General features: G+C 42.1%; 2 protein-coding genes and 1 pseudogene across 2 annotated transcripts; all 3 read right to left on the bottom strand.

Moving 5' to 3' along the window:
- Positions 1–18192: 18192 nt before the first annotated feature.
- Peli1 (pellino E3 ubiquitin protein ligase 1) lies at positions 18193–69033 on the bottom strand. Its single transcript, XM_036200902.1, has 7 exons — positions 68646–69033; positions 31237–31376; positions 28409–28538; positions 24747–24848; positions 21460–21657; positions 21185–21373; positions 18193–20558 (listed from the first exon to the last, which is right to left on the bottom strand). The coding sequence occupies exons 2-7, from the start codon at positions 31305–31307 to the stop codon at positions 19992–19994; spliced, it is 1257 nt and encodes a 418-aa protein (XP_036056795.1). The 5' UTR covers positions 31308–31376; positions 68646–69033; the 3' UTR covers positions 18193–19991.
- Positions 61472–61779, bottom strand: LOC118592151 (annotated as a pseudogene).
- Positions 68484–69960, bottom strand: LOC118592261 (translation initiation factor IF-2-like). The gene is made up of 2 exons (XM_036201080.1): positions 69836–69960; positions 68484–69144 (listed from the first exon to the last, which is right to left on the bottom strand). The coding sequence occupies exons 1-2, from the start codon at positions 69925–69927 to the stop codon at positions 68484–68486; spliced, it is 753 nt and encodes a 250-aa protein (XP_036056973.1). The 5' UTR covers positions 69928–69960.
- Positions 69961–144179: the final 74219 nt, after the last annotated feature.

Here is a 144179-nt window from a genome sequence, read left to right on the forward strand (position 1 = left end):
CCACTGTGGGCCGGGCCCTCTCGCATCAATTAGCAATCAAGGAAATGCCCTGAAAGACCCGCCCACTGACCAATCTCATGGAGGCAATGCTTACTTCTTGTCCCTCATCAGCTTTGCCTCCTTGGCCTTGCTCAACAGGAAAGAAATTAAGGAATAACTCTCAGCAATCAGAGAACCCTAAAACAGTGGTTAGTCCACACCAAAGCCCACACAAACCACTCAGATTTTACCCTTGCAAAAAAAGTTGACAGCTACGATCTGAGGCCAGCATCTACTTGATCTGAGCTGGTTATTTTAAAAAGCAGCCTATATATAGACAGCAAGCTGTCTCCTAGCTCAGCTCCTTGCTAGAAGAGCACATCATCCCCATGATTCCTTTACACAGAGATTAGTGTGTCTGAACAGAGAACTCAAACACTGTCTTATGGGGTTAAAAAACATTGTCTTCAGGTAGGGATATAACTCGGAGGTGGAGTTTTGTCGTATACAAGGCCAGCTTGTCCTTCTCTGTGCCAGGCTAGGAATACGACATGGAGAAGGCCGAGACAAGGCCCTAAGAAGGTTGCCTTCCAAAAGGGGAAGTGAGAGCCAACAAACACATAAACAAATAAGGCAAGCAGTTGCGGTAACTAAGGGCTACCAAGATGATAACTGGGGCAGTATGGCAGAGGGGACCTACCATGACAAGGATCTGAGGGAGTGCTGTGTTAGTACAGACACACTGAGTGCAACGGGCTCCTGGTTCACAGGAGTGTGGCTGTAGCCGGGAGAGAGGGAAAGCTTGGAGATGAGGAAATGTGGAGGAAGGGAAGGAGAGGCAGGAAGGAAGGAGAGGCAGGAAGGAAGGAGAGGCAGGGCCACCTGTAAGCAGATAGACAATGCTGGGCTAAGAGCAGGGAAACTTCCAAGTGATAGACACTGAACAGTCTTACCATGAGAACTGTGGTACTCTGCAGATTGGAGGTCAAACAAAGAAGTAGGAGGTCAGGCAATTGGGGCAGAAGTCCAGGTAACAGGTAGTGTGGCCTAGGGTTGCAGTAGCAAGGTTAACGTTGGCCCAGATGGCGGTTTTGTGGGAATTAGAAAGGGCCCTTTGGCGGCTCTGACAGCTAAGAGGTGGGATGTGAAGACAAGGGCAATGCAGCGCGACCATCTTACATCGGAGTAGCCCAGCTGAGAGAGGCTGACTTGGTGGGTGCATTCTGGTCAGGCTGGCATGGAGCCCCTGAAGTTTGTGCTCACAGTGGGTGTGGCTCTCTGTATTTGAGAACTAAGCAGTCGTCCATAAGGATGCTGGTTTCCCCTCTGTGGGCACTAGAAATGTGCTGGGGTGTGGAGCTATCATGTGTGACACATTAAGCCAATGTGTTTACCTTCCCAGTAAACTCTTGTCCCCATGGTTCCCTGACTCACTGAGTCAGTGGCATGCATTGAGAGAAAACCAGCCCAGGGGTAAGTCATCACTTAGGGGGATTTCAAAATAGGCCTTTTTTTTTTTTTTTTTTTTTTTTTTTTAGTTTAGAGGAAGACAATAGCTTGAAACCAAGTGATTTTGATCAACAAAAACCAGGCTGTTGAAACAAACAAAGTGTATTTATATGCCCCAGCAAGGCAGAGCTTGAAGGATTTTCCCTGTATAGGCCAAACACCAGCTGATTCCTGCACCAACTCCTCCATGGCTGGAAAGAGATGGAAGTTTGAGCAACATGCAGGAAATAGGGAGGTTAAGAATGAGCACAGAGTTACCCTAGAGGAGGGGAAGAGTGGATCCCCTCCCCACAGGAAGCAGGCAATGACAGAGCAAGGGAAACTCTGAGAGTTGGCAACCAAGGCCTGTTTTGTGTTTCCAGTTCCTCGGGCTTGTCCTTAGCTTGAGAGGCCCAGTGGGTAAAGGATGGAGACAGACAGGAGACATGGGAGAGGTGTAAGCAAGACCCACTCCACTACAAACGGCTGTAACTGTGGGGGCTGTCGCTGGAAGTAGCTACTCAGGAAGGTCAAAGCAAAGAGAGAACCATTTTCTCAATAAAGTCAGTGAGAGAAAAATCAGCAGATTTTTCACTGAGCCTGGATGACATTTTTGGAAAAGAGAAGAAGAAGGATTTCCTAAAGGGAGAAACCCCCCAGCTTCTTCAGAAACGAATCTTTAACTGGGCAGGTCAAGCATTTCTAACTGCTTCCAGAAGGAAGTCTTACAACAAAAAATGTCAGCCTACCGTCTATCTAACTATCATCTCCCTCTCTCTGTCTCTCTCTATCATCAATCTATTATCTATCCAGCTACCTATCTACCTACCTACCTACCTATCTATCTAATCATCTATCTCTCTATCTACCTATCATCTATCAATCATCTATCCATCTACTTATCTATCATCTATCTATCTATCTATCTACCTACCTATCATCTATCTATCTATCTACCTACCTATCATCTATCTATCTACCTACCTATCATCTATCTATCTATCAATCATCTATCCATCTACTTATCTATCATCTATCTATCTATCTATCTATCTATCTATCTATCTATCTATCATCTATCTACCTACCATCTATCAATCATCTATCCATCTACTTATCTATCATCTATCTATCTATCTATCTATCTATCTACCTACCTATCATCTATCTATCTATCTACCTACCTATCATCTATCTACCTATCTATCTACCTACCTATCTATCTATCTATCTGTCTATCAATCATCTATCCATCTACTTATCTATCATCTATCTATCTATCTATCTATCTATCACCTATCAATCATCTACCCATCTACTTATCTATTATCTATCTACCTACCTATCATCTATCTTCTATCTATCTATCTATCTATCTATCCATCCATCCATCTACCTATCATCTATCTATCTCCCTATCACCTATCTTCTATCTTTGATTTTTGCTGTGTATATTTCAATCCCGCTAATTAGGAAGGTCGGCATTATTACTAGGCAAAGAGAATTCAGCCTCTGCCTGTAGTAGGGTGAGAGGCAAAAAGTGAGGGCAGAGGGACAGATTTTGTCAGCAGCGGTCGCCTCAAGACAGGTAGCTGGGGACAGGGCATAAAGAAGGACACACTTGTCCTGCACACCTTCTGTGTCTTTTCTCCACATGTATGCATGAGCTATCCAAAAAGCTAAAGTGGGAAAGGTATTATCTGCAATAGAAATGGGCACATGCATAGAAACTGGCCTGCTGTTCGACAGGAATGTTGCATTCTTTCATCCCACTAGAATTGCTATCACTTCCCTGCAGTCTACCACTCGGCCATTTCTTTCCCAGTGTTGATGATGGTTCTGTGAACTGTTTCTCCTCTCCTGCTAACTGTGAGCCCCCTGTGCTGGGTCTTCTAACACAGTGCCATCCATCCTTCTCTAAGGGGAAACCGTCCTGCTGGCCCTTGCCTGCTGCAGGAAGAAGGCATGGGAGGGACTGGTAAGGGGCTTGTCCCCACTCTGGTCATGTGCACCCCTTTGACCTCACAGAGCAATTGGGAGGTAGAAGAAAGAACCTGACCTGGGTTTATGTCTGCCAAGCACTCACTGTAGGACCGAGTTTCAGGTTTCTTCCTTTGCACACTGGAGTAGTATAAACATCGCTGAGCTATGCCAGCACAATGCTAGAGCTGTTTTAAGTGCCCCATCCCCCAGTCCAAAAGAACAGAGACTACATTTTGTGAAATGTTACATCTGGCCAACTCAGCACACTCCTCCCTGATTTCACCAGAGACACAGGCCCCTCCTCACACCAATCAGACTTTTGTTCTCACGACCACACCTCCCGTATTTTATGCCTTTGGTTCAACTTTGCTTCTTATAGTAATTAATGTTTTCTTTTGTGGGTAACACGGAACTAGGGGCCAACTGCTTTAACTAGTAGGCAGTTTACTAGCTTAAGTAACTAGTCCTCTTGTGGTTGTAGCTGTCGGAATCTCCCTTGATAAAAGGCGTCCCCAAACCTAACTGGGAACAGAGACATCTGTAATAAAGACTAGATTTACCAACTTCCCTTGTAGCTAGCTAGCTGGGCCACAGGACTAAGCTATGGCCAATGGATTCTAGAAGTAGCCAAACCTCTTCTCAATACTTCATTCCTTTGCTAGAATGCAAACAAAATGGGTGGGGCTAGAAAACCACACTGAACCATCACATGAACCATCACATGGACCATCACATGAACCATCACATGGACCATCACATGGACCATCACATGAACCATCACATGAACCATCACATGGACCATCACATGAACCATCACATGGAACATCACATGAACCATCACATGGACCATCACATGAACCATCACATGAACCATCACATGGACCATCACATGGACCATCACATGAACCATCACATGGAACATCACATGGACCATCACATGAACCATCACATGGACCATCACATGGACCATCACATGGACCATCACATGAACCATCACATGAACCATCACATGGAACATCACATGAACCATCATCACATGAACCATCACATGAACCATCATCACATGGACCATCACATGGACCATCACATGGACCATCACATGAACCATCATCACATGAACCATCACATGAACCATCATCACATGAACCATCACATGAACCATCATCACATGGACCATCACATGGACCATCACATGAACCATCATCACATGAACCATCACATGAACCATCATCACATGGACCATCACATGAAACCCAATTCCTGGGCATGGCAAAAAAAAAGTTACAAAGAATTTGGATTCTTGATACCATGGAACTCTGTTCTGACCTTATTATCTACATAGACCTTGATAGAAGAGGTAAATTAACTTCTTTCATGTTTAAGCAACTGTTCTTTTTGGGGGGTTTGGTGGCTTTTCTTGTCATTTGCAGGCAAAAATAACTGATGAAACAATACTAATCCACATTCCGTTGATGATCAAAGTACTTGATTAAAAAAAAGTCAGTACCAACATCCTGCTCTCTCTCCAGCCTCAGTGGGCCTCGTTACTGCCCAGCTGTCTCTCACGTTCTCTTCAGCAGCGACTTTAAGCTTCTTCGTTTCCCTTCAGTACTAACCCATCTCCCCTTCTCTCTCAGCAGACGGCCTCTGTTTACCTCAGAAACCCTTAATACAACCCCCAACTCCACACCTCCAAGAGGACTGTGGCAACATTTCTCTCCTTTATTCAGGTTTAGATTAACCTTAGGTTAATCTCTTCACTTGCTACTCATCTATCTCCTTGGTCCTATTCAGGGACTGCCCTGTATTCCTCTATTCCCCTGGCTCCTTCCTTTCAGCCTTTGAGTTTCCTTGTGTAGATCTAATCTGAGAATCGTGAGGTTAGCATCAGCTCTACCACCCTTCCAACCTGCCTCCTCTCTCATTCCCTCCTGTTTCCCCTCCATCCTGCCCCCCTTCTTTTCACCAGCTTTCTTGGTTAGCTGAGTCTCCTTTTCTTCCCTAAGGGTCTTCTCAGAACCTCTGGGGAATGTCTTCCGTTCTCCAAGGTCACAGCGCGTCAGCTAGCCCAGTGCACAGGTCTCAACCCTCTACTTGGTCTGCTCCGTAACACTATGTGGTTGTAGACCACACCCCTCACTGTCTTCTCGGCCTCCATCCCACTGATCTTGTCGGTTTTTTTCTTTACCCCGATTTTTCCTTCAGTATTTACTGGGGGCTCTTTCCTCCCTTACCACCCTGCAAATGCCAATGTTGTCAGTCCATCTAGAAGATGGTTGCCAGGGGATTTTCCTTGTTTGCAGGACCTTAGGCTGGTGAACCCTGGTCCTAGACAGTTTAAACTGTCACCCGGACACAGTCTGGAGTCACCTAAGAGAACTGCGGCATTGCTCAAGTCAGATCAGTCTGTCAGGGCATGCCTACGGGATTGCCTTCTTCACTGATGCAGGAGGGCCCAGATGCCGTGGGCACCACTGCTTCACCAGCAGGCAGTCTTCCACTGTGTAAGAAAACTAGTTAAGCATGAGCTTGCAAGGAAGCTGGAAGACAGTGTTCCCTCGTGGTCTCAGGCTTGAGTTCCTGCTCTGACGTCCCTCAAGGGTGGACTATGACCTGGAAGTCTAAGCCAAAGCGATCCTTTCCTCCTCTAAGTTCACTTTTGGTCAGAGTTTTATCACAGCAACAGAGAGAAAACCAGAACACCCCAAACCCACATTTCTAAGGTGGGCTTTCTTTTGGGGGGACTCCAGTCTCATGTATCCAAGTACCAACAGGGTACCATTCATTCTCTTCTCTTTTCCTGTAAACTTCCCACCAGTTGCCCAAGCCAGTCATGGCTTCTTTACCACTCATTCACAAAACCCTGCCTTTAAGCTGTTTAAATGAGGTTCAGATGCCCCACCTCCCTCACGCCCTACCCAGACTATTTGACAGCTTGCTGTCTCTGCCTTTATTTAGTCTGCTGCACTGATTTCCCACAATGCAGCTGAAGTGAGCTTCCAAAAGCAGAAAGCTGATTTTTCCTAGGGCCTCTGAGACAGAAGTCAGGCCTGCAGGTAGTAAGAACTGGTACATGGCGGGTCATAAACTCAGCCCTTAGGCCATGTGTCCACTTTCCTGATTGGATGAGTAGAACACCTCTTAACTGGGCCAAGGGAACAAGCACAGGGCATGTGGGTCCTCACTGATTCAGGAGCTATGTTCAAAAATGACCGACTCCTTAGCCTGGTGGTGGTGGTGGTGGTGGCGGCGGCGCACACCTGTAATCCCAGCACTTGGGAGGCAGAGGCAGGTGGATCTCTGAGTTCGAGGCCAGCCTGGTCTACAAAGTGAGTTCCAGGACAGCCTCCAAAGCTACAGAGAAACCCTGTCTTGAAAAACCAAAACAACAACAACAAAAAAATGACTGACTCCAATAAAATTCACCTCCATCCAGATCCATATAGCTCCTGCCATAGAGCTAAAACCACCACAAAAACCACTAGGCAGGTAGTTTTACCCCCTTACAGGCCCTTCCCACTCTCAAGACCTTTCTTTTTGTTTGCTTGCTTGTTTTTGGTTTGGCATTTTAAAAAATAGGATTTATTTATTTTTATTTTATGTGCATCAGCGTTTTGCCTACATGGATGTCTTTGTGAGGGTGTTGTGTCCCCTGAAAGTAGAGTTACAGACAATTGTGAGCTGTCATGTGAGTGTTGGAAATTGAACCCGGGTCTTCTGGAAGAGCAGCCAATGCTCTTAACCACTGACACTGGTTTTTTGAGACAGGGCCTAGCTATGTAGACCAGGCTGGCCTTGAATTCAGAGAGATCCACCTGCCTCAGTCTTCCAAGTGTTGGGATCAACCCCTCATATCACCATGCCTGCAGTCTTTCTCAATCTGGTTCTCTCTGCTCACCCTTTGTATATGTTTTTTTAGTCTTCTTGGGCATGAGAAAATGAACTTGGAAGCCTTGGATTAGTGTGGCATTAGTAACCAGCAATGATCAGGTGCCCTAGCTCCCTGAATTTAGTTCATCAGGAGCTAATAAAGGCTGTGGCTCTCAAGAACCCACACCCTTTAGGATGAGTTTAACATCTTACAACCCAAAGTCCCATCTGATGTCTTTTGCCCGGATCTTTGGAATCTTCTCCTGCCCCATCTGATGTCTTTGGAATCTGACGTCTTTTGCCTGGGTCTTTGGAATCTCCTACCACTCCTTACTTTTATTCTCCACTTAACCTCATTCAATTTGCTTTTCAAGTGTGGGCTGTTGAGGCGCTGAGCCTCTGCAGGGCTGTGCTGGAGTCTCTGCTGGGATGCTCTTGGCTCTCCTCTTCAGGTCCTGTCCCTTCTGCAATGTCTTCTCTGACTTCCAGTCTGCCCTAGAGCCCAGGCACGTGCTCTCCAAGGGTCTTCACTCTGCCTGGCACTTAGCCAGTGGGTGCTGTAACTGCCAGCTGCCCCTCCTGCGCTCCCAGCACTGGGAGGGTCTGGGCAATTCTGCCTTACTAACTTCCCCATCTTCAGTGCCTTTCCCTAGCTCAGTGTCATTTATCAAAATGACACTCTGGGTTTGATGCATCTACTTTCTTTCTCGGGGCCAAACATGGCTGACTAGTTGGGCAATAGGGACGTTCCGTGAACAAGCACTTCCAGGTAGAAGAAAGACAAGTGAGCCTCCCTAGAGACCTAGCATTTCAGTCACCAGTCTTCACAGAGCACTCCAAGTTGTGATACTCATGAAAAGAGAGGAATGAAGATGAACTCTTGCTTTCTGGGCTGAGTCGACAAACCTCCTTGCTTGAGGTTTGCTGAGTCAAGGAGGGAATGACCTGCCTGAGCTGTTCATAGAAACATGGCTTCCTTCTTTTCTGCTCTCTCCTCTGGTGTCAAGGTTGCTAGGAAATTAAAAATAGTTCAACACATGAAGGATGAAAGGTCCAGTTCTTCTCTGCTCAAATGTTTGATGAATATTTAACTGCAGGCTAATAAGCAAGACACCCTCTTTCCATTATCCCCGCGTGCGTGTGTGTGTGTGTGTGTGTGTGTGTGTGTGTGTGTGTGTGTGTGTATGAGGGTGTGCATGTGTTATGGTGCTCAGAGGTCATTTCTGGCTGTTGGTACTCACTTCCGATTTGAGACGGGTCTCTGCCCTCACTGTATATGCTGGGCTACCTGGCCTGCAGGTTCTGTTGGTTTTCCTGTCTGCCTCCCATCGCATCACAGGTGCGATTATTATCAGGCCTCTGGAGATTCAAACTCGGATCCTCACCCTGTGTCTTAAGCCCACTACCCACTGATGCATCTCTCTAGACTGCATCTTATTTTCTTGCACAGACCTCTCCACAAGAGACAGGAAACTTTTACTCTCTTGCTAAAGGTTCAGAGCCTTTAATCGGCATAATAAAATCAGACAGTTTCAGGCTGGAGAGATGGCTCAGAGGTTAAGAGCACCAACTGCTCTTCCAGAGGTCCTGAGTTCACTTCCCAGCAACCACATGGTGGCTCACAACCATCTGTAATGAGATCTGGTGCCCTCTTCTGGCCTGTAGGCATACATGCAGACAGAACACTGTACACATTTAAAGAAAAAAAAATGGCTTTCAGTTCTAGTCACACAAGATTGGGTCATGTTCCTAAGATTCCAAAAGGGATTTTGCTCTGAGCTGTCATGATTTTGTCTAATACTGATAGATACACAGCACACCATTCCCACTCTCTTATCCTTTCCATGTATCTGAGTCCCCGAACATGCTTTCCAGACTGGTCATAGACGGCTTTGCACACCAGAGAAAATAATTGGCCAAAAAACAGGGTCAAATCTTAATGCTGTAACAGACCAACTAAATAGCTTTCAACTCTACTTGAAAGAGAACTGATCATCTAGCTACCCATTCAAAACATGAGATCACCTCACAGACATCCAGGATGAGTTGTTTGCTTACCTGCAACACTTGGAAACAAGAAGGAAATGCTGGTGTTTCCAAAATGCTCTGTTAGCTGGAAATAAATCAGCCAGAGGAGCACATAGTCAGACCTTTAAGGACCAGGAGCACATAATCAGGCCTTTAAGGACCAGGAGCACATAGTCAGGCCTTTAAGGACTGACGTGCTCTCCCAAAGCTAGGAGGACACTGCTGACGCTTCCTACAAGCCTTCAGTTACACTTCTCCAGTCTCCATCGCTAGTCCATTGAAAGAGAAGTTTTTATTTTACTTTGGGACAAGATCTCACTTTACAGTTCAGGCTGGCTTAGAATTCATGGCAATCCTTGTAGGAGCCTCCTGTGTGCTGGGATTACAGGTGTGAACCACCATACTCAGCTAGAAAGAGAAAAAAATTAGAGAAAATAAATGGGTTTCTGGCTCGCTGCTGCCCCATTGCCACTCAGAGGCGGGTGTGGTGATACTTTATTTGTGCTGAAATGTGGTGATATTTTACTTGTATGTTAATAAATAAAGTTTGCCTGGAGATCAGAGGAAATAGCAAGCCATTTTAAGTAAACACAAAATGTGGTGGTATTGTGTTCCCCAAAATATTGTGTGTTCCCTGAAATAAACATATCTGGGGTCAGAGAACAGACAGCCACTAGAACAAAGCTAAAATTGGTGGCTAGAAAATGGGAAGAGTAAGCTATAGCAGAAGTTGGGCGGTGGTGGTACACACCTTTAATCCCAGCACTTGGGAGGCAGAGCTAGCCACTTTAGAAACAGCTAAGCATGGTGACCCACGCCTTTAATTCCAGAAACACAACCTTTAATCCCAGGGAGTGGGGGCAGAAAGAGAAAGGTATATAAGGCGTGAGGACCAGGAATTAAAGGAGAAAAAAGCATGTAGTGAGTAAAGCATTCAGCTGGTTAAGCATTCAGGCTTTTGAGCACAGTTCAGCTGAGAGCCATTGGGATGAGGACACAGAAGCTTGCAGTCTGAGGAAACAAGACCAGCTGAGGAACTGGTGAGGTGAGAAAACTGTGGCTTGTTCTGCTTCTCTGATCTTCCAGCATTCACCCCAATAACTGGCCTCAGGTTTGATTTCATTAATAAGAACTCTTTAAGATTCCTACTACAACAAAAATCAGGCAGTGACAGCACACACCCTTAATCTGATCATGTGGCAGGCAGGGTCTCTGGGTGTTCAAGGACACACTAGGAAACAGCCAAGCATGGTGACACATGCCTTTAATCCCAGTACCTGGAGGTCTGTACAGATAGGCAGTGACAAGAAAGTGAGGTAGCTAGGCTAAGAGCCAATGAGAGGGCAGAACAGCAAGGCAATAAAAGCCTGGGTAGACAGGAAGTCGGGACATTTTGGAAGTTGCAGAGCTGGTGAGGTAAGGTGGCTGGTGGCTCTCACTATTTCCTTGATCTCTAAGGCTTTCACCCCTCTATTTGGCTCCATCTTTTTTATTTAATAAGACCGCTTAGAAATTCGGCCACAGGCGGGGACTTCTTGTTTATGTGCAAACCTTCCCTTGTAGCTATTAACTAACCTAGGCTGCAGGTATTTGGGAATCCACGTTAAGGGGAGGCTTCAAATGCCGTCATAATGAAGTACGATAATGACCGAGGTCAGCTTACTCACATTCTCACGTGTAAGTACACACTTTGCCTCTCTGCATGCTGTATCTTGTTTTACTCATGACTCTTCCATGTCATAGTGTGTTTGCTTGGTATGTAGGCTTACTTCACCACAACAAGGTCATTCACAGAAAGCTGAAGAACAATTTTGCTTAAATGAAGTATAAAACCATTTTTTTTTTTCAGATCAAAAAACTATTCAAGGCCTAGACCCACGGATAATGTACTTGCCACAAAGTGTAAGGCTCCACAGAGAGGCTGAGCAGGCCTGGCGGCCCACCAGTCATCCCAGCATTTGGGAGTCAGGATTCTCAGAGCAAGCTGGCTAGCTACATTAGCTAAACTGGCCTGCTCTAGGCTCAGGGAAGGTACTTAGCATCAGTCTCTGGCATTCACTCTCCTCTCTCTCTGCTCAGAGAAGGTACTTAGTGTCAATCTCTGGTGCGCGTGCGCACACACACACCTGCATGTGTATACACCCACATACATGTGAACACACATACACATGCATGCATATCTCACACACAAAGATGTTCAAACTGGTACAAAACAAGCTACTGAGGATGGGTACCTGATTTAGGTACTGGGGGTCACTGCTCTGTGCTGTCACCCCCAAACTCCTTTGTACTCTTTCAGAAGTATGGCCTATTTTAATTATCTTATCCATTAACCATTAAATGATTAAAAGGTTCTACAGACTAAGGATACTATTGGATCACACTCAACATACTCTGACTTTGTTGTATCAAAGGGACGACTGAGTTCTGAAATATAAAACTGTAGAGGTGTTAGCTGGGGACCTCTGCTGCACAATCTAATTCTATACAAGATCAGCTCCAGGGACCGAGGGAAGTAAGGTAAAACAGAACGAACGTTGGGCCCCGGCTCATACAGAGCCGGTGATTGTCCTCCAGAGTCACAGTAATGAGACTCAAGTCCAGTGACTGCTTGTATGAGGCCAAACTGAACCCAGACTTGGGTTTGTGCCTTGTCTGAAGAATTCTGTGGCTGTGGGATTCCACTGAGATATTTTCAACGTCCCCTTTGTATTTAGAAGTATTAAAATGTGCTCATAAATAAGTATTGCCATATTTGAAGTTAGGAACAGTAACAAAGCCATAAAAGCATCTTGAAATAAACTCTTGATTGTGAAGTCTGGAGGGACCCTGGAGCAGTCAGCTCTTCTGATGTCAGTCTTACAAAAGCCACATCCTCAGAGCAGTATCCCTGACTTCCATCAGACAAGTCCTGTGTCCTGTTTTATTACATCACTCCTGCAAACAGATACCAACTTTGCACAGTATACTTTTAGTGATTCCTGCTAGTTTAGATCTTTGAATGAAATCAATGAAAAATATACATCAACATTTGCATTCACACAGAATGACTAATCCAGAAGTGACAATAATAAACTTGTCAGATTTATACTCAAATGAACACAATTTTTGTTTTTAACAAGTCATTTTGAGAAGCAACACTTACCCTAAAATTGGGAGCAACTATCTGGTACACACACTCACTCACATGGGTGCTAACACCGTATCAACACCCACCACAGAGAATTCCCCCACCTCCTCCTCAGCTGCCCCCTGAGCCCAGCCTAGCTTTGTCGTTTGCTGGCTGTGGATATCCGAGAGTCTTTTTCTTACCCTGTATTCCCAGTCTGACTCAATTCCTGCATCTCTACCTCAAGATTTGTTCACTCTGAACTAAGAAACTGAGATGAAATATAATGACCATCAATCCATGGCTACCAAAAGGGTGGATTATTTTTTCCATAGAATCCCAGGTGGTGAGATTCAAGTCCACGGACCGAGCTATGGAGTGTGACTGCATAGGTCCCTGAACAGCTTATCTTCAGCTAACCCCCTTCACTGTTTCCGGTTCCCGTCCAGTGAACAGCTGTCCATTGGTTGGTACCTGCACTGTGCGAGCACCTTTAACTATATTGAGAGTAGAGACATTTTTTATGCAGAGATATTTTTATGATCAATAATTACTTGACCACACAATAATTGTTATCATCTCCATTTCAAGTAATACATTTTCAGCAGGAATTCGGTAATACATCCAACTGAAGATGAGGAGTCTGAAGTCACTGCAGAAGTGGGATCTGATAATGTCCTGGGTGGATGAAACAAACAGAACCTTCTACTAGGTGCAGACCATTTGCTGAGTGACTTACAGTGACCCATGGCGAGCAATGAAGTCAAACCGGTGGACTTGGTTTTTCATTTGGTTGATTGAGGGGAGCTCTCCCTACAATCCCGTCTGAGCTCCAGATGAGCACACATGGTCCTCCTTTCTCAGCCTACCAAGGATCTGGGACTACAGGCGAGTGCCCCCACACCAGGTGGGCATGTGACACCACATAAGGTGGAACCCTCGATTCTCTCTATACTCATGTCTTTCATTTCTAAAACCAAGTAGCTTTTGTTGTTGTTTGCTTGAGACATGATCTATTGTGGAGCCTGGCTGGCTTGGAACTCATGTAGACCAGGATGACCTTGAACTCAGAGATCCACCTGCTTGAGATCTGGGATTAAAGGTGTGCACCACCACACGTGGCCACAAATTAAATAGTTTTAAAGAAACCAGATCTGAAGCAGACCATTCCATACACGTGGGAACCGCTGTTCGCATGACAAGCTATTTCCATTGTGTAGACACTCAGGATTTAGAAATAAAGCTATTAAATGCAATATATTACCTGTGTGTCAACCATGAAAACATGAGAGCATACTAAGTCTGGATGACTCGAATTCATGATCATCAGATGTATTGGGATAAACTGGGCAGTCTGAGGTAGAGCTGCTGAAAGCTCAGACAGCCTTGGTGACAGCCTGGATACACAGTGAGTTTTAGTGCAGTGTAAGGGCTACAGAGTTAGAGCTTGCCTCAACAAACCAGACAGACAGATGAAGGTAGATAAAGGACACTGAGGACCAGGTCCTCCATCTTTAGTGGATGGCTGCCTTATCTGGATAGGACTTGGTTTCCTCATCTGCAACGTGACTGCCAGGATCCTTTTAGTTTATTTCCCATTTGGAAAATCACTAATTGTATATTAATGTAATAGAAGTTCAGGTACATCTAAAAGGACAATTTTATTTTTTCCTACAAGTATCAGCTGCCCTCTGTGCTCTTCATCATCTGGGCACCAACTACCTCAGTTACTCTTTCTTTCTTCCTTCCTTCCTCCCTCCCTCCCTTTTTCTTTCTTTCCTTTTTTTTTTTTTTTTTTTTTTTGGTTTTTCAAGACAGGGTTTCTCTGTAGCTTTGGAAGCTGTCCTGGAATTCGCTTTGTAGACCAGGCTGGCCTCGAACTCACAGAGATCCACCTGCCTCTGCCTCCCGAGTGCTGGGATTACAGGCGTGTGCCACCACCGCACGGCTACACTTTCTGTAAAACCAACTTAGGTAGGAATGTGTAGTTCAGCTTACTGGGTACAGCCCATTACTGAGGGAAGCCAGGGCAGAAGAGCTGAAGGCAGGAACCTGGAGACAGGAACTAAAGCAGAGAGCAGAGGAATACAACTCACAGGCCCACTCTCCCTGGCTCCCTTACCTGCCTCGGGGATGGCACTACCCACATTGGATGGGGCCCACACATCAACTAGCAAGCCCGAACATGCTTCACAGACATGGCCAGAGGCTAATTATGCTCTGGTCAAATCTCCAGCAGAGGCCCCCTTTTCCCAGGTGAATCTAGGTTTGTCAAGCTGACAGCTGAAGCTAAGTATCTATGACACTTGGCGTTTCTTTGTCTCAGGCTAGTGTTTCTGTAGTTCTCTTGAAGCGCTCCCCTCATGGGTTTTTTCTCCTTATCCCACCAAACTTCAAGTTAGTGCCGTGCCGTATAGTCACCTGTGCAGCCAAGGTAAACAGGTTTTGGGTAGAATTAATAGTGTCTGCAGCCTTAGTTTTTTGGTTATCTTTATTAGTGTCTCTTACTTACAAGTGTGTGATGAGAACTGAAAGGGTATCAGCATTCTCTTAAGTATGCTGTGACCATAATTACTTAATTCATTAACTTGCACTGACACATAAGAATTCTTCAATGTGTTCTCACTAAATAAAATGGGAAACATGGGTTCAAGGCCAGCCTAAGTTACAGAATGAGATCCTGATGAAAACACAGAACTGGGTACATCCAGCTCCAGGAAGAACATCCCCTGCACTGGTGAGGCTACACATTCAACTCCCAGCAGCATGAACAAAGTGGAAACATCCACCTTTGACAGAAGTCTCGTAGCCTTGATTTAAGGTCCATGGTTAGAGTCCTTATTCACTATCAGTATGTCTTCCTAAACTGTTTCCTCACAACCTCTACTTGGATTAATAGCAATTCCATCTCTCTAGGTGCCCAGGCTGGTGGAACTGAGTCCTTTTGTACACAAGTGCAAATGTGTGCACTCACATGCATATCCACATACTAGGGATGGAACCCATGACCCCTCTACCACTGAGCGACTCTCTCTGCAGTTACTCTTCCTACCTCCTTCCACTCTACATCCGCCAGCGAGTTCTGTCAGCTGTGCCTTCAGACCACATCCAACCTGTCTTCACCAGCACTTAGACACTAACTTCTCTCTAGGATTACACCAACCTCCCTGCCCTGCCCTTCTGTCTGTTCAGATGTGTTTAAGAACCAGATTTCCAGGCTGGAGAGATGGCTCAGAGGTTAAGAGCACTGACTGCTCTTCCAGAGGTCCTGAGTTCAATTCCCAGCAACCACATGGTGGCTCACAACCATCTACAATGAGATCTGGTGCCCTCTTCTTCTGGTCATACATGCTGTATACATAATAAATAAATAAATCTTCTAAAGAAAAAAAAAAAAAAAAGAACCAGATTTCTACTCTCATCTCACAGAATCAAGAGCCCCTAGTTCAGGAGGCCATTCATATCTAGCTCTTGTTCCACCCCTAAACACCTGGCTTTCTTTTCTTACCAGCTGCTCTCCTCCTTCTCATACCATGTAGCCACACTGACCTCCTTTACACTCAGAAGACCCAGGCATGCTCCCATTTCAGGCCCTTGGTGGCTGTCTTTTCTTTCTTCTGTACAGTACCAACAGCGTCCAGCTCCTCCAGGCCCCTCCCTCCTAGCGAGGCTTCCTCTGTCCCAGCCCACATCCCACTCTCTACCCTTCTCTGCTGCTTTGTCCCATTGGTATGGTTCTTACTTTCCCTCGCTCACATCTGCCTTTCCTAACAGATTATTAATCCCATCAAGGCAGGGATCTTTTTTTTCTTTGCTCCATCACTCAACGTTTAGCACACAGATTTCACACACAGGCATCCAAGTCTGTGCTCTGTAAGGATGGAAGTGGGAAAGGACTTAGCGTACACTCACTCAAGTGATTCCGAAAGGAAATGTGAGATGCACTGACACAGTGTGGAGATCCAGAGCCCTCAGATCTGATCTGCTACAGGGTTACTGCTTAAAGAAAGAGCAGTAGGAGTGACCAGTTGTCTCTAAAGCTGGCAGCACAAGATGCACTGAGGTGAAGAGCCACAGTTCTTAATGTTTTTATAAACTTAAAGGGAAATTGAACAGATACCTACTGGTATCCTCAGTCTATGTCAGAGAGTCATTATCACTCACGGGTCCCAAAATATCCTCAGGGGAATACTCAAATGTTAGATGTAAGTATTTATTTGCATAATTATTTATTTTTACCCTGTTCCAGAAGATTTCTCTAAGAGCAAAGCAAGCAATTATAGCTTCAAAAGGAGTTGCTAATATACAGTTCTCATGGGAGAATGCTTGCCAGGCATGTGTAGGCCTTAACTTCTGATCTCCAGTACCACCTGGAATCAGTAGGATGGGATAACCTGGTACTGGTAGGATGGGGTAACCTGGTGTGGGTAGGACGGGGTAACCTGGTACGGGTAGAATGGATAACCTGGTACGGGTAGGATGGGGTAACCTGGTATGGGTAGGATGGGGTAACCTGGTACAGGTAGGATGGGGTAACCTGGTATGGGTAGAATGGATAACCTGGTACAGGTAGGATGGGGTAACCTGGTACAGATAGGATGGGTAACCTGGAACGGGTAGGCCGGGGTAACCTAGCAAAGATACGACTGTCTAAGCACCCTTCATGACCCAGAACACACTGCGTGAATGGGAATGGAATGCCTTTCAGATTAAGGGCCTTCTGAATATAAAGATCACTTTGATGCAACAAGACTTATGGGTTACCCTCTTGAGAGTTCATTTAGGAAAAGTATATATAACCATTTTCCCCTTGCCCAAAATATGGACATTTCTTTACTTCTTTACAGACTTGTATAGTCCTGGCTCTACTGGAACCCACTCTGCAGACCAGGCTGGTCTCAAACTCGGAGACCGCCTGTCTCTGTCTCCCAAGTACTGGGGTTAAAACTGTGTGCTGCCACCACCACCAGATTTATTTTTATGTGCATGTGTTTGCACATGTGCAGGCACCGCAGAAGTCAGAAGAGGGCACTGGATTCCCTGGAGGCAGTGGCAGTCAAAGGTGGTGTAAGCCACCTGACATGGGTCCTGGGTGAAACTCGCATCCTCTGCAAGAGTAGCAAAAGTGCTCTTAACTATTGATCTACCTGTCCAGTCCCTGAAATTCTTTTTTTTTTTTTTTTGGTTTTTTCGAGACAGGGTTTCTCTGTGTAGTTTTGGTGGCTGTCCTGGAACTCACTCTGTAGACCAGGCTGGCCTCAAACTCACAGAGATCCGCCTGCCTCTGCCTCTGCCTCCCGAGTGCTGGGGTTAAAGGCATGCGCCACCACCGCCCAGCTCTGAAGTTCTTTTAATACAGATGAGTAAGTATGGGATTGCCAAAAACACAGAACTACCATTCACAATGCTTCAACACAACACCTGATGAATGACTTTTGTCTCCTGAGTGTCACAGAAATGAGCCACGCTTTATTTTATTTCTTAGCCAACAGGAGGGAAAACTCATGGCTTCCAGGAAGAGCACAGAACCATGATCATCAAGAACACACTTTAGTGTTGCTCCAACAGGCCTAAGTGAGAACCAGAGACCTAGTGTCCATCAAATGCAAACTCCGACGGATGTAACATAACTGTCTCATAAGAGTGGGGCAGATCTGTTTATCTGCAGTAGATTTATCACTTCTGCCTTCCCAGTCTCAATTGTGCAAAAAGGAACCCACAGAGACAAATTCAAATATCTATTTTGAAAAGTATTTACTTAGTTTGAATAAATTAATTGCAAATAAAAATTAAGCTACAATATATAGCCTCAACAGAAATAACAAGAACACACACAACACAGGATTCCATTTCCTTGCAATAGTCACAAAGCATGTGACTAGAAGACTTCAAACTCAATTAGACGTCTTTGAAAAAGGGTAATAACCAGCAGTTACTGATACATCACAGCTAACTTATAATACAAATGTCTTGACATGCATTTCCTGAGTGAACCCAAATGATCATTTTTAAACAAAGAATTTTGACAATCAAATAAAATAGTTCATGGCTTCTAAGTGACTTTTTTGTTTTACTTTAAAAAAAATCAAAACATTGATATAATGAGATAAATTAAAGCTATACTACCACATATGAAAATTTGATAATAGTCAATTAGGTATTATATGATTTTTCAAACTAAAGAAAGAGAAATCAAAAGACTGAGAGATGATTCTGTCTAATCTAATAGATACTGATTTCTACAAGTGTTATAAGGGTTTGGTGTGGTGCAACTGTTTGTACTTCTGCTGCATCTCAAAAAGGCTAGGGTGAGAGGAAACTGTCTTGCAAAGCACACACAGGAAGTGGAGAACTGAGAGAGCCTGCAGTGTGCCCCCCCTGATGTCACTGGCCTTACTTCAGAGTCACACTGCGGCGCCGGCCACGTCCTCAGGAGTCAAGCCCACAGTTAGCTGGTCTGCTGGGCTAGAGGGAGGTACTGCTGTCATTCAACCTCCTGGAGCTCTAGGTTCTAATGTCTGGAACAATCCAATACAGAATAATTAACGAGACACTTTTTAGTTCATTTTTCTAAAAGCAAATCAAGTAATTTTCTTTTCTGGTTAATTTCTTGTTAATTTATGTACTTTCTCATAGGATTTTTTTCTTTTCTTTTCTTTTTTTTTTAGAAACAGTGAACAGATGAACCACAGTTTATATCCAAAAAAATAAACTTGCCAAATGTCGCTGGCACTAAAAACAGATCAGTTACCATGGGAGAAAAATAGATCATCTAGATTAGATTGCATATTCAAAGGAGCATATAAAATGTCTCTTAGCATTAGCTTTTGTTATAGTACTACACTTGAGAGAAACATTAAGAAAAAATGTCTTCTGATGAACTTCAATGTGGTTAAAAACAAATACCTCTTAGACAATGGTAATTAATGTGAATCTGGCTTTATGAAATACTCTAATTCATCAAATTCCCTACTTACACGGGCCGGGGGAAGGAAGCTCTCTTGTCTTTCTCCTTAACTCTGCAAATCCTTGAGCGATGTGCCCACTAAACTACCATTCACACCAAGTGTGTGACACCATCGTTACCATGCTATTCTATCACGACATTCTAAGGTATTTTCTATGATAAAGATAAATAGAAAAAAAGTAATATACATGTTGCTGTATTTTACAATGTTTGCAACAAATTGTAAACTAACATAGTTTGAACCAACAGACCCTCAGTTATACAGAACAACTCAACACTGAGGATGGATGGTGATTCAAAAACACTAAAACGAAGGCATCAAATTAGACTATGTCTTTTTCTCCTCAAAATATATTTTCAAAACTCAGAATTCAGAAGTCTGGAACTTTCAAAAATTCCTTTGCTTGAGTTTCCCAGATTTTTCTCAGAAATTGCTATTATAAATATTTAAAAAATTCTTCATCTTAATGCAAATGACCAGAGCAGAGAGAAACTTACATGGACAATGGGTTGGAAAACCCAACTCACTTAGCTTATAAACTTATAATGTAGTCCTAGAGACAGCTGTTAGTCTAGAGGTCCTTGGAAAATAAGTCTGATATAACCTTGTTCGCCAGCCAACTGATGTGCACAAAAGGGACAGGCTGCGTGGAAAGTGTGAGTACCATGAGGAAGTGGGATCTGGGACCAATAGGCCGTTGTCTTTTCTGAACACACGTGCCCACAAGGGCTAAAGGCATGGGTGGGAGGGCCGGCGTCCACATAAAATCCAGCTTCACATCCAAGCCACAGAGGGACATAGGGACCAACAGACCTACACATAGGACATTCACGATCTTTTCCATCACGTTCTTCTTTGTTCCCCCAGTTATGATAACCATGAACATGGCCGCAGTTTAGATACACCCATGGTTGTTTTTCATCTACAACGTCTTTCCTCTTCATACTGGGAAAGGCTAGTGTGTTGAAGCCTACAGGGCATTGAGGTCTTGCTGCGTTGATTTCCTGTCTTAAAGCTTCTAAGTGCTTCACAGTAGGCGTGTGGGAAAGGCCTTCTGCAGTACGCCAAAGCAGGGTTGCACCACAAAGGTCAATTAAGGAGCCATCTTGTAGCTGATTGGTTTCGATTTCCACCTGAAGGAGAAAAGAATCCAAACCATGTTTACTATTGTGTTTACACTAGATCTTCAGTTAGTCCTAAAAAGACAGGGACCTCCCAGGTTTAACCTGCTAGACTTAGGGAAGTTTGTATTTGTGTGTAATGTGGAAATAGAAATTTTAGCAGAAGTTAGGAAAAATGCTAAATTTGAAAATCAACAATAACACATTGAATAGTAACTTCTCTCTTTCAAGCCAAAAGATAACTTAAGATTTAATTATCTGGCTAATCAACAAACTTAGTTATTTTTAATTAGTTACGTATAGTCAAAGACATACACAAAGAATAGATGTTTAAATCTTTCCTAACTGAAATAAAACACCATCCTCTAGAATTAGTGTTTAGAAGTCAGTGTTTGATGGTCTTAGTTTTTGTGTGTCAGGCATATGTCTAAGAGCTGCAAAAATTAACACGCACACACACACACACACACACACACACACACACACACACACACCACACACCACACACACGCACACACGCACACACACACACACACACACACACACACACACACACACACACACACACACACACACGAGTCCAGTTCAACTCATCCTATGTTTATTGCTGTAAAAAGAAGCTACAAAGAAGTATTTACCATCTTTCCTCTCTGTTGGGCTGATCTGGTTTCTCGAAGACTGAATACATTTCCACATACGGATATTTCTCTCCAGACTCCAGGCTTGGAGTCTTCTGTGAACCCGTTGCGGGGATGCATCACGAGAACGCCATTAGTGGTCAAGCCGTCCATCTGCCCGTCAGGTGTCTTCCATTTGGCAGCCTTCTCCTAGAAAGACAGTGAGTCTCTATTTATGTGTAATTTGGAAATAGAAACTTGTATAAAAGAATGTATTAGGAAAACAAGCTTTTTACCCCAAGAAAGATGTTTTTTGATGAATCAAATCCTGCAGCATAAATCCGAGCTGTAAAGGGGGGGTTGCGCTCACATATGATCCTACAGGCAAATCTTGAGATGGTGCTTTGTACTGACTGCGTGTCAGAATTACTCTGACTTCCAGGAACTGTGTCAGTTACTACAAAATCAATAGGACTTTCAGTTGACCGACCAATCTAAAGGGGAAAAAAAGACCATATAACTTAATTCAAAGAACACAGTAGACTCCATTAAGAAAGGGATATGGTAACATTAAGACTCTGAAATGTCTAAAGCTCAAACTTACAATACTTAACTGTGGGGACATCTATCTACACCTTTGAAAACTAATCTGTCACACTCTCTAATACAGCAGTCAATTGGAGTACAGAATTAAGTGGGAACATATGATGGAATTCCCAAGACCCTTAGGGAATAGAGAATCCAATGTGGCTGAGGTTCTTAGGTGGCCTAGGCTTTAACCCTTTTAAGGTAGAAGTATATCTACCATATACTACCCCACTTTAACAGAATACACTGAACATGACAATCTTTTATGACAACTCCAGAACATCATTTAAATAAATCTAAACTGCTGCTGTGTTCAGATGCTGTACATGAACACAGACCCTTTTATTATAACACACAGCCTTGCTCCGAGTCTCTGTAACAGGCCCCACCTCTTGTGTTAGGTTAATGGCTGTACACACAGCCTTGCTCCGAGTCTCTGTAACAGGCCCCACCTCTTGCGTTAGGTTAGCAGCTGTTGGTGTTTGCTTTTGGTTGTGCTAGATCTCAGCAACAAGCCTCTCCTCCAACCACTTACTCTGATAAGAACTGAGACATCAAATAACCAAACTTCAAAGAATAGTACTTCAAAGGTACTTTGTTTCAAGGTCCCCCAAGGAAGCACAGAAAAAGAACTCTGTGTAGGCTGTAGGACCTGTCATACACCTCGGTACTTCTCCATTTCTAGATGGAGTCCTCAGCAGGCAGGTGTCAGGGTAAACTATCTTTAAAGCACTCGCTAGTGAGCAAGTTCCTTGCATCTTGAAAGTGGAAGGGAAGGATTGAATGAGACAGGACAAAGTGTCACTGGCTTTAGTGGAAACGTCCAGAGTCACTGGCTCTTTAATGTGTTACACAACCTAGTGACGGCATGTAGAAAATGCCGACTCTACAAACGGGATGCCTTTGTGTGTGTGTGGGGGTGGGGGTTAGCTATATAGTCCACGGTGGCCTAGAACTCTATCTCCTCCTGCCTCAGTTTCCCAAGCAGCTGGAATTACAACTGTGTGCTACAGTATAAGGTTTTTACTTTTCCAGAAGAGATAGAAGTGGACTCAAGAGCTGCCTTAAACAAGTCAATCCAAACTAATATCCTGTTATTTCTATGTACCATGTTCTAGCTATAAGTAGAACTGTCAATCTTCTGCACACTTTATACTATTTCTCTGACATCCTTTTTCCCCCCAGAATGCCTTTCACTGGTTATTGTCAGAAGTCCTATTAACCATGGTCAGATTTGTTTTGTTTTTCTCAAAGACAGGGATTCTGGAATTTGTTCTGTAGACCAGGCTGGCCTTGAACTCACAGAGATCCACCTTCTCTGTCTCCCAAGTGCTGGGATTAAAGGTGTGCGGCGGCACCTGGCCTGAAGGTAAAGATTTAAAAGACGGTGAAGTCTTCCCCGTCCCTCCTCCCCATCAGAAGTCTGCACTTCACACTGAGACACTGGGAGCATCTCCACCTAGAACTGACTGGAACCCGAATTTCTACCTAACACACTCAGCATGAATGCTCCTACTCATTTTGAAAGGTAGATAATCCATCCCTCAAAAATGAGTTAATTTATTAGAATGGCTTCTAATTTTTCTTAGACTTTATAGTGCGGATATGCATTTTTGACATTGGAAAATTAACTTTGGAAAATAAGGAGCCAACTACAAAGGCTAAGATAAACAAATAAATATAAGGTACTTTTTGAAGTTGAATTTCAAATCTGTGAGCAAACAGCTACTTGTCATCTTGATTTTTAAAAAACTAACCACATTCATTTTAAAAATTCCTTGTTAGTAATGATGTGAAAAAAACAGTTACTATTATGTTATTTTATCGTGATCCAATCTTTCATCACTAAGGATGTTGTTTAGTTTAGTAAAAACAAGGAAGAGAAACAAATACTCATATTCTAATAATAACTATAAAGATACTATTCTTAAAAAATAAATCTAATTTCATTTACAGAGCTAGATGAGAGATCAGCCTCAAACATATTCTGCTAATGATCAAAATTAAATACATCTTTATGTCTTTTCATTTAGTATTAAAAAGAAAAATGAAAAAACTAATTGGAACAATAATTTTAATTGATTGATAATAGTCAATTCTAGTTAAGCTTCTTTAGAAAACCTAATATTAAGAGAGAAAATATCAAGACTTTATGTCTCTGGGCTTCACTGCTCTATAATCTATCAGCATATAAAAATAAATACCAGGACCAGATTGAATGGGAGCCAAAGGGAGAGGCTTTTATCAAACAGCGGCTTTGACCAGATGTGTGCTGAAAAACAAGTTCCTACAGTTGATGTAAACAGTTAGAAACTGCCTGGACTTTCTGTTGCTTAAGGAAGGCAGGAGGTGGGGGCAATACAAAGTTCAGAATGTGTGCAGAAGGGTTCTGGGTTTCTTGTTTGGAATAAGAACAACTAACATTTACTAAGAGTTTACTAGACAGCTGGCTCAGATCTGCACATGCTACATGCACACATTACTTAAGCCTCTTACCAGTCCTGAGGGAGAACTATTCTCTGCACTTTACAGAGGAGGGTGGGGGGAGGCATAGGGTAGCTAAGAGATGTTTACCAGGAATTCAGACCCCAGAGCACCTCTCTCTCTCTCTTCTTTTATATTTTATTTTTATTTCATGTGTATGTGTGAGTGCCTGCATGTATGTACACACACTATGTGAGGCCAGAAGAGATGTTAGATCCTCTGGAACTGGAGTCATAGGCAGTTATGAGCCACCTAATGTGTGTGCTAGAAACCAAACCTGGGTCCTTTGCAAGAGTAGCAAGTGCTCTTAACCCTTAAGGAAACTCTCTAGCTTCAAAGTCCATCTTTAGACTATAATACAATGACTTTTAGATACGAGGTTCCAAAAATCAGTACATATTTTAAACAGATACATTATGAAAGTATAATAATATTTAATCTAATCATAGCCAAGTCACTTGGAGATTTTTTTACCGTTTTCATTTTTAAAGAAAAACTTTATGTTTAATACCTGGAACATGTCAGTGTTGCTGTCATGAGTATACTCAACCACCACTGTCTGGGCTCGAGATAAAGTGTACGATATGCTATGCTGGTCCTTGTTGCTTATTGCCTATGAATGAAAAGGTTAACAGCAAAATTAGCAGTCAATCAAATCCGCACTCTATTAACTAAAGGAAGGTATTTGTCACACACACATATTTCCCTCCTGGAATTCAGGGCAGAGGCCAGAAACTCTATATAACTTCAACTGTGACTGTGGCTTCCTCAGGCTCAGGGGTTATAGAATACTACTTACTAGTTAAGAATAAAAACATACATTTTAAACACTTAAAAATCTGTTTCACTTAAAAGTACTTTACATTATAAGGGAATTAAAATCAAATACCATGTGGAAACTGAAAGCAACCTCCAGTATTTCTCTTGATAAGAAAAAAAAAGAAAGGAATTTACTTTTAAAGTGACATAAAGAATTATATAGTTAAGCCAGAATTATCAGCTCATTCTCTAACCCTACAGATGACAAGTGATTATGGTATGTTGGACCAGACACAGCAAAGTTTATAGGATGATTAAACATTGCAGGAGGAAACAGATGCACTGATGATGGCCATCATCTGTTATCCTAACGGAAGTCCACTGCTGTCTTCCTTCTGGGCCTCCTATGACGATGAGGTAAAGGCTAACACTGGAAGGGAGACCCTGGTTACTACAAAGTACGAGAAACAGGCTGTACAAAAGGAAAGCAGAGAAAAGACACAAGAGTAGACAGCAAAAAGGGGGAGACACTCATTTTCATCTTTTAGTTAGTCTGTAATAGGTAAGGCCTTTTGAAGTTTTAATATTAAAGAAATTAATTTTCAAATATCTAAAGCTATTAAATACCTATGCACCAACTACCAGGTTTTCACAAAGCTTAAAAATGCCAGTATATCATCTCACTTGTTTGTGACTGTTTTGAGACAGGATCTCTTTACATAGCCCTGGTTGTCCTGGAACTTGCTTTGTAGACCAGGCTGTACAGAGAACCACCTGCCTCCGCCTCCTGAGTGCTGGCATTAAAGGCATGAGCCACCACCATACTAGGCTTCTATGTTTTTGTTTGTTTTGAGAGAGTTGGGCTATATATATCCCAGGCTGGCCTTAAACTTGACATCCTGTCTCAGTTTCTACAGAGTGTGGGGATTACAGCAGGTGCGTGTTACCATACCCGACTTCCTTTTCTTTTTGTTTTTAAATCCTGTCTTATATAGCTCAGGATGACCTAGTCCTCGCTATGTGATTGCAGACTGGCTTTGAACTCTGGATCTTCCTTAGTTTTCTACGTGCTGGGATTATATAGGTGGGGGAAATCAACAGACTCTGTCTTGGGCACAAACATTATTTATTTGTTTGTGATTGTGTTCATATGCTCATGCACACAGATGGGAATCAGGACAAATTGTGGGAGTCAGCTCTCTCCTTCTATCATGTGGGCTCCAGGAATCCAACTCAGGTTGTCAGGCTTAGTGCAAAGTGCATTAACCCACTGAGACATCTTGGGGGTCCTCCTTCTGTTTTTTATTCTTAAATTCTGAGCTATAACTGAGGCTACTCACATGCCCTTTCTATGCTCCTTTCTCTAGATGTGTCTTACCTCACGAATGCAGTATAGATCATTTACAAGCGTGGTGTTCATGCTTTACTACATATTTATTTATGTATTCATAAGTATAATTGTTTCACGTTTTAAAATCTACAGAAGTTCTGTATTAAGAGGATAAACTTTCAGCTGGGCGGTGGTGGCGCACACCTTTAATCCCAGCACTCAGGAGGCAGAGCCAGGCAGATCTCTGTGAGTTCGAGGCCAGCCTGGTCTCCAAAGTGAGTTCCAGGAAAGGCACAAAGCTACACAGAGAAACCCTGTCTTGAAAAACCAAAAAAAAAAAAAAAAAAAAAAAAAAAAAAAAAAAAAAAAGAGGATAAACTTTCAAATAATGGCTAACTTCTGGAATATTTTTAGGGGAGCAAGGAAAGATGACAGAGTCTCAAGGTGTTGCTCACGTTGATCTCCAACTCTCCATCCTTCTTTAGCCTCAGGAGCACTGAGGTTACAGGTATGTGCCACATGCCAAGAAAAAGTTAGCTTTGTTATAGTTGATGTGTTGGGTTCAAACACACAGGAATAAACTACAACATGGTAAGTCTGAGTCTCAGTGAAAGTCAGGGTTTAAATCCATCCTAGATGCTGCCAGACATTTATAAAAAATTAAATTTTCTTCATGATATGTCATAAAATTTAAAAACTGACACTCATCAATTTTCAATCCCTGAGATTTTTCTTGCTTAAAAGGGAGCTAACAAAGAAAACATGAAGGACAAGATAATATACAAAAATTGAGAGAGCAGCCTGGGGAGACAGCTCAGTGCTTGAGATGTAGAGGCAGGAGGACACCTCAAGCTCACTGGCCAGCCAGTCCATCTTGATCAATGATCTCCATGTTCAGTGAGAACCTGACTCAAAAGACAAGATGTAGGATGACTGAGGAAGCCAGCGGGGGTTGACCTCTGGCCTTCACAGGCACACAAACAAAATGAGAAAAAGCTTTACAAGTGGATTATATGTATTGCCCTTGACAGTGCTCCTCAATTAGAGGTATTATATAGCTAAGAAGCATCTGAAAATATTTAAATGCTTTTGGCTGTCACGATGATGTTAGTGATTAACTGACTTTTAGTGCATATCGAACCAAGGACTTAAATATCTTATAACATGTGAGACAGCCTTCATAATTAAGAACTGGTATATTCCAAATTCCAAGAGCACTTCTATGGGTAAACATTACAAAGAACACCTGAGACTGAGCTGCCAGCACCCACTAAACATAATCCTTCTCTACACAGGAGCAAGAGGAAATACCTTAGAAAGAACAGCCCTACCCACTCTCAAATAGTGATCAGGGAGAGCCAAATCAAGGCTTGATATCCAAGCTGGATAGAAAACAAGGCTGGACTCTAATTACCTTTGGGACTTGGCACCTAAAACAACAACATGACCAGCTTTAACGCACCTCATTTGTTTAACCATACATCTAACCACAGACGCTGCAGTGTTCATGTGCACCCTAGGGCTGCTTAGCTCTTGATGCCTCTAAAAGTCAAGGATCTCTGTAGTTGATTTTATCTGGATACCACATACACCAGTTTGTGTTATAATCCGGAGAGGAATTCCAAGGGAAGATGAAGACTCAAAACTTCCTCCACTTCCATCAGTCTAAGAAGGCCCAGTGTTTTAAAGGTCCTAGGAGGATTAATAAGGCCTGGAGCGTGAGAAGTGTTAGGTCCAGCTGAGAACATGCTTCCACTGTTTGCCTTACATGTATATTTAATTTTCATTTCATCCAATGATTGCTGAGGTCTATGAATGTCATAACCAAGAACAAAATAAAAACCAGAGGACTCACAGAGACCTGGGGACTGGAAATATTTTCTTCTAATTCCTACCTGCCCCTGGTCTGTCATTAAGGGGGAGAGGGGTGAGCAGAGAAAGAGGCAATTCCATTCGGCTGCCTTTCAAATGACATGTTTCCAAAGGCTCTTTCTCAATCCAAACAAAAAGAGAATTTGAAACAGGAATGTGAAGAAGCACTGGAGAATACAGACCACACATAACTTCTTAGGACTTTCTCTTACCTTGGCAGCCTGAGGAGTACATGCAATATGCACAGTGCTGGGCTTCACCCCATTTGCCTTAGGTCTTTTAAACAAAGCAAACCTACTTTTCCTCCTTCCTCTATCGCCGTTTGGGAGAGACCCATTATACCTGGTAGGAAAGAAAAGCAGTTTAGTTGATCTCTTTGAAGGATTACACAATCATAAAACAAAGGCTATAGTTTGGCTTACATGTATATTTAATTTTCATTTAATTACCTCAAATTCCTTCTAGCAACTGCTGATCTCCAGACCAGCTGCTTGGGTATGAAACAAGATGAGATTCTTTCTAGCTGTGTTTCAAGCCACAGAAAAGTATTATACACAGCTTTGAGTTACCCATAAGCAAGAAGTAAGTAACGGGGTATTGGATTCCTTGTGACTACACTTTTTAAGGTAAATTTTTTACAGCATCAATTGAAGAAGAATCTCTAATTGTGAACTCAACACTTTGAAAGCTGAACTTTTGAAATAAGGAGTGTCTGGATTTGTTAAATCCTAGCTACCTGAATAGAACACTGACGTGTTGCCATCTCCTGTCCAACTGAATTCTTTCTCAGTTAGTGATTAAACCTACTTCTGCTGCTTCAATCTTCCAGTCATTTCTCTACAGCACATGTAAACCTCAAGGGCAAGCAAGTAAGTAAGTAAGAAATAAATAAAAAAGCTGGGGAAAAAAAAGAAAAACCAACAAACATCTGGGTATGTACCACAACCAGGCACTACTGAATTTTCTTATACAACATTTTAATCCTATACTCAAAAACAAACAAACCAACACCTGGTAAATTAAACAGGCCTAAAGCAATTAGTTTTTTAAAAAGCAGCTGCTGTGGATGATTGGTTGATAAATAAAATGCTGACTGGCCAGTAGCCAGGTAGGAAGTATAGGCAGGACAAAGAGAGAGGAGAAGTCTGGGAAGTGGGAGGCTGAGATAGAGAGATGCTGCCAGCTGCCGCCATGAGGAGCAGGATGTAAAGTACCAGTAAGCCACAAGCCACATGGCAAGGTATAGATTAATAGAAATGGGTTAATTTAAGATATAAGAACAGCTAGCAAGAAACCGGAGACATTAGGCCCAACAGTTTAAATAATATAAGCGTCTGTGTGTTTATTTTATAAGTGGGCTGTGGGACTGCCAGGGCTTGGCGGGGGCTGGAGAGAGACTCTCCAGCTCCAGTCAACCCAAAGCTGTAATGCTGTGGTTACTATACGAAGGTTATGCTGTGGTTACAGCCATATGCCATCACATCCAACATAAGTTTGGTTTGAGTTTGGCCAGTCCAGGTGACCTGTTCTCCCAATACCACTAGCACTGCTGGGAGAAACAGTGGTACCTGTGATCTATGACCCCCGGTGAAGAAGTCATAAATACGAATTGGTGAGGTTGTTTGGCAGTTAAGATCATTGGTCACTTTTCCAGAGATCCCAGGTTCGATTCCCATCACTCACATGGCAGGCAGTTCACAACCTTCTGTAACTCCAGTCCCAAGGAACTCAAAGTTGCCTTCTGGCCTCTGTGGGCACTGGGCATCAGGCGTGCATGTGGTACACAGACACACATGCAGACAAAACCAAAACACCCATACATGCTAAAGTTGTTTTTTTTTTTTTTTTTTTTTTTTTTTTAAGCTGAGGATCGAACCCAGGGCCTTGTGCTTGCTAGGTGAGTGCTCTACCACTGAGCTAAATCCCCAACTTTTTTTTTTTTTTTTTTATGCTAAAGTTTTTAAAAAGTCATAAATAAACAAGTTATCCAGTCTGGTTCTCAAAGGCATTATACAGTGTAGAGCACCAGATATGTGGGGGAAAAATAAGTATCAGGTGGGCAGGACATTTCATAATTTTCAGTTTCTTGACTTCTTTGTAACAGACTGTACTTGGGTTTTATGGTTCTTCCAAGTTTAGATTAAAAAATGGAAATAATGGAATGACCTGTTCTGCACTCTTCAGACTGCTTTCCTGGGAGTGTAGATGAATAAGGAAACTTCACAAATGGATGCTCAGATGCTGTGCTTCAGAGTCCTTCACTGCTCCCACAGGTCTGTGCAAAGCTGTCCCTAGGCACAAACTAACACTACCCCAGAAGGCAAAGGACAAGTGAATACGCACCAAGGGACACAAAATGACTAACTGCAGAGGGAAAGGGGACTTTTGGTGAAGCTGACTGAGGAGCTAATGAAAAATTTTCAAAAGTACAGGACAAAAAATACAAACTCTGACTCCAGGGTGGGAAAGGTAAAGAGATTTTATTCATGTGTGTGGTTGTCTGCAGGCCAGGAGGGGGTGTTGGATTGTTTGGAGCTGGAGTTACAGACTACTGTGAGCTTCCTGATGTGGGTGCTGGAAACTGGATGCAGGTCCACTGGAAGTTACAAGCAGTAAGTACTGTTACTGTTCATCTCTGAGCCATCTCTCTAGGCCCTTATTCAGTATTTCAACACTTACAAGAATGGCATAAATGTGGGCATTAGGAATTTCTTAAACTGGGGCCATCATTAGCTTTAAATTCTTCTGGAAGTAGTAAAGCATAAATTCTTTTTTTTTTTTTTTTTTTTTTTTGGTTTTTCAAGACAGGGTTTCTCTGTGTAGCTTTGCGCCTTTCCTGGAATTCATTTTGGAGACCAGGCTGGCCTTGAACTCACAGAGATCCACCTGCCTTTGCTTCCCGAGTGCTGGGATTAAAGGTGAGCGCCCCCACCGCCTGGCTTAAAGCACAAATTCTTAAATACAACTTAACAACAATTCTAACCTAGAGACCTAATCATCACATCATCCTGTTTTATGTCTCATCACACAGAGATCTTACCCTAAGACAATGAGTTCACCATATTTCACTGGGGCTTTGGAAGGATGGTTTTCTTGATCAGGAGAAAACATGAGCTTGGCTGTCTTTCTCAAATCTTTGTTCACTGGTCAGGAGCCTTGAGACACCTTTTGCATTATTTCCTAGAAAGAAATAGTTTTTGTTAAAAACAACATGAACAGTTATTCCAGTTTAAATAAAGACATTATTTCCCAACAGTCTTTGTGAGCACATTACACAAATCACATGAAATAAACAGTATATGATGTTTCCCCTGATAATGGTTCTATATTTGACACAAAAAGATCAAATGTACATCTGGCTGTCTGCCACTTTACAGAAAGTACTTATATATTTCCCTATTATTTCTACAAAGTATAATTAAGGACCCTGGAGATAATAACGTAAGAAAATATGAAGGTTTTTTCCTAAACCTGTTAAGGGAGGGGGCTGGTCAGACTGCTCAGCTAGTAAAGGTGCTTGCCAGCAAGCCTGGTGATGGGTTTGATCTGAGACCTAGCGCGGTGAAGGGAAAGAAGCAACTGCTGCCAACTGACCTCTGACCTCCACGTGCACAGCGTGGCACATGCAGGGACAATCAGGAAGCCACGAAAAGCTGAGAAAGGCAGAACAGCAGGACTCAGGGCCCAAGGAACAATATTATAGTGAATTCTCTGTGCTCTCTTTGGCGAATACATGCCAGATGTGGAACCGAGAAAGACAGCAACCTGGAAATATGAACTAGCATACCCCCAAACAAACAAAAGCTTGCTTTCTGTTTAAAGGAATAATAAAGTAGCAGTTTGGTAAGATAAAAGCTTTGATCATAACCGTTCCACTGCGGCCAATACTACTGAAACTGCCCCATTCTCACCAGCCAGCACTCAGTGTGGAGCCTTGACAACCACTGGAAGCGCAAGAAAGAGACAGAGAGTCCTAGTGGGACAGTGTTAATGCAGGCTTGGACGAACCCGAGACGCTTCCTTTGGTAGACAGGCACACTCTCACCCAGCCCCGGTGACACCACTGGAGACTACAGGATGACTCTCGCATGTACTCAGCAGTAATAAGGACCCTCCCCCGACCTGCCAACAGAGGCTGAGCAGGGAACCTAGACTTTCGTCTGTCAGTCACAGGAAGACCCCCACCACCCTGACAAAGCAGTGTCAGGAAATGGCAGTGCAAATGGAAGGCTTAGATAATATACAGTCTCAAACACAATCTGAAATGTCCAGGTTTCAACATACCACTCCAACATATCAAGAACCAAAAGATTTACGACATAGAAGAGGTAACCAACAGATGGAAGACAAAACCAAGACTTGCCCAACAAAGAGTTAGATGCAGCCATGGCAAAATGCTCCAATAAGCAATTACCAGCACATCTGGGACAGTAGGGACAAAGTACAACATCTCAGCGAACACACAGAAGAAACATCAAACCACAATAAAAAGCTTATTAGGCAGGCTGGACAAGAGTTGGGCAGTGCTTCTGGGTCTGTGGAACTATAGCAAAAGACCTAACATTTGCATCACTGGAACTCAACAGGAAAATGTCAGAGCTCAAACAACACTCAAAGAAATAATGTCTGAAGACAACAAATGAGACGAGAAAGAAAACTAGATTCAAGAAACAATCTTGTCCCAAGATAACCCAGATGTGGTGCTATTTTGTTTGTGGTCTAACAAATAAAGCTTGCCTGAAGATTAGAGTGTGGAACTAGCCACTAGTTAGCCATAGAGGCCAGGTAGGTAGTGGTGGCACACACCTTTAATCCCAACACTCTGGGAGGCAGAGGCAGAGGCAGACAGACCTCTGTGAGTTCAAGGCCACCCTGGGCTACACAAGATTGATACAGTCTAAAAGAAAGAGCCAGGCAGTGGTGGCACACACCTTTGATCACAGTCCTTGGGATCTCACGCCTTTAGTCCCAGCACTAGGGAGGTGGAGACATGAAGTGATATGGCTGGACAGAGATGAATATAAGGCAGGAGGAGACAGGAGCTCAGCCCCTTTCAGGCTGAGGATTTGGTAGAGGTAAGAAGTCTCTCTAGTGGCTGGCTCCTTTACTGATCTTTCATCATTTACCCCACTATCTGGCTCCAGCTTTTTATTATTAAGACCAATTAGGATTTGTGCTAGACCCAGATATCTGCACGGAGATAGAGTCCTACAGACTGAAGTCAAAGAAAAGATCCTTGAAGCAAACGAAAAGAAACAGTATTTTATCTACAGCAAAGAAGCTGTCAGAATGACAGTGTGTGTCTCACCAGAACCCACATGATCCATAAAAAGGGCCTTAATATATTTTTAAAAGTTATTTATTGGAATTAAAATATATCATTCTTTCCCTTCCCCTTCCCCCTCTAATTCTTCCCACACGTCCCCTTGCACCTTTCAAATTCACACATATATATATTACATCCATATAATCCTCAACATAAATTTTAAAAAGCCTGTTCAGTCTATATAATGCTGTTTGTTTGTATAGTAAGAAATGTCAACAGAAGAATCTGTATCCAGTAAAATCAGAGGGAAGTAATTAATCAAGACATTCTCAGGTGGAGAAAAATTAAAGAATTTGCCAGTGGCACATCACAAAGGAATGACTAGAGAGAATTCTTTCAACAGAAAGAATAGCTAACAGGGTAGCAAAAATATAGGTAAATAAGAAAAAAACCTCTCCTTTTTATATTTACAAATTATAGTATTAGCAAAGCATGGCTACTCCTAAAGTCTGAAACTATTATTTGAATGCTAATATTTGACTGACATTAGTGTATCACAGAGCTAGCAAGTGTCAGCCTGTGTTCTAGCTGGAGCTCTTTAGACAAAGCAATCCGCTCTCTTTCTCTAAAATGAAAGGACTACAGTAGAATGAAGGGAGTTTTGGAGCTAGAAAAAAAATACAAGCAGCCACCTGGCCCTGGCCTGAGAATCTACAAGTAACGTAAACAAGGCTGTAGTATTCAGGAAGGCTACAGCTGTGCTTCTCAGCCTCCCTAATGCTGTGACCTCCTGTTGTGGTGACCCCATAATTTTGCTACCATTATGAGTTGCAATGTAAATATCCGATATGCAATGTGACCCCTTGAAAGGGCTGTTGGACTCCCAAAGGGGTCAAGACCCACTACAGACTATAGAGCAAACAACAAGTTTTAGCCTGGACAAGGAACTCAGGACAAAGAGCAAGCCTAGCATATGTCCCCACTTTATATTTTTTAGGATCATTGGCCAAATTCACTGGGGAAAAGATTTCTTTTTAATCAGACACATTCTTACTTTGCTTTTGATTCCTTAGAAGTCCTGATGTTGGACAATTTCCTAGTGACTGGAGCTGCAGTCACGGAACAAGCTCAAACTCAACTTCTATTCCATCTCGAATGCTCCAAAGCCGAAGACAATCCAGTACCACCAGCTACTTACATACTTAATGATCCAAGATTAAGTTCTCTTAAATTTAGTCAACTGACATGGAATTAGCATTCTTAAGCTGGAATAAAATATAACAGCTATTTCTCTTTCCGTGCATTCTCGCACATGTTGATTGATGGTTGTAATAGAAGCTGCTAAAAACTTCACATGAAGGCTGTTGTCTATATAATGGGTCAGCATTTTTAACACAAGCCCAGTTGCTGGACAGTACTTTTGTATCCACTTCCTTCAAATATTCTCTATGTATCTTAAATCTTCAAAATTAATTTCTGAGTTATACATTTGAGTACTTGAAATGGATACATGTACAAAGATGTCCTAATGTCTCAGTTACCAGTTCCATTTGTCACCACTATGTTAGCATGGCTGACACCATGTGCACAGTCCTATCCCAATGTGGTCTAGCACTAAGGGTGTGAAACAGCACCATTAACTCCAAGACAGGAAAACAATGTTAACAGCCTTGCTAAGATAGTAAGGCTCTTTGCTGCACCAGCTGCTATAATGAAGCTCTGTGTGATTGTTGGAAATCGTGCATGTTGCTCTCAATGGGAGGAACTAACCTTCCTAAGGACTGCCCCCTGCCCCCCAAAAACCTATACTCTAGCATAGTACCATTTTTTTGGGTATGGTTGGGAGAAAATGAAAATAAAGCCATAAAATATATTAAATTTTAGTTTGACTGCTAAGTCTGCAGCCATTTGTTATATAAAGTGCAGTAAAGGACATTTGTTTTCATATTAAGTCTTCCCAAAGACAGATTTTTTTTTTTTTGGTAATACGAAACTGTCGGGTATCTCCTAAAGAAGGGAAACTGGAAAACTGATCTTTGTCCTTTAATGTTACAGGGTTGTTTGTTTTTAATCATTCACATTGGGTCCAACCCTTTGCTTATGACCTACTAAACGGCTACAGACCCTAGACCCTGCTCTGAAAGAGAAGTAGGGCAACGCTAAGCCAGGAATCAAACAAGCGTGGCTGTTTACAGTCTTTTGATCAGTTCTATTGTAGGACTGAGACCAAGAGAATGCTTGAAAACGTGAAAACATTCTAATTCTTTATAATGAAAAGTTGTGGTTGAATACAGTCTCTCTGATGGGACAGATTTCTGTTCCTCACTAGAGTTCCACTGTGCATGATTTCAACAGGATGACTCAAAAAGAACTGCTTAGGTGTGTGTGTGTGGTGGAGCCATCTTCTGAAACCAGTATAGCTAAGGACTAAAAGGGGTCCTCTCAATCTCCTGTTCTCTTATAATCAGGAGGATGAACAAGCAGCTTTTTTACACAAAAAGAGAACAATGGTGTCAGAGGTAACACTTGGAAGTTAGTACCTTTTCTGTTTCTTTAGCTTACTATAACAGTAGAGGAAAGGGAAGTCCACGTCTCCCTCCCCAAACAAACAGAGGGTACCAACGTGTACCCTTCCAACCCTTTTAGATTAGCCAAATGAGTTGCTGAGAGTCTTAGCACTTGCAAGGCTAACTTTTTGCATCCTGACAAAAAAGCACTGAATACTTCCCCCAAAGATGTAATTTGTTTCTCTCAACTAAGGTTTTTCAGCCTTAGTACCACCAACATTTTGATACTCTAGTAGCCTGGCCTTAATCTTAGGCATTTCAGGAGCATCCCTAGAGGTCAGTAACACACATACTATGATAATCAACGAGTCTCAATGGTACTGGGCATGGTGGTGTGAGAGTCAAGGGCAGAAGGATGACTAGTTAGGAGCTAGACTGGGTTAAAGGAGTGCCAAAACACAAGAAACAAACAGAAAACAAACACCAACCAACCCATAGCTAACTATTACACTTAACCCACCCGAGAAACACCTCTGATATCTTGAATTGGGAATCAGAGAATTATTCTAACAAGGGAAACTTCCCCAATTTTGGTGTATTTTTTAGAACATGGAAAGGTATTAAAAATATTTGCTTATTAACACAAAGATAACCACTGTCCTTAAAGTTTTATATTAAGCCTTGTGCTAATAAAGGTAGCTGCATTTTGGAGGTAGCTGCATTTCAATGTTTGATAGAACCGACAGCTGAGTAAGCAAGGGAGAATCTCTTGTCTTGATAGAAGTTAACCATTTCTCTGCATTTAAAATATTTGGACAGTGTCTCTTCAAATGTTTGAAGCAAAGGAAGTAGAGCTGGGGTGACCACAAATGAGTTCAAGACCAATGCTGCACGCAGATAAGGGGGAATCATCTGAACCTAGACTCACATTGGTAAAAATTAGAAGCAAACTTTGTTAAAAGCAAGAAAATCCTTTTAAGTAAAAAGAGTGTCAATTTGAATCAACTCATGGGTTAAGGTCTATCTTGCACTTGCACAGAATACTAATTAACAAAATGCTGTCACATAACATCATTATATTTGACCCTTAAAAGAGCTATCTGAATCGAATATGAAAATCTCACTAATTTCCATTTTCTAGACAAGGGAACTGAGCGGGTCAGGAAGGTCATTTACATTCCAACAGCTCTGGAAGAACTGTCGAATTTCTACCACAACTATACAGGTACGGTCATTCCCATTTTATAAACAGAGAGTGAGGCCCCCAGAGGGAAAGCAGTCTTAGGTTCCCAATACCACTGTTGACACAGAGATAAGGTTGAACGGGCTAGTTCTCACCTAGGAACCAAGACACCCCATATGGTGTCACCAGGAAACTAGAAAGCATACTGTCTAAACCAACCTTCAAACAGTTACTATTCAGTAAACTAGCTATGGACAGACAACCCTGCCTAGTGCTTTGAGACCATCTGAACCGCTGCTGTCACTTCCTAATGTTCAGTGGATTCATCTGTCAACCTGCTTCCTGGTAGTAACCACCAACAAGAACTTCAGCAAATGAAGTGAAACATCGGAGGAAGAAAGGAGGCAAGGGAAGAGCAGGGTATCACACCAAAGCAAATTCTTGGTGCCATCAGAAAGGAAAACATGCACTAGAAAATGAGAACAGACAGCTCAGGAAGAAAGCTTCACTTCTTGTGAGTCCAGAAGAAACTGCTAGACAGTCTTCCTGATTGGGGGTCTGCTTAAATGTTCATCATACTGACCCCAAATCACTTATTCACCAGGCTACTGGAAAACGTCTTTATTAATATAACACATTTTAGAGAAAGCAACAAGTTCTGTGGGACTCAGCAGCTATTCAGAACATGAGCACAGGAAAAGTGCAGGGATTTCTAGCTCCCAAATCAACATCCAACACCATTAGCCCTCCACCCCACCCTTCATAATGGTTAATTAAAGGTGGGTCCCGTCTCTGTGCCAACACTGTTCTAAGCGTTTACATGTAGGAGATTTAAACTTTACAGTAGCTGTTACAAGGCTCAGTTAATAGGTAAGGACACTGAAGTGACACCCTCTCCACCACTGTGACCTGCTGAAACATTAGGTATTAAAGGATGCCAGGGGAATTACATTTGGAAGGTAAGTTAAACACTGACCCGAAAACATCTCAACTCTGCACTACTACACACACAGAGTAAGAGCTGTGTATTGGTTCTGTTGTCCTACCAGGCACAATCCTAAGAATAAACTTCCATAACAAGAAACAGTCATTTCAGTGGGATCAATTACTTAAGGTTGAATTTTATTGTACCGAGAATAAAATTTAAACTTGGGGAAAAGGAATAAAATGCATTTCTCTCCAACTACTTCAAATCATTATCAACTTAAGAAATTTTAAAAATGGCATGCCAAGTAATGGCCACTGTTGTATTTCTAGGAGTAAGGAATATTAATTTTAAATGGGCCATGATAGAAAGTACTACTAAATAATTATGCTGAGCAGTTAAATTACTCCTAGAAATAGAATATTTTCTCATCTTATTAAAACACTGAACTAAGTTACATACATTTGCTTAGAAAAGCAACAACAGCCAAATTATGCAAGTGAATAGAGAAATAAGGAAAACATTACATAGGTACAATGCAGTTTCTCTCAGCTGTAATGAAAAAGTGAATAATGTCACCTACAAGAAAATGGATGGCTCTGGAGAGCATGCTACAAGAAATAAGCCACCCTTTCTCTCATATATGGAATCTAGATAAAAAATACAAATATGAAAGTAAAAGGAGTAATATTAGGGGAAAGATGGAGAAGAGGGTTATGGGAAGTGGTAAATATGATTGCACGAAATACCACAACAAAACCCACTATTTTGTACAAAAGATAGGCTTACAATAAAAAGTTATGGCTGATGAAATTGCTCAGCAGATAAAGGTGCTTGTGCCACAAGCCTGGCAACCTGAGTTCAATCCCTGGAATCCAAGGTGTAAGCTGAAGACTGACTCCACTAGTTGTCCTTTATAAACATGCCCCCTCCAGTTCATTCACAACAATATTAAGTAAAATTTATATTAAACTGAAGAGTAAAACTATGTAAAAATAGATGCTTTTGTTCAGATTCCTTAATAATAATTCTCCAAGATAAGCTTAATTGCTCTCCATCTTAAGAACAGGGCTGATGATTAAAGAGTCTTCTCATCTAGACTAGAAAACCTTAAAGGATAAAATGTTCTATTTGCCTGTGAAGTACATAAAATATTCAGGCACACTCAATGTATGTATGTTAGCTACTCAACAAAGCAAGCATGCCACACAATTAAAAAAAAAAAAAAAAAAAAAAAAAAAAAGGCAACAGCAGTGTCAAAATATCTCCCTGAGGACATTTCCTATGCACACAGGGAAAATACTAAGCATACAGTGGGAGAAACCAGACAGCTACTCCAGGAACCAACTGATCAAGTTCAACACTGCCCATAAAAAGACATTTTGTCATCACTTATCTGTGATGATGCAATGAGGTATGTTGTAAAGAACCCCAATCCAACTACAAGAAACCACTAAGAAAACCCAAACTGACGGATCTACAAAATAACTATGAAAGTCTGCTCCAAGTCTCCCAGTCACAAAAGGAAAGAAACAGAGTTGTCCGAGACGGAGATCAGTATGGTTCCATTAAGCAAACAGTACCACATCAATGCCAAGTTCCTAGTTTTGACAGACACATGTGGTTGCAGGAGTTGCTAACATTAGAGGGTTGAGTGAAGGGTATATGAATGAGCTTGTATTAGTTTAGCTTTTAAGATTTATAGTTAGAAGCTTTTTGAATGAAATGTGTCAAAATTACCTAAGGGCTGCTCTTACACTTCATGCTTCCTCCTCTCAGGGGACTCTTCCTAGACCATCTTAAACTCTGCTCTAAGAGTAAGAGTATCAACGCAGATAGTTGGCAGACTAAATAAGTGAAGATACTTGTAAATTTTCCTGAATTACCACTAATTATCTCATTATCATATTGGTCTTTTGAACTGGAAGAGACACTTCGTAAAATAAAGCCATCACTACGTCAGACTGACAAAAAGTTGGGACCCTGAATAAGGGCTTTATCCAGTGCTTTATGAATTCTTATGAACCCCCAATTGACCAGCCAGTTCTGTAGCATGTGATTCCTGTCTTGTAAAAGCAAGCACTTATCGTAAGTTACAGGACTTGTCATGAGGGCTGAAAGAAATCAACTTGGCAGTAAGATTTCAATGATGGGCCACATGTCGAGTTCACTCATCAAGTACACTTTCCTCCTTTGACAAAGCAACCTTATACAGGGCAGGATTCAAGTTTGCACCTCAGGAAAATTACCAATGACTGAAAACAGAGTTTGGAGTATCATAAAATTATTACAACTGGAATATTACTCAGATGTTAAAAAAATTAAATTCACAGATAAATTGGTGAAGCTAGGAAAAAATTATTCTAAGTAAGACAGACCCCAAAAGACAAATACTGCACATTAACTTTTAGGTTTTAGATGTGTGTGCTACAATTAGAAAACCACAGAGATCAGGTACCTAGTAAGGGAGAGGCTCTTCCAAGGAAGGAGAAATAGAATTTAGAAATATGGAGAGATAAAGGGGAAGACAGGATAGGAACATTAAACAGGGATGGGGAGGAGAGCTGGGAAAAGGAGAGTATGTGGGGAGGGAAAACCAACACTAAAAGCCTTTGGAAAAGCCATATTGTAGAAGCTTCCTAAAATATACACATAGATGAAAGGAGTTTAAATGGAGTCACCATAACATGGGAGACAAAGCCCCAACTAGACATCTTATGCCACCAAGTAAAACCACCAGTGCCAAGGATTGGGTCACATCTTGTTGAGTCATTAGCCAAAAGAACTCTCTCAAACACCATATTGCCAAGGCTACTAGTTGCTCCCCACAACCTGAGGTAAGGCCTTATTGCTAAAGACAACACTTACTTACACCACTGAACACAGAAGCTGAGCTGGTGTCCAATTAGAAGCTTCATGCCTACTGATGACTAGCATTTGGTGCTAGAAAGTACTCTGCATGCTACAAAGCCTGTGACCTACAACAGAGATCTACCTGCAAGATATACTGGTACAATGGTGTTATGGGAGTAATCAACCACTTTTTGATTGGATTTAAGGCCCATTGCTGAGATGGAACCCATGCTGACACTGCTAAGTACCCAAGAACCTGAGACTAGACAGGACTATTATTCTGTTAAAGGAAGATATCAATAAAATAGCTCCTAATGTCATATTCCTATACCCAGAGATCAGTGCCTTGCTCAACCCTCACCAGAGAATCTTCTTCTTGCAGTAGATTGGAAATAGCACAGACACCCATAACTGGATATTGTGCAGAGAATGGGAGACTCTGCAGCTCTTAGACCTCAATGGGATGTCTTCATCAAACCCTCCCCCACGGCTCAGGCATCTATGTGGAGGAAGAGGCAGAAGGACCATAAGAACCAGGCCAAGAGATGATTCCAAGGAAATGGTCTTCAAGACACAACAGGACCGATGAACATATGAATTCAGAGACTGTGGTCGCAAGCACAAGATCTGTGTAGGTTTAAGGCAGACAGGGCCCCGCAGTGACAGGGGAGGGTAGACATGCGGTCCCAACCCTAATCAAGAAGCTACAGACAACTGAGAGCTGCTGGCAAAGTGAAAATCCCCTTCCTCCAGAGGAGTGTCACTGGGTCACACCAGGGCAGGTCCATGGCCAGGAGCAGCTGGCCAATGAACTCTGTTTTTTTGTGTATGTGCTTTTTGTTTTGGCTTTTTTTTTTTTTTTTTTTTTGGTCTTACTGGCTTTTGGTTTGTTTTGATTTTCATTTTGTGTATTTATTTAGCTAAAGAGAGTACACACACATAAAGTTGAATGGGTAAGAAGGTGGGAAGGATATGGGAGGAGTTAGGGGAGAGGAAAAACATGATCAAAATGTATTGTATGAAAAATAAAAGAAATTGTTTACAACTGTAAGCATTTAAACAGTGATTTATAATGAAATGTAACAAAACCCCAAATATTTATCAAAGCCTATTAAGTATTAAATGAAGAATACTAAACAGGGCTTAGTAAACACTTGGTTAACTTTCGGTGGTGCCGCCCATCACTTAAGACCTAACCATTTTCTCAGATTTAACTGGGTTTCTTGGTACCTAAGCTATTGTTTATAATTAACTTTGTAGATAACTTTGATACCATATAAAAAGTTCTAGTTTTTTAATATTCTTAATATTTAATAATGATTAAAACCATAATACTTAAAGGCTAAGACAAAAATTTTCTAGAAATCTCAAAATCTATTACAATTAGTTTTAAGATTGAATGCTATACATATGTTTGATTTTCTTTTCAATAGAGGAAAATCAGATGAATTTGAACATGTTTCTACTATTCTTATAGAAGTTAACGTTTTAGGCTTTTTTTCCCCCCAAAGTGTCTTAGTAAGCTTCATTCAAAAAGAATGAGAAGAAAATTTTAGCTGAATTTCTAAACACAAATGAAATACTTTTTTTCCTGAGAAGGTAGTGCTCAATAAAGAGAATCCATTACTAGTGACAATTATTGCTACTTTGAACAAACAGTTACAGCTTAATCCTACAGCTTCATTTCCTTCTTGGTTCTTGCAAAGTGCTCAGGAGAAGCAGGTGATCTTTCTCTGGCAAGTCATACTGTGTTCTCCAGAAACTTTTTAACAGTAATTTAGAGACACTGTGTGTGGGAGGTTAAGAATATCTATTTTTTTTTTAAACAAAGTGAATATTTTAAATTATTCAGTGTAGTATTCCTATTTAACCCCCTTCATTAGGAAAACAAAGACATATATCTAGATTATTTTCATGAATTTCCTTTTTTCTTTCATCTGACTATTGTTACATTATCACATTACAAAAATCCCAAATTACCAAATTATGATTAATTTTCTAATTTCAGTCATAGCCATTTTTTAATGCACAAGAGATTATTTCTTCACATGCTAAAAAACTGGAAAAATATCTAAATCAGATCTAGTTTCTTTTAAATTTACAATAAAACCCTTTTTCAATCCTATTTTTCTTTAGGTAAAAACATAACACTGCTGGGAAATAACAAGTGTTGGTTTTTAATGGGAAGATTCCCTGTAATTAATAATCAGCTCTACCAATTATTCAATCTCTTCTTACCCTAACCCTAAGAACAACTGAACTGCTCTGGTAGAAACACCACTCATGGTCCCTGCAAAGCACAGCTAACCAGTGGACAGTGACACCATTCCAGTCTTCCGAGAACACCATTAATTCTCAAACTTGACAGGCAAACAGAGTAACAATATTAGGCTCTACAACATGTAAAGAACCAAGAACGTAGGTTAGCCTACAAACATTAAGAACAGCTTTGAATTTTCTGTAGTTAGAGTTCCCAGGCTTTCTTCCCTACTGATAGGAGCTTAATAGTTAACAACACAGAAACTTTGGATTTGAGATTTATCCAACCTCTGTCCTAAGACAGAAGGAAATTTAATCATACATTTACACACAATTCTAAAGCTAAATATGACAAAATGAAAAATAAAAGCAGTCTGATTATGATCCAGATAATTAACTTTTCCAGTTTACCTGAAGCCTCAGAACGACCCTAAAATTAAGGCACAGAGCACCCACCATTTTCTTCTGTCGCTATGGCCACACACTGAGCCACCTCCTCACCAGAGTATAAAATCGAGATAGTATGAAAGCATCTGCCAACGGCACTGGGAACCACACACGGCGTCAGAATGTGTGGGTGGGCCTGCGCTATGCAAAGTCAGTAAACACTACAGAAGTCCGGCTTCTATTGGCTAAAGTGAGAATTTGCTTCTCCTCTACCTCCTCCCTCACAGTATGTGGCCCAAAAGGGAAGAAACGGAAGAGGAAGCGGGGAAGAATTTTTAACACAGGTTTAACAGCAAATTATAGAATAAGGCACTTCAAAAGAAACATATCCTACTTCTTCAAAAGCTACTCAGATTAACCATGTACGTGCTCCATAAATGCTAAAAATATAACTGAGGTATCAAATTATTAGTTCACGATAGTAAAATAGCCTATTTTTACAGATTTAGTATAATAATCAGTTAAACACCCCATTCTTAAATTCTTAAAAACAAAATCAATAAAATTCACATGTACAAAATATCCATTAAGTACTCTGAATAGAATTTGATCCCCCCTCCACCACAAAAATCTGGTCACAAAATAGTATACTACCCTGAGCATAAAATCAAGTGAACATTTAATCATATTCTCAACTGACAAAAACTCCAGTTCCAGGGGATCTAATGCACTCCTCTGGCTTCTGAGGGCACCAGGCATGCATGTGGGGCAGGAGGCATACATGCAGACAACACACCCCCACACATAAAAGAAAAATAATGAAGTTCTTTAGAGGCACTCAGTGTCCAGCCCTACTAAACATTCTACCAGTGCCCCAAAATTGATGCTGCCACTCATGGTTAAGAGCTATTATGGAAATGGCTGTCTAATTTAACAACTTAAGACTTATTAAATTATGATATACTGAATAGTAGTACCATTTCTAGCAACACTTGATTTCAAAGTCAGTAAGTGCCCTTATTGATCTTAATAGAATCTCACTCCTGCTTAGAAATAGTTTATCTTTCTTGAAAACTCATATAAATAATTTTGGTGGCCCTGTTTATCCAAGAAACCTCTCACAATATGCCCACAGGACACAGCTCTGATTCACGGCAGCCTATCACATTTAAGACAGTAAGTACTGTGCTGTGGATATCACTCTGTGTAAATAAAGTTCTGATTGGCCAGTGGCCAGGCAGGAAGTACAGGCAGGACAAGAGAGAAGAGAATTCTGGGAGGTGGAAGGCTGGGTGGAGAGAGACACTGCCAGCTGCCACCATGACAAGATGTAAGGTACTGGTAAGCCACGAGCCAAGTGGCAAAGTATAGACTAACAAAAATGGGCTAAATATAAGAGTAAGAGCTAGACAATGGTAGGCCTGAGCTAATGGCCAAGCAGTTTAAATAATATAAGTGTCTGTATGATTATTTTATACGTGGGTTGTGGGACCGCGGGGGCTTGGTGGAACCTGGAGAGAAGCTCTCCAACTACAATACTATTATAGTCACAAGTGCCTTGGCACAAAATGAGCTACCCTTCTCTTAGAGCTGACAAGTTTCTATCTATTCTTCCCAGCATTCTGTACCTGTGTCAACATGTCCTGAAATTCCTTCAGTAATTCTTCATAGCATTTCTTCGGCTCCTTCTGTTGGCAGCAGGACCACTTAGGACACAGTGAAATAAATCTGCTCAGGAATCCTGTTTATGTCTAGTATAGATACACTCAGGCCCTAAAGCTCACTGAAGACAACCTGAATACATTCTAGGATCTTGCCATCTGAGGACCCTAGCTTGTCATGTTATTCTAGGCTGAGGGTTGCTCAAGAAACCGGACGTGACAGGTTTAACACTCATACCAAACAGAATGTAGCTGTAGCTGTCTATGCCTAATGCCATGACAAAACCTAGGACCTGCCTGCCACTCTTGGGACCAACATATCAACTCTCTTAATGTTTGGAAGTATATTTCTTGCTCATTCCTAGGGTAATCAACTTATCAAACAGTCTATATAATATGTCATCATTCCTACTTTAATAAATAGAAACAGAGAATTAAAAGTATAAAAATTCCTTACATATTTCAGGCTATGCTTCTATCAGGAAATTCATTTTTCTTAAAGAGCCCTGAGAAGACACTAAAGACAAAATTTCCATGTATTCTAAGTGACTACAATAAGCTGCTTTTAGAATAGGCCAAAGACACATGTCCATGACAGAGAGAATGGTTAGAATTAAATCTCAACTTTTCTTCCCTAGTCTAAATTCTGATTGCTTAGATAAAACATTTCTGTTTCTGACATGTGCTTTTATTTATAATAATGTTCGATTAATAATGTCATGAAAGTCAGCCAAACACAAAACCAAAACATAATGAAACCTTTAAGTAGCTTTCTTGGCTGGTAGGAATTGGTTACTAAGCTTTGGCAAATGGCCCTAACTCCCACCAACCTTTCTTCTTTTCTTAAATATCTGGCTCGGATTCTGGGAGCTTCCATGTCCTTGCCTTGCTCTTCTCTACGGCTGTAATTACTTTAGTTGAGCTCCAAGACCAATGATAACCTTTAACATCACAATTAAGTTAACTAACAGGGACACTTACCTCACAATTCCCAGGCCAGTTTCAGGTGTTTCTTTCCTTAACTGTTCTTTTTTCTTATGTGCTGTGGCCTAGGCTTCGGCTTCACCCTTGGACACAGCTGTCCTTTGAGAGCTTGCTTCTCTAATGATCTATGCATACTTGCAAGGTTATAGTCAAGGACTCACTCCTTATAGTCCCTGTACCTCCAGCCACACCCTAAGTGGGTGTGTCAATTATTTCTTCCTTTAGTCTCACCTTCCTGGTGATGCTTTGGTCATGTTCCTCAACTAGTCACATACAATTCACTTAGATGGCATCTGCTATTCTACAGTAAGGTGGGGTGTTTTTTGTTTTAAAACATGGATATGCCCAGTTTTTTGACTTACCAAATCAATGTAACTCTAATCCAAGAAAATGTACATTAGGTCCAAGTTTTGTTAACAAAGCATAATTCTTCCCAATTAAGAATAAAAAGAAAAAAATTGCTGGTGAAATTGCATTTTGAAGTTGAAAAGTACTTTAATGAATATATACTTTTTGTTTTGTTTTGATTTTTCAAGACAGGGTTTCTCTCTGTAGCTTTGCACCTTTCCTGGAACTCATTCTGTAGCCCAGGCTGGCCTCGAATTCACAGAGATCCACCTGCCTCTGTCTCCCAAGTGCTGGGATTAAAGGTGTGCGCCACCACCGCCCGGTGAGTATATACTGTTTATTTTGTCAAGTCTGCTCTTTGATGGACGAGACAAGTCTGTGTGCTTGGGCATGAGCTCAAGTTAATTTGGTGAAGGTAGAGGGCTACGCACTGAATCTGACCAATGGAACTCCGAGCCTCACGTCAGGTGGAGGGCTACGCACTGAATCTGACCAATGGAACTCCAAGTCTCACATCAGAACTTCTTTGGAGGCAATATCTCAAACACTAAAGAACAAAACTATCAGCCAACAAACAACTATAATGTACTATGTACACAGGACAGCGAAATCTTTAGTTCTATTCTTTACTATATTTGCTATAATTTTTAAAGATTTAATTTTTATTTTATGTGCTTGTCTGCATTTTATGTATGTATGTGTAATATCTGCATGCCCGGTGCCCAAAGAGGCCAGAAGAGGGTGTCAGATCCCCAAGGAACTGGAGTGACAGACTGCTGTGAGCCACCATCCGGCTACTGGGAAACCAATACAGGTCCTCTGCAAGAACAGCAGGTACTCTAAGCTGACAAGCTACCTTTCCAGCCGAATTTGTTTTAATTTTATATCGTAAAGGGAAAACGGAAAAGTAGACAAAAACTTGATGACAGACACCATGGAGACTTGTTTTTTCTCTTTTTCCTTTATATGGACATATAGGGTTGGGGGTGGGTATGTGCTTGCAAAGGTCAACATCAGATGTCTTCCTCTATAGCTCCCCACACCCACCACCTTAGTTTTTGAATCAAGGTCTCTCACTGACCTGGAGCTAGCTGTTTCTGCTAGACTAGCTTGCTAGCAAGCCCTCAGGCTCTGCCTCCCTCTGCCCCAGCCTCCCCAGCACTGGAGTGACAAGTATGTGCTGCCACGCCCAGTCTGATGTGCATGCTGGGGCTCCAGGCTTGAGTGACCATGCCTGCACAGCAAGTACTTTACCCTCTGGGCCTTCTCCCCAGTCCTGAGACTTTCTGTTGGTTTTGTGCACCAGAGGGCATGCTTCTCTAAACTAGCTGTTCAGACACCTACTTTGAGGGATCTGCTTCCTTGCAAGTCTCCTCAAACACAAGAAATCTAGGTATGGACAACTGCCATAGCTAATCTACAGAATGGAAAAAGGGAATTTTCAAATCACATATCTGATAAAAGGCTTATAATCTGAATACATAATAAAGAACTTTAAAACTGAAGAATAAAACAATAACCCAGTTAACAAATGGTAAAGTGAAAACATTTGTTTCTTCAGAAGACATTTACAGAAAAATACAGAAATAGAAATCAAATCCATGAGATGTCATTTTTCCTTATATATTATAGGACAGCAATAATCATAGTAACAGTAATAATAAGAGCCAGGTAAGGCTATTGAAGAGTAAAAAAATTTAATTGCTGCTGGTTGGGAAAGAAATGGGCCAGTCACTTTGGGAAAATACTTTAGGGTAATTCCTCAAGATTAAATAAAATCGTATGACTAAACAATTCAATTCTTAGGCATAAACGCAAGAGAAATAAAAACCTAAGTCTATACAAATGTCTGCATCAATGTTAACAGCACTGCCTCAAGTTGGAAATAATCAAAATTGCCCCAGAGTGAAAACAACCCAAGTGTCTATCAATTTATGAATAAATAAAATGTATACACCCACAGAATGAACCATTAGTGGCCAGTGAAAAGAGATAAAGTACTGGATACGCTACAACATGGATGAACTTTCAAAATGATTAGCTACGTGAAAGGAGTCAGTCACAAGGTTTTCTGTATGACTGCAGAAAATGTCCAGAACTGGCAAGTCAAGAGAGAGCGCGGGTTGGCAGGTGAATTGTCTGAATGTGTCTCTCTCCGTCTCTGACAGAAGTCGAAGAGGGAATGAGAGCGTTGTCTGTTTCACATGATGCAAATGTTCTAAATTTCAATGGTGGATACACAAGTCTATGAAAGGTGTGTAAATTACACCTCAATACAGCTGTGAGAATAAATAGGTTGACAAAACACAGCACTAGAATAAAGGATACAGACTACAGACTCAAGGATCACTGGATGCTGGCAGCACTCACCTGGAATTTAAAACTTGATCTTACACAAGTTTAGAACTTACATCACCTTCAAATTCTAGATACTGTATTCCTACTTCTTGAGTCAACAGAATGGAGGGAAACAACTAATCGTGTGAACGCCAACATAGGTTTAAGTTTCCACAGATGAAGTTGGATTTCCCAATTCTACCTTTTTATTTTTATTTATTTATTTATTTATTTTGAGATGGGATTTCTCTGTGTAGCCCAGGCTGGCCTCAAACTCACTCTGTAGACCAGGCTGGCCTCAAATTCAGAGATCTGCCTGCCTCTGCCTCCTGAGTGCTGGGATTAAAGGTGTGCGCCACCACAGCCTGGTTTCAATTCTACTTTTTATATCACAAATCATGAAATTCACAATTCGGCTTGGAATTTTAAATCTTACATTTTTTCCCCATGTAGTTTTCATTGCAATTATGGGTTTGTATTATGTTTCTGCTGACATCTTATATAACCTTCAATTTTGCTTGATACCAACCAACTCCTGACAATAACTGGGTATTCAACAAATTTAAGTCAATTTTAATACTATGTATACCCAACAAAGCCACAAGTTAAAGGGCTCAGTCTCATGATACTATTCCCAATTTCGTCATCTAGACATTATGATGCAAACTGTAACCCCAGCATGAAAGGAGGCTGGGGCAGCAGGATTACAAACTCTAGGTCAGTCTTTGCTATACAGTGAGACTGTCACAAACAGGCAAGCTGCAGTTCTGACCTATGGATATAAAGGGAGGGGCTTTTATCCCTTTCTTGGGTTCCATAATTTATTAGTATAGTTTAAGAACTCACAAAACAAAACAAAAGGAAAATACTTCATGTATGTTTCCTAGTCTACTAAAATGAATATAAGTCAGAGACAGCTACTTGGGAGCCTGAAGCAGGAAGATCACTTGAACCCAGAGGCTTATTTAAAAAAAAAAAGAAAAAGAAAAAGAAAAAAGAAAAAAAGAAAATGAAATAAAATAGTGTCACTTACTGTCAGGCAAATGAAAGGGCAAGGCATTAAAAGTAATGGTGTTCAGGGGAGCTTTCATGCCCTCTCCAGGCATGCCACTTGTGGTTTGGATAGGAATGGCCTCCACAGACTCATGTGTTTGAATGCTTGGTTTATAAGGAGTGGCGCTATTAGGAGGTGTGGCCTTGTTGGAGGAAGTGTGTCACTGTGGGGGCGGGCTTTGAGCCTCATATGCAAGCTATGCCCAGTGTGGGACTCAGTTTACTTCCTGTTGAGGCAGATTAAGGTGTAAAACTCTCAGCCACCTCTCTATGTCTCCATGTCTGCCTGTAAGCTATCTTGCTTCCTGCCATGATGATAATGGACTAAACCTTTGAAACTGTAAGCTGTCCTCAAATGTTTTCCTTTTTAAGTGTCACTGTGGTCTCCCGAAAGTTGCTTGCATCCTTCTCCCATTTCTCAGGTATTATTATATTCCTTCTCAGGTCTTTGATGAGGTTGAAGACTAACAGTTATAGTTACAACTTAGTATATATACATATATAATATCTTAGACTATATTAAGTATTAGACTCAGGTTCTTTAGGACAGGACACCTTTTGGAATGATCTTTGTTACATGCCACCTATCCACGCTCTAGACTTCCCTGGATTTTAGTATGTGTTTTTTGCTTGATATTGTTTGCATTTATTGCAATTTCAACTTATCTAGGTCATTATCCCTCATTACTCCTGGACAATATTTAATAACCATTTCTTTGTATACAGTCTTGTATTAGGTTAGAACTTTCTTACTTAGACAAAAGGGGGAGATGTAGTGGGTAAGCCATCCCAGCCTTTGCCTGGAAGTTCCAACCCCCATTGAGGCTTTGGTAATGGTCACGCCCACAAGGCAGGGCTGAGGGAGGAAGCTGAAGACCCAGGATCGAGAGGAGAGGTCTCTCTTGGCTCTGGGACCCTGGACGCTGGAGGTTGACCGAGCAGAGTTCTCCAGAGAACACCGCCAGACTGCGCCATACCTTTGCCAGACCCTGTTACCTATCCCTTCATTTGTAAGTTACCCCACAAAGTAAACCTCCCTTTTAACTACGTGGAGTGGCCTTAATAATTTCACCAATACTCCTGGGTTTGGAAGAATTGCCAAGGAAGGAACAGCACCACTCTGACTTACAATAAAGATACATCGCACCACAGAACTGGTATTAAATACAAAGCACAAACAACGAATCTGTCAACCTTACTAATAGTCTGTCTTATTTTGCTAAATATCACTAAAAATCAAAGTCCTCTGACAACTAGTATTTCTAGGTCAGTATATGACCGCCCTTCACACTGGTTCTACACAAAATTTGGGCCACTGTACTTCAGTAGAAGATCACAATGGTGTTTATAACAATTATGACTCAGGCTTTTGATACCAATGAATTTGACTTAAAATGGAATGTCTTCTGGGAACTATTGCTGCATTACAAACTATATTCATTAAGCTGGGTGTGATGGCACATGCCTTTAAATCCCAGCACGTACAAGGCTCAGAGGCAGAGGTAGCTGGAGCTGAGTTCAAGGCCACCCTGGTCTACAAAGTGAGTTCCAGGACTACACAGAGAAACCCTGACTCACACCCCCAAACACACACAACTCACTCTCTCTCTCTCTCTCTCTCTCTCTCTCTCTCTCTCTCTCTCTCTCTCTCTTTCTTTCTGTCTCCCCACCTCTTCTCCAATACTTTCCAGAACCCTTGACTATGTCACTATAATTTTGCTCATGATTCTTTTTCTTGTAAAGTGGTTACTGTACTTGAAAATATCATTAACCTGGGAGACCCAGCCTTGCTTCAGCTAACATCTGAAAGACGAAATTCAGCTGTAACTGTACTGTTAGGAATGACCATTAAACAGCAACATCTATTTGTTTTCAAACCAGTTCTTTACCTTACCTTATAACTTGGCATGAATTCTATGATTTTAATTCATACAATTTACAGTCAGTATTTTCTAATCTAGTTATATGAAAAGAATAAACTCCAAATTAAGTTCCTTCTTACTAATTTTTGCTCAGACCAAGATTTAATAAATAAATAATATCAATCAGCTTTCTTCATTTCCAAATCAAAGAATATATTTGTATCAAAATTGAGATTCAAGGAGGTAGGTATGGTGATATTAAAAGCCCAGAAAAAAACATATTTAAGCCACCAAATTTAAAACTACCTTATACTAAGATTCAGGTTAGCTCAGTAAATATTTCCAGAGTGCCTACTATGGTTTCAGTACTTTTGACAGATTAATGTGAAATGCTCTTATCTTCTTATAAGCTATCAAAATTAGGTAAAAGTTTTCATCATAGAATTTTTCTGTGATTTCCTGTTTTAGCCATATAATAATGACATTAAAAGTGAACAGTCTTTAATCTAAGCAATCATATTTGAAAAGATACTTTTAAAAGTATAATGGTTGCTGGGTGGTGGTGGCACACGCCTTTAATCCCAGCAATCGGGAGGCAGAGCCAGGCGGATCTCTACGAGTTTGAGGCCAGCCTGGTCTACAGAGTGAGTTCCGGAAAGGGGCAAAGCTAAACAGAGAAACCCTGTCTCGAAAGACCAAAAGATAAAGTAAAATAGAATAAATAATGGTTTTATTTGCCCAGCAATATTTGTTTCTCCTCTTATTCCAGCATCAGACTTAATTCCTTTTTCTTACTGGCTCTCAAATTCTTTCCTAAAATCTTATATTTTAACCTGAGTTAAAGATTTAGTTGGACTACTGTTATATCTGTAATGAGTTTTTAAATGCATACTTTGACCTGTGTTTGTCTACTTTTTTGCATTAATTATGTATTTTTGGCCTTTTTACTAGTGTTTTATTGCAGAATATATAGTAGAATGTTCAAACTTTATTTTCAAAACTCATCAAAATGCTGAGTTCAATAAGTTTACCTGATTATTTTCATAGCAGAATACAAGTTCCTAATTACTAAATTGCCTTTCCTCTCTGAAGGAAAGAGACAAAGATATAAAGTTGCACGGAAGTGGTGGGTCTGCACCTGTAAGTACGGGTTCTTACTTTTCACCACACATTAGCTGAGCTCTCACTACTGTGCACACACTTACTGAGGCGAATCTACAAGGACAAACAGCAAAGCTTCCTATTCACTGCAGTGAAATCAATTAGGATATTCACACATTTACCAAACACTTGCCAAAGCCTCCCCTTTTTTGGCATCAATAAAAAGCACTCATATTTTTTTAAAAAAGTGTTTGTTTTGAAAAAAGCCAGGGCTCTCAAATCCAGTGTCATCTCGCCACTTTTGCTTCTCTTTGTGTGGGAGGAGGAGAGCAGCCATGACATCCAGAACAAAATGTGAAATCAAGGGAAATTTTTAGATAGCAATAAATTATAAAATCATTAACTTATAGTCAGGACAATATTCTGCAAAGAAACATAAATGGAAAAACTTATATGCTCTGGCAATGCACAAATACTAGGTGTAGAATGTTATAAATGTAGAGGGATCTTATTTGTTTACATCAATTTGGCTCTTTCCAACTTAGTAAGTTACAACTGAAATATATTTAAATAGTTTTTATCTAATTGTTCTTAGTAACTATAAAAATGGTTGCATCTGGAGGCTTGAATTTTTAACACTTTTATGATAGTAATAAAAGTGCTTTTCATCAAATATTTATAAAATCTCTAACAGTAAGCACCTAAGTATAAGGACTATCTCAAAAAGTCCCCTTCAAAGAAACCATCCAGATTTTGTAAAAACACAAGCCCTACACAAACACTGACACATACACTGATGATCCCTGAGGACACACAGACAAAGGTTGCTAATACTGACCACACATGAATGTGGAACTATCTGAATCAGAGTTTTTTCAACTTACCATTCATGCATAATCACTTTTCATCTGAGAAATTTCTATATGACCCCAGATAAACAGTCATATAAAATGGGCATATAAGTCAACTATTTACTAGTAATAAATAAAATAATTTAAAAACAATTCTTTGGTGTACATATAATTTACCATTCATTAAAAATGAAGAAAATCTGACTGTAATAAGTTGGTTGTACTTATGTTTACGCAGAGAATTAATTGCTGTCTAAAATTCTGACTGAGGATATAAAGCAGCTCCAATGTTCCCAGTTGACTGACATTTTTTTATAACTATCAATGCTGAGAATACCTCTGCATAAACACAAAGTACAAAATGGCAAAAGTCTATTTAGGCCCTTTCAGAAACTGTTAGATAATTCTCAGTTATAACTTTATTGAATAAGTTGTCTAAGGTATTTGATTTTATTGAATCTCCTTCTATCCCATGGACTCTTGGGAGTAGTTAATTACTACTTTCATTTAATCTAGCCAACCATAAGTTTTAGGCTCATTTCACAGTACTGATGAAGGCTTGTTGTTGTTGTTTTTGTTTCTCAAGACAGGGTCTCACTCTGTAGCCCTGTCTGTGGCCTTGAACTCACGAAGAACTGCTTACCTCTGCCTCCCCAGTGCTGGGATAAAGGTGTGGACCAATCAGAAAGGAGTTGGTTCCTTCCTAAAGCCTGTACCACTACTGCAGCAGAGGGTCTATCTTGCCAGGTTAGTTACTATTACTATTGCAGATCAAAGAAGACTCATCTTCCTCCATAGCATGCACAGAAACCTTCCAGCACCATGGAAGCTAGCCAGTGGGGGATAGAGCTTCCATGTTGGTACTAGCTTGTTTTCTGCGTGTCCTGACTCATGTGTCTCTAGCAACAGGGTCTTAATATCAACTTCTGGAGAGTAACAGAGCAATAGCAATAGCCTGTAGAGCAATAGCAATAGCCTGTAATGTCTCAGGGCAGCAGGAGACCCCACTGGGTTTTTATTTGACAGCCTATAATGTCTGCAGAGGCATTTTCTTTTTGCAGTAGTTGGCAATGAATACAGAAACCCTCCACCTCAGTTATCATGCAAAGGATACTGTGGAGTGCTCAGCTCTATATGGGATATCAATATCACACCCTCTCCTGCCAAGTTATATGGAAGAGGGAGTAGAAAGGCTGTAAGAGCTATATCTGTAGGGAAACAGTATTTGCCAGACATGACAGGACCATTGTAAACATGACTTATTGTGAGATTTCACATGCCCATTCTAGAGCGTCTACCTCTTAACACAGTAGGTGTGCATCCTTGAGCAAATCACACTTCTCATCACAGTGAGGACATTAATATGGAGTCTGTATGCAAGCTCATGAGATAAGTTATTACTTGAGATGAAGTAAAATAAAGTGATATTAAAGGAGCCCTGGAGCCAGACTGTTTTATGTCTGACTGCTGACACCAACATCTAGTTTCTATAAGACTTGGACTAGCTTCACTGAGGATCAATTTCCTTACTTGCAAACTTAAGATAATAATAAAAATAACTGGCACATTTGCAGCCTGAATCATAAATGCCTAATATCGAAATTTTACATGTTAATTCTTTCATTCTTTTTTTTTTTTTTGGTTTTTCGAGACAGGGTTTCTCTGTGTAGCTTTGCGCCTTTTCTGGAACTCACTCTGTAGCCCAGGCTGGCCTCGAACTCACAGAGATCTGCCTGCCTCTTCTTTCATTCTTAATAATGTTCTTAGTAGATGAATAATAAAAAGTAGTACTACTGGTTATTTTGTAGAAGAAGAAACCAATGCCCAAATCAACTCATTTAATTGCCTGAGGCCACAAAACTAAAAAGGTGACATTTAGGAAAGTTGGGAGAGATGGTTCACTGGCTGCTCTTCCAAAGGACCCAGGTTCTGTTCCTAGCATCCATATGGCAACTCACAACTGTCTGGAACTCCAGCTCATGAAGACTTAATTCCTTCTTCTGATTTCTGAGGGTAATGCATGCACATGGTACACAGACACACATGCAGGCAAAACACTCATACACATAAATTTTTATTTTGCTTTTTTTTTTTCCTTCCCAGAGCTGAGGACCAAACCCAGGGCTTGCGCTTGCTAGGTAAGTGCTCTATCACTGAGCTAAATCCCCAACCACATCAATTTTTTAAGTGACATTTAGGACTAAATCATGAGAAATTTTGGTTGAGAACCTATATACACAACCATTACATCCTACAATATTACTTAATTTCAAAGTATTGTTGTAAGATATTAAACACCTAGAATATAATAGTAGCGCAACACAGCTTAATGATTAGTGTCTTGACAGTTTCTATTTATTAGAATATTTACATTGTCAGTTTTTAAAAAAAATTATTATGGAAAGTAATTTCTGCTGAAAAGAATTACTTGAAGAGGGAGGAAACAATGGAAATTCTTATGGGTCCTAAGCATGGGAATTTAAGATATTTTTGAAATATCCATGGGAGGAGTTAAAAACAAATGCATATATAACTCTGGAGCCTAGAGGAGAGAGCTGGGCTGGAATACAAACCCCCAAATCTTCACACTACAGATGGAATTACCCTACCTAGGCAAAGAGCATAGAGAGGACAGGAGTGAGAGAATCTAAAACTAAGGTGGCTGAAGCCTTAAGACAATGAAACAATGTAAATAGATTTAACCACACAGAAGTGATACAGTATGACCTTCACAGCTATTTCAAAGGATTACTGAGATTTCAGTTATTAGCATCATTATATACCTTACAATCAAGTTTAGAAAGCAAGTATTAGAGGAACTAGAGAGATGGCTCTGTGGGTAAGAGAGCTTGCTGTTCTTGCAAAAGACCTGGGGAATCAGTTCCTCGCACCTACATGGAGGCTCACAACCATATGGCTTCAGTTCCAAAGGATCCAACACCCTTCTGGCTTCTACAGGCAGTAGGCACAAATGTGGTACCTATACATGCAATCAGGCAAAATACTCATACATGTGAAAGAAGATAAGGTAATAAATCTTGCAAACATTTGAGACATATTGATAATTACATTCAAACTTTGTCCCCTGGCTAGCCAACACTATTACCTATCTACTAAGGATATTGTGGCTAAGCTATGATCTAATGTAATTAGAAACTAAGATCCAATGCAATTTTCCCAATTAAACAAGTTAAACACCTATGTGCTATATGCTTATAATTCTAGAATTTTAGAATTCAAGAGGCTGAGACAGGAGGATTGCAAGTTTAAGGCCAGCCTGGGTTAAACAGTAAGATCTTGTCAAAACAAACAAACAAAAACACAAAAAAAGAGTCTGTGATTTTCATTCAGAAAAAACAGCCTCAGTTTGTTTCTTCACTACATACACAGCAGTTTCTCAATACATAGGAAAGTAACTCTGACAGCAATATGGAGGATGCATGAGAAATATGTGGTACCTAGAACCAGGGAGATCAAATAAAAATAATCATAGCAGAATGCTAGTAACAATAAAAATAGTTTCTAATTTCTGGGTGTCTATTTTATGTTTGCTCTGTGCTATGAAAAGGTATTTAGATCCTTGAGTTTAAGTAAATCAAGTCAACTGCCCAAGCAACAGAGCTGTTAATCCAATGGAGGAGGAATCTGAATCCCGTTTTCTTCTAATTGAAGTTTCTCTCTCTCGTTCTACCTTATCTTTACTGTGAATAATACTGAGAGTGGGAAAAACACCAAAATTAAAGGTGCTATTAGACTAAAACATGGGGAGTGAGTCCAAAGACAAGAAGCTTCAAAGAACAGTTAGGGTGATTTAAGAACTAGAGAGAGAAACAAGGGTACCTGTAAGACCCCCCCTAGATCAAAAAAGCCTTGGAATCACTACTTGTTTTATAAGTAAAATGTGGTGCATGGCTCACAGTAGGGGCACACCTATAATTCAACACTTGGGAAGTCGGTTTCAAAGTCAGCTGGACTACAGAGCGTTCAAGGCCAGCCTGAGACACTACATAATAAGAATGTGTTTCAAACATCCTAAATAAACAAGTGAGAACTATAGCTCCAGCCAGACAAAATGGATGAAAATGTGCACCCCTGGTTTCTTACAATACTATTTTAGAAGTAATGTATGGGTCCATTAAGCAGATGAATAAAGAAGACAACCACATCAAAAGCCAGTCCACAGAGCTGGAACCAAGGCTTTTAATCTCTGGTTTCATGGCTTGTCTACAAACATCATTCTGAACTATATTTACAAGAGATTCATGCTACAGAATCTTTAGAACTTGAAACGATTTTAAATCAAATTATTGCTAAGTATTTTAATTTGTTTCTATCCCTTTGGGAATTTGAAGTGTCCCTGTAAATTTTCTTCAATCTTTCAATACCTTTAACGAAACATTAAAATGCTATCCCTGAATATAAAGAATTCTTAAGTTCATGTAGCGTCAAGAGTGAATCATCAATATAAAGAGACACTAGTACAGACTGTCTCTCAGAAGCAAATCAGTATAGAAGTGAGACTTCCTATAGGCAAACAATTTGAAGTCATGGAATCTTGAAGCTGGAAGAGACTTTAAGGCTGAGATGACAAATGGACGTCATCTAAAATGCCACCTACGTATAAATGCTGTTTCAGGAAAGGAGTCTGGTTGAATGCTGCTGGTCTATAATAACGCACAGCACAGCACAGCACAGCACTCAGGAAGCTAAGGGAGAATGACCATAAAGCCAGCCCAGGTAACACAAAGATCCAGACTCAACACTTACTTGGAACTTCCATGAGGGGTTCCAAAGAGAACGTAAGTACTACAGAGCATGTGACTTTGTAAAGATGAAGAAACTAAGGTGGGTTAAATGAAATACACAAAGCTATGACATAAACAAATCAGAACTCTAGGTCTCTTGACTTTAGTATTGAGATTTTTTATCCTGCATGTAATACTGCTCCTCTCTGATGTATTTATACAATAAAAACGTTTTTATGTAACAGATAATAAAAACCAAACCAATGAAAATTTAACAGGGAGGGAATACACACCTTTGAAGGTTTTATTAGGCTATTACAGGGTTTGCAATCCTATAATAAAGACACGTTCATGTAAGTACATTCAAAGATTTAAATGAATCCCACAACCTTTAGGTTCTATCACTGTGATCAATGAATCTCTGACTCAAACTGTTTCCTGACAATTTCACTTCATGGTGAATTTTCCCATATGACGATTCTTTAGAGTTTAGCTGTTATGACTCAGGGCACCTCGATGCTATGAAGGAGCTTTCAATATAAGGGGTAGGAGGAGAATGAGGAGGCCTACTGAATCATTAACAGCCTACAGTTATGAAACCCAGCAAATTCTTTTTGGAACCATTTTCAAAGCAGCTTTAGGAGGCAAATTCTGAGGAAAGCCTTACTAAAAGACTGGTCTTTAAGAGGTGATCTATAAAGAAAATCAACCTCTTATTTATTTAAAGGCATACAACTTTCCTAGTTTCTTTTTGAATGTCAGTGATCTATATTTTTTGATTTGGGTTATCACTAAAGTCAGTGTAAGCCCTCTGTTCAACAGTTTAAGAGCCTCCTCAACGTCTGTCATAGCTCTTGGGTAAACTGCGAGAACTAGTTCAGAGACTGAATCATCCTACTTTATGTGAAAATTACAGTAAAGCAGTAAGTACATGTGAAGAGTGTTCTCATGCAGTAAGTCTACAAGGTTGTGGTTTCTCATTAAAAATAGCTACTACCTTACAAAGACATATCAACACATTTTCTCATGAATAATAAACTTAATTAGGTTGGTAATGCGGATGTTCTTGTCCTTTTATGGTAAATGGTAATGAGAACAATCTGAAGAAAATCCATCAAGCTAACCATAGCCTGAAATGAAGAAAACTACCTTCCCGCACTCACAGTTCATTAAATCTGGCGTAAACCCACAGGAGCTCAAGTATTAAGGACAGTGTCTGCCAGGAATCAGCAATACAGCGTTGAGGTCTGGAAGAACCAACAAAGCACCTCTTAATGTTTCCACTTACTGTTAAGAAATAAAACTAAACTTAATTGAGCCTTCAAAAAATTAGTCCCACTTATATGTTGAAAACTATAGCAACAACTAGGAAAAATCAAGGCCAATCAACTTTGTATTTCATTCTTGTGAAAGGAAGGTAGAAACTTATCATATTACCCCCTCTTTTCCTGTCTTCTGCTTGAATATAAAAACTCTGCAGAAATCCAGACAATTCTCTCCTAAGGTCATGTGCAATTGTATTATTATAGTGCTAATTAAGGCTCCAATTGTTTCACATTTTTGGAAAAGACAACAAACACTAAGAGCAGAACATGCCACTCAGCTGTTAGTTCTGCTATCAAATGTTGCTCTAACAGCATACAGTTCCACCTGACTGCAGTATTAGTTTATGAAGCTTTCAATTCAGTATGCCTATTTCTGTGTCCTATATTGATCTAAAAATATATATCCCACAGGTCAAGTAGCTGTATCTTGGTGTCTAACTGACAGAATACAGCACCATCACCAGATACACACTTTTAAAAAATTAAAGCAAAACAAAGACAAAGATAAGGAGTTAAAAAGAAGCAGATAAGGCAGAAGCAGGAAATTGCTACACAGTTACCTTTCCTTCTTGGCCCTTCCCTCATTTCGAGTTCATTTTATCAGTACAAACACGGTAGGCTGGGTGGAAAGCTCCACACAACAGCAACAGGCACACCTAAAGCTGGCAAAGGAGCACAAAGCAAGCAAGCAGAGGAGCTGGAGGCTGGCTTAGGGTTAAGAGTGCTTGCTGCTCCTGCCTAGGATCTGGGTTCGGTTCCCAGGACTCACGTGATGGCTTACTACTGTCTACAACTCCAGAGGACTGGACACCCTTCTTCTGGCTTTCCTGAGCACCAGGCACACACACGGTCCACATACATACATGCAGGCAAAACATACACATCATATAAATCCTAAAGCAGTGAAGAAGGCCAGTGGCAGAGTATGGAAAGATGAAAATGAAGGAGGCAGGGACGTGAAGTACTTTGCAACACACAAGCTGAGACCACCACCTGGAACCTACTGCTGCTTGGCTACCATAGGCTTTTTTCTAAAACTGCCATTTTTACAGGTGAATCAAAGACAGCTTTTATAGCTTTCAGAGTTACCATAAAACCTAAGAATTAAACATAGGTTGCTCTGTATTTCATGCTAGCACAGCCGTGTTTAAAACATATTAACAGTACTTCCATCCTGATAGTATGTTTACATAAGGACTGAGTCTGGGTATTTATACACACACATATATACACATGAATATGTTTTTTTTTAAACCCTAACAACTTACAGAAAATATTTTAAGATAGGGCTTTGCTAAAGTATTCTTAATACACCTGGATGTGGTGGTACATGCCTTTAGCACCAGCATTCTAGAGGTAGAGGTAGAGGTAGAGGTAGAGGTAGAGGAAGATGGATGTCTGTGAGTTCAGGGCCGGCCTAGTCTATATAGTGAGTTCCAGGGCAGCCAGAGCTATACAGAGAGACCCTATTTCAACCCACCAGCCAACCAACCAACCAAAACCAACAACGTATTCCTTTTTTTTTTTTTTTGACAGGTAGTATTTTATTCAGATAGCAGTCTCAATGCACATGGTTCAAGAATATTCAAATAGGAACTCAAATAAAATCACATGTTAAAGATTGGTCTTCAAACATCATAGCCAATGATGCCACGTTTGCTTGTGATCTCTCTGATCTAAAACCACATCCACATCTCAATGGCAACCAAACCACTCCACAGTTTCCTTAACTGTGAGCTGAAGCAACCAGTTTTAGCACTTTAGAATTATTTTTTTTCACACTCTGAATAGTTGTAGGGAGTTCAGCAGAGGTTGGAGGAACCAGCTCATTCTTGGCATAGTACCAAAATGTGGCCAATCAAGGCTTTGAGTAAGTCATGGCAGTGTTCACCAGGACCAGAGCCTTGCCTGAGAAGTTACTGATGAACTTGGTCATGGTCTAAGGTAGGTCTCCCCGAATCCATAAAGTATTCTTAATACAGATGTGCATTTATAGTCTTAAGGGACATAACTAAAGTTCACAAATTCTGATTACTGCCATTAAACTCTAAAAGTATGAATGAAAAAGTTGTACTTCCTCCATCATTAGACTTAACTAGACAAAGTGTGGTCTTTATTAAATCATCTAAGTAAGTTTCATTTCTCAGGTTGGAAATATCGACTGTAGGAAGAACAAAGTAACATTAATTTTTCAAAATTAATAATGTCTACACATACACTGTCCTATGGACAAATTTCTAAAAATCTCTAATGAAGAGTTTCTAGGTGTTTAAACATTTGGGTAAGATTCCTTTTCTTTCTTTTCACCCCATGGTGGGAGTGCTGTAAGGTTCAGGGGTGAACCCACTACTATTATAATGCTCAAATGGCACAGGATCAAACCCCCTCTAACGTCCTGTCTCTCTACCCTAGACTAGGCGGCTCTCAGACCGCATCAGAGAAGTGTCTTTGTGCAGAGTGCAGCAGTTATACAGAGATTCACAACCTGTCCAAGTGCAAAGAACCAATGTCAGTGGAATGCTCAGCCACATACGGGGTATCTGTGTCACATGTCTCCTCTAGGCTCAAGGGGCCACCACAGACGAGGGCAGAAAGACTGTAAGAGCCAGAAGACTGGAGTGGAACTGTCTTCGGGACCTGACAGGTCAGATGCATTCATGAACTCACAGCAGCTATACCTGTCTGCAAAAGAACAAGCCAGTCAACATTCTAACGTGGAGGGGGGGGGGGGAGCTTATGAACATGGCTTCTGAGAAAGAGTTTTCTTTAAGAATGTGGCCCCTGGCAGGTCAGTAAGGCCATGAATGGCCTCTTACCCAGGAACATAATATGGAGCACACAAGTTGGACTAGATAGGGTTTTTTTTTTTTTTAAAGACAAGTTGGGGATGGGGTGAGGGAGATGTGGGAGGAGTGACAGTGAATAATAATCAAAATACACTGTATGAAATTTCTAAAAAAATTATTCTAATAAATGAAGATTTAACTACTGATCTGAGAAATTAAGCATGAATATACAATTTGTGATTCATTTCCACATATACATGTATGGAGGCCAGAGATTGATGTAGGTGTCTTCCTCGATTGCTCTCCTTCTCATTTTTGAGACACAGTCTCTTCAAGAATCTGGAGCTCTCTCTTTCAGCAAAGTCAGGTACATGGCTTGTGTTTCATGGGTGCCAGTGATCCACACTTACATGTATGTAATTACTTTGATCATGCTCCCCTCCTCTCCTCCCACTGAACCCCTTCTTCCCAACAAGTACCTCTCCTACTTTCATATCTTTGGGTTGTTGTTTCTTTCCCTGAGGGAGTGGAGCCACTGTATTCAGTTAAATTACTTGGATAATCATGGGTGTGAGGTAATTATTGACTTGATCAAGAGCAATGTATCATGGCTACACCACTGAGAAATGATTCTTCCTCCTCTAGCAACCATTAACTGCCTATGCAGTTCCTGGGGAGGCTGAGGCCTTCTGAGTCCATCCCCACCCATGATGGAACGCCGATGGGCTCAACTTTGTGCAGAGAGCCATTGTGGCTACAAGTTCATGGAGCCACAGCCATGCCATGTCCAGAAGACAGCCTTTAATAGTGCCGCTTTCCATCTCCCAGCACTCACATTCTTTGCACCCTGCTTAATGATGCTTCCTAAACCTTATAGGGAATGATACGGATATCCTACTTAGGACTGGATACTTAAATGCCACTTATTTTCAAGCACCTTCATCAGTTACAAGTCTCTACATTAACTTGCCCACTGGCCAATAGATACTTCTCTGGCCAAGGCAGACAGCAGCACTAATCTATGGGTATAAACAATTTAGAAGGTAATTTGACACTATGCCCATTTAACAACAGTAGTACATTCTCCACTAGGGCCTATAGCCTCCTTATCCAGGGCTTTTGACCAGGTTTATGAACTATTTCTGCGTAGTGGCTTATAAAAACTACCTGAAAGTGGTTGGTTACCGCTGTAACACTGATGCAACTACTGTTCCAGTAGGCACACTTCAGCTGGCAGGTTGGAACTGTAGAACATATGGTTTTACAGTTTACACCCCAGGTTTACAGGCATGTGACATCATGCCAGGCTTTTTACATGAACGCAAGGACCAAACTTGGATTCTCCTGCAAACAAGACGCACTTTTCTGATTACACCATCTCAACAGCCCCTAGAGACTGTACTTTATTAACTATCCCTACAAAGTAAAGATCTATATCATCACACCTTAAAGAAAGACTGACTATTCCTCTTCACTAAATATCCAGGGTCTACACTGTCCACATTTTCCAGACATCCTTTTACAGTTAACTTGCTCAAAGCACCATTTAACTAAAGTCCACTTGCTACACTTGGTGGAGTTCCCTCTTATGGCAATTTAAAATCTTACAGTTTCTTCTTCCTCTCTTGCCTTTTGCCATTTATGTTGGAAAGAAACACGGTCATTTCTCTTTTGAAATTTGAAATATTTTTAAATTTTTAATTCTGGTGGTGATGGGGTTTGAACCCATGGCCTCACAGATACTAGCAACTAAGCAAGAATGAGTGTGCTCATTCATTTTATTGTGTGGATCTTATGGTTAGAATGTAAAACAGCAGTAAGCACTTCGTGTGATGTCAACAACTAGACAGTACTCAACACAGAAAAAGTACTCAGTATATACTAAGTAAATGATTTGGCATTAATGTCAACATCTAGTAGCAGTGAGTGGAACCTAGAACCCCTGTTTTCTAAACACAGTAGGACATCAAGCAGGCACTGTTAAGCAATCAGAATTTGGTAGACTGCATGGTATTTATTTGCTATTGCTTGCTTTAATGCCCTCAGAAGTATACTTCCAAAACAAGAATTGACCGTACTTTGTATGTTGAAATTCAGCTGGAATTTAGTATAATAAATTAGAGTTTTAAGTGTGTTTAAATATCTCTTTGTTTATTCCAGATAGTTGGGCAGGGAAGAACTCCAGGAAAAAAAAAAAAAAAGAGGAGGGGGAGGAAGATGGGGAGGAGGAGGGGGAGGAGGAGGGGGAGGAGGACGGGGAGGAGGAGGGGGGGAAAATTATGGGAAACTATGGATGCTACATATTTTTACAGTTAGCCGCATCCCAAGAGGGTCATTACAAAACAAAAGTAACAACAAATGCTTTGAAAAGGAAGTAAATTCCATTTGTGCTGAATTAATTTTTAACTACACAAATGGTCCAGATTAACTGGCAGATGTCAGGATTTTTTCATTTACAGGCATTAGTAACATTCTATTTTTCTACAAATGGCATTGTGAGGTGTAATATTACAGGACACAAGAGGTACAAGCAGCCTCAGGCAAGCCTAAGGAGCTGAATTTAATCTCTGGGCCCACACAGTGGAAGGAAGAGAACCAATGTCCACAGTTGTCCTCTGGCATCTACCTGTATGGCAAAGCTTCTGTAGGTGCGTAATAAACATGCATCTTCCTCACAAACAAAAATAAGTAAAATACAAAACTCTGTCTGAAGTAGATCTTACTGTGGCAAAATCATCATCATCAAAACATCCTGTCTAACAAGTCATTTCTTCTAAATCATCCAATGGAGCTCTCTCTCTAAACCTATTTTTGAAAGTAGCTACTTATTTCATCAAAAGATTCCAATCTTCCAGGCATAGAGCGTTCCCAGGGAGGCTAAGGAAGGTGCGTTCCTAGGGAGGCTAAGGAAGGAGGATTTTCAGTTTAAGGATTGTGTGGGCTACAAGGCAAAATCTTATTGGGTGTGTGTGTGTGTGTGTGACTCTTAGAAACAAAATACCTGTAAATTCCCTGACAGTCACTCAAGAAATATCATGTTTCCTTTCTCTTTACCATAAATTCATTCACCAGACAAAGTTTACTTAGAATTTACTAAGTATAATGTTAGCCAGTCTTTCCAACCACTGACCTATTTAAAATAACACACAAAAGACTAACAGAGAGCATGAAGTCGTACCCAGATCGCTGAATGACCCGTATTTCTGGTTTTAAGGTCCCACACATTAGTGTAGGCTGAGGAGGTCAAACGTTAACAAAGAAAAACAACCAAGTGTAAAAACTCCACCACAGAGTCTAAAAGAAACTCTAGAACAACCCAAATCATTTGAAAGCATGTTTTTATTTACTTTCCTGTAATATGTGTAGAAGGACTCTGAGAAAGATGGCTACAATCTATAAACTCAAAGTGCTTTGTGTAACTCACTGTCGGGACTCAACTAGGATTTGTTCCTTATCTATAAATGTTTCCAGGAATCTTTAATATTGTACCTCCTAAAATCTCTATCAGTTCTCCTTATCTATCTATTAATTTTCCTTCTTTCAATGCATTTTTTAAAAATACGCTTTATATTTCTCAGTTAAAATTCATAACTGGAATAAAACATTTTTTTTTTTTTTTTTGGAAAATGAATCCCCAAACCACCTCAAGGGCCATCATATATTGACCACTACAACATTTTAACGTAATATGTGTGTGATCTCTGTAAGTCTGACTCAGTGATAGGCCTACTATTTCACTGTTCCACGGGAAGATCTATACACATCCTGGACAGTTTCCAATTCTAAGTCTTGGCGTAAAACGTCTACCACCTACAGAAGCTTCTATCTGAAAAACTGTTCACAAAGCAGAACTCTGTATCTACTGGGCAATGGACCACATTCTAAATCAAGGGACTCAAAATACAATTGACATTTTGAAAAGTGAAAAGGAAGCAGAAACTAAGGTAACTGGAAACATTCTGAGGCTTCCCCCTGAAACTTGCCTTAGTAGCTTCGTTTCCTGCCTCATAGTTTTCTGCCATTTGTTTTAAAGGGTCCCAAAGAGCGCGGGAAACCTGAAAATCCAAAATTCACTTACTTCCTCCTCTGGACTCCTGGGATAGACTAAGCAAAGACACGGTTGGTAGTTTCTTTAAAAGTACAAATGGCCCTGGTAAATCTGGTTGGTAAGTACCATGGGAAAGTTCAAAATAAGGTTACTTAAATGCCAATATTAAGAAGCACATAAATAATCCCCAAATATGGAACTAAGGCAGATTTCCAGTTGACTGTTTTCAAGTCAATAAACAGAACTACACTTCTATTACACTAAAAACAAACAAACAAACAAACAAAAACAAAAACTTAGGTGGCAAGTTTCCTCTTTAAAAAGCCTTAAAGTTATTAGATGAGACTCTATAACGAAAACATGCAATCTTCCACACTTAACTGTTCCGTTTTCAAATGGTTAAACGTGCACTCTATCAACAAACTTCAGAAAAAGGATAGGCTGGAGAACAGGGAAGAAAATAAAGTCTCACTTTCATTTTCTGACACACCCACCAGATGTAAGTCCGGGAGCAGCTATACGTTACAAATGAAATTATTTAAGTGAAAGCACTGCTATTACAGTTTTGAATCTCATACAATTCGGGACAAGAGCCTGTAGAAATAACACTTGATTTAAACTTTTCACACCTTCCATTTGGTACCAGAATTAAAAAACAAACAAACAGCAACAACAACTCTAAGTATTTACTACAAATGTGAAAAGAAAACCAAAAAAGAAAGAAAGGAAAATCAAAACGAATTTATATGCTGTATTTAGACAATCAGGAGGTTTCAAGTATGTATATCTGGTCTCTGAGAAAATATTTTCAGTTACCTGCAAAAATGTATCGTAAACGGAAACAGAAGAACTTGAGGAACTGCACCTTTTCCATAATTCAAAAACTTTAAATTCACACCACTAGGCAAACTCAGTCCATGTGAAGGAAAGACATTGTCCTGTCTGACACAAAAGATCACCTGCTACGAAGACAAAGTAACAATCTACTGGGTAAGAGAAAGTCAAGAGCCTTTGAACAAAACAGACAACCTACTGATGCATAAAAGCTTCAATCCTCGGTAGAATCAAGCAGCGAGCTTGTGTTTAGTGGCTAAAACATGCTAAAGGTATTTTAAGTTGAAACTCTGCCTCCCCACCCCTTGCTGGGACTTCCAAAGAGTCTTGCAAGACAAACATAATAGATGGCGAAGTGAGTTTACGACTTCCAGGATCTTCACAACTCGGGACATTTTTCACAAAGTCCTTTGGGGTTTTAAGACTCAAACACTATTTTAAAAGAATCATTGTTTCAACTACCTAACAATTACTCAGGCTTCTTTCAGACTTCACTTAACCTGTAAGTAAAATGAGCATCTTTAACTTTTCCACAGGGCATTTGGAGAATGAGTTATTACTCATAAACGCTCTCCGAGCCTCAGACACCAGGCGCGGTACATCAAGCGTATCCATCAATTTGAGGGCTTTCTGGACCTCAGTTTACCCACTTACGGAAACGGGCTTGGCAAGGGCCCGGGAGGTGAAATTAATTAGTATTTTTAAAATGCTCTGAGATCCAAAGATGAAAGGAAATGTGAGAGGCACGCAGAGATGATGACAATAATCCTAACAATAAAAAGAATGACTAACTTGGAAGTCTGCGTTATGTAAGGAAGCAGAGAAGTTACCAGATTCACACAAACAAAAGAGAAGCCCACCGCCTCTTTGTTCCCCTTCCACTTCCCCGGCCTGCAGCCCGGCCGCGGGACCGAGAACCGGGCAAGCCGGGCCGGGGCTCCAGCCGTGGGGGAGGGCGTTCCGGGCAGCTCCTCACAAAGGCGCTTCCTCCCACAGCGCGGGATGCGGCGCCGCAAACTCTGCCCCCCGCCGCCTCCCCGCGGGCGCGCGCACCGCCGCGCCGCCACCGGCAGAGGCTCGGAGGAAGTTCCGCGCCGCCGGCCCCCCGCGCCCCGTTCCCGGCGCCGCACTCACCGGACGACCGCTGGTGGCCGGAACGCCAGCTCGGCCCGCCGCGAGGGCCGGAGCGCGGACACCCGGGGCGGGCGCGGGGGCGGCGCGAGCACCGGTTGATCGCAGGCACCCGCGGAGCCCGCCGCCTTCCCGCCAGCCGCCGAGCCCCGCGAGGCCGAGTGGAACGCGGAGCCAAGCGCCGAGGAGCGCGGACGGGAGAGGGGCGCGGGCCCGCTTTGTGGTGAGCTCCCCGGGGCTGCAGGCAGATCCGATGGCGCCACACGGCCGCTGCAGCCGCTGCTCCTGCCGCTGCCGCTGCTGCTGCTCCCGCTGCTGGTGCTGGCGCTGGAGAGGAGGCGGCGGCGGCGCCCCCGACGGTCCCTCCGCCTCGAACCGCCTTTGGGTCACTGACACACACTGGGAGGGAGGGGAGGAACTAGCGGGAGGGCGGGGCATGAGGGGACGGGGCAGGGCCACATCGGGAGGCGGTGCCGAGGAGGCTCTTGGGAGCTGTAGTTCTCTGAGAGGAAAAGAAAAGCATCTATTGTGGAGGGGCCTAGGCTCGCTCTGAGTTGCGCGTGCGCAAGGGGATTGGGGCGGGGACTGTTACCATGGTCACTGATTCACCAAGCCTGAAGGTTCAGTACTGTAGTTGACTAAACAAGGCTGGTCTTGTGTCTTTGGTGCCATTGGGTTCGGGCCCATCGCCAGTCTCTCCTGCTTCACCCCACCCCCAACAACAAGTCTCACCACTGTGAAGTGCTCAGTGAAATCTCACTTCTTCCCGACATGGCAGTCTCTCTGGCTGCTCAGATTTCTTCTACAAATCCTAAATACCCCTTTCCTTTGCCTCCTTAAAGTGAATTACACTAAATCTGGTTGTTCTTAACATTTTAACAATTAAGTTATAAAACTGTTAGGAGCATGACCATTAACAGAATCCCATAATTTCTTTGCTCAGTTACCTACATTTAACTTTAGTACTGGCAAAGGTAAAAGTTCAGCATTAAAAACATCGTATTTGCTCATCTTAAAAATCTATATTTCTTCAAACATCCAAATTCCATAAATATCAGTTCAGAAGACAAGTGGGAAGTTCAAAACTGTTCAGTGTACATATTAGCCAATTTTCATTTAGTAATGAGAAACCTGAACCATGGTTTGGGTATGCTGTTGGACTGCTCAGCTAAGTCTACACCCATTCTAGTTACCCAGGTATGAATATGTGGTGGTGGTGAGGGGTGTGGAGAGAGGCAGGACGATGTACTGGCTCTCCAGAAGGCGTAGAGGTCACCTGCCTCATTTTTTCTCAGTAGACTACCGAGAAATCTACAACCTGGAGAGAGAGAGAAAAAAAAGATTAATGCCCAAGAATCAGACATATATTTTAAGAGGGGAAACTCAGGATTTTCAAATAGCCTCAGGACCAGAAAACCTGATGCCCACAGACCACGTAATTTTTGCTCATTCAAGAAACAAGTGCACAGGGCCTGGGAAGACGGCTCCAAAGTTAAAAGCACTGGCTGCTTTTCTAAAGGAGCTGGGTTCAATTCCCAGCACCCATGTGATAACTCACAACCATTTGTAATTTCAGTTCCAGGGAATCCAGTACTATCTTCTGGCCTCATCAGCACACAGACATATATGCAGGCAAAACACCTATATTTAAAATATTTTAAAATATTCAATGTAGCTATTTAAATAAAATATTAAAAAACAAGTGAACATGTTTACTATGTGCCAGGCACTTTATTGAGCCTCAAAACTAGAGCTATAAAAATATAAAAGAAGAATACTTTGTATTCAAAGTCCTTACGCTGCCAAGGGAGAGACAGGTAAATGGACTCAGTGTGAGCTGTGCCATCATAGGAAAATGCATACTACTTCAGACTTGGGGAGGGGGGGCAGGAAATGCTTCCAAGATCATTTGAATGTGGGGATGACTCAGTTTTTATATTTGTATATTTTAGAGGAAAGAGAGAAGTAAGGGAGAGCATAAAATGCAAAGACACAAAGGCCAGTGAGCAGTTTTGCTAGCAATGGTGGAACGGCACTGAGGAGAGAGGCAAGAGGAAACTTCAGAAAACCACAAGCCCATGAAGGTCTTGAGTAATACACTAAAGAATACCATCTTCGTTTTCTTCTGGAAGCGGTGGGTTATAAACATGGAATTTCAATAAAATATATGCTTTAGAAAAGTCAGTCTGTGAGGTGTAAAATGTATGAAGTTGTCTTGTCAGTATCAGTAAGAGACACCATGACCACGGCAACTCTCATGAAAGAAAACATTTAATTAGGGCTAGTTTACAGGTTCAGAGGTTGAGTCCATTACCATCAAGGCAGGAAGAAAGGCAGTGTCCAGGCAGACGTGGTGCTGGAGAAGGAGCCAAAAGTTCTACATCTGGATCTGCAGGCAGCAAGAAGAGAGAGAGAGCGACACTGGGCCTGGCTTGAGCATCTGAAACCTCAAAGCCCACCCCAGTGACACACCTTCTCTAGCAAAGCCACGCCTCTCAATAATGCCACTCTCTGGTGACCAAGCATTCAAATCTGAGTCTGCGCAGGCCATTGATATTCAAACTGCCACAGAATGCTTACAGTATTATTGAGGGAGAAATAGAGACTCACTGGGGCACGGGAGGTAGTATGAGACAAAGTTGAGTGTAATTAGGCCCTATTTAGAGAATAGAATTCTCCAGTGCTTAATTGCCTGTTTGGGGGTAAATGGGGACAGGAAGTTATGGGTGGGGGTGGTTTGGGCTGCAAGCAGCAGAAACCAAACTCCAACTGATTTAAAAGCAATAAAGAAGAATTTCTTACCTACCTAGGTAAAAAAAATCCAGGTAGGGGATGGCTGTAGGGGTGACTGATTCAACGACCCAGTGAGTCACTAAAGACCTGTTTCGTTCTTGTTTTCACTGTTTTTCTTTCTTAGTATTAGTTTTCTGGTCAAGTGACAGTTGCCAACCACTTCTGTTTTACAGTCGGTATCTAGGAAGATATAAGAAGAAGTCTCTTTTGGAAGTTCCTTTTAGGAAGGACTGAAAACCCTTTCCTTCGAGCCTCAAGCAATTGATTCCCATGCCTCTATGTAAATTAAAAACAGGGGCCAGGAAATCGTACAAGGTTGTCTCAAGATGAAGACTCTTGAGCACTAGCGTAAAAGTTGTGAGTTTCTCAAAGTTGTGATGAAGAGGAGTGGGTATCCCCCCAAAATTGTGGTGGTTGCCCAAAATAAGCAGAATGGAGGCTGAAAAGGACATCACCATAGCGACTACAAGGGAGAAGCCAAGGATGGTTCCCATGCTTCCAGTTTCCAGGTGTTCAAGCTAGTGAGGCCATCCCTTAAATGAGGGAAGAAAGAGTCAGTTGCTTTTGAGAGTGGTTTGGTGTAGTGTCCTTTGGGTACATTGAGTTTGAGACACCTCTGAACATCTAGATGGAGGGCCTTCAGTGATGAGTCACGTGGCTCTTGGGCTGTGGAAAAGGGATCAGGGCAATAGAGACACAAGTGGAATGGCCATCATAATGGATAGCTATTGAAATTATAGGATGGATAAGGTTATGGTGTGTACAGCATAAAAGGAGGAATCAGTAGCAAAACTTGGGAGCACCCTGGCTGGCCCTGAAGAAGTACTTAGCAAGAGGGAGATGATTCCAGGGAAGTAACAAGAGAACTTGAAAATGGGGGGCAGGGGCGCTGAATCTGTCACCAGGTGTGAAGTCCGTCTACAAAAAGCCACAAGGACTGACATGATAGGATTGGCAGTCAATATAAAAGCAGCTATGACAAGCTTCTTCCATATACTGAAAGAGAAATTAGAGGTAGGAAAAAAAAACAACAAAAACAACCTAAAGACTAAATTTACAACTTCTAAAATACAAATTTTGCTGGATAAAATTAGAACTCAGGAATGATTAGCTACTGAGCAATCTTAAGTCAGTTAAAAGAAAATAAAAATGGTTGGTTGAAGACAGAATACTAGACTCTTTCCAAAATAAAGCACATTAAACACACCACACACGCACTACAGAAAAAGTCCCCAAACACTAAAGAGAAAACTCCCTCAAATATAGTGTGGTTTTGGGGATAATACCAAATATTTTAATATTTGTGTGATTGCAGCTGCTGGTAAGAGAAGGGCCAGCAGCAGGTGACATAAAAGTTATTTGAAGTAACATGTCTGAAAACACTTTAATATGTGGTGACAATGATAAAGCCCCATATTTGAGAAGCTGAATGAACCCTAACATTTACAGGGTAAATGTACACACATATGAAAACCACCACAGGAGTTGTGAGATGGTTCAGTGGGGAAAATGTGCTCCCAAGCCTAGCGACCTGAGCGCTCAGAATTGTAACTATATGACTAAATATAAGAAAGCCCCCTCATTAAAAACAATTTAAATATAATTTAAGGCAAAACAACAACACTATATGATAAGACCATAACATACGCAGAAGTTAAATGGTTTGCAACAAATAACTCAACAGGTTGAGGAAGGAAACTGAATCATATTGTTTAGATTGAATGGTGGTAAGTTAGAGGAGCATATTCTGAAATATAGAATAGCTGTCAGAAATAAAACAAACACGAATACACAATAGTGAAGATGAAATGAAATTTTAGTCCTAAAACAAACCAACCCTGGATGGAGAGACAGAAACACAGAAGAAAGTTAAGTCCTTAATGACTATGGAGCAGACACACTGCTCTGGACCAGTCTGAGTTCGGTACAGCTCAGTATAAGCGGTGCAAGCCTACAGCAGTTTCCTGGACTAGAGTACCGTCTTCAGACTCGGGAGTACCCAAGCATTGCATGGAATCTGGCCACCTTGCCAGCAACTTCATCCTGTCTGTTTTTCCTTTTCTTCCTCACTATTATTGCAGGTGTGCATAGGTATAGATACTAGAGGGTACCTTTGTGAGATGAATTCTCTCCATTTACCTCCACGTGGGTTCTGGGAACCACTCTCGGGTTACCAGACTTTCAGAGCTAGCTCTTTTCCTTGCTGAGCCGGCTCTCTGGTTCCTTTTTAATTTTTTGTTTTGTTTGGACACAGCGTCTTCCTGTGTGTCCCAGGCTTGTCTCAAACTTGCTGTGTGATCCAGGCTGACCCCAAACTTGGTATCATCTTGCTGCCCCTGCCTCCTGAGTACTGGGATCGAAGGCATGTGCCACCATGCCCAACTCCAATTTTTCTTGAAGGCTAAAAATATGTGCAAATGCTTAGTATATAGTCCTTAGGGTATAGACACAGCACACAGTCAGCACTTTACAATACTTTGGGCTGAGCCACAGTAATAAAGTAGATTCAACACAATTTAAATAAGTGTTATAAACACAGGTGTAGACTTCAAGGTGGTGTTCATATATCATATGTCAAGATCTGTGAAGCTCCTTTTGAAACTATGTCTTTACTTTGACAACATAGTTCTATACAGCTCTTCAAAATTGGCAAGCCTTTGAATTTAGGACAGTTCTGTCGCGGAAAATCCTATCCATTCAGCCTCCAAACGCAGTTTATGTCTGTATTTCCTCTGCCAAAGCAGGTCTGCTTTTGCTGTGCTGTCCGACTCCGCAAGAATCAACTAGAATTCTGTTTCTACTCGGTCTTCAAGCGAACAGGAAAGCCTTGTTTAGGATATGAACAGAAGTCTTTTTAAAAATCACAATGTGCATACAGTGCCACTCAGCTTTCTGTCAGGTACGACAAATGCCTGGGAATAGACGTCTGCAAAGAAAAACAAGGTCGCTTGAGTTCGTGGTGTGGTGGTTTCAGTCTGTGGCCCACTGGCCTTGCTGCTTCTCAGCCTGCGTGAAGCCACAGTTTCCAGGGCACAGCCACGCTGCTCACTCAAAGCCGGCCAAGTGCTGGCGGCCCCGCCCCTTGACGTCACAGCCCGGCCCCACCCCCACAGTTCCTCTCTGGGAAGCAAACACTTGCCACAGGAGCCTTCAAGAGACACTTGAGATTCAAACCACGCTAAAACAACATGCAACGAATATAGAATTTTCTGGTAAACAATATAGGGTTAACTGAACATACCAACCTTTTCTTGCCACTTGAGGAAATGATTGGGAACTTTCTTTTGTGGCAATGTTTCATTTGCGGCAAAGGAACATATCTTCATATCTTCTCAGGTTTACAGTTTTAAAAACTCCAAGTGGACTTCTTCCTTCTGGGGCCAGGAAGACCCGAGACTACATACTGCGTTCTGTTGAACTGCTCGGACTTCTGAGTGACCATTTTGTACTTCTGTGTTCATTCTGATATTCAAATCACAAGTAGTTTATCTCTCAGAACGCCAACCTTCCAACATTGCTTCTCAAAATAAAATTAGTCTCTCCTAATATCCTCAAAATCTCCAAATAGCTGGTAGTCAGCATGGAACATGCTCCTATTTTAAACCTGTGAATGGCACACAATTTGAAGGCTTGTGCTTTCACTCAAAAGATTTGTAGGCCCCAAATGCTGGCTATGACATTTTAGATACAGTTGGAAAATGTCAAAGACAAGCTAGTTAAGATGTTAATGTTTTAAAGGAATATTCTTGAACAACAAGGAATACAGCTGAGATAGTCTCACTCAGTATTAGAGAAAAATAACATGTAGAGGGGCAGTTGTTCTAGAACATCGAAAGGTAGTAAGAAGCTGGGCTGACGGCACACATCCGTAATCCTAAAGCTTGGGAAGCAGAGGCAAGAGCACTGCAAACTTGAGGCCAGACTTGACCATGTAGTTAGACCCGGTCTCAAAGAACAACACAAGCCAAGCTGGGAAATGAGGAGTGGTTTACTCAGGAAGAAAAGCTTAGATGTTTCCATCCTTAAAGCTACCTTCCCTGCCCCTCCACAATGGACTGATGGATTTTTTTTTTCTTTTTTCTTTTCTTTTTTTTTTGAGACAGTGTCTCATGAGCACAAGCTGCCCTTGTGTACCTGAAGATAATTTTGAACTTCTGATCCTCCTGCTCCCACTTCCAAAGTAATAGCATTAATTACCACCACACCTGTTTCATTTTGTTTTAATTGCATAAACTATGGTTACAGACTGTGAATACAGAAATTGGTTTGTTACCCTTCCCCCAACCTTTAAATCAAGAAAATAAAGTAAAATAATGTGTTACGGGCACTTTTAAAGAAATATGCCTGGGAATAGCAGGAATGTAGAGAAGCAAAGCATCAGTTTTACCGGAGAATCCAGTCAGAACACTGTGTCAGAGAGAAGGTAGTAGCCATGCTGGCCTAGAAAACAAACAGGTGCTAACCAGGTAGGCCACCGGCAAGAGGGTTTAGCACAGCCTGGACCGCCCAAAGTGCAGAAGGATGGAGGAGGGGGCCATTTGGGGTGTGGGTGGTGGGGCGGAAACGTCTAGGACCAGATCACAGAAGCCCTTGCATGTCACCTTATCCCAAGATGTTGAAAGACTTCTGGCAGAGGAGAGACACCAGATCACATCTCTGTTTGAGTAGAGTGGCTAAGAAGATGCAACAGAAGCCGCTTGTGGTGGCCACCGACACGCGCTTTTAGTCACGGCACTCGGGAGGCAGAGGCAGGAGGATCTCTGTGAGTTCGAGGCCAGCCTGGGCTACAGAGCAGGATCCAGGACAGGCAGAGCTACATAGTGAGACCCTGCACAGTGCAGGTGAGAGACGGTGGGCAAGCAAGGCATGTTTGTGTGCGTCCTCACCAATCTTCACTCTTTCATTTTCCTATCCAGTGACTGTCCATCCTCCTGTTGTCATTTTTACTTCTGCCTTTTCTATGACTGAAGAAACCAACAGCTTTAGAAAGAATATCGACCATTTGGAAATCCTTCCTTTGAAGGGTCTAAGTTAAAATTTTGTCTATTTTGTATCTGTCTTCTTACTGATGGGAGTTCTTTGTATATTCTGGTCATTTATCTAGTTATAGATTTCTCTCTGTGTGTGAGTGTGTGTGTGTGTGTGTGTGTGTGTGTGTGTGAGTATGTGTAATACAATGCATTGATAAATATATTTTATTCTAATTTAGTTTTCTTGTACCAGAAAGGTAATATACATGCAGACCTTACATTCAACAATTATGGAACTTTGCGTTTTGGGGCTCTCAGGGACTTTTTTTCTCTACCCACATTCAGGACTGAAAACAAATTATTTGCTACTGGTCCAGTCTGAGCGTTGACTCTTTCTAGCTCCTTTCACTGACTGCACAGCTGTTGGGAAGCCCAGGCTTTAGCCCAAGCCCAGTCTAAGCTCCAAACTGCAGGGACAAGGGTGCATTTCCTTTCCCTGTAGGACCATTAACCCCCTGCCCCCCCCATCCCAGCCCCCCCCATCCCCAGTCACTGAGCTCACAGGTTGCTGGCTCTGAGTGTCCCTCCTCCACCCTGGCCCCCAACCAGGATGTTTTGTCACAGGTACTATCTGTGTGTTTGTATCAGGTTACTCTGCTCTGACTGTCAGGGCTGTAGGACCCTCTGGTGCTGAAGATTGATCGGCTTCCACTGTACATGTGCTCACACCCATAGCCTATGCAAAAGCCTACTTGTCATTCATTTTTAAGAACTGTGTTGAACATTTCACTACGACTTCCTATTTTATTCTTCCCAAGTGTTTTACTAGCACGCATACAGGTGACTTTGTAAAGTGCATTTTCATAGCGCTTGGGCAAAAAAAGAAATACATGGTCCGCTGCGTATTAGCACCTCTGCAGTGAAACTATGGGAGGTTAGTACATTGTTGGGAATGGTGGTGGCTAATTTCTGTCAGCTTGACACAGGATAGAATCATCTGGGGGGGGGTAGCCCCAGTTCAGAGATGCCTCCCTAAGTTTGGGCTGTAGGCGAGCCTGTAGGGCAGTGGTTCTCAGCCTGTAGGTCGCAACCCCTTCGGGTGTTGTATCTGATATCCTGCGTATCAGATATTACATTATGATTCATAGCAGTAACAAAATTACAGTTATGAAGTACCAATGAAATAATTTTATGGTTGGTGGTCACTGCAACATGAAGAACCATATTAAAGGGTCACAGTATTAGGAAGGTAGAGAACCACTGCTGTAGAGCATTTTCTTTTCTTTTTTTTGGGGGGGGGGTGCGGTTTCGAGACAGGGTTTCTCTGTAGCTTTGGAGCCTGTACTGGACTAGCTCTGTAGACCAGGCTGGCCTCGAACTCACAGAGATCCTCCTCTGCCTCCCAAGTGCTGGGATTGCAGGCATGTGCCACCACTGCCCGGCTGCATTTTCTTAATTAGTAATCGATGGGGGTGTGCCCAGTCTATTGTGGGTGAGGCTATCCCTGGGCTGGTGGTCCTGGGTTCTATAAGAAAGCAGGCTGAGCAAGCCATGGGGAGCAAGCCAGTAAGCAGCATCCTTCCATGGGCTCTACATCAGCTCCTGACTCCAGGTTCCCCGCCTGTTTGAGTTCCTGTCCTGAGTTCGTTCGGTGATGGATTATGATGTGGAGGTGTAAGCCAAATAAGCCCTTTCCTTCCCAACCTGTTTTTGGTCATGGTGTTTCATTATAGCAATAATAACCCTAACTAAGCCAGGAGTGCTAGATGGGGAAGCTGGAGAGACTTTAGGGTGGCAACCTTACTTCAGTTTGATGAGTTAAAGGAATATAGGTTTACGACCCTCACTTTGATCCTGCTTCATCCCTTCAGCTAAGTGGAGATCCAAGTAACTCGATTCTTCCTGTTCATCTCCTCTAGCTCTGTGTTCCTTTAGTAATTCAAGAAGCGAGCTATTCCTTAACCGCTTTGGTTTGTTTCTTTTTCATCCCCTCACAGACCCGAGGGGCGACTCACTCAGGTTGAGCGCCTCTGTGTGAGCCAAGCCTCTCTGGCGTCTTTGCACCAGAGTTCTGGGACTCCAGGGAGCCGCCTGGGAGTTTCACTTCCTGCCTTACTCATCTGCCTCTCCAACAAGCGCCGCCTCCACAGTTACCGTGGGGAGTTGCGGCCCAGCTCCACCCACTGTGCCACGCAGAAGCTCCCAGGCTCCCCCCACCCCCACCTGAGTCACCGCTCGCCCCCTTCTGCTGTTCCGGCTCCTGTCGTAGGCCTCATCTCAAATTCTGATAAAATCAGTAGTTCAGATTAGCACACAGGCAGTTCCATTTGCTAGATTTAGCCAACCTGAGATTTAACAACGGGTGGGAGATTTTCTTTAAAAACAAAACCAAAGTGTTCTTTTAAATCCTTTTCATTATTGAAAATGTCAGGATATATAGTAAGAGCATGCATAGACCAGTGACCCGAGTACCCCTCACTCACCTTCAACAGTTCCAGATAGTGGTCAGTCCTGTTCTGTTTCTATCTCTACCACACCCACTGGTTATTTAAAAACAAACTTCAAACACTGTATAATTTCTTTTATATCTGTATATGCCACTCTTAAAAAGGAAACAGCCCTTTTAAAGTATAATATCATTATCACACCTAAAAATAAAAACCCTGACTAATTCCCTAGTATTCTCAAATATCCAGGTTTTTGACTTGAGGTCTAAGTAAGGAATATACACAAATATATTAAAGGGTATATACATATATTACATTACATTTTTCTTTGAAACAAACAGGCCTGGTGGTGCAAGTGTGTAATCCTAGCTAGCTACTAGGGAGGCAGAGGCAGGAGGATTATGAATTCAAGGTCCCCTCCCAGGCTACAGAGTGAGTTCCAGGCCAACTTGGTCAACTTATGGAGACCTGTCTCACATTAAAAGCTATAAAGAGTGTGAGGATGTAGCTTGTGGTAGAGTGCTTGCCCAGCATGTGGGAGGCTCTAACCCTCAGGACCTCAGAAAAGACACACAGGAAAACTTCGGGTACAATAAAAGTGACATATAAGATAGATATAAGATATCGATATAAGTGCATCTGTGGGACAATCACTGTTGCCTGCTTCTAATTCCCATTACTACTCCTTAGTGTGTATAATTCTTATAAAATGTTATCAAAAGCTAACATCTGGCTGGATTTGACTCACAAGCTCTAGTTTACTGGACTTTAATATTTTTTATTAAAAAATTACATTTTATTTATTTTGTGGTCACATATGTGTGTGTTCTCCCTTATTACCATGGTGCATGTGTAGAAGTCAGAGGACAATTTATTGGGGTCCATATTTGCCTACATGTGGGACCTGGGGATTGAACTCAGGACATCAGACTTGGTATTGGGTTCTTTTCCCTGCTGAGCCATCTTGCCAGACCTATTTATTACTGTTAAAAATCAAGGTCTGAAGATATAGCCCAGTTGGTAAAGTGCATGCTTTGCAAGCACAAGGGCCTGAACTTCATCCCCAGAACATATATATATATATATATTAGTTTTTTGAGACAGGGTTTCTCTCTAGCTTTTTGGAGCCTGTCCTGCACTAGCTCTGTAGCCCAGGCTGGCCTCGAACTCACAGAGATCCACCTGTCTCTGCCTCCCGAGTGCTGGGATTACAGGCACGCACCATCACCGCCCTGCATTTTTTTGGGGGGAAAAGCCAGCCCTTTTTGTGGCACAGCCTTGTAATCTCAGTGCTGAAGAGGCTGAACTCTGAGGCTGCCTGGCCAACCAATCTAGCCTACTTGGCAAGTTTGAGCCCAATAAGAGACCCTGTCACACAAAAGAAAAAAATGGCTGATGCCTGAAGAAAGACACCTGAAGTTGTCCTCTGCCCCCCCCCACACACATCGGCACATAATGTTTGTATGTATTTATTGGGTATAGAGCAATCATTTGAACATGTATACAGCCTACACTGATGAAATCAGAACAGTTAGTGTTTTCATCTCCCACGTTCGTCTCTCTGTGTTAGATCTTCTACTGTTATTTTGGGCAACGGCAGCAGCAAAATTATCAATAGACTTCTGCTTCTCTTTCACCCTTAAGCTTCCTTTAGGTCAGATAAGTACCGGCAGATGCTTGTTAGAGTGAAAACAGCTTAGCTTCAGAGCTCTATTCATAAGAAGACCTGTACCCGTGCTGAGACGTGGCCAGGATGCGGTGAAAGTCCTCTAGACTTCCCTTCTACAGTGCTGACAGGTCAATGGGGGCCTCAGCAGCACACCCTAAACTGTAGCCTGGGTCTCACCTTCTTACTGATGGCTTCCTTGTACTTACTGTGGTGTGGTGTGGTTTGGCTTTTCTATATGTGAGGACAGCAAAGACTATGTAGCAATAGTGAAAAAAAGTTAATAATAAAGAGATGGGGCCAAAGAGGTGGTGGCTCACACCTTTAATCCCAACACATGGAAGGCAGAGGTGGGAGAGTTCGAGTCTAGCCTGGTCTATGGAACTAATTCCAGGACAGCCAGGGCTACACAGAGAAAAATCTGTCTCTAAAAACCAGAGAGAGAGAGAGAGAGAGAGAGAGAGAGAGAGAGAGAGAGAGAGAGAGACAGAGACACAGAGAGAGACAGAGAGAGAGACAGAGAGAGAGACAGACAGACAGACAGAGAGGGTAGGTGGAGAGAGGTGCTGAAGAAGCACACTCTCCTAAAGAAAGCACTTATCTAAGGCGATCATTGTAAAGCAGACACCTATATTTTTATTTCTGACTGGCCAGATTTAACAATATTTAAGAAACTGTGAGAAGCAATGCCTACCTCTCAGAAAAGAAAATCCAAGAAAGCCCTGCCAATCACAAATAGTTTTACTAATCAATAAGAATAAAATGGAATTCAACAAAATCCCTGTTCTGTTTAAAGTAGTGGGGTTGCTGTAAAGTAAAAACAAAGATAATTTCAGAACTTTCACTTATGAAGTCTCTGCATGCCATTGACCTAATTGAGTGATACACAACTTTTGAGACTATTCGCTGGCTATTATAAACAACTGGTTGCTGTTCAATCTTCAACCATAACTGTCTACTTACTCTCTTATTCTCCAGTTCCAGATTCTAACAGATTATTCCACTGTGGGATTAGACAGGGCCAGGGGTTATGGATAAGCAGGCAGTTCTTGTCGAATCAGAACATGTCTAATTATTCTGAAGAGAGATCCTGTGTATGGCTTCAAGAGGTAACAAAGGGCTAGACAAGTGATTTGTGTAATGTTAAATTTAGAACCAGATCTGAGCCTTGGGAATGGTCCTTAGCTGGCAGTCATTGTTGCTTCTCAGCCCTTGAAAATTGTCTGCTGTGTTGTAATCACTGAGCAAATGCCAAATGCCTCCTGGCATGTTCTGATCATGCCAACTATACCCTTTTCTCCAGGCTCTTATCTCCTCTTTGGGAAAGCTTTTGAATTTCATAGTCTTTAGCAGGCCACACCTAAATCCTGGCCATCCGACCCCGACAAATGTCTGTGCCTCAAACAGCCTCTTAGGCTGTTAGGGGGAAATGCCAAAGAGAAGGAGATGACAGGAGAGGTGGTATGTGTGCCTATTTTTATATGTGATGTGGAAATTACTGTTAGACTTCTATTGAGCTGAGAATCAATAGGCATAGTAGGTCTTGATAAATAAGCTAAGTGCAGCACAGTAAGAACCTTGTTCTGTGGCTATTGGGCAATGAGACTGATATGACATCAAACAAGCTCTTTCATAACTTGTAGCTAAGCCAAACTTGTGTTTATGCAATTTCTAGATTTAATTGTTCAATGCAGCCACAAATACATACCTCTTAATGAGATTATTTCACTGTCTCTAAACCATTTGTTGCTACCCATTCTTCAGCCCTAACTATTCACCCTCATTTTTTCCCTCTCCATTTCTAAATTCCAATAAGCTATTCAGCTGGAGGATTAGACTTGTGCTAATGGCTGAAGACAAATAGATGATATTTGAACACAAAGAAATGTAATGCACAATGCAAATACTTTATAATATTATCCAAGTATGAAATGAGTAAGGTGTTAAGCTTTATAAACATAACCACTGGGAACTTTTACTGATAACGTGGTGAGGTTGGGACTTGGCTGTTGACATATTGGCTACTCGTGAATAAAAGGCAAACATTTGTACATGATAATGCTGGCAAACTGGTTGGCTTAGAGAAAAACCTTGAAATCTATCTTTGTAGGTAGAACAGAGAAAATGGAGCCAAATCACAAAAAAAAAAAAAAAAAAAAAAAAAAAAAACCCACCAAACAAACAAACAAAAACCAGAAAGGGAAAGAGAGGTTATTTCCTGTTCTATAAGGTAAAAACATTAAATGTCTTGAGATCATCTACCCAGTAGTCCAGCAGTATTCCAAATGCAAGAGTAAGATGGAGCTGTTAATACTAACTGGGAAGGAGGAAGGGAAAAACAGGGAAGAGGAGATGGAGCCGCAGCAAAGGGTGTAAACAAGAGATGACTAAGCTCACAAACTTTGCTAATAGACAATTTTAATTTTTCACTACTTCAGTACACAAGATTCTGTCATTCTCCAGAACACAGAAGATGAGAGGCAACAGAAATGCTTTCTCAATCTTCATAGATCCTAACTTTGTACGTTAGCTATGTGAAAGGGATGGTTACGTGAATTGGTACCTTAGATCTCTGAGGTAAACAAATATTATGGTCCACTTCATTTTCTAGGTGAGAAAAAATGAGACAGAGAAGTTGGGTAATTTGTCCAAGGTCACACAGTAAAAGGTGGTAGGGTCTGGATTCCAACACAAATGTTTCACCAGAACCCACACTTCCAGTGAAGAACAGCAAGCCCCCAAAAGTACAGCAGGCTTGGAAGGCAAGGGAGGGATGGGGCCCATGCCCTTGATGGTTGATACCTGCCCTTTCCTGAACAGAAACGGAGGAGGAATGGATTGTGGGTGGTGGTGGTAAAGAGGGAGGATCTGGGAGGAGAGGAAGAAGGGGAAAGTTCAGCCTGGATATCAAGTTAATTAATTAATTAAAAAAAAAAAAACAGTTGACTAACTTTCCACATACGAACTATTAGTAAACAGTGGCTCTGGAGTTGGATTCCAAGTCTGTCTGACATCCAGGCTTACTCTCTTTCTCCTGGAGCTCATTAATGGCCCCCCAGCCCACCCCTGCCCCACAAACACAGTCCTGTGGCATTTTCCTTACTGCAGAAGGCAGCAGCCCTGAATACACCACACTGGAACTCCCAGTTCCACTGGCCTTTGTTGGTGAACACAGAGAAAGCAGAGCAATAGTGAATGTGTGAAATGAATGTCCCCATCAGTCATCAAGAAATGGGCATGCTTCTGTGACTCTGTTTAAGAGATCAGGGGAGTGTATGAGCATATTTTTTAAAATAGGTAAAACCATTTAGGTTTAGAGGAATGAGCAGGAAGTTGTAGGAGACTCTCCTGTGTGGAAACCTCTTTTCTAAGGTCTCAGATAAAGATGCCTATGCTGGAAAATCACAGAAACCAACAAAAAGTCCTCACACTTTAATAACAACTTGGATTATACATTAGTTCAGAGTAAAACAACTTAAAATTGTTGAAAATATATCATGAACTCAAACTGTTAGAAAACTAAAGTAATTGCATTTCCCCTGATTATAATTTTGTGACATATAACAAATATTCTTCAAAAAAAACCCCTTCGAACTGGAAGTTCACATTGCCACACTAAGTACACAAAGGATGGTCTGAAAAGAATGACGTATTTAGTATGTTTTTGTTTGTTTGTTTGTCCATTTTCCAGACAGGTTCTCACTATGTAGCTCTGGCTGTCCTGGAACTCACTCTGTAGACCAGGCTGGCCTTGAACTCAGAGATCCACCTGCCTCTGCCTCCCGAGTGTTGGGATTGAAGGCTATTTTGGATAGTTTTCTTTCTATAATGGCCAACCTCACAGTGGTAATCACGAACCATAATCTGAGATATGAAAGAGAAAAAGATAAACTGTGTTCAGTGCAAATTGAGAGTGATGTGTTTGATTCCTATCATTTAAAATCAATCAACAATATTTATAACTTTCAGATAACATTACTATATAAATTAGACAATGTTGTTCTTCAATCTATTCATGTGAACTTTTGAAGAAATTTGTAGCTATGTAAGAAAACACATTTTTGTCTGTTGTACATTGCTTTTATAGATATTTAATGCCCCCTGCTATGCTTAGAGATTTGATATATTTTTAATGTATGGCTACATATTGGTGAAATTATTAAGGCCACTCCATGTAGTTAAAAGGGAGGTTTATTTTGTGGGATATTTACAAGTGAAGGGATAGTTTACAGAGTCCAGGAAAGGCATGGTGCGGTCCGGTGGTGTTCTCTCTCTCTCTCTCTCTCTCTCTCTCTCTCTCTCTCTCTCTCTCTTGGTTTTTTGAGACAGGGTTTCTCTGTGTAGCTTTGTGCCTTTCCTGGATCTCGCTCTGTAGACCAGGCTGGCCTCAAACTCACAGAGATCTGCCTGCCTCTGCCTCCCAAGTGCTGGGATTAAAGGCGTGCCACCACGACCTGATCGGCCCGGCGGTGTTCTCTGGAGAACTCTGCTGGGTCTACCTCCAGCATCCAGGGCCCAGGAACTAAAAGAGCCCGCGCATCCGGAACCTGGGTCTTCGCTGTCCTCTCTCAGCCCTGCCTTGTAGGTGTGACTGTTACCGAAGCCTCAACGGGGGTTGGAGCTTCCAGGTCAAAGCTAGAATGGTTACCCACTACAGCTACAACTATGTTTTCCTAATTTTCCAAGAGAGTTCCAGTTTTACTTATGTGTGCCTGCATGGATTTTTGTGCACCATGTGTGTGCAGGTGCCCTCGAAGGCCAAAAGAGGACACGGGCTCTCTGGAACTGGAGTTACGGCAGTTGTAAGCCACCATGTGGGTGTTTGAAATGGAAACTGATCCTGTAGAAGATCAGAACGTCCTTTAACCACTGATCTGTCTCTCCAGCTCCACGAGTTCTACTTTTAGTATTTCATTTAACATCATGTTAAAGCATTAATTTGATAGTAGTATTTTAAAATTATTTCACACGGTAATAATCTGACCTTTTAGGAAAGTCTCCCCTGTCCACCCCACCCCCCGATTCTTAATGGTTTCAGCATTATCAGAGAATTTCCAAAAGTGAGTTCCATACTCATCAAAAGCATATAGCAGTGGCTGGGGAGATGGTTCATTTAAGTCCACAAGCTTGAGGGCCCAAGTTTGATCCCTAATGCCACATAAAAGGTAAGCATGGTGGCATACACTTGTAATCTGATGGGACAGTGGAGATAGGCGAATGCCTGGGTCTTTCTGGACAGGGAATCTCGTCTAATTAAAAGACAAGGTGGAAAGCTTCTGAGAAATGACATCTGAGGTTGACCTCTGACCTCCACGTGCATGTGCACACATATGTACACATAGATATGTAAGATACTTGTATACATGTAATCTAGAGCATTTCATTAACAAAGAGCAGTTGATTCTTGAATAGATCTTCCAATTGTATTTAGAAATATTCTGAGCCAGGTGGCGGTGGTGTATGCTTTTAATCTCAGCACTTGGGAGGCAGAAGCAAGCGGATCTCTGAGTTTGAGTCCAGCCTGGTCTATAGAGTGAGTTCTAGAACTGTCAGAGATACACAGAGAAACCTTGTCTCAGAAAAAAAAAATTCTGAAATATGATCTAGGAGTCTAGTTTAGGCCTTTATCTAGCAAACTGATTAATATGCAAGTTAGGGGAAGTCTATCATTTTCTAGGATAGAATTTCTATGATGGCAGAGAATGTTTCTCTTCTTTTGAAAACATTTATTCTAGTTTTATTTTCTACGGAATTATTTAAATACTGAATCAGCTAGGCTCTGTTGAAGCAACAATGCATAACTGGCCTAAAGTAGTATTTGACCATCCAAGATGAAGCGTAGAGAATAAAAGCACACAATGGGCTGCTTCCTTCCTCTGCGAAGGAAGGGAAGCATTTTCAGTAGTGACAGTAAAGACAGAACATGCCTGCTTCCTGCTTGGCTGTGGAAATGTCGGCTGGTGATTTGATTTCATTGCTTGCTATCTTCTCAAAAAAAAAAAAAAAAATCAGTCTTTTGGTTTCTTTTCCTTTTCCTCTTTACAACTTTTATTTGGTTCAGGTAATTCAGACCTCAGAAAACAGTGCCATCTTTCCTTTCTAGGACATGTCTTCAATTCCACAATACCTATGCCGTTCGAGGACCCTGATATTTGTAATGATGACTCCTGTCTTAGTATTGCTGTTTCCCTGAAAGGACATCACAATCAAGGCAACTTATTAAAGGAGGTGTGTATTTGGAGGCTTGCTAACAGTTTTAGAGAGGGTGAGTCCATGACTGTCATGGTAGGGAACATGGGGACAGAGAGACATGATGTTGGAGCAGTAGCTGAGAGGTTACATTTGACCCACAGGCAGGAAGCAGAGAGAGATGGGGTCTAGGGAAAACTGGGCCTGGCATGGGCTTTTGAAGCCACTAAGCCCACCCCCAGTGACATATTTTCTCCAATGAGGCCACACCTCCTAATCCTTTATAAACAGGTCCACCAACTGGGAACCAAATGTTCAAATATATGAACCCGTGGGGACCATCCTCATTAAAACAACCACAAGATTGTATACATACACCCAACAAAAGGGCTTTTATGACCATCTATGTATATATAGATTGGATTTTGTTCTAGTGTGTTTCTTTGCTGTGATAACACCGTAACCAAAATCAACTTGGGATGGAAAGAGTTAATTGCATCTTACAGGTTACAGTCTTTCTTTGAAGGAAATCAGGGAAGAACTCAAATCTGGAACCTGGGTGAAAGAACTGTAGAAGAATGATGCTTACTGGTTTGCTCTCTGGCTCATATTCAGCTACTTTTCTTATATAGCCTTGACTCACCTGCCTAGGAATGGTACCACCCACAGTGGACTGGGTCCTCCTACATCAATTAGCAATTAAGAAAATATGCTATAAATATGCCCATAGGCCAATAAGGCAGAGGCATTTTTTCCCATTGAGGTGTCCTCTTTCCACGTATATGAAACTGACAACAAAGATTAGCCATCAGTGATTTAAAGAGAAACTTCCAAATGCAATTCATGTCAAAGTCTCAGAACTAACAGATTATTAGTGTTTGTGTTTACGTCTTGTACTTTTACAAAACAAAGTGTGGCAGTTTGAATGTAACTGTCCCCATAATATCACAGGGAGTGGCACTATTAGGAAGTGTGGCCTTGTTGGAGTGGGCACGACCTTGTTGGAGGAAGTGTGTCACTGTAGGGGTGGGCTTTGAGGTTTCCTATGCTCAAGATACTGGCCAGTGTCTCAGTTGACTTCCTGTTGCCTGCAGGATGTAGGACTCTCAGCTACTTCTCCAGCACCATGTCTGCCTGCACACTTCCATGCTTCCTGTAGTGATGATAAGGGACTGAACCTCTGAAACTGTAAGTGAGCCACCTCAATTAAATGTTTCCCTTTAGAGTTGCCATGGTCACTGTGTCTCTTCACAGCAATAGAACCTAACTAAGACACTAAGAAATGATGCAAACTCACAAACAGCCAACGCTTCCTCAAGGATCAGCAAGTGTATGTTGTGTATTCATAAATACATGTGTTATAGATTGCTATCTTTGTAGTTCATAAACTTTAATGTCTGGACAGAAAAAAAAGTACAGTACAGTGTTTGAGCACTACTTGAGTGTGATGATAATTTGCAGTGACCATTTAGGTAGACCTAGAGACACATTGTTTCTAAAGAGAAATCATTCTTCCCCACACCTTTTTTTCTACTTGAAAAGTAGTTAACTTTTTTACTTAACATTTCTCCCTATAACTCAAAGAAATCTATGACCTGAATACATTTTTGAGAAATCTTTTAAATGACATATCATAAATTATAGGTAGTAAACTTAAACTTAATTAGAGAAATAGTTAAGAATACAAATTTTATTTATTTGTTTGTTTTGGTTTTTTTTGAGATAGGGTTTCACTGTGTAGCCTTGGCTGTCCTAGAACTTTCTCTGTAGAACAGGCTGGCCTTGAACTCACAAATATCCACCTGTCTCTTCCTCCTGAGTGCTGGGATTAAAGGCGTGTGCCACCGCCTGGCAAGAATACAATATTTAGACAACAGTCTTTTCTTGAAACTTGATAGTAATCTTCAAAGTTCACAAATATTTAAAAATATTTTTATTACTTCTTTGAGAATTTCATGCTCTGTTTTGATCATAGCCATTCTTCATTTTCTCCAGACCTTTCTAGCTCCCTCTCCTCCATACCTCCCCAACTTTGTATTTTGTTTTTATCTTTCATGACTCACTTGAGTCAAATTTGTGCTACCCATATACTCCTGGATACAGGGCCATCCACTGGGGTGTAGTTGACCATACTATACCCTTAAAAACAAAAACTGAATGTCTCTCCTTCAGCAGTCATCAACTGTCCAAACTCCTCAGTTAGGGATGGGGCTTGTAAACCCTCCCCACTCCATTCTAAAAAGTTGGCTGGCCTGATCTTCACAAAAGAATACACAACATACACTCGCTGATCCTTGAGGAAGCGTTGGCTGTTTGTGAGTTTGCATCATTTCTTAGTGTCTTAGTTAGGTTCTATTGCTGTGAAGAGACACAGTGACCATGGCAACTCTAAAGGGAAACACTTAATTGAGGTGGCTCATTTACAGTTTCAGAGGTTCAGTCCCTTATCATCACTACAGGAAGCATGGAAGTGTGCAGGCAGACATGGTGCTGGAGAAGTAGCTGAGAGTCCTACATCCTGCAGGCAACAGGAAGTCAACTGAGACACTGGCCAGTATCCTGAGCATAGGAAACCTCAAAGCCTACCCTTCCCATCCTTACATAAATACCATCTAACATAATTGGAAGACAAAATTGACATATTAAAATATTATTGCATTTACTCAGTGTGCTTCATGTACTAATTTTGCATGGTTGACTAATTCAGTCTGTAGCCAGTTGTGTGGACCATGACCGTCTGTTCTAAATGGTCACAGTGAACTAGAGTCAGGCAGAGCAAAACCTTCTGCTGTCCATATGTTCGCCATCCATGCTTCTGCTCTGTTCTCCTGCCTCCCTCAGGGTTCACGCAGTGAGGTTCAGGAGCAACCCTCAACATGTCCCTCTCAATGTGTCCCTCTCACCATCATTGCCTGTGCTCAGCTAGCAGCATCGTGTCCTGCCTTGTGATGTCCCTGGTCCCTCCACTGGGTCTCTTAAAATGCACTCCCCATCCAGCTTCTTTCTTTGGCTGCTACTCTACTTCTCCCGTCTCATTGGAGCTTCTTGAAAGAGGGAGACATTGCCCTTCCTTTTCCACACCATCCTTTCATTCTCTTTCTCTTGTTTATTACTAAAATATACACTACAAGTGTATATCACACAAAACTTGTCAGTAAGTCTCCAGAGCTTTTCCAGCTTCCCAAATGGAAATGGCATCTATTAAATACTAGTTCTCTCCTCCTGATCCTTAGCAACTACCATTTCTATGTTCTATTTCTATTAATCCCACAAGTGTAGATTCCTTATGCAGCAGAATCACCACACAGAATTTGTCCTTGTCACTGGCTTATTTGAAGACATCTTCAGAGCTCATTAGTGTCTCCTTCCCTTCATTATTTCTTGTTGATGTTATCCACTCCCTTGGCTTTGCTCTTCTACATCTGGGTTGACTCTGACTCCATGTCCAACCCAGATTGATTTTCTGAGCTCTGGGAATGGACTAACATTTGTAACTAGAGATCTCTGCATGAATGTTCCAAAGACCATATGTTAAAAACAAGACTTAACCTCTTTCCCTCCAGAATTGCCATACCCATAATATTTAATTGATTTTATTTTTCTTTAGTGTTTTCAGTTTTTCTACTTAATACACCTGGTGCTACTTGTCAGTTTGAGTGTTGGATTATTTCTAGGACATATTTCTTCATTTCAGGATCACTGTCATGGTCTCCTACCAAATCTGCTTCTCTTCCTTCAGATTCATCCTCATCTAATAATCCCTTCTTCCCTTAACTGCTGAGCATGTTAGCACCTGACTTTAGCTACATTTATTCTGGAAATTGCCCCTGTTGAAGAGAGCTGAAAGTCATGATTGCTCAAGGTCATGCTTTCTTGGAGCAGCCCAATGCAAAGACCAGCTGCTAAAGAGCCTGATCATGTTGCCCCACCCATGACAGGTCCACAGACTATCCAAGCTCTATAATTCTCCCATGAAGAGTTGAGGTGTTTATTGTAATTGGTTACAATGCAACTTATCTTTCTGGCCCAGTTAGGTTCAGTTTCTTTCCTTCACCCTACAGGTGTTGATCCTGAAAGCAAGCCTCGTGCACACAGATTTGCAGCTGAGTCTGCACACCGGGAAAGTGCAGAGCAACACTCGCTCTCTACACCACTTGCTTATTTCCATCCCATCTCTATGCTGCTACCCCATAATTACCTGTTTACTCAAGTGTCTATGCCTAAAAATAGTCAGCAACTCGAGAACAGGATTTCAGCCTTATCTTTTCATCTTTGTTTGCTTTGTATCCTAATTAAGTCCTGAATAAACAAGTGTATAAATAAAAGTAAGAGAAACCGCCATCTTTGAAAGTCACGGTCGAGGGGAGGGGCATTCCTAAACTCAGTTCAGTCCTTCCTGGACCACATTTCTTTTTGGAATAGCCCTGTAAAACCTGGATTATCTTTCCTCAGATATATTTTAGGTTTGCTGCTTCTCATGCTTCATAAAATTGTAAGAAGTAGGATTTGAAGGTCTGGACTTAGAAGCCTCGATTAAATTCTCATAGCATTGTACACTAGTTGTGTGATTTGGGGAAATAACTCTTCATGCCTTAGTTTACGAGGATCATCTAGCTCATAGGTCTTGCTTGCTAGGTGGTTAATAAATGAGGCAATGCTGTATAAAGTGACGGTGACTAGCAGATATTTAGTAAATTCTTATTCTCCTTCTCTCCTGTTTCTTTTTAGATTGGATTCTTCTTCATAAGAACTTGCGAGGAAATAAATGATAGTAGCCCAGTCATGCTGAGGCGACCCCATTAGCTCTTGTTATCCGTTTTCTCCTCACATGCCCAAATCTATCCTTCCCGGCTACTGTGCTTATTTTAGCAGGGAAAACAATGAAGGCATTACTCGACCATGCAAGTCCTAGCTCGCTACAGGCTTTGTTATTCATTTATGAGACATCAAATATGCCAGTGGCAAAGGGTGTGGCTAGGTGTGTCTGAGAGTGAATCAAAGGTGAATGTAGACATGAAAGTAAAATTGCCTGATGGGTTTCAGTGAGGTGGGGGAGGGGCTAAAATTATTAACATGGGCCCAGTGAAAAGTTAAAGTACCTTGATAGCAAGGTACTTTGAAGCTGGGTACCAATTCATCCATATTTCCAGTTTTCTCCCTCTCAATATTTGAAAAAAATCACCACTCCCCCCCCCTCTCCCCTCTGTCCCTCTTAAGATAGGGTCTCTCTGCATAGCCTTGGCTATGCTGGAACTTGCTCTAGAGACAAGACTGGACTCGAACTCACAGACATCTAACTGCCTCTGTCTCCAAATGCTATGATTTAAAGGTGTGCGCTATCACTGCCTGGCTGTTTTTTTAAGGTTTATTTATTTTTCCTTAATGTGTATGGATATTTTGCCTGCACGTGCTTGCACCACGTGCATCAGTGCCCTTGGAGGCCAGAAGAGGACATCATATTCTTTGAAACTGGAGTTGCAAACAGTTATGGGCTGCCATGTGGGTGCTGGGAATTGAGTGTGGATCCTCTGCAAGAACAGCAATTGCTTTTAACTATTGAACCATCTCTCTAGCCAACATTACTCTCTTGAGGTTAAGTGGGCCATGTGTAGCCTCTGTTACAAGAAGGAGGAAGTATTTAAAAGCCAGTGATAAGTTCTTAAAAGCAGTCTGAAATGCCCTGAACATCTGCCAGGCCGGAAACAGATTAAGAGAGAAAGAGAGAGGAAGAAAGACAAGGTGGGACACACACAGACACACAAGACACACACAGACACACACAGAGAGAGAGAGAGAGAGAGAGAGAGAGAGAGAGAGAGAGAGAGAGAGAGAGAAACAAGAAGGAAAGATGGAAGGAAAAAAATTTTTTTTACTGTAAATATTAGCCTTTTCTGGCTAATAACATTGTTATTAGGAAAACTGAGATAATCCAAGCAATAAGAGTCTCAGGGATAGCTGACTGTCTCAGAAAGCAGAACTGGAGAGTTCTTAGATTCCTTGCTGTCCCTCAGTCCATCTCTATTGCTCCACACTAGAGTGGCTTAGCCCCTCTCTCCTAGTCTCTCAGGTGGGTCTGCTACATCAGCTCCCACTACCAGTTCCTCGGTGACTTTCACTGCAATTCTGTATCCTTATACTTCTACATCCTTGTAAAGAGATGAAACCTAATTAGACCATTTTGAACATCCACTAAAAGTTCTCTTGACCCAGATTGCTTCAAAGATTTAAAAGAACTTAAAATTTGCTTCTTTGGGTCAGGGATACTCTCTACACAGACCCATTGATAGTAATCATGGGGTTGGGCATGAAATATAAAGCATGGCTACTGATGCTTAAGGAAATTGGAGGCCTCTTACACTTGACAAGAGCTGTAGATTGGAGTCCAGTGAGACAAGGCCTGTCCATGTGGTATGTACCACATCACTTTGTCCAGTAAACTAAGTTGCAGACTGTCCAGGTCAGTAGGAGACAATCATTCCTCTGTATACTGCTGAGCATAGAATTGACTAAACAGATGTTTTGATCTTAATTGGAAAATTGACCAGTCAAATTTTTTGTCGAGCTAATAAGACAGAGAAACCCATGGTCAAGATCATAGGCTAGTCGGTGAGATTCAGTTTCAGCAGGAGCCACTCAACTGTGAGAGCACTCGGGGGACAGTATTTTCACAAAGACAATGACTGCTTTAGAGCAGCGGAATAATCAGTAAGTTAAGATGTCAAAGCATAAAGGGCAAACTATTTCACTTCCCTTGGGCATTCGTCAACTATAAATGTGAAGTAAGAGTATGGTTGTTTGAATGTAATTGGCCCCTATAATCCCGTAGGAGTGAGCATTATAGGAGGTGTGGCCTTGATGGAGGAAGTGTTTCACCGTGGGGTGGGTCTTGAGGTTTCCTATGCCAGGATACTGCCCAGTGTCTCAGTTGACTTCCTGTTGCCTACATGATGTAGGACTCTCAGCTCTAGCACCACATCTGCCTGCTGCTGCCATGCTCCCCACCTTGGTGATAAGGGACTGAATTTCTGAACTGTAGAGGGGCTATCCCAATTAAATGTTTTCCTTATAAGAGTTGCCTTGGTCATGATGTCTCTTCACAGCAATAGAAACCCTAAGACAAAGAGTTTCCTTTGGCTTTTGGGATCATCTTCTGCTAGCAACAGTCCCAGGAATAATCTTTTCAATGTATGGTCATCTGTTTGGGGTATGCTAATTTCCTTTGCTCCTAAAATATTTATTCCCATTTTAAACTCTTCTCTGTAACACTGTGCCTTCTTGTTTTACCTTTCTCAGAGACATCTTTAAATTTTCTTCCAAACTTGATCCTGAAGTTTTAGAATGGCAAATAAATGTACAATTGTTTACATAACAGCAAAGGCTAAGCAGAAAGTAAATTTCAGTACTGTAAACTGCTTCTGAGCAAACACGGAAATTTAGCAAAATTATGTAAATTTTCTTCCAAAGTACCCCACTGCCTTCTCAAATGGCTTCAACCTCTTGTTATCCACCCAACTGCCAGTCAAAACCACCACTCTGTCTCTGTTACCTAAGGCTGGGATTAAGAAGAAATCATCTAATTACTATAAATTAAGCTATCAATCAAAGTAAGCTAAGGAAAATACAGACTTCTGAAAAATCCGATATTGTCATATTCTTCTTTAAGTGTCTCGAGTTGTCTAGACCCACTTGACACTTCCAGCCAAGTAGAAGACTCCGGTCTAGTTTCTGACAAGAGGTGATGAGATCTGGAACAGGGATGGTGACTTGAAAATTTGTTTGAGAAACCATATCAATTTTTATGTAATTTAAGAGTCTGTTATTTATAAAAACTCATCTGTATTTCAGAGATGTTAAACATGGTGTGTCATAGGTTCTCCTGAAACACGGTGCGTTATTAGGTGGTGAACTGTGCAGGAGGAGGGGAGAGGAATGAATGTTGAGTTTTGACCCCAAATTTGGTTTCTGCTACTGGAGCTTGGGGCTGATATGGCAATGCTGAGAGGCAGCAGAATATTCTAGGAGTTGGGGCTTCAAGGGAAGAAGCTGAGTCTCTGAGGTTGGCTCTCTGAAGGGATTCATGTCATCCTTTCATGTGAGTATGGATGGTTATAACATTTTCTTACCCTCTGCTCACTCAGCTCTTTCCCTTCTTGCTTCTCCAATGTGTGAAGACTTTGACCCAAAGGGTCCTCAACAGAAGATAAAATGATGATCTTGGACTTTCATCTTCCCAAACAGCAAGCTAATATGACTTTATAAATGACCCAACTTCAAGTATTTTGTTAGAGCAAATATAAATATACTAAGATAATAGCTTCCAATTTTGTCACTTATGGCTATTTAACCTTGGGCAAAGCATTTACATGTCTACTTTAGGTAAGTGAGGAAAACAATATGTTTTAAATAAGATTTTGTACATGAAAGTGCCGAACATGTAGTAAAGGCTCAGGAGCTGTTAGCCAAATTTGAATCTACTTTCTTTAAATCAACCATTTGATAATTTTAGGGAAGAGACTCCTGTCCTTTTAAAGAAATTGGTTACAGAATAAAAAAGGTGTATTAGCATGCCTGTAACCTAGCACTCAGGAGATCGAGGCAGGAGGATCATCAGTTTGAAGACAACCTGGACCATGTATTGAGGACTTGTCACCAACCAACTCCACACAAAAAACAAACCTGAAGGAATCTGGATTGGACTGACCTCTGTCCCCATTGCCAGCACTGCTGACGTGATAGTGACTGGCCTTTGTTTCCCCTTGGTTTCCTTTTCTAAACTATTAGATTGTTAGTCTTGAACTTTTTGTCAGGCACTGGCAGTGAAAAATTCAATCAGGCATGGCAGCATCCATGGATTACTGCTGAAAAGTGGGGAAAGAAACGCAAGCCAATCATTGTGGGAGATGCTTTTCTAAGGGCAGATTCCTGATGTCTTCTACAGTTTGTAAAGTGCTGTGGACATGTGAGTGACTTCAAACAAGCATATCAGAAATAAATTTCCCTTTTTAAACGTCTCCTTCCTGCTCGAGTTAATCTTGACATGGCATGAAGACACATTTTGTCTTTCTTCTGTTCTCGCTCTCTGCGTCTGCTTCCTTCTTTGTTAAGCTTGTAGAGAAAGTGAATCATTAAGCAAGAAACAATAAGTGTGCATGTAGCATCTGAGTCAAAATTAGCAGGCATAATTTTAGATCTACCTGTTTTTGTGGTGCCTTTAAAGGCCCATGAAATGCTTACCTATCTATAGAAGGCTCAGTTTTCTATGTGAGGCAGCATGGCGAAGTGGGGGAACACAGTCTGAGAGATCAGAATCAACTTAAATTTTGGCTTTACTAGTTTTCTGGGTGAGTCACTTAACCATACTGTGTAGCATGAATCTTAAAAGGTCTTATTAAAAACAACCAACCAACCAACCAACCAACCAACCAACCAAAAAACAAAACCAAACCAAAAAACAACTCAGGGCCAGGTATTGGGGTGACCGCTGAAAGATCAGAGAAAACAGAACCAGCCACAGCTAACCTCACCTTGCCAGTTCCTCAGCTGATCTAGTTTCCTCAAATGGGAAGCCTCTGTGTCCTCATCTGAATGGATCTCAGTTGAACTGCTGCTCAAAAGCCTAAAAGCGGCTGGGCGGTGGTGGCGCATGCCTTTAATCCCAGCACTCAGGAGGCAGAGCCAGGCGGATCTCTGTGAGTTTGAGGCCAGCCTGGGCTACCAAGTGAGTTCCAGGAAAGGAGCAAAGCTACACAGAGAAACCCTGTCTCGAAAAAACAAAAAACAATAACAAAAACAAATAAACAAACAAATAAAAAAACAGCCTAAAAGCTTAACCAGGCCCTAGTTCCTGGTCCTCACATCTTATATATCTTTTTGCTTTTTGCCAAGTTCTTAAACTTCATGGGATTTAAGGCGTGTATCACCATGCCTGGCTGTTTACAGTGTGGCTTTGAACTCACAGAGATCCACACAAATCTCTGCCTCTGGAATGCTAGGATTAAAGGTGTGAGTGCCACCATTTTCTGGCCTCTATATCTAGTGGCTGTTCTGTTCTCTGATCCCAGATAAGTTTATTAGGGTGTACGATATTTTGGAGAACACAATATCGCCACAATACTGGGCTTCAGTTCCCAATCATGATGAGATTAATGAAAATATGTGGGTCCATGTGGTGAGTCTTTAATAAATGTTATTATGTTTCAGCCCTAACTGTACAGATGCCTTAATATAAGGAAAGCATGCGTTAGAAGCAGAACTGACCTGACAAGCAAGAAAATAGTTATTAAAATTAGCTTGACCTGGGATACCTATTGGATACAGGTAATTCTAGGCTTTATTATTCAGATTGCACAGTCAACTCTGAACACCAGGATGGGTACAGTTTGAGCCTCATGAGTGTATAATGTGGAAACCTAATTTACAATGTGGAAGTTTGTAATTCTTTGAGATCAGGTATGGTGCCAAAGTAGGAGATTTCATATATGATTAGAGTAACATAGTGGTTTTTATTTTAGTATCAATATCTGAACCCTTTTTGGTTTGGGGAAACTCCATTGATCGATGGATGTAGGACCCACTTCCTACCAATGAAATGCAAGGCCAGTTTCCATAGTCCTAGGAATAAGGGAGTGTCCATGTAATGTACTGTAGAAGCAAAGTCAAGAAACAGTTTATTTTGATTGAAGGGATTATGGCAGTAGCACTCAGGTTAGTGACTTCAGTGGCCAATATTGTGGGATATTTGTTTACACCATGTGAAGATATGCCTATGTTTTGCCTCACTTGCCTAATGCATCTGATTGGTTTAATAAAAAGCTGTGAAGGGCCAATAGCTAGGCAGGAGAGAATAGTGGGACTTCCAGGGAGAGAGAGAAACTCAGGGTTAGAATCTGGTGTGGGAGGAGAAGCCAGCCAGACATGGAGGGAGCTGGACATACAGAATGGAGGAGAGGTAAAGAGCCACATAGCAGAATGTAGATTAATACAAACAGGTTAATTTACGTTATAAGAGCTAGCTGGGAACAAGCCTAAGCTAAAGGCCAAGCTTTCATAGTTAATCATAAGTACCTATGTCATTATTGGGGGGCTGGTGGTCCCAAAAGAAAGTCTAACTATAGTTCAGGGGTTCCCCGAAGTGGTATTTGAATCCTGTGAAATACAGAAAATATCAACAATGGTCATGTTTGGCTATTCCAATCTCTTGGCCTTCCTTGGGTCTGGTTTATTTCTTTATTTTTCCTTTTCTTTGCTCTTTTCTCCTTCCTTTCTTTGTTCCTTTCCTTCTTCCTTCCTTCCATTCCCATCCCCCCCCTCTCCTCCCTGCCTCCCAGTGTACTAGGATTACAGTTGTGCATGCTCAGCTCTCTGGCTCATCTCCTCCTTTCTTTTGGTTTTTAAACTATGTATTGTTTTGTGTATATGAATGTTTTGCCTTCATGTATATCTGTGTACTGTGTGCATTTCTGGTGCCCAGGGAGACCAGAAGAGGAGGAACAGATGTCTGTGAGCTGCTCTGTGGATGTTGGGGAGCAAACTAGGACCACCTTCAAGAGCAGCAAGTACTCAAAACCCCCGAGCCAGCCCTGGAGCCTCTTTGGCTCCATTTCTTGAACCTGGTTCTTTGGACTTTTCATCAACCCTAGGAGCTGTCTGTTTGTGCACCAGTATACCTGTTGTCTGTTGAAGAGAGAGTCCATCTCAGTTGTTTGCCTCCAGCTCTTGACTGCACTAGGACAAATGGAAGAATCACAGTGTTTGGGCCAAGTGGAGACCAAAGCTACCACTTTACAAGGAGGTGAAGAAAGAGAGCTCAGTGACAATGTTGGTGGTCCAGATGGGAATGGAGAACAGCTGTTTGTTACTAGGGCCCTCCTACATGAATATACTCCCTAGTCAGAACTTCTCTCGAGAGCCAAGACCTTAATGGATTCCATTAAGAAATGTTCCTTGGGGAATAATCCAAGGCAGCAAAAATGTCCAGAATCCCAATATGGAGGGCAGAACTGAACCAACATAATACTTCCAGATCACTCCCACTCTTTCCTTGCAAGAGAAGCAGCGAATGGTGCCATGTTTCACGTCGGCTAAATTGTTCTGGGATTCATCCACAGCTTGAGCAGCCTTCACTCCTCTGGGGACAGGAGGCAGAATCCTAATGGGGTTCGTGAGGAGTCTTGAGTGACTCCAGTCACAACTAGTAAGACACAAGCTCTGGAACTGGGAACCAGGTCCTGACTGAGGTGACACACAGGACAATAACCAGGGAACCAGAATCTGGAGGACTGAAGGCAAGTAGGGAAGGACTATGAGAAGCATGTGCAAAGAGGTGTGAGACAAAGGCTGAATGCTCTCAGTTACTACATGTGCTCATGTGTGCTCCAACATTACTTAGGCTCATTGCATGTATTCAGTTACATGTGCTTAGTTACTGCATGTGCTGATTGCTATGTACTCAATCACATGTGCTCAACTGTTTCATGTATTCTCTTGTTGCATGTGCTCAGTCATACGTGCTCATCGCCTGTGCTCAGTTACATGTGATGATGGCTGCAATAAATGGGCTCCATCCAAGGCCTCTGAAGTCTCTTGAACCTAACACTGTCTCTTCTTAGTCACAAGGATGATAAGTGATTATCAATTATTTGTTATAATGTAACTACAGTATAAATAGTAACTATGTGTAGTACTTATAATAATAATAAATACAGGGTTTTTTTTTTTTTGTTTTTGTTTTTTTTGTTGTTTTGTTTTTTGCCTTCTGATACCATACCAGGAATGTGCTAGCTTTTAAGAGGCAAAACTCACTGTAATCTAGTGAAATGCATCTATAGGAGAAGCAACCTTTCCAAATAAGTGCATATCAAACAGTGTACTGAAACAAGCATTTGTCTCAGCTCCGTCTTGAGACAGAAAAAAGGTGATCACCTTGTAAAAGCAAGCTGGGTGCCCCTTCATCCCTTTCCAACCTGACACCTGGACCAGAAACTGTAGAATCAGAGCTTCACGGAGACCACGACTTCAGCAGGGACATGGTGGCTTGGGGCTTGATGATCACATCTATCGCTGTCTCCTCACCAAACCTGCTCTCCTGGCATGCTTGCCAAAAGCATGCTGACCAGCTCTTAAGACCGAGTGGGGGTTAGTGCAAGGGCAGTCACGTGGGATGATGGTGTGGGTGAGGCGTTTTGTCCTGAGAGTCCTTCAGCCTCCATGCACACTAGGACATTTGAAGAGCACTTTCTGTACCCTGCATGGGATATTTTTAGAGCCTTAGCTGCCTCAAAGTAGAAAATAAAACTCAACAGGATTTTTAGCTTGTTTCTCATTTCTGTGTTTCCTTGGCAGCCGTAATATTATACATAGTAAATATCTCGGGTAAACCAAGCAGTCACATGAAGAAATGGTATTTTACACCTCTATTTTTGCATTATGTGCAAAATTTGCCACATCCATCATGTTGAACATTTCATAGTTAAATTACTAATCGCTTCAGTGTGGTGAACTACAATTAAATTATTAGTCATTGTCCTATTGCACAGAAATACTTGATTTCTCAACTCAGATAAAATACATAGTAAAGGTTGCAAGCATTTTATCATGGACTTATGCAAAACTGTGACAACCAGATTAATAATGGCTTCAAACAGAGTGAATAACTAGAGAAATTAGATCCTCTGTCTGAAGCAGCAAAGCCAAATTTACGAAAATTAAAATCTTCTAACAGAGGGATAAAACTAAAAGGCTCCCACTTCTCAAAGACTGGACACTAGAATCCTGGGGCCTGAGGCAAATATTAGGCATGCCTAAAATTTCCCCTTGGGGCTCAAAAGGCAGCACTGACTGAACCAGCTGACTGGCAGTGGGGTGCCCCCTCCCTTTGCCGGCTGACTGGCAGTGGGGTGCCCCCTCCCTTTGCATCCCTCTCACTCCCTGGCCCCTCTGTCTCCTACTCCCTCCACCTTTTGTCGTAGTCTTCAAGTCTGATCTCTCTTCCCTCCCTGTCTCATTCTTCCTGGTTTCTCTCAAGGCAAAGCTGCATAGTGGTTATTAACAGCATATGCTCCGAAAAGTAGATTAAGGCTTCCAATTCTGGCTTTCCATGCTAGCTAAGCTACTTACCTTTATGTGATGCCATTACTGTGTATTTAGATCAAGTTCAGATGGGGAGACACTGGGAATGAATATCTAAAGAGGGTGCTGTGCGATGGAGTGAGGCGCCTATTAGCTCCTCGAGAAGGCAGACGTGTCCAACTAGTGAATGGGATTGCAGATAGGGAGCTGGTGGAGAATCAGTGCAGGGTTTCACATGCAAGCATTAGGTGATGCTGTTTTTGATCAGTGGGACCTGAGGTCTCAAAAAGATATCAGGGCATGGAACAAGGGAAGCAGATAGCCAGAACCTGCTGGACCCTCTGTCTGCCCAATACTGAATTTAACCAGGTGATCTTCAGAAAGCAGGGATTGAACTTTCCCACTGCCTTCCACATCTCATGCAAATTCCACCTTGGGTTAAATCAAACCCAGAATCATACAAGACGAAAATTCTGGAAACCCTACAGTCTCACTCACCAAAACTGGTGAAGTAAAAAAAAACAAAATCACTATGAGTAATTTTCAAAATAGTTACCAGTGTTTCCTAAGTGATGCTGTGAAAAGTCAAGTGGGTTTTAATACATGTAAAGAAAGCACTTTATACAGTGACACCGAGCACCCGACAGAAGGCATTCATCAAGACAGACTTCCTCTCTGTCTCAGCCCTTCCTGTGAACTCTCTCACTGAGCACCGTCACCAAGTTTCTCAGCATTCTTGCTGTGTGGCTAGTGTGCAGGGCGATGGGGAAAGTGTAACAGAGTTATTACATATTATTTTCTAGATGGCATGTACTGCATCTCTTTAGGCATCAATAGTTTGATGCCTTTTCAGCCTTTGGACTAGGTACACCACCGTTCCCATGAAAAGAACGAAACTGAAGTGAGGGAGTACACATGCCTGCCTTGAATTCAAACCGTCTCCTGAAGCAAACCCCCGATTTTCAACTCCAACCCAGTGGGCCTGTGCACTTCAATACTTTCTAAAGTAGTAAATGGTTTCAGATGGCACCTCCCACAGTCTCCACTCATCTTTCCATAGTATCTGTCCTCAGCCTTGCTACATTCATCATTACCTGCCACATTCTAGACGGCAGATGGGTTTCCAACCCCGGTCTCTAGGAGGACAAAGTAGAGAGAGGTGGGCTGGTCCTGATAGCCACATGAAAATCAGGGACAAGAAGTACAGACTTCCGGTCTCTCATTTTGTACTTATCTGGCCCCTGCTCTCCCAGCCCTTACCCGAAGTCTGTTGCAGATAAACTTGCTCCTAGCTTTATCCTCTGTGAAGCAGGGCCTGAAGTGTTCACAAGGCTACGTGGGCAAATGACACAATCTTATCTTTGTCAGACATGACATCTATTTTGCAAGAGAAAAATCCTGAGACATACAGGGTGATTACACACAGAAAAATCAAAGACTGGCCCCTAAGTAGGCACAGGTGCGATCCCTGCAGACACTTCCAATGGTCGAACAGTGTGCTTTTCACACTGTAGAGCGTGAGGTTGTAAGGTGTGCTATTAGGGAAACATTTGCTTTGCTCTAGTTTGGAAGATGTACGATGTGAAGGGTTGAAGACACCAGAAAATGCTGAATGATGGTGTTTTGATATGGTGGTAATCACTTTTAGCATGTGAAGGTTGCATGTCAACAATAACTCAGTCAGCCTGGGTGTGGTGGTTCACCTGCAGCCCCAGCTTCAGGAAGCCGAGTCAAGACCGGGACTCCAAGGCCAGCCTAGATGCCAGAGCAGCACTTATCTCTGTATAAATAATTAAAGAGGTGCTGTGTTCAATGTTTAACTTAACTGAAACCAGAAAGTGCAATAAAATGACTGGTTCAAAAGCTGGATTTGGTATTTTATAATAAAACTGGCAAAATTTACAGCATATCATTTAAAATGAATGTATTTGATAGAATCTTCTTCTTTTGTGGTGCTATGGAGGTAAATGGGAGTAGATTCATTCCTGCTGAAAGCCACATGGGACTGGGGGTCTGGCACTGGCAGGTGTCTCCTGGTGTGCTGTCCTTGGGTTGTGTACCGGAATCTGGGCACTGAGTACAGATTCCTCACATCTTCAGTATTCTCTTATGCTTCTCTGAATGGTTATAGTACTAAAGGAATTTTGCTAGGGATCAGGGAACAGCTTGATGATTGAGCACATGGCGAGCACACACAAAGCCCTAGGTTGGATCTTCAGCACAAGGAGCTGGGGCCAAGGGGGGAGTGTGGGAGGGTGTTGCTTGCTTGATATTTCAATAAAATGATTACTTTTAGTTAAGTATAAATTTACAATTTTATTTTCTTAAGCTTTGGAACTTGGTTCTCGAAAAACAAAGTATCTGCTTATGATTTGAAGAATAAGTTTAACTAAAATCATTGCTTTGATTTTTTTTACATTTATTTATTTGTGTGTGTGTGCGTGTGCGTGTGTGTGTGTGTGTGTGTGTGTGTGTGTGTGTGTGTGTGTGTGTACATACCATTGTATATGAAGTCAGAGGACAATTTTGCAGGACCAAATCTGAGCCAAATCCCATCATCTTGGAGATTTAGTTGTACCTATTTGCAAAAGATCAGACCCATTAAGCTTGTTGACTGTTTATGTCCTCTCATAGAAGGATGGGCAGGGTCATGAGACCCTCACATGAGTATCCAGGCCTCCCTACCACCTGTTACAACAACTCTGCCCTAATGGATTATGACCTGGAGGAGGAGCTAGAGTGTATCGGCCCTGGAAGACTAGGGGAGAGGGTACTTTCAATTTCAAGAATTCTGAGTGCTTAGAGAAGTAGACAGAATAATAGGTCCTTAGACCTTCATAAACCAAAGTAGCCAAATTGTTGATCGGACATTTTGGAGAAATGTGTCTGGTCTAAGTTTAAACAATGAGTGAGAAACAGTTTTTGAAAATGTCTAAGTCACACAGTTAATATTTAAAATGAAAGCAACGATGACAATCTGATTGATCATGTAAAAATTCTACCTTTTAGGGTAGAATTTTAGAATGCCTTGTACTTTGCTGTCCAATAGAAATGTCTACAATGATAAAGATACACTCTAATCCACACTATCAAGTATGGCTAAACCACGTGTGACTAGTAGGCATCTTAAATGTGGGTAGTGCAACTGAAAAGCTAAAGTGTCGTCTTAATCAGCCTGAGGCTAAGTTTCAACGGCCTCTGAGGCAGGAGATGCTGTATTACACAGTGCAGCCCTACAGTGTTCTTGCTGAAACCTCTTGGAGAAATTCCTTTAAATTACTCATTTTTTGGTGTATGTAAATATATTAGCCTTGATTTACTATTTCTACAAATATTTGCTGAGTGTTTTCTTTGTTCCAGTCACCAAGACTATCGTGATAAGTAGCACAGCCTGGAACCCTAGCTTCATAGAAGTGTTATAGCCTCATGAATTAGATAAATGTCAATCAAACGATCACACAGCTGGTGGGAATTAGAAACCCTGAATGTAGTCTGATTAGCCCGCGCGGATGATTTCTTTGAAGAAAACCAGGCTTTACAACGTCTTTAATGTCTTTTGATTTTTGCCATGGAAATGACCCATGGCCTAGAATCTGAAAGATGTTTGACCTATGAAAGGATGGATTTTATCAAAGAAACTACAGAGATAAAATGGGGTCAGCAGACATAAAACTGGACATTTTTCATACTGACTACATATATAAACAAAACTGCTCATTCTCTTTAGAATGAAGGTCATCAGAAGCATTAAAGCTGTCAGAACTGAAAATAGATACTTTGTTAGTTAAGTAAAGTATGGAAAATTCACATGCACACATATGTGTGCATATACATGCGTTAGTTATTATCAAGAGGTCAGAAGTAAGGATGAATTATATTTCTCTAAGGAAAATATTTTTGAAATGTTCTTAGAAAAATACATCCCTACTGAGTACTAGTTAGAGTTTGGATATAGACAAATTGTGTCTCTTGAAAACACGCCATGTAAAACTGGTCTCTTCTGTTTTTTTTCCCACTGCCCTAAAAGGATAATCTGGGGAACAGTTGATCTGAAGATCCAGGAAACTAAAGAATCAGAGAGGCTAATAAGTAGGAATTAAAATCTTGTTTTCATGTAGAATTCCAATCTCCCTGGAAGTTTTAACTCATAATCAAGCTTAACTGTGAAGTGATACATGATAATTTGAAAATAATTATGCACTCTCAAATGAGACGGCACTAAAATATGGTGGCACCGAATTAACGTAGCATGTGACACTCTAATTTTACCTGCTGTAATTTTTTTTTTTTTTTTGTAATTTTTGAGACAGGGTTTCTCTGTGTAGTTTCTGGTGCCTGTCCTGGATTTCACTCTGTAGACCAGGCTGGCCTTGAACTCACAGAGATCCTCCTGGCTCTACCTCCCAAGTGCTGGGATTAAAGGCACGTGCCACCGCTGCCTGGCCCTGCTGTAACTTTAATTTGGGTTTTATCTTAGGATGGTACTGCCTCCTCAAAACATCCTGAGCTTGAGAAAACATCCAGGCAGAATTTCTGGGAGACTTACTTCCTCCTTCTAAGAATACAAAAATTATCTGCAGCCGTCTACCACTGGCCATGGCTTGTGAATCTGCCCAGACTTAGGGAATGTTGCCAGCTGCTGGAGCTTGCTCCTCCCGCTGTTTTCTTTCCCGGAAGTGCCTGGGAAGCTCTGAGTTAGGTGACATACGTAAATGTATCGAGGTAATATTGTATAGTTTACAGAGATCACTATACACTGTGAGATATTCTGTTCGAGGGCTTGCTGCTTAAAACCACTGAGAAGTCTTGGGTCAATGCATCACTTAAGGCTTTGTTTCAGTCACAAATATTGACACCATGTGTTTCCTTCTATAGGGCATGGGAGTGAGAGGACTCTGCTCTCTCCGTAACTCAAGTCTACACGTCTCCCAGACCTTGGGACTCAACTGATTGCACCGAGTTCAGTTGTCTGTCAAACCCACAGATACATTCAGACTTTCCCAGAGCTGGCACTGCCCCAGAGGAGCTGTAGAGTCCTATGGCTCTGCCATCACCTACCATCATCCTTCAAGTCTATGGTTGAGTAGGTGTCTATGAGCAGAAAGGCTGAGTGTACAAAAGCCTTATTTTACAGCAGAGTCCTACATACTTCCACTTCCCAGTTCTCTGGGATCAACTCATGGCCAGAGGCTTTTACTTCCTCTCCCACCTCCATGGCCCTTGTATTGTTCCTTTAAGACAGTGAGTGGGTAAGTTGCAGCTAGATGGGGAATACACTAGGGGCCCCCCACCCCTGCTCTGAAGCTTTCTGGATCCTTCTCTCTCCAGTAAGAAGTAACTGCTGTTCTTGGGACCCCCTAGATTTGTACCTCTGCTTTTCTTCTAGGACCTGCCACTCTTTTGGACTTTTCATGCATTTCTCTTTTACACTAAATCTTTGAAGGTAGGATCCTTGAGTAATGTACCCAGAATTCAATAAATATTTGTTGAATGAATGAAAGGATATATAAAAATAGGTTATAGTGACTAAACCAAATCAAATTTAGATAAAACAGATCCACATCTGGATTCCAAATACTGAGAATCTCCCTCTCCCTCTGTCTGTCTGTCTTTCTCTGTCTCTGTCTGTCTGTCTCTCTCTATCTCTCTGTCTCTCTCTCTGTCTCTCTCTCTGTCTCTCTCTGTCTCTGTCTCTGTCTCTGTCTCTCTCTCTCTCTCTCACACTCACACACACACACACACACACACACACCTATATGCACACATAACAAGAGTCTCACTGTTTATGTAGCCTTGACTGGCCTGGAAATCAAGGTGCAACACAAATAGTCTTGAACTTGTGGTCCTATTACATCAGCCTCCAGAGCAGTAGCGCTCCAGACATGCACCACCATGCCCGGTTCCACATATCTATATTTTTGCTATGTGATTTTTATCTGGCTTCTATTTATAGATCTGAGTACAGAACTTGGTCTCCTCTAAGTGCCAACAAAATCTTTAGGCAAAATTGATTTATCTTGAACAGAACGATGAATGTATTAGCCACTTTGTGTCACCGTGACCAAAACACTTGACAGAAACAACTTAAGGGATGAGATGTTTGTTCCGGCTCAGGGTCCAGAGGGTCCAGTTCACCGTGGAGAGGAGAGCATGGTAGAGTGGAGCAGTGGGTGGCATGGTGGGCAGAGTGAAGTGAGAAACAGAGTCAGGGGGTATCCGCATTCTGCTGGCTTTCCACTTTGCCCATGGGCAGTGCTGTTCACATTCAGGGTGGGTCTTCCCCTGTGCTGAGAGAGAGAGAGAGAGAGAGAGAGAGAGAGAGAGAGAGCCATTCCTCATTAATCTCTCCTAACTAATTCTAAATCTAGTCCAACCTGGAAATCCTTGGTTTACACGATTGTGGGGGACTACGTAAGAGAGCATGTGTGAGGTCTCCTACCTGTCACATGATTGGCACTCCCATGCATCAATGATACTACACTTATTATGTGTTAACACTGGACTAAACAGGATACAAGTTGTGATCGTCTCTGTCCCGCTCCCCCACCAGTTGTGATAACTGAATATCTAGTACTAAGGAAAGAGATTTATTTGGGCTCCTGGTTCTGGAAATCAAAGTACATGGTACATATCACATTCTGTATCGTAATATGATGGGAAAACAGTAAGGCAAATGGGCATTTACAGATGAGAAGAGAGATGCCCAACCTCGCTGTAACTAGCCCACTTCCATGAGAAAACCAATCCACTCCTTCATGACCCCTAATACCTTGTAAAAGCCTCCTCACCTCTCAGCCTACTTACCACAGGTACTGAGTCTCAATGTGAGGCTTGTAAGTAATGAACTCTATTCAAGCCGAGGCACAGGCATTATTTTAATTAATCCTCACTGTAATTGAAGATGATCTAGAAAATTGAGTCATATGTTCAAGGTCACAAAGCCAGGAAGAGGTGGGATTGGAGTTTGGAGTTTGAAGATTTGACCCTGAAACTTCCTGAGTCTGAAGAGGAGTTCTTCATCATTACCCTTCTGCTTCAATTATAATTTCTTTGAAGCCTTGCATAGACAAGTAATTTTCTTGAAATGTTAAGGCAAATTATTTTCCTTTCAATCACTTATTGAGAAATGTGCAATGTTGAATAACAAGGCATTTTTCAAGGTGGGAGAGCTGATAATAAAAGGTGAACAATCAAGACCATGTTTGCTTTTATCTTAAATTGCAGTGATAGAGTACACTGATAGAAAATTAGTATAATCAAGGCGCACAGAATGCATAGAGACTTGTAGCACTAATTTTAGTGATGTACTGAGAAAATATTCCTAAATGCACAATTTCCATAGGCACCTACAGAAATAGTAGCATCAAAAATATATAAAATTCACGAAGGGATGTGAATGCCTGTAATCCCCTCACTTGGGGTAGGTGTGGGGGAACAATGAAGCAAGAGAATTGTAAGTTTAAGAACAATCCGGGGTACATCAGTGTCTTCAAGACTATCCCAGGCCCTAATTCAAGAAATGATATAAAATTGATACATTTTTCTGAAGAAGTACTTTGAGAAGGCCAATATTGGTAAGGTTTTCAGGACAGTGCCCATCATGGAATGGGTACTGCTGAGAACCAAGACATGAAGTATGAAACACCCGATCAATGAAGTCACTCAGAATCTGGGACAGTGTTTAAATACATACATACATATATATATATATACACTTTCTTTTTTCTCTCTCTCTCTCTCCTTATTAGGAGTTCTGGAATTTTCTAAATCTATTAGTCACTGTTGGAAAGCTCCCACTGAAATACTCAAGTTGACTATTAAAGTTGGTTGTTAGTGTTCTTTTCAAATAAAAATGTTTAGGTTTGATCGTCAAGAAACTGCACCACAGCTTTGCAGGCAGACTTTGGGCTAGCATGACTGGCTAGTCCCTATAAGCTTCCAGTTCCAGACACAGACAGTGTAGTAAAGCAAAATCTGAATCAAGTGCCTGAAGAACACGGTGTGACTTAGCAGCATTGCCAGTTATATTACAGCATGTTTGGAGAAGTTGCCCCCGGACCAGCTGCACGGGTATTTCTTAAGAGTCTCCCAATATAAGCTATTGTGAGGTTCCATGAGGACAGGATCTTTGTCTGTGGCTCTCACCTCTGGCTCAGAACAGACACCATAAATCCTCCCTGACGGGAACGAGGAGAAATGGTTTATGCTCAGCTTGGTCTTTCTAGGAGTCCAGCTGCGTGATTATTATCACAGTGAAAGCTTCCCTAAACAAACTTCCAGACTCCTGCATGATGCATGAAACACTTTTGGAAAACAACCTTGATGGTTATTATTCAAGTTGAATGCAGTGACTATGTGCCTGCTCCAGTATGTACCAAACTAAACCCCCAGTGCAGAGATAAAGCAGACCCCTAAGGGGACAATGTGGGCAGAACAATTGTTCCGGCCAGTTGCTCCTGACACAAATATTTGTTTGGGTGGATAGGACAGTGTATTTGCTGCTCACGGACTGGCTCTCTCCTCTTTGTATACTGCAGACTTTCTTGCTCAGCTAATGATCAATAGTGTGGTGCCCTTCAGGCTGAGCATGTGGACTTCCAATACTCTCTGCTCAGAGGACAGAGGAAGGAGCGGCAGCACCGACCTCTGACTGGATTGTTGCTTGGTATTCTGTCAGGGCTTTCCTGGGCTGTTCTGGTTTGGATGTGGGATAGGTACACTTTCCCAGAAAGTCTCAGAGAGAGGGATAGTGTTTAACTATATATATATAAATATATTTTTTTTCTTTTTTTTCTCTCTCTCTCCTTATTAGGAGTTCTGGCATTTTCTAAATCTATTAGTCACTGTTGGAAAGCTCCCACTGAAATACTCAAGTTGACTATTAAAGTTGGTTGTTAGTGTTCTTTTCAAATAAAAATGTTTAGGTTTGATCTTCAAGAAACTGCACCACAGCTTTGCAAGTTTATCCATCCTTGGCCTCATCTTTAAATGCAAGCAGCTGAAGAATGAAATTACTTCTCCAGGGTTTAAAATTCCTCACTTTCCCGAAGTTTAGCCAGGAACCAGTGCTGTTGCATGTACCCCTGCACACAATGTGAAATTTTCCCCAGTAAGAAGAGGCAAGACCAATGAGCTTCAGATGTTCGGACCTTTGTGACTGTAGCCAGACTGTAGCCTGGGAACATGGCTAGCTGAAAGGCAGGTGGTGCTCAAGAAAATAGAGGAGATTGAAGGCAATGGGTTTGCCAACATAACCATGCATGGGAAGCATCATGACAAGTGTGGAGGCCCACAGAGGTTTCCTAGTGAGATCTGAGCTTGCTTTACCCAGCAGAGCTGCATTTGAGGATTGCTTGACTATATGCATGATTTCTAGATGATTGGAAGGGTCTACACTCGGCTGAGCTAGGGGGAGGTCTTTTGCTCCACCACTTTGTGGTGGTATTTGTGTTCCCCAAAATATTGTGCACCCTAATAAACTTATCTGGGGTCAGAGAATAGAACAGCCACTAGATACAGAGGCCAGAAAATGGTGGCACTCATGCCTTTAATCCTAGCATTCCAGAGGCAGAAATTCGTCTGGATCTCTCTGAGTTCAAGGCCACATTGGAAACAGCCAGGCATCGTGACACACGCCTTTAATCCCAGGAAGTTTAAGAACTTGGCAAGAAGCAGAAAGATGTATAAGGCGTGAGGACCAGGAACTAGGCTTTGAGGCTTTTGAGCAGCACTTCAGCTGAGATCCATTTAGATGAGGACACAGAGGCTTCCAGTTTGAGGAAACAGGATCAGTTGAGAATTGGCAAGTTGCAGTTGCTGTGGCTTGTTCTGCTTCTCTGATCTTTCAGCATTCACCCCAATACCTGGCCCCGAAGTTTTTTTATTATTATTATTAATAAGACCTTTTAAGATTCGTGCTCTATCACTTGGTATTCCTATAAATAAACAGCCCTTTAGAAGAGACAGAAGGGGAGGTAGATAAGGATCCAGGCCCTACTGAGGATATCCTGTGCTTTATCTGTTTCTCTCCTTTCTTTTTTTAAAAATATTTATTTATTAAAATTTTTTTCATTTTACATACCAATCCCAGTTCCCCCTCTCTCCCCTTCTCCTGCCTCCTCACCTCCCTCCCACTCTATCCCCATCCACTCCTCAGAGTGGGTAAGGCCTCCCATGGTAGTCAACAAAGTCTAGCATACCAAGTTGAAGGAGAGCTTAGCCCCTCTCTGTTGTATCAAGGCTGAGCAAGGTGTCCCACCACAGGGAATGGGTTCCAAAAAGCCAGTTCATGCACCTGGGATAAGTCCTGGCCCTGCTGCCAGGGACCCCACAAACAGATCAAGCCACACAACTGTCACCCACATTTAGCGGGCCTAGTTTGGTCCCGTGCAGGTTCCCGAGCTGTCAGTCCAGAGTCAGTGAGCTCTAACTAGCACCGGTCAGCTGTCTCTGTGGGTTTCCCCATTCTTGACCCCTTCTTCTTCTTCTTCTTCTTCTTCTTCTTCTTCTTCTTCTTCTTCTTCTTCTTCTCTTTCTTCTTCTTCTTCTTTTGAATGCCAAATGCCATTTGTTGAAGGAGAGAGGAGGTCTTTTTTTTTTTTTTTTTTTTTTTAGCTGAGGATCTAACCCTGGGCCTAGTGCTCTACCACTGAGCTAAATCCCCAATCCTTGCTTCTGATGTTTTACAATCTTGCATCTAAGCTGTTAACGCCCAATATTCTGGATACTCAGACAAGGAGCTTCCCTTAAGCATTCAGGAAGGTGGAATCTCCCAGGGAATTAGCATAGGGAAGATATCAAGGTCAAGGTCGGTAAGCAATACAACAGTTACCCAAAACAGGGGTCAGGGTCCTACAGTTCCTCCCCTTTTACTAAAAAATGAGCTTCTGACTTAGGTTGCATGGGACATCAGCAGGTCACCTTACCCATCATGAAGACACCTGTCCAGGCCACACAGGCAGTCTGTCTTAGGTTGGTGAGCGCCCCCCCTCCCCAGGCATTACCTGTGTCTGAATATTCATTATCATACAGGCTCAATCGTGTGAGAGCTGCAGAGTTAACTGTTGCCAAAGATCTCTAAGTGGCGCTGGGCTTGCAATCTGTGTGTTCACACAGAAAACAAAAAAACAAAAAAACAAAACAAAACAAAAAAACCCAGAAGTCTTAACCAAGAGGGCACCAGATCTCATTACAGATGGTTGTGAGCCACCATGTGGTTGCTGGGAATTGAACTCAGGACCTCTGGAAGAGCAGTCAGTGCTCTTAACCTCTGAACCATCTCTCCAGCCCATTTCTCTCCCCTCTATCCTTCTCTCTAAATCTCTTATCCCTCACTCCTCAAGAGTATCCTGGGGTGAAATGTGGGAGCCGGGTCTCCCTGCTGGCCTCCTACAAACTGGGATACAGTGGGATAAATAAAGAGTGAGGGAGAGTTCTTTCTATGCCATATGAGAGCTCCAGCTAACTGGTCCACCCACCCACTCACCAGCAGAGTGACTTTGGGCAACTTATTCACTTTCCTGGGCCTCAAGTTCCTCATCTGCAAAATGAGAACAATGAGATTACCTGAGGTTGTTATGAGGGCCAAATATTAAGTCCAGGTGAAACATAAAGGTGTGGACCTGAGCAAGAGTAAGAACTCAGTGATCCTTACTTAGACCTACCATGTGCAGCTCAGGCTTACATTCATGATGCGTTGGGATTGGCTTGTCTGCAGCCTGTCTGGCAGGGGTCTGCTTTGGAGCAGCAATTTCTGCTGGAGAGCACATCCTAGGAGCACACACGTGTTCAGGGAAAGCTCGGGACTCTTTCAGAAACGTTCTGAAGAAGGGTCATATCTGTCATTAAGTGTGAGTTATTTGGCAAATTTACTATCACAAATAACAAATAGAATTAATTTTTCTTGTATCTGTCCTTGGTAGTAAGACACTTAATATGTCCCACCCTCACATATTCATAATATAAGGCAATTTAAATGCTCTACACAGCAGTGCCTTGAAAACAACAACAACAAAAAACCTAGACCATCTGAAGACCAGCTCATTTCTTACTTGGCTTTAAATCTCAGGGCAGTCTGTATGGGCGTGGAGATGGGAGAGAAGCAGTTCTCTCTATAATCTACAAAGAGACCTGACTTAAAAGCCCATAGGCAGAAGGATTTCCTGAATGGCCAACCAACCACCTGGTGAAGAACTCATAGGACCTGAACCCGACATGTCACCAAGGCCAGCACACGTCATTGAGAGGTCTAGTTAGAAAGGGAGAGCTGGGCGGTTGTGGCACATGACTTTAATCCCAGCACTCAGGAGGCAGAGCCAGGCTGATCTCTGTGAGTTTGAGGCCAGCCTGGTCTATAGAGTGAGATCCAGGACAGGCACCAAAACTACACAGATCCTGTCTCAAAAACAAAAACCAAAAACCAAAAAAAAAAAAAAAAAAAAAAAAAAAAAGAAAGGTGTGTCTTCTGTTTTTCTGTTTGGTTAGTTAGTTATTAAATCAGAGAGGGGCAAGAACTCAACAACAACTCTCTACCAGTGGTTCTCAACCTGTGGGTCTTGACCCCTTTCATAGGAGTCACCTAAGACCATCAGAGAACACAGATATTTACCTTATGATTCATTATAGTTATGAAGTAGCAACGAAAATAATCTTATGGTTGGGGTCATCACAGCATGAGGAACTATATTAAAGGGTCACAGCATTAAGAGGGTTGAGAACCACTGGTCTAGACAGTCAATGTCAAAATACTTAATGTAAGCTCATTTAGATGTTAGTGGGGCAGTGGTGGTGCACACCTTTAATCCCAGCACCTGGGAGGCAGAGACAGGCAGATCTCTAAGTTTGAGGCTAGCCTGGGCTACAGAACACATTCCAGGGCAACAAGGGATACACAGAAACCCTGTCTTAAAAAACCAGAAAAAGAAAAAAAGAAAAAGAAGTTACCTAGGAATAACAGGACACGTGTTTTCTATTTTAAGCACATAAATCTCAGCAAATAAGTTTTGTCTAGAGAGTTGGTTGGTTTAAAATGGAAAAATAATCATTGCTGTATTTTCACTGAAGTCTAGATTTATGTTTTAACCCAGGAGCTAGAATGCCCCCTCCCATCCCCCTCTCCTCCCATCCCCCTCTCCTCCCATCCCCCTCTCCTCCCATTCCCCTCTCCTCCCATCCCCCCTCCTCCCATCCCCCCTCCTCCCATCCCCCTCCCATTCCCCCTCCTCCCATCCCCCTCCTCCCATCCCCCTCCTCCCATCCCCCTCCTCCCATCCCCCTCCTCCCATCCCCCCTCCTCCCATCCCCCCTCCTCCCATCCCCCTCTCCTCCCATTCCCCCCAGAAGGGAGAAATTCCTGGAAGGCGTTGTGACTATGTTTCTTTTGTAATTGGTTTATAATCACAGGTCTCAGAAAAGCACCCTGGGAAGTCTATGCTCATCTTTTCAGAGGATGTAGGTATAAGGGAGTCTCACTATGTAGCCCAGGATAGCCTGTTTCCCAAGTGCTGACATTAGAGGTGTCTGTACCGCAAAGCTGAGTCCTTGATCATGAGTCCCTTCATTTCCTTGGCCCATGTGCAAACTACAGTGAGATTTTATAGCGCTGTTTGCTTCTAATCCGATTTCTTCTTACTTGAAAGAGAAAATATTTTAGTGCAAATCATTGTGAATAGTCCATAAAAAGAATGCATTCTAAATAAAAATACCATAGTTCATAAGGACGAAAAAAATTTACAAAAAAAAAAGAAAGAAAGAAAATGAACTTGGTAATTAGAAAGAAGCTTGGCGTTTGGGCCTCGCCAGCCTTTCACCCACAGTGGGATCCTCAGTTTAACTTGTTTCCTTTGGTTAGGGACGTGGGTAAATCATTTAGTCTTTTAGGCACGATAGGACAGCCTTACAGACATTTCTCCTGCGACGATACAGCACGAAATAAAGTGATTGCTTGATTGGCGGCCTTCTACCATCTCGCTGATGTCAGTCTGCTTCTCCTCCATTTGCCGGCCTCGCTTGGCCCAGCTCAGAGCGCGCTTCCGCTTTGCGCCCAGCACATCTGACTGTTTTCTTCTCCAGTGAAAACAGCCATCCAGAGATTACTCAAGCCTGAAAGAAAATTTCAAAGACGCTTTAAAACTAGAAAGTAGTGGAGCATTTTTTTGTGTATTGAGTCTCTACTTCCTATTTCATCTGCTCTTTAAGTTTGGCTTCCTGTGCCCTCGGGTCGTCTGCCTCTTAGCCAGAGGCTCTGAAACCTGAAGGGATGACGGACAACAGATGGCTGCACCCATCCTGCAGAGCTTCTGATCCGGCAGGTCTGGGGTGGGACCTGAGAATCTGTGTTTCTCCTTCCCGATGTGGACTGGGAGGACCACAGTTGAGGCAGCTGCAATGGAAAGCCGCCAGCCTGACACTTTTGCTCCCTGGCAGGGGTCTCCACATCCCTCTGTGTGGGTTAGAGCCACCCCCAGCCCCAGAGAGAAGTCCTCTCGCTGCTTTCCAGAACAGCCCCTGACTGGGAGCTAGTGTGCAAACCTAACTTCCCCACACCCCATATAACAGAAAAGGGCTGGTCACGAGAGGGAACTGGAGACAGGAGCTAGCAATGGGAAACGGAAACAAAATCCGAGTATTTTGGTACAGTGTCCGTCAACGTGGTTTTTTTTTCCCTCCTTAACATTCCCTAACGAAGTTGTTTAAAACATCGTTTTCCTTAATTGTGCCTGACCTCAGACCCCGCCCCTGCCCACAGAATTTAAACACCACAGATAGTGTCTGTTAATTTACTGTGGTCTTTTGGAGAGTCATGGGACATTATAATGTCTTTGTTCTCCCACCTACCAAGAACTAGTTTTTATCCCTTTGAGGCTGATGTTGGCCCCAACTGAAGAGTTCATATATAAGGGCCATTAAGACAATTTAGACTGTGTGTGGCATCCCTATGTGGTCACCCTTCTCTCCTAACCTTGTCCAGTGTTTCCAACAGTGTCCTGTTCCCACTGAGAGGAGCCGTCAGTGTCTGTGCTTGCATGGCGCTCTCTCTCTCTCTCTCTCTCTCTCTCTCTCCTTTCCTCCCTCCTTTCCTCCCTTCTTTTCTCCTCTCTTAGCCACCCCCCCCTTTCCTTGGATTACATTAGAACATACAAGAAAGAAATAGGAGAGATGATCCTCTAGGAGATGCAGGGCTCAGTTTCCCTATTGGTTCTTTCCCAAGGGAAATTCTATTGTGATCATCAGTATAAGATGCTTCCTTCTGTTGGACTTCTAAGTCTAATGACTCCATTTGCCAAAGTCTGAGTTATCCAATAAAGAATAGCCCTTGGGGACATTAGTGGGACAATCAGTAGCAAGCTCCAGGCCACTGGGAAAGGTCTTCTCCAAGTTCCTCCCTGCCTAGCTGTGTAGAAACTTCTAATTGTGCCTGCAGATTTTGGTTGGGTGAATAGGAGAACATCATTCCTTCACCTCTCACTCCTGCTCCACCAACACACACACACACACACACACACACACACACACACACACACACACGGAGGGGGGTGTAATTGTCAGAGAGTGACTAGTTTAAATTAAGCACAATCCCAACCTTTTGACTACATATTCCTGCACCCAGAGGGAGCTGGGCTCTTCCATTTTGTATGTAGAACACTTGATTCCTCTCTCCTCTAGCTCCTACCGTGAGAATCACATTAGAACATCTTGGCAAACAGCAGAACTCCCCTGCGACCCCAAAAGCTCAGAATTTAAAGCTTCCTTTACTGAGCTTAAGGTGGAAGGGAGGCCGAGGCCTAAGTATCCTCCCATCTGGGCAAACATTTGGAAGATATGACAATGACCAATTCTGGGTAAGTATCATTCTACTAGTTACATATTTTAAAAAGTGGAACTCTGATTTATTAAGACAGGATGTGCATTTTTTTGTGGGCTTTTTTTCTAAATATAAAAAATAGCATAAATTTCACTTAATCTGGGATGAGGTTTTATATTATGCTCAGGTTGGTAGCCAAGATTCAAGAAGGTACATGCCTGGGGTTGAAATGCATGCTCTGACAGACTACAGGCAGAGGATCCATAATAATGACTCTGCTTCTAGGCCTAGGAAACTGAGCATCCTCATCCTGTACCAAGGAGTGTGGTCCAGATGCATGCTAGCTCAAATTCAGCCAGATAAAAATGTAAAGAGCAGAGCTCACATCCAAGGCCCTTTGACTACAAAAGTGTGGGATTTCCCTTGATTCCTTCCTCTTCCTCTATTGTAAAACTGGGATTCTGCTCTTTATATCTACTGCTGAAATGTGTGAAATCTAATAGAAAAATTTGAAAGGTCTGTCTGGGTTTAGGCTCCAGTTTTCTAAAGAACTGAAACAGGAGGGATGCATTCTGGGGCTCCTGAATGTCAGTGGGGACAAGAGAGGCCGTAAGGAAACCTAGCCACTTAGGAGAGCTTTTGTAAATTCTCAGAAGCCTCCAAGTAAGAACCCTATGGCACCGTCCCAGGGCTGCCACATGACCAACATGGAAACCAAGAAAGGAAACAAGGAAGCTAAGAGTGAAGGCAAGGCAAGGTTTCCCTTTCCTTCTCAACTTCCTCTTCTGGCACGGGAGGCAGGAGAAGCAAGGCTGAGTGACAGCAGCATCTTTGGTTTAAAGGGACACAGAAATGGAGGGTGTATGAGGCAGAAAGTAGCAGCCTGGGTGTGCTCAACCTAGCGGATGCAAACAGGACATCCTGTAAGAGACCTGAGGAAGCACTATTTGAATATGACCTCGGTTGCAGAGGACCCCAAATTCATCTGTATCTTGACCTAATTCAAATAAAAATGTTAAGCACTGATTACAAGCCAGGTAAGTGCTGTGGGACTAGATAACACAGTGCAGATCTTATTTTCCAGTGTGTAATTACCAAGGAAAGATGCTCAGTAGTCTACGAACTACTAGGGCAGAGTGTAACTGTGATACTGAAGAGAGAAAAACAAACTTCTCTGGGAGTCCTGGGCTATGACTGCAAATGAGCTCTTGGCCACCACTGGAGCCACCTCAGAAGGTTTAGTGAAAGGCTTATGCAAGGGAATGGTGGGATTTTGTAGGGTAGAAGTGGGTAAGAAAGACATTATCAACTGGCTGTGGAAGCAGCTACTTCTAACTAGTCATCTGTGGCTCCTGAGGTCACTTTCCAAGTTTGGTCTGGGTGTTTGTGCTTCTCCTCTTTGTGAGATTTTCCTCCTACTCGTAGACCTGAACTTAAGGACGACAATTATTTTTCTCACTTGGGTAGTTGAGAAACAACAACAACAACAATACAAAAAACAGGATCACATGTGCAAGTTCAAGGTTTTGAAGACAAGTGCAACTGTGTTAGTGATTGTACAACCTCAAACTGAAAATGGAAAACTAACAGGCAACTGTGAAACTAATATATTCCTTTGAACTACCAAGAATTAAATGTATGCTTGGTCTTTGGAACATCACAACTGGCATTTTTCTAAGTAACTGAGTCCCCAGAATCTCTATGAAAAACAATACAAAAATCATCAAGAAAGCTTAAACCACAAGCTCTTGAAAATTTTTTTGTTATTATGTTTCCTAATAAATGGGTCTAGAAATAATTACTGAACACCTTCAAAACAGAGATTTGTATGGAAGAAATAGCTAATAGATCATTAAAAACCTTTCAAGTTTGCTTTCAATGTAGCCTTTGAAGAAAGGGGTAAGGACATTCTGGAGTCCATGGCCTTTGGAGATGGCCTGCCTGGTGGGAGCTTGGGGAAAGGTTGTGGGATGGGGTGGAAAGAAAGCCTGTGGTGACTTCTCCAAGACGGTAAGCAACTGGACATCTCACGTCTTTCTTGATCAAACAGGATAGTAATGAGTAAGGAATAAGAAATTAAAAATATAACATGTCATAAGAAAACATTGAAGATTTGCTGTAGTAGGTTAAAAAACAAGACTTCACATTTTTTTCTTTACCTCATCACAATCAGGGGGTTAATATGTACAAACATCTTCAAGGGAAATGTTATTTAATTTGTCAATTTTCAACTAGAGAATGAAAGGCCCTTGGTGACATCCGCTTGAGTCAGATGAGTTACAGAAGACGTTAGGTTGCAAGCATTAGCTCTACCATTCTGCAAGCTCTCTACTGCAGGGATGGAGAGTCTTCGGTGCTTTGTGACACTCATCTTTAAACAATCACAACAACTGGTTGGCTTTATCACGGTATGCTAGCACTGTAGTGTCGCTTGGGTGACACTGATTATGCCTCAGCGTAGTCCATTCGGCAGATACTTTCCTTTTCCCCCCCTATTGTGCTAGTTCCCTGTTATCTGAAATTTGCCTTTTTAAGATTTCAGTTACCATAGTCAGTCATGTCCTGAAAATATTAAATGGAAATTTCTAGATGCTAGCAAATCGTACATTTCATATTGCATGCTATTCCAAACTATGCCTTGAAATTTTGAATTATCTTACTCTATCTTTTCCGGAATGTGAATCATCTCACCCTCCAGCATGTCCATGGTGTAGAGGCTTCCCTCCCATGAGTCTCTTACAGTTGCTTATTTGATCAGGATTCTGTTGAGTTATCACAGTGTTCGTAAGCTGTCACAGGCAGTTTTGAGTGTCCATTGTAGGTCTTAGCACATGTATCTCGTAGATAAAGGAGCAGTGCTGGGCTTTAACTTGGCAGCTTCTTGTGATCTCAATAGATATTTTCTAAACAGGGAAGGCGGGTAGTGGCTCAGGTCTTTCCCACACTGCATTATATCACAGCAGGCTGTTAAGAAGTGGTACCTCAACTACACCAGAAGCTCTAAAAGTGAAATATCTGGTGAGCAGTTTGACTTACAGCATTCCGGTAGTCATGACATCTGTGTTTCATTAAGATATTAAATTACATGTGTGACAATTAAGAAGTTGGTGTATGGTCTGAGTTGGCTGTTACCTTGGCAGCCATATGTAAAGCACTAAGCCCTTGGCAATGGACAAAGCCAAGAATCAGCCTGTGCCATGCATAGCGCCATGGATGTCAGCACCTAAGACAGGAGGGAAGATCATCAGGCAATAATGCTTGCTGCCTCTTCCTTTTACCTAAAAGCAGCACAATTTATTCTCTATAACATGGCACAGGTACCTCTCTCTTCGTAGTTGTTGAAAAGTTTTATATTTACATTACTATGACTCCTAGGTGGAGTCTTTTATTTCCTCTGAAGAACAAACTGGAGTGAATGATGAAGAAAGTGGCCAAACAGGAGGCCACAAGGGTGATGACATGCCCAGGAGGGAGACAGGAAGCTAAGTACTGAGCTTTGTTCTGTCTGTGAGGATTCTTGGGTCTCTAAGCCGCCATTACAGGCATGGTGCGGGATCATCTGACCTGCCGTTCGGCTCTCGTCCCTCTCAGCAGTGAAAGACACTTGGTGTGTGGGCTTCAGCTGACAACAAAGGAGTTTCTAATGTCTTCACAGTGAGGACATCCTTCTTCCTGTGTTATACAAGACATACAAAGCGTGTAGCGTTCTGAGGTAACAGAGGAAATGGACTTTATGGAAATGACATGACTTACACACTCAAATAAGCCTTGTCCCTCCAGGAAGCATAGTGAAAGAGAAATGTTTATCCTAATGACGCCATTGCTCAGAGCACTGCACAGCTCCGTCTTGAGATGCCTTCAGAACTGAGTCTGTAAACCACTTAGGACCAAATTCTTAATGGTTTGCCTCGGTTTTTAGCCATGGCACAGGTTGATTTCTTCTTTTCCTTCCCTTTGGAATGAAGTCCAAAGAAGTGAAGATATTTAAAAACATCAAATCTCATTTTGTCTATTGTTCATTTGCTTACTAAATATTTACCCAGTGGCCCTGTGTGCCAGGACTTGTGATGGAAGTGGAGGGTGCAAAGACAGACAGACAGGAACAGCTCATGCTCTGATGAGTTGATGTTCTAATCAGAAAGACTGACCCAGCCCACTCCCAGATGCCATGCTGAGAAACAAATTAATCAAATACTTGCCAGATGGGATAAGCAGTCGGAAGTAAACAGAGGAGGTACGGAGCCAGAGAAGGAACAAGAAGCAGCAAGATTGTTAGGTGGGCAAAGTGATGTTTAAGCATACATTCAGCCTTAGAGGAGGGACCCTGCCACTGTTGGAAGTGTTGAAATGAACAGGCCTTGGTTTGGGCAATTTTGGAGCTGGGTCATCTGTGCAGAACTTATTTTCTCCACAGCAAAATTCTTTTCTGTAGGATATGCAGTTGTGACTCCAACCAGCTTGGTAGCCACAAAAGTAATACTTCAAAGTCCAAAAATAATCTGTTGTTGAGTTGCCCATGACAGCAAAATGTTCTATCTTATTTGGCAGTGCTGACTAATCGGTAACCGACTTGCTTTGGTTGTTTTGTTTGCTTGTTTGTTTTTTACCTCAACACACACACACACACACACACACACACACACACACAGATGGGGAGGGAGTATGGTATCTGACAGCACCAGTACCACATGTAGCTTCTCAGACTCTTCTGCAGGACAGCGTCATCAGTCTTGAGAAGAATTTTGAACCGTGCTCGGCTTCATGGAGGCTGTTAGTGATACCTGATGTGGGCATGGGATGGAGTCATGTATTTTCAGCTCAGTGTCATCATTAGGTTAAGAAGGTACCTGCCAGATTTCTCCGTTTTTAGAAGTATCTGCCCCCCTTTGTAATTATGAAATACTCTGGGGGTGATATTTTGAGACCACATGCTTCTCTTGTTTTCCAACATTTTGCTGCCATAGGAACAACTCAGCCTGGCGAGTTCCCCCAGCATGCCTGTGTTGTCCACTAGCACAAGACATTTCAGCAGGAGTTTGAAGAACTCAGGATTCTACGGAAATACAGGTGTTATGTGGACGTTTATAGTGGATTGACTGCATTTAATAATAACACTTCCATTGAAAACTGTTATCTTATGGGGAATAACCAGATTTCCTTTGATGTGACCAAGCAATAAATACTACTAAATAAGTCACTACTGCTATTATGTTAAAAGAAATGGGTAACTGTTTTGGTTAGGTTTCTTGCCCCCCTCCCCCAAATATTCTTTTATTTGTTTTTATTTTTTATTTTATTTATTTTTTAATTTTTTATTTTTTGGAGCTGAGGACTGAACCCAGGGCCTTGCACTTGCTAGGCAAGTGCTCTACCACTGAGCTAAATCCCCAACCCTAAATATTCTTAACTAAGTGTTAGTCCTATTTCTTCTGTCTTTCATCTTTGAATGCCAGAGAAGAATTACTAGACAGAAGACTCTGTGGGTCAGGGGCATGGGTAATCAAATCCTCCTTAGAACCGTCAACTATAACTCTAGATTGGGCAAATTAATGTTAAATTTTATTTATAAAAGCCATACTGTGGAAGCTTTTATATAAATGTATATATATAATCCCTGTTACTGAGTCTAAACATGAGGACCTGTCCTAGAGACTTCCTGCTGTGATATGGTCCATGGGGTAATTGAATTAGGGTAATAGGGTTGAAACATTTTGTAATTTAATGAGTTTGTGGATTTCTTATTCCCAGAATTATAAAAGAACCTCTGTGAATGTCAAATTCAGTAATTATCACGCTGAACAGAATTTGGCTCTATTTAACCAACTGGCAGACTCTGTAGATAACAACATGATTTGATATTTATAAAGATCCTATCCCCCACCCCCAACTCTTAGAAGCAGAAATTCATTAAGTTTAAAGGTTTTTCACAATTTTGTGAAGAAACTCATTTTTTTCTGGAACTTTTTTAGTCTCTAAATTAGACATTTAAAAAGAGATGCCATTTTTGAAATATAATCCTTCAGCTTTCCCTGAATTTCAGAGGCTAGGTGTGGCTCATGACACTAACTGGCTTGCATTTGATGGAAATGAATGAATGAATGATAAAATGCAAAGTCTCTTTGGTGTTAGAGTAATAAACAGTTGAATTCTGGAGAAGGAGACGTAATTAGGATTTGGTAAAGCTAAGCCGTTAGCGTTCGGCCTCAGGTACACATGTGGGTTGATTTGGAGCAGAAACACAAAGCATCAGTGTTTTGTTTGGTTTGCTTTGTTTTGTTTTCCATTTCTTGCACTTTTCCCTAGCAGTACTGTTGCCAAATGTGTCAAGAAATAGAAATTGCCCACATTTATAGTCTTAGCATATATATGGATATCCTGGCCTCTCCAGCAGCTCCAGGGAGGGCACAATTATTATTTTCCCTCTTTGAAAGATGAAGGCACTTGGAACCAGAGAGTTCAGGCAACGTCCTGTAGAATAATCTGGCCGAAACTCAAATGAACACCATAGCTTTAGGACCTGAGATCATAAAGGCAGGTGACATTGCCTCCCAAACTGTGCAGCTCTCCACTGAGGGCCAGGGAGAGCTAGAGCCCTCCTTACAGAAGACTGTAGAAAGCTCCCCTTGAATACAATGTCTACAATCCTTTGTATAGCTTTTAAGCCAAGATGGAGGTGCATTACCTGGAAAAAATGACTTGTGTAAGTCCTTCCCTGTGCTCCTGACAGACTCAGGCTGAACCAGAAGCTACCTCCCAGCACCCCCCACCTCTTAACCCCCTTTCATCCCCCCCATCCCTTCTGACTGATGCTTTTCTCAACAACATAGAAAGCAAATGGCATCCTTTCTTGTCTGAGGGAACTCGTTCAATACTTGCTCTGCATTTCTCCCTGGGGCCCACATTCCTGACAAAGATAATGAACACCATGGACTTTATGAAATGGCTTCTTATCTGAATTCATACTCTCTCCCTTCAGAGCTTTCACAAACCACTCCAGACTGATAGGATTATCTTCTCTGTGACTCATGGGTGTGTTCCACTTCTCCATTTGCTCCCCTTTGCTTTCAAAGCTGAGATCAGATGGTGAAGAGGGAAAATTCACTCTGTAGTGCCAGGTGAGGTTTTGCTGAAACCTAACATGGCGATGGAGACCTGAGAGAAAAGTAGCCTGCCCAGCTGTTTTTCATATGAAGCAAGTCCCATGAAAACACAGCCCAACTATGGAGTCTCATCTACTAAGCAATTGTCTTTCCTTTTTAGCTGTGAAGCTTTGCAGGAAAAGAAGACACTAGAAGAAGCCAAGTGTTGTCTCTTTCCTCTAGACACTTAGGCTCTTTTATACAATGTGCAGTTGCACCTCTGGGCCAGCCTGGGACAATCTTGGTTTACACCTGCTTTCCCAGCATAATCATAAACAGCACCCCATTTCATCCTCAAAGTATCTCCACTTGGATGATAAATACATACTCTAGTAATAATATTTCTCATTAGATGATGTTTTTGAAATACGCATAATTCTTGGGTATAAATAAAAAACAAACAGTGGACTGGCATTCTGTCTTTATTTTGGAATCACCATTTCTGCCACTCAGTGTCAGTTTAAGCAAGTTCACTGGGAAAAGGGTAACATTTGATTTTATACTATTTTAAAAAGTGCAACCAGTAGTTGGAAGTTTTCCTGTTCCTGCAGCTACTCGGTCCTAAGTAAACTCACAGAGGCTTATATTAATTATAAACTGTTTGGTCTATGGCTCAGGCTTCTCACTAGCTAGCTCTTTCATCTTAAATTAACCCATTTCTATTCATCTATGTTTTGCCACGTGGCTTTGTGGCATTACCTATGTTCCATTACATCTTGTTCCCCCAGCAGCACTCAGCGTCTCCCCTGACTCTGTCTTCTTCTCCTTGTCTCTCTGCTTGGATTCCCTGCTTGGCTCTATCCTGCCTTGCCATAGGCCATAGCAGCTTCTTTATTAACCAGTGGTAATAACACATATTCACAGCACACAGAAAGACTGCAGCAACCACTCTCCAGACTCTGTAGGGAAGATAACTAACTGGGAAAGGCGATGTAAGAAACTGAAGGGATGTGGCAGTACATGCATATATTGTGCACTGACATCCGATTTCGGAGAGGAGCAAAAGGCAAAATAGGACGGAAGGAACCTTCTGGGCAAGGAAAGCAATGGCTGGAGGCCTCAATGTCACAAGCCTCTAGGATTGGGGATGTACCACAGTGGTACAACACTTGCCTAGCATGTGTGATGTCCTCGGTTCAAACCTCATATTGCCCTAGAAAGGAAAACAGTGAAAAGAAAAGGAAGCTGTGACTTCAAGTTGCCTTTACAATTCTATTTGGGCCATCAGGATTTCATCATGGTTGGCAGAGGGGCTCATGAGGCCCCACCCCACCTGGGAGACTTGGCAGTTAATGGTTGCTTTGGGAAGGGGAATCATTTTCTTCAGTGGCACAGTCACTGATAGGTTGCCCATGCTTTAGTGAGTGATACCCTGTCTATGCTTATGCAGGCAACCTTAACTCAGGGGAGACAAAATAAGATGTGAGTTGGGCATGGTGGTGCATGACTTTAATCCCAGCACTCTGGGAAGCAGAGGCAGGTGGATCTCTGTAAATTCCAGGTCAACCTGGTCTATACAGCATATTCCAGGACAGCCAGAAATCCTGTCTCAAATAAATAAATAAAGACATGAAAAGAGGAGGGAGGTATGCTGGGAAGAAGAAGGGTTTTAGCAGGAAGTGGGGTGGGGTGAGAAAGAGAGTAATGAATGGGTGGTGATCAAGCTTCATTATGCACATGTATAAAATTATCAAAGAATAAGAAAAAAAGTAGAAAGGAGGGGCTAGAGCCTCTAGTCTTGACTTCCAGGCAGGCTCCACCGTTTTCTCTTTGGTTCCCTGGTCTTTACCTATTCTTTTGTTTTGCTTTGTTTTGAGGCTAGATCTCATGTAGCCTGGCTGGCCTGGAACTCCCTATGCTGAGGATGACCTTGTGTGCTACCACATCCAGGGTTTTTGTGGCTCAAGAGCTTAGAACCTAGGACTTTGTGCCTGTTAGTCAAGTGTGGGGCTTTTACCCACCAACCCCACAGTTCCCCAGAGTTCTCTTGAGTGTGAGCAGCAGGAAATATTAGATAGAAGGATTTATAGTGCGGAGATAAACAGATAGAAAATACAGGATCGCCTCGAGAAGGCCTGGAACCTTTTCCAATGGGCCCTGACTGTCTCTGCCCTAGAGTATTTAAAGGAATGCCAAGGGGTGGAGCAAAAGACACCCCCTCTCCCCCGGCACAGTCAAGTGCAGACCATCTCAGACACCTGCACTCAGGCCAGTGGTCCAATCATTCTCTCTATGCAGACCTGCTGGGTAAAGCCACTAGGAACCTGAAAATGGGCTCCCACAGTCAAGCACTCTGCCAACAAAGCTACATCTCCAGATTCCCTTTGCTTTTTCTTTTCAATTAAATTTTTATTATTTTTAATTACGTATGCATGTATGTCTGTGTGTGTGTGAGTGTAGGTGCCTCAGAAGCTAAAGGCAATGGAAACTCCTGGAGCTTTAGGTGGTTGTGAGCTAACTGACATGGGTGTTGGGAACTGAACTCAGGTCTCCAGAAGGGCAGTCTGTATTCCTAACTGCTGAGCCATCTTTCCAGCCTCTGGTGTTTTGTTTGGTTAGACAAGTCTCACTTTGTAGACCATGATGGCCTTGAACTTGCAATAATCTACCTGTCACTGCCTACCAAGGGCTGGGGTTATTGGTATGAACCACCACACCCTACTCTCTACCCCATTTCTAAAAGAACTGGGCTAATTTCTTTCTTTAAAAAAGTTATTGTTTGAGAAGTCCATTGTCTGAACCAAATCCCCCGAAGTGCCCCATAGCTCATATACTTTTCCTTTCCAATGTCACATCCTCTTTTTTTGACTGAGTCTCTGCACTGCCAGTATGTGCAGAGGTGAAGGGCCATCCACTGGAACACGGGCTGCCTAACAAGGCTACATTTGCAGAAAATGGACTCTCCCTCCCCTGGAAGCCATCACTTGCTAATAGTTCCTCAGTGGGCTGAGATGAAGACATTTTTTTAAAGCTAACTCTGGCGTGCCTTGTGAAAGTCTGGTGTCTGAAGAACTTCTAATTACATATCATTTTGTGTACACTGCCTGAATATGTATATGTGCATATTTTGATATTGAAGGCAAGCTATTTTTAGTTTCCTTTTGGATATGTTTTGAGAAACCCCTAACTGTTGCTATGCTGCCATGGGAACAGTATCCACGTACACTGACATGTTTACAATTGTTTAAAACACTCTAAACTTCCCAGGGCAAAGGCAAACAGCCTACTTCCATCAGAGCTGCTCCGTGCTCTCCTTTTATTAATAGTTTATTTATTACTCCCAGATCCATGTTGGAATCTGCTTCAACCAATCCGTGCTGCATCTGTGCCTGCACAAAGGCGTTTTCCCTCTCTCTGATATGTATCAGTGTTTAGTTATTTTCACATTCATAACTATAGTACTGCTGAAAGCAAGTAAAAAAAAATTCCCCCTAAAATCAGAAATATACTTGGTCATGTTAGAAATTGAGAATTGAAGACATTGTAGGTTTCCAGGTAAGAAATAGAAATAATACCCTCTTTAGGATATATTGACTTTCTAGAATATTCAGGAGTAGGAGTCCTGAGCAAGAGCTAAGATCTGACCATCATAATCCTTTTTTAATACCGGCTGGTTTTAAAGGCTATTCTACTCACAAGGAAGATGCAAACTAGAGCCTTCCAGTCTTTTCTAATCAGGGACATTTAGGTATCTGAGAATCTCTTCAATTTTTGGAAAATCAATCCTAATAGAAATTAAGGTGAAGAGAACCATGTTTGTCTGACGACATCAAAATGATGGTTTTCCTGGGGTGTTTTAGAGGCATTGGAAACTATTTGAGAGCAAAATCCATCATCACCAATCACAGAATGGTCAGGTCTGACTATGTAAAAGGGCACATATACATTCTCAAATAGACCAGAAGGTCTTATAGGTTTTTACACCCACAGTACTTTCTCCTTTAAGACACTCTTTCCCATATTTCGAGACCATTGGGTAAGGATATAGTAAGGTAAGTTAAAATTGTCATAACAGAATCTGTTTCAGTTTCTTTTCTACTAAAATCTCATTGTTGTTGTCTTGCTGATGACATTTAACATTAGAACATTTAAGTCACAAGTAAAAGAGAACAAGCCAGTTATGGTGGTGCTGAACTGATTCCAGCACCCTGGAGCCTGAATAGGAGGGCTGGCATGAGTTGGAGGCCAGCCTGGGATATGTAGCAAGACCCGTCTCACACCTCTCTCAACCCCCACCTCCCCACTCCCACCCTGGCCCCACCTGCATCCTCCACACACAACAAACATCAAATAGGAGTCCTGCAGAAATTGCACATGAAATGCGCATGATTTATGAGCCCCAGTGGCTGTCCTGACCTGTGTGTGTGTCTGTCTTGCTGGTGGAGCTCAGAGGTTGGAAAGGCATTTCTAGCCAGGACCCTTCCCAAGAGCATTTATCCACTTTCTCTGTCTCATCTGTGGGCATTCCATTCTAAGGCTTCCATAGTGTAGGTCTCTTTCTGTGTCTATCTCTGTGTCTGTCTCTGTCTGTCTGTCTGTCTGTCTGTCTGTCTCTCTTCTCTCCCCAGTGGGAAGGACTTCTCTCTCTGCCTTTTGAAGCTTAACTGCAGTTAAGAATGTGACCCCAAGGTCACATTTAGATTAGAACCCAGTAAAACCTGATGAGCTTGCTAAGCCTGACAGCGAGGGAAACTCACAGGTCCAACCATGACTGCCTTCCACTGGAGTGGGGGTGTGCGGGGGATCACGAGAAGGCCTAACAGGAAGGCTTAGCGGCTCAGGCCAGAGGCCGGGAGACCCAGGCATTCATGCATTCCCGGGGGGGGGGGGGGGGGGGGCATCCGCAGGATTGGGATGGAGTGGGGAGGCGGGCTGAGCAGCATTCCCCAGCTCAGGAGCCCAGGCTGCTGCTCGGGCGGCTGCTAATTGGCTTCTTCACCCAGTTTGTCTTCACAAGCAGCTTTCCATCTTTCTGCTGTCTCGGGGGATTTCCCAGACTAACCGTCTCTAAACTTTCTCGAGAGACTGTTTGTGAGGGCAGGTAGAGGAACTTCCCGTCTTCAGACCACAGTGATGCCTGGAGAGATCTGCTGCTGATCTCCATCGGGGGTTTTCTCTTTGGCACACCGCTACTTCCTGATTCCCAGGGGGCTCCGCTTGCTGGGAACTAGAGAGTTGTCAAAGGGACAGACAGATAACTTTGTGCACAGAGTGTTTATAATACAGTGATGCAGGACCCTCCCCACTCCTGGTTACAGGCCACTGTGACAATGAATGTGTAAACCTCCCCGAGAGCTTTGGGTGGCCAACTCTGAAGATTGCCGAGGAATTTGGAATGTCCCTTGTCATCAGGAGCCACATAAAGGATTATTTTGTTAGATTTTCTCTCCTGATTTAGGATGGCTAGAAATCTCTGTGTTAAAAGAAACCACTGGGAGCTGAGGGATGGCCGAGAGACGGTAGGAGCTGACTGATGCTCTTGTAGAGGATTGGGGTTTGGTTGCCAGCATCTGCATAGGGCATCTACTCACACCCCACTGAAACTCCAGCTGCAGGGGCAAACGAGGACCCTGGCTTTCACAACCAGCACATACCTACTGTGTACACAGCAAGCCCTCGCTGCCTCTGACTTATGACAGTGCACTGCCCAGTGAGACAAGCATGGTACCAGGGAGTTTGCCTCACTTCTTGCTCGATTCTGATAAATGTCTGGAGAAGTAATATAGCCGTAAGTTTTCTCAGGTCCTGACCGGCCCCACAGTCTCTCAGCCACTTATAAAATAACCATTCAGAGGCTTAATATTAATTATCAACTGTGTGGGCTATGGCAGGCTTCTTGCTAGCTAGCTCTTATAGTTTAACTCAACCCATAACTATTAATCTATGTATCTCCATGTGTTCCATGGCTTCACCTGTGTCTAATTACATGTTGCTCCTGGGATGGCAATCCGATGTCTCGCTCATTACTCTTGCCTGTCTCTCTCCCTGGATTTCCCGCCTGCCTCTAAGCTGCCATGCCATAGGCCAAAGCAGCTTATTTATTAACCAATGGGACCAAAATACATTCACAGCATACAGAAAGACATCCCCCAGCAAAGTAGGCCTTGTTAGACCTAATTAGACAGTGTGTGTGTGGGTGGGGGGAGTAGATAACTTCCTTGGCTGGTTTTAAGCAGCACTCTAAATCTGTGGAACACCCAAAGTCTGTGCTTGTATTTATTCACAAGTTTGTATGAAAGTTTGGGTCTGTTTCATGGGTCTCTGCAGGGCTATTACCAAAGTGATGGGAGGACCTTGAGAAGAAGAAGAGCCTCAAAATTAAAAGCAAAAATATGTTTTTGACACACTATTGATGTGTTTGTGCCTGCCGCCTCTCTGCTGTGTCATCAGGGAGGAGCGAGCTGCTGACCCAGGAGAGCAGAGATGAACGTTCCTAAGATGCGTCATCAAACCACCTCACTGGTTCTTTCCCCTAGAGAACATTTCCATTTAAACCTACTTGCTGCCCTAGCTTTGTTCACTTTATCCTTAGAATTGATGCCCGAAAGGCAGGTCCCAGCCTTTCTGTGGTCCTGTGCTGAGAAGGATTGCTTAATCCTGGGGAAATGGTGCTCTACAACTGACCTACTCCCCTGACTCTTAATTGTCCCTAAACTAGCCAAATTAATGTCTGTGCATGTGTGCAAGCCTGCATGCCCCACCCCCCGCCGTGTGTGTGTGTGTGTGTGTGTGTGTGTGTGTGTGTGTGTGTGTGTACATATGCATTCATGCATGCTCTCACATGTGTATGTGTATTCTTGTGGTCTGGGGTCCTCCGGAGGACAGAATTATTAGCAAGAGGTGACTTTGCAAAGTTCTGCTTGTACTTTCAGTTCCCCCAGAGAAGTGGTCAGCATATGAGGTGCTGGAGGCCACCCTGGGAGTGAGGAGCACAGTCTAGGGAGGTTCCAAAGGCTGCAACAATTGTCCAGGTGTCCCTGCACACTCTGTTCTTTCTTCTCTCCAGGGTCTGAAGGGGAGAGTCTCAGCTGTGTCCTCCTCAGCCAGACAGTGGCTCTGACTCTGTCACTTGCTGGGAGCCGAGAAGCTGCCCAGTGATATACCTATGTTAATTAGTCTAAGGGCGAGGATTCAAACGTTCATCTAGTTCCTAGTTGTGTAGCTTGGGGTGAGTAAATCTTATTTTATTTTATTGTAGTGCTGTGGATCAAACCCAGCATCTCACACATGCTAGGCAAATGTTCTACACTGAGTTATGTCCAAACCCAAGCCTTATTTTATTTTATTGTTTTATTTATTGAGACAGGGTTGCAGGCCCCCTAGGCTGGCTTTGAACTTGTTATGTAGACAAGGGTGACTTTAAAAATTCCTGAATCTCCTAACTCCTAAAAAAAAAAAAAAAAAAAATGCTTACAGTGTGTGCTGTCATGCCTGGCTCTACCCCTTATTTTTAAATCACCAGAGAATTATACTCCAGCCCTTAAGACATAGTCATACAGGCTGAGTTAATTTCAAGTACTCAGCTGCTGTGGATATCGCTCTGTATAAAGAAAATGCTGATTGGCCAGTAGCCAGACAGGAAGTATAGGGGGGTAAAGTAGAGAAGAGAATTCTGGGAACAGGAAGGCCAGGTCAGGAGATGCTGCCAGCTGCCACCATGAGTACCAACATGTTAGATACTGGTAAGCCACGAGCCATGTGGCAAGGTATAGATTTGTAGAAATGGGTTAATTTAAGATAGAAAAACTAGATAACAAAAAGCCTGCCATGGCCATACAGTTTGTAAACAATATAAGTAAGTCTCTGTGTGTTTACACAGTTAGTTGGGTCTGAGCAGCTGTGGGACTGGTGGGAGAGAGAGATTTGTCCTGACCATGGGCCAGGCAGGACCAGGAAAACTCTAGCTACACTCAGCAAAAACAGAGCAAGCACCTAATGTCCGTGGTCCCTTGTGCCTTGGAAGGAACAAGCAGGGCCCAGAGGTAGAGGAGGTATGCCTTCCATGGTGCTAAGGGGGCACGATGACCTTGTCTTCACCATCACCAGGACATCTCAGCAGGTTCTGCAACTTCAGGAGGCGAAGTAACCAGTGCCAGGATCAGGCTTTTAACCTGTTCTGTTTCAGAAAACAAAACAATGAAACAAAACGAGTCCTTTCAATTCAGATCTAGCCCTCCACAGTTCTTCCTAAGCAAAAAGCCACGAATTTATCCTCAGTGTCCCCTCCCAGATGATGACACGTTATTGTCAAAATCCCCTTTCCCTACAAGAGTGTCACTGCCCTCCCATCACCACAGGTGAGCAGGGAACAAGAGTTTAAGGGGCCAACAAATGGGACTGAGTGGGGCCTCTGTTTAGCATTCACAAAATGACAAGACCCTTTCCTGTACCATGTGGTGTCCAGACTGAAAGATGGAATGTTCCAGAATCTAAAGAAAAGCCTGGCTCAGTCTTGGCACATCTAGCAGAGAGTGCCAAGGTTCTAATTTCAACCATCTTAATCAACACATTTTAATGTCACCACTTTGTTGTTTGTTGGGGGGGGGGTGTTCTTATGTAATTCCAGATGTGCTCTAACTCCCTGGGTAGCCAGGACTAGCCCTGAACTCCTGATCCTCCCGCCTCATGACTGCAGACATGCGTCTCCATAGTTGGCTTATTCAGAATTGAATACGAAAACAAAACCAGACCAAATAACTCTAAAGGATGGTTTTCTCTTTAAATTAAAAATTATATCATGGCTGTTACTTAACGCTCTATGTAAAATGGGATGATGGCATTCCTGGTGTAAGGTGGGCCTCATGGTGTATGGGAAATTGGCAACAAACAGAATTACCAGCAGATTAGGACAACCTGCCAGCCTGTTGTTGTGTACCAAGAACACATCACCCCTGGCTACCTCTAAGGGTGCTGGTTGGATGCAACAGGAGAAATCTATACTGTAAAACTAGCTCTTCATGCATGAAACCTGGCTGTAGAAGAACTTCAGTCTACCAGTGGCCTGGAATACATCATGGCTTTCTTTGGAGTCTCTTTCTGTGAACTAAAATGTAAGAATCAAGTGTCAAGTAGAAGGTTACCATAATTATTTTAGCTTAATGTAACTCTTGATATTTTCATGCTTTTGTATTGCTTAATAGAAAAAAAGAAAACTAGCCAAGCCAATTCCTTCTTTTAGGCAGCCCCCGTGGAAGCCATGGTAAAGATTCCTAGTTTCCTTTTTATCTGTTTGATTATTGAAAATGCTCCATGTTCCTTGTGTCTATCTAGTCATGATCGGTTGGAGCTGGCTAGCCTTAGGAATTTTCCCTCTGGAGGGTCAGCAGATCTGCACATGTTGGCATCCATGGACTGCCTCTGCTATACAGATGCCTCGTTGTCACCCCAGCTCTATACACGGCTGATGTTTTATCTTCCAGATCCTTTTCCATGAAGGTCACTGCCTCAACACAATTCTGTGCTTCTCTATTGCTCACAGATACCTGGGAGAGTGAGGTCACCTCTTCACTGTCCTTTCCAGGTCATCACAGTCATTGCTGGTCCCAGTGATCAGCAGTGTAATGTAATATAATTCAACTGGACAGTTGATAGCCAAAGAGTGAATTTTTCTCACAGCATTTTTAGCTTCTGATAACCACAATTCTGAAAATAAGCATTCTTAGTAGATTCAAAATGCATTAGCCATAAATCTTTTCTGTAGTGTATTAAATATGATTTCAAATTTTACTCTTACAAAATGGAACTGCTTATATGGCTAGGAGAAGTAGGATCCATGTCAGTGAAAGGCTGCAATCATAGCCTTTTTACTTAGAGATTTTTACCTCTGATTGCAGATGCAGTCCTCAACATTACCTTTTTACAAAGATATTTTCAGATTAAATGTTGACTGTGACTTAGATATTATGACATGTCTTAGATGGACTTTAAATGTGGAGAAGAGCACAGTAGCAAAACCTTGCTGCTGTCTCCACCACTTTAAAATAAATAAAGCTTTAAAAATGAAAAAAGACCCATGTACTCTGGGCTTGAAGATATTAGAGCAAGACGCCAGAGACCCGGAAGAAATTAGTGACAGAATTAGACGTGCCATCTAAGGAACAGTTACGCTCCTCTCCTCACCCGCTTCCCGCCGTCCACACACTGACTCATTGGCTCTCCTCTTGTGCTATCGGAGGCTGGACATCAGCTGTAGGAGGTGTGTGGTTTCGGGGAGTGGCAACAGGGGCCTGGCTTCTGCTTCCCTCTGAAATGCCTTTTTGGAAAGATGGTAGCATTTGAGAGGGGTACACATGACAAGGCTAAGACATTTCCCAATTTAAAAGGCCTCATTTTCATCTTTAGTTACAGAGCTGATTTTGTAATTTTTGCAGAAGAGTATTCACAGATGTGATAATTCAGTAGTAAATTAATTTTCTACTATTTCCATAGTATTTAGCAGACATTTATTAGGCATGCTTGCCTTCTTGAAAAAGTAATGCACTCATTTGGCAAGTATTAACTTTTCACAGTAATACACAAGGAAAACATCTAAGAAAAGTGGGATTAGCTATAGTGGATTTTTTTGTTTTATTTATTTATTTATTTATTTATTTATTTGGTACTTTTTAAAGTAACATTGTCCTAAAATTGAATCTACATTCCCTGTTTCTACATTCTATTTTCTCTCTCATTCTCACCTCTTAACTTTTCCCCCAAACAGGTGTTTCACTCACACTATTGAGACTGGCTTTACAAAGTCACGAAAGCCTACACTTTTTTAAGTCCTTGGGCTGCTCTCAGGCCACAACATAGAGATGCGTGCTGGTAGCAGATGGCTGTAAACAGACTTTTCTTTTTGGGCCACCAGCTCACAAAAAATGACATGGAGATTTATTTAATTAAGAAGTCATGGCCTGTAGCTTAGGCTTACAAGCTCTTACAGCTTAAGTTAGCCCATGTCTAGTCATCTATATGTTGCCACGTGACTTGTGGCTTTTACCTCTCCTCCTGCATGTCTGTTCCCCCTGCATCCAGCCGGCAGTTCCTCCTTTCTTCTTCCCAGAGCTCGCTGTCCACAAGTTCTGCCTATACCTCCTGCCTAGCTGTTGGCCATTCAGCTCTTCATTAAGCCAACCACAGTGACACATCTTCACACAGTGTAAAGGAGTATTCCACAACAGACAGCCCAGCTGATGACTCTTCTTTCTTGGAAATGGCTTCTTCATGTGGCTTTCAGGACACATCACCTCTGCCCCCCACTACCACTCCCCCACCTCATCCTGTGTCCTTGGCTTTCCTATGAATATCCATTCACTCCTTAGTCTGTTTCTTCTCCCTGGTTTCAAAATGGTGAAGAGTCCCGGGTTTGGTTTTTTGTGCTTTCCCAACTGTTGGTGACCTCCATGTTCCACAATCTTGACTATCATAAGAAGCCATTAAAGGCACATCTCCGACTTTGATTCTCTCCTGAACCTCAGACCTTTACCGCTGCAGACCGGATATCCCAAACTTAAGTCCAAACCTAGGTTCCATCCTTTCTCTTGAAGCCTGTTCCACTAGCAGCCTGTACCAGCTCAGCTGACAGTCACTTCTCCCAAAACTTCAGAGTCCTCCTGAATGCCTCTTTCTTTCCCCAAATCCTTTTATAACCCATGTCCGACTCATTTTCAGCACTTCCGTTTTCTCTCTAGATGCAGTACCTCTCTCGGATGATGGCAGTTGCTTCCAACAAGGCTGCCTGTTCCTCTCTGACCACTCTGTAGTCCAGTCTCAAGAATTTAGACAACGTGATGTTGTTTAAAAAATGTGAGTCAAAGGTAAGTGCAAAACCTGACAGCAGTGCCCCATTTCATTTGGGGTAAAGATGGATGCTTGCAAAGGATGTCACATCCCGGATGAAGGACCCTACTGTCTCTTTGGTTTCAACACCTGCTGGTCCCACCTTCACTCACTGCAGCCACAGCACTGTCACCTGTCCCTCTAAACCTCTTAGACACCTTGGAGCCCTCAATCTGGAGTCCCCTCCTTGTCTACAAGAACACTCGCTCCATCTCTCACGTCGGCGGAGTCTGGGCTGCCCACGAGTTGAAACTGGACTGCCTTCCCTGTTTATGCTCAGCACTCCTGATGCCCAGCCTTCATTTCCCTGCCCTTCCTTCCATCCATATGTTGACGTGACTTACTTATTGTGTTTATAGTTTATTTTCTATCTTCCACCTGTATGTAACCTCTGTTAGTACAGCGATCTTTATCTTGTTTACTGATGTATTCCAAACACCAAGATCAGTGTTTGCCACATGGTTTGAGACCTCTAATATATTTAAATGGAGTTCAAAACCTCAAAGACAGGAATGACGTGTGAGGAAAGCCTGTACAAGCCATACCTGTGTTGATTCAGTGACTTTAAAGAGAATTTACATCTGTCACTTCCTGGCCACAGAAAAGACCATATGAGTTTAGATACAGATGCAAAGCCTTCACGAGGAGGATCCATTCGCCTCATGGGCTGCTCTTGAAGGGCCCTGTGAGCACTGCTTTCCCCCCCCCCCCCCCCCCCCACACCCCTCCCATTTTGGTAATCTCCTTTGAAACACTCAATTGCCTGAGTATTTCTAGTCTGGAGGCATCTGAAGGGAATTAGCTAGAGGATGACTTGGTGAAGTTTCATGATCAAGCCTCTCAGTATTCACTCTATGCCAGCTTCCAGGAGAACGTTCACCTGTCCCCCATGAGAGGCACTCAACATTTAGAGGCCTGTTGAATTCACATGACCTATTTCACTTGGTGGACTTCTAATGATAAGTTGGTGTCTGGGTGAAACCACCGAGGACCGTTAGTCCAGGTGTGCTGACGGCTACAGATGTTACTTACATGTTTTTAACACCACTTCCCTGTTGGGGACATTTCATGAAGTATTTTTCTTAGTACTGTGAGAAAGGCTACACATGCTCAAGAATACTTTCTGATATTGTTGGTCATGATACACATGTATCATGACTGGCACAGAGGTTAAAGGGATTTCATCTCGCTGCTCTTCCTGCTGTTGGAGCTATTGCCCAGCATTCTCACACATGCGCCTTTAGCTCCTCCAGGGAGGCCTTCTGTGAATTTTCTGTGACAACTGTGTTATGCACATGAAAATAGAAACCGTCTGTAATATGATTAAAATAATTGATATGCATTTCTTAGAAAGCATTTTTTTTTTTTCCTTTTGAGACAGACTCTTACAAGGTAAACTGGCATAGGACTTCTTCTATATAGCCCAGGCTGGCCTCAAACTCAGGATCCTTCTGCCTCTACCTACTAGGTGCTGGGTATACAGGTATGAGCTACCCTGCTCCATCACTTATTACTTATAATAAAGCTTTCCCCCTTAAAGTAACTCTAGTTGAGGAAATCGCTTGTCACTCAAAATATAAGACTAGTATTTTAAACAACTGTCATACTTTTTAAATTAAAAGCATTACTATAGGAATACAGTAGCATTATGGGAAGTTTAAGTACTTATGAGAGTTACCTATAATTCCACCCAACTGTTCTGGTCATTTATATGTACTTCCTTCAGTCACTTCCTGAATGCTTGCAGATTGTTCCTATAACAAAACGATACCATTGTCACTGAATGGAAAGTCTCTGGGACTGAGGGCCCTTTCTGACCTCTCATTATTTGCCCATAGTTAAGCACAGAGCTCAGTAGAAACAGGGCTTGGAAAACTATTGCCAAAATAATGAATTAATGAGTGACTTTCTGAAGATTGAAAGTTGGCTGTGAACAACCAATGGTGGATTGTTTGTTAGTTCCTGGGGAGAAGCCAAGGTCTTAACATTGAGCAAACATCAGTCATTCTGACTTCCTCTCACGGTGGTAACTTGGCTGCTGCTTGCCTTGCTAGAAACAATGTAACTGATTTCTTTACTTCTCTATTGTTTGCAAATCACCTGGGCCTAAAATGTCTGAGTCTTTGAGATATTGACTGAATGCTAATAAATGGGAGGCTGAGCTCAAAATAAAATTGCAAATCAGACTCTGAGTTTGATGTAAAAGCTTGAGAGAAGCAGGTTGGTTGCTCATTTAGATTACAAATGTCATCAAAAATAGAAACCAAAAGGTTAGGTAATTTCTAAATTAGACAGTCTTTCTTAGAATAATTACCATGTTACTGCAACTGTGTACTTCGGTCAAATTTGAATAACACTTTATTGCTCAGAATAATATTCTATTCTTGTTGCCAGATAATACTTGACGTAATTGCTCTCATGCTCCCTGACTGCAGGAAGGGTGTTGGCTCACAAGGCTGGCATAACCTCAGCAGTGAAGCTTAATTTTGCTGGAACTTTTCAGTACTAAAAAAAAAAAAAAAAAAAAAAAAAAACCATTCCCTCCTCTATTCCTTCACAGGCATCAGACCTGATCTACATTTTGTTTTCTAAATCTAAATGAGCCAACTCACCACTGGTGGCATCCCTCAGTGGCAAGGGACTGTGTCCATCACCTTGAGGTAAAAATCTCACTAGGAAAGAGTAGGCCGTCAGTGATCAGTTGAAAGGCCTTGGATGGAATCCTTATAATCTCTCATTGGAGCAAACAGTTCTAGGACACCATTTCCGTAGCAAAAACCCTGGTAGGTCTGGACCATTGTGATAACTGAGCCAGTAGAAGGTGGTTTCCTGCATTTAATGCTTCTGAGTCAGAATTGAAGAGATGTTAATCCATCTCCTTTTATAGTATGACACCTACAGAATTACACAGAATTTCTCCTAAAATGACATGAACTTGTCATAGGAGACTAATTCCTCATTAGGACATCAGCATTGCTTTTGTGACAGATATCTCACATGAGATAAATAAAACAAGAACTGTGTGTTCAGATTTCCATTACAGGGTGTGCTGGTTTGGATGGGAATGTCAGAGGCTTATCTATTTGAACACTTTGTTCCCAGTTGGTAGTGTTATTTGGGGAGGTTTAGGAGGTGTGGCCTTGCTGGGGTGGGGGTGGGGACTTTGAGAGCTTAAAGCCCCAGCCCACCCTGTTTGCAGTTCACTTTCTCTGTTTTGTCCTTTAGGTTCGATGTGCTCTTGGCTTCCTGCCCCGGCCACCTGCCTCTGCTTGCTGTCATGAACTCTTACCCCTCTGGAACCATAAACCAAAACAAACTCTCTCTTCCTCAAGTTGCCTTGGTCATAGGGTTTTATTGCAGCAGCAGAAGGAACTCCTTCCTAAGGTTGTGAATACGAGTTGTTTTGCCAACCTCTCATTTACATTTCTTAATAACAGCTGCCTTTTTTCTTTTTGAGTTAGAGAGAATTGCACTAGATTATTGATTTCAAGATTGCTAATAGATTTTAAAGATTCTCATCACACAGGAAAGAAAGAGGTAGTGAGGTGAGAGATAACCATGCTCACTTTTTATCACTGAAAAAATACCAAAGAAAATTAACTTAAAGATGAAGAGATTTATTTTGGCTCCTGGCGTTAGGTTTTCATCTGTGGTCTTTTGGCTTTGCTTCCTGTGAGGAGGTGGGACATCATGGCAGGAAGCATGAGGTGGAGCATGTACTCATTTCATGGCGGCCAGACAGAAGAAGGGGCTGGGATAAGATTCAGCCTCTGAGACCACACCCCGGGGACTCACTTCCTCCAGCCAGATCCCCGCTGTTAAGTTTCAGTCACCTTTCAGCATCCTGGCAAATGTGGAATTCATCAGTGGGCTAATCAGCTGATGCCAGAGCCCTCAGAATCCAACCACTTCCTCTGCTGCACTGGGGACTAAGCCTTGAAAATACGAGTCTCCGGGAGACATCCTGCATCCAACTGTGACAATAAACCAATTGTCTTGATGGGCTGTTTCTACCATATGTAACTACATTGGGATTTAGAAACAGAGACAATTATTATTTGTCAATATAAAATAAACTAAATAAAAATGAAATGCTTTGGTGCTGGAGAGACGGCTCAGCATAAAAGCACTCGCTGCTCTCCCAGCGAACCCTCATTTAGTTCTTAGCAACCACATGGAGGCTCACAATCATCTGTAACTCCAGTTCCAGGAGATCCAGCACCCTCTCCTGGCCTCCAAGGACACCAGCCATGCAAGTGGTGCACAGACATACATTTGAACAAAACACTGACACACATAAAATTAAAGAAACAAAACCCCCACATCATCATAATTTTTTTTTAAGATGGACTGACCCTTGAATAGGCCCTCTGCACATATGTTACAGTTTATAACTTGGTCTTCATGTGGGACTCCTAACAGTGGGAGCAGGGGCTGTCTCTGACTCTGCTGCCTGCTTTGGGGACCCTGCTCCTCCCACTGAATTGCCCCTTACGGCCTTAATAGGAGAGGAGGAGCCCAGTCTCACTTTCCCTTGATCTATGTGGCTGGCTGGTACCCACGGGAGGCCCGTCTGACTCTGGTGAGAAACAGTGGCTGGAACTAGGAAGACGGGAGGGAGGGGAAACTTTGATTGGGATGTAAAACAAACAAAAATAATAAATAAATAAACAACAAACATTTTTTTAAAAATAAATAGTTTTAGTCTTTTATAGCTTGAAAATGAATGCACAGTGTCCAGGGCAGCTATTGATGCTTTCGTGCATATTTTCTTACTCTGTAGTAATAGAAACTAGGATTTTTTTTTTAAGCTGTGCAAATTGATGTCCACAAAGAAGAAAGAGACTGTTTCCCTCAAAAGGGATTGAGAGGAAGAGCAGTAAGTGGGGTTTCCCTTATCCAAAGTGGTGGGACCAGAAGTATTCAGGATTTCAGACTGTTGAATATTTGCTTTCTTGTTTGTTTTCCCCCACTTTTCTTGAACTCACAAAATATCTGAGGATGACCTTGAACTCCTGGTCCTCTGTCTCCATTTTCTGGATGACAGGTCCTGGGGACTGAACCCAAGGCCTTGTGAACACTAGGCAAGAAATCCACGGGAGGAGCTATGTCCCCAGCCCCACTTTCACATGTGTGACTATGATGTGCTTTGTGAATGGGGCACAAATCCAAACTGAATCTATGTTTCAGGTACACCTAGCCTCAAGGCAATTTTATAAAGTATTTATGATCATTTGGAGCATGAGATGATGTTTCATAATGTGGGATTTTCCAGCTCTGGTGTCATTTCAGTGTTCAAGCTATTTCCAGTCTGAGAACTAGGGTTGCTCAACTTGGATATGTCATCTTCTGGAATGTTCCTTAAATGACAGTTGGTGTGTTGTACCTCTTGCCCCTTCTCAGCCTCTCCCTTCTTCTGCTGCCTCCAACTACAGACATACTCCTGCTATCTTGGGCCATGGAGACAAGGTCAATACTGTATTTAGGAATGCCAAACTTACCTTTGCAGCTTCATATGAAAGGCACAATATCTTGTCTAAATAACTCCTTTTTGTACCTCTGTTTCTCCAAATGAAAAAGAATCCTAATGCAATCAATTACTTAGAATGGAAAATAGTGACCTATGTCTGACATAAGAAATAAATTTGCTTAGGCAATGCCTGTGAGCTTACCTGCCTGTCTCTCTCTTGCAGAATCCATCTGCTCCTGTGGGGATAGTGAGAATTCCTCAGAACTTGACCCCACTTCTGACTGAGGATGATCCTAACCTTGACTGGGATAATCAAACGTGATCTCTAAAAACTTGAAAAGAAGACTGAGAAAAGGAGACATTGGTTTCAGCAGAAGGCTAACAACATCTGAGTCACTTGTATTTTCCACTGTGTTTTTGGAGAGGTGACAGAAACCAGGTAGAGAAGAAAAAACAATGAGTCAGAGACAGAAGCAAAGATTTGGAGAGGGAGATGAGGGGAGGTTCTCAGGGTTACCTCGGTCTAGGGTTCAGCTGGCTGGAGGCCGTTACCCACTTCTTTACCATCCACTCTGCATTTCTCATGGCTTGTTGTTTCCAAGCCACTCACTTCCACAGAGGCTTCCACATGGGTCAGAAATGTGCCCAACACTTCTCTGGCAACCATCCTGGTCCAGTGATGGATGTGTGTCCTAAATTGGCACAATCTAATTGAAAATTTATATTCTGTACCCAGGGGTGAAATCTCTCTTTCTTTTGCCAGAAGGGAACATGTCAGTGTGCTCCAGCAGAACATGTGGCCAACCTACAGGCTTTTGTTTGCCAACCCTGTGTAAGCCAGTTTGAATTAATTTTCCATTTCTTGTTGCCAAAACTACTGTACATGATGTATAGGTTCTCACTCATTTAGGAGGGCATGCTAAGTCTCTAAGAAGGCCAGTGTCTGGAGAAGATAACTAAAGTCTATAAGAGAAGATCCAACAGAGTCACACACGTGTGGATGACTGTATGGCGTGAGTTAGCTCACACCACCGTGCTGTGATCCCTTCAATGGGTCCTCTTTCTTACTAGCCAACTCCCTCACCATTCTTTCTGAATTTTTCTTTTGGAATGCTTCTTTGACGGTTTTAACTATTTCTTTGGGTAAGATACTGATCAGACTTTTAAGAAATACAATCTCTTTATGGTTTTTTTTTTTTTTTTTTAAATCGGTTCAGTGTTTCTGTGCCAGAACTGTGACACTCCTTTTAAGAATTGGGCAGATTAAAAATGTCCCTGATAAGGAGCTCTTTTTGAATTCCTGCAGGCCTGATGATCAGTGACATAATCTAGCACTTGATACCTGAGGTGTGACTGTAATGTCTCACAAAGGTGTTAGCACAGACACCAAAGCTCAGGCAGCCAATGTGCTCCATTCGGTGCATTCACAACCAGGAGTTAGACCCCAGAAACTGTCATCTTCAAGTACTGAAACACCTCCAATATCCTTACTCGACTTTAACAACTATTACTGATGGGGATATATCACATTGTCACCAGTCTTGGCTTGGAATGAAGTCCTACCATTTGCCAAGAAAGTAGAACCCCTTAATATCTGTAACTGCTGAGAACTTTTCTCTCCCTCTTAACCCTTCTTCTCTCCAGGGAGTGGGGGGCACTTATCTGGGGAAGTTGATCTTACAGTTGCTGTGAGATTAGAGTTCCCATCATCTTTTCTTCATACTCAGACAGGGAAGAAAATAAGGAAGTAAGTTATGGTGTAGCTCCAGTTGGCCCAGGCTTTGCCAGCCTGTGCTTGCACATCTAACCCTCGTAGAAATGCCGGTCTACAGGCTTTGCCCTACTTACCACATAGCCACTTCGGCTTTTCCTGTGATAGTCCCACTCAGACTGTCCACCTCAGATGTCCCCATCAAAATCGGTTGCTTTGAAGCCACCAAACTGCCAGAAGTCTGGGACTTATTGCTTGTTTATTTTCAAAACTTTCATCTAATGGTGGAGGAAAGCAGTATTATTTGTTATACCAGTTTAGGCTTCTTCTTATACCATTTCCTCAAGATTCTAGAAGACATTTTGACAAGGGAGAAAACTCTGTGATGGGTGACTTGCAGTGTCTTCCAGAACAGCTCAGAGTAGAGAATCTGTTTTGTTTTACAAACTGACCTGCTCCACTGAGCATGCAGAGCTAAAAGACAGCAAGACCAGCAGGTCACAGAGGCACTGGGACCATATGTCCTTCTCAAGCTCTATCTTACTTCATTTCTGATAAAGTGTGATAAAATATCCGGATGCTAGGTTGGTACTTTGTCAGTTTGACACAAGGTAGCGTTAGCTGGGATGAGGAACCTCAGCTAAGAAAATCAGATCACCTGTAGGCAAGTCTGTGGGACATTTTCTTGTTAATGATTGGTGTGGGAGGGCCAGGTCCATGGGAGAGAGGATGGAAGTGGGCAGTGCTGTCCCTGGCCAGGTGGTCCTGAGTGGAGTAAGAAAGCAGGCTGAGCAATCCATGAGGAGCAAGACAGCACTCCTCCATGGCTTCTGCTTCAGTTCCTGTCTCCAAGTTCCTGCCTTGGGTTTTTGCCCTGATTTCCCTCAATGACAGCGTATGACCTGACAGTTGTACATGAAATAATCCCTTTCCTCCCCAAGTTGCTTTTGGTCATGCAATAGAAACTCTGGCTAAGGAGCAATTTAGCAGGAAAAGGCTAATTTTATCTCACAGTTCCAAGTTACAGTCCATCACTGTGGGGAAGTGACCGTGGGAGGAGCTTGAGGCAGCTGGTCACAGCACATCCACAGGCAAGCACAGAGAGAAACGAACCTGTGCCTGTTCACCACCGTGTTTGCTTGATTCTTCCCACTCTTTTACAGTCGGGGTCTCCTGAATGGTGCAGCCCACAGAAGGCTGGATCTCCCCAAAGCATTTAACTTAATAAGACAGTTCTGCACAGTCATGTCTGCTGGACAATCTGGTGTAGACAATGCCTGCCTGGAAACTCTCCTCCCAGGTGATCTGGGTTGCCAGGTTGCCAGAGCTAACCATCATAACCCAGCCAGAGACATCCATTTACCTCCCTTTCTCCCTTCCCTTCCCTTTCTTCCTGCCCCACTTCCAGTAGTTTCTCCAGAACCTAATCTGTTTCTCACTTCTGCATCACACCATCAAAAAGCTTG

This window comes from Onychomys torridus, chromosome 10 (genome assembly GCF_903995425.1).
Source record: "Onychomys torridus chromosome 10, mOncTor1.1, whole genome shotgun sequence".
NCBI lineage: Eukaryota > Metazoa > Chordata > Mammalia > Rodentia > Cricetidae > Onychomys > Onychomys torridus.

What these genes read in the sequence shown, in the direction of transcription:
- Peli1 (XM_036200902.1), bottom strand. Translation starts at nt 31,307, where the DNA reads ATGTTTTCTCCTGATCAAGAAAACCATCCTTCCAAAGCCCCAGTGAAA. An exon ending in GCAACACTGACATGTTCCAG is followed by an intron (nt 21,658 to 24,746) that starts GTATTAAACATA and finishes TTTCCCCTTTAG; the next exon opens with ATTGGTCGGTCAACTGAAAG. An exon ending in CCCAACAGAGAGGAAAGATG is followed by an intron (nt 20,559 to 21,184) that starts GTAAATACTTCT and finishes TTTCTCCTTCAG; the next exon opens with GTGGAAATCGAAACCAATCA.
- LOC118592261 (XM_036201080.1), bottom strand. Translation starts at nt 69,927, where the DNA reads ATGAGGCAGGTGACCTCTACGCCTTCTGGAGAGCCAGTACATCGTCCT. An exon ending in CACCACATATTCATACCTGG is followed by an intron (nt 69,145 to 69,835) that starts GTAACTAGAATG and finishes TTTTCCTCTCAG; the next exon opens with AGAACTACAGCTCCCAAGAG.